Source organism: Melanerpes formicivorus, unplaced genomic scaffold (assembly GCF_026170545.1).
Source record: "Melanerpes formicivorus ecotype bairdi unplaced genomic scaffold, bMelFor1.0.p_v2 SCAF_12, whole genome shotgun sequence".
Lineage (NCBI taxonomy): Eukaryota > Metazoa > Chordata > Aves > Piciformes > Picidae > Melanerpes > Melanerpes formicivorus.
In genome coordinates, this window is record NW_027142364.1 from 18952909 (window position 1) to 19097087 (window position 144179).

The window sequence follows — 144179 nt, forward strand, 5'->3', positions numbered from 1 at the left end:
TGTGTAAACTGGACATGTAAAAATGTGATGATAAGGAGAAAGTTGTTCACAGAGAGAGTTGTTAGGCATTGGAATGGGCTGCCCAAGAAGCTGGTTGAGTCAGCGTCCTTGGAGGTGTTCAAGAGGGGATTGGATGTGGCACTTGGTGCCACGGTCTAGTAGTAATGAGGTCTGTGGTGACAGATTGGACTTGATGATCTCTGAGGTCTTTTCCAACCTTATTGATTTTATGATTAAATTTTTTTACTTGGAAAACTTGGGAAGAGTTGTCACATTTTTTTCTTTAATGTAGGATACCTCTTCTTTGTCTCTCCTGCAAAACCCAATGTCACAAGCACAGTCTTGCTATTTGAGAGGAAGCTATGCTGTTAACAAACTAGCAGTTAGTATTTTCTTGAAGTTTCACACTCTAGGATTTTTGGTAGTTTTTCTATCTAAAACTGGTGAATATAACCAAGTGTCAACTGAAACAATGTCAACTAATAGTTTATAAAAGATTCTTTGTTGTTTTGTGTAAAACAATCTGTTTTCATCTTTGAGTTTTTAGCTCTGGAATGATAGATGGAAACAAAGAAACCTGTATTGGGACAATCTTAGTTATTTTCCATGTGAGGCTTTAGAAGTCATGTCAGGGCTGTCCCGTCTGTAGTCTGAAGCTAGAAATGTTAGTTTATTCAATGGGAATTAAATGCTTAGTTATCTTTCAAACAACAATAGATTTCTAATACTTTTTACTTGCTAGCTGTTATTTTGTAAAGTGATGACTAGGAATGCCCTGCCTCCCTCCTCAGGCCAAAATTCTGCTCACAGGCAGAATCTGGCTGCACATCATTGCAGGCTTCTGTGCATTGTCATATTGCAAATCAGAGTAATGATCTCACCTTCACAAACTTATTGGTTTATTGGTTTTGTTTGTTTTCTTTTTGTTTAGCATGTTCTATTATACTTGTGTTCCTCATAACAGAAAATAAACAGACTTTCCTTAGTTTGCTGCCACAAAGAGCTTATATCAGTGCTAGACACTATTCTTGTTTTCATTTATCACAGGATCTAAAATTATCTTAAAAACAGCTTTAAAATGCTCCTCACTCTTATGATTGTCTCTTCTTGCCACCTAGAGTCTGTCAGTTTTATATTCCAAAAATAATTTACTGGTAGATTTTCTGTGTGTTGTGTCCTTGTGAAGAATTACAATATCTTGCATAATTAAAAGCTGCATGCAATGTGAACTAGAATTGATGAGCTAACAACAAAACTCTGTTTCTTCTGGGTTGGGTTACTGCAGCTGCTATAATTGGTAAAGGCAAAGTTATAAAAAAGGGAAGAAGAGAGAACCCCATAATCACTCTTCTAGATACCAGAATAGTAAGAGTGTTTAATTGCCTCAGCTGGCTGCATCACTAATGAGTACAGTATCTTGGGCTATTTAATTACAGCTAGAAACCTGAATCTCTGTTTCTTTCAAAAGGATGAATTTCCTTGTTACACCTCCCTGGTGAAAACCATATTTTACACCAAGGCTGCTTTATGTGGAAAACCATGGGAGGACAGAGCCCAAATGCCATCTCTGCCACTCCACTCAGGTGAATATTTTAGACTGAGTCTGGCACAATAAATTATCTGCCCATTTTGATTGGTGGGAGGACTTACTAGGTGGCCTGCAATAAGAGTTCCATCTTTGGAAAGCAATTTCAGATTAAGAGGGGACTTCATGTCCACCTCAAATCTGAGGGGGTTTTCTAGCTTTATGCTTATCCTCTTCAAAATGTCAGAATTCAGCAGGTCTGCACACTAAAAAACAAACCCAAAATAATTATTGGATGTTTTTTTCTTCCAACTCTTTTTGGCTAGAGGGAAAAACAGATTTAGAAAAGATATATAGCTTATCAAATTGAATAGATGTATAGCCCTAAAATAAAACTGAAAATAAAAGTGAGGAATTAGAAAGGAGATTTTAGCATACAGGGAATAGGGAAACAGAATCATCCAATTATTCAGAAATTAGTCCATCATTAGAGCTAAGGAGACTAACTAAAATATGAATTCTTTTTGATCCTCTCTTAAAATATTAATGTATTCCCTTGCCACCCTAGGAAGGTCATTCTTAACATTGTTTTTTCCTTCCTAGTGACAACATGGACTTAAACAATGTCTGGGAGACTTTCTTCAAATGATAATTTCAACTACAGTGTGTCTGGGATAGCTACATTTACCAGCAAGTGATATGAGCAAGATGTCAATTATCAGATTGTCACAAAACTTCTAAGCAAATAAAACTTGCCCTGCTGTTACTTCAGTTGACTTTTGTCCCCCTGGTTGCCTGACAGCACCAGCAAGTATCTAAACCTGCTTTGAATAGCAGCTTTCAAAATTGAAGAACTTAAAGAGAATTTGATATTGGGCATTATTGGGAGTTTTAGAAAAGAGTGTTGCAGAGCCTTAAAGTGTGCCTCTGCTGTCTGCAATACCTACTGCACTGCAGCTCTCTCCTCACCCTAGCAAAGCCTGAATATTGTTGAAAGACTGGAAAGCATGAGGCCCCATGGGATTTAGGAGAATGGTTGTCTTCTGTGAGCATCAATTCTCCTCAAGTTCACCTGCTTCCATGGAGATGTCAAAGCCTGTGTGTAAGACTTTTCTATGTTGCTGGTGCAAACTCCTCGAGGAGTTACTCAGGTGCTTTCAAGCCGGTAGGGCAGGTAGGTGCAAGAGGTCTATGTTGAGACCAGTGTTGTTCAATACCTTCAGCAATGATATAGACAGTGAGATTGAGTGCACCCTCAGGAGGTTTGCAGATGATACCAAGCTGAGTAGTGCAGTTGATAAAGCTGAAGGAAGAGTGCTGCCCAGAGGGACCTGGAGAGACAGGAGAGGTGGGCTGAGGAGAATCCTATTAGGTATAGTGTTGTAAAGTGCAAGGTCCTGCACACAGGTCAGGGCAATCCTTGATATCAGTACAGGCTGGGGGATGGTGACATTGAAAGCAGCTCTGCAGAAGAGGACTTTGGGAGTGCTTGAAGATGAGAAGGTGGACATGAGCCAACAATGTGTGCTTGCAGCCCAGAAGGCCAGTCACAGCCTGGGCTTCACCAAAAGGAGTGTGGCCAGCAGGTCAAGTGAGGAGATTCGACGACACTGCTCTGGTGACATCTCACCCAGAGTACTTTGTCCAGCTCTGGGACCCTCAACACAAGAGAGGTATGGACCTGCTGGAGTAGCTCTGCTTTGAAGACAGGCTGAAAGAATTACGGCTGTTCTGTTGGAGAGGAGAAGGCTCCAGGGAGACCTTGTAGCTATATTTCAGTATCTTAAGTGGACCTACAGGAAGGCTGAGGGAATGACTGTTTAGAAGGCCTTATAGTGACAGGATGAAGGGAAATGGTTTGAAACTGAAGCAGAGTGGATTTTGGTTGGACCTTTGAGGGTCCCTCCAAACCTGATGCAATCTGTGAATCCATGCCGTTTAGCAGCAGGTTCAGGCTGATGAAGAGCATGCAATTGCAGAGGAGTGAGATGGTTAGGGTATACCAGGTATTTGGCATTTGTGCCATTAGAATCTCAAATGCTTCTGTGGTTCTGCTCCTCCCTGTACAGCCCAAGGTGAAATCAGGTCTCAGATGCTGGCAATGGTCCTAGCTATTAGGCTATTGCAGACTGGGATTCTCTGTGTTGCAGTACCCAAGTCTTTGATCCTGTTACATTTTACTCAACAGAGTTGTAACCCCTGAGGGCTGCTTCCCTCATCTGCATGTAAAGATCCAGATTTGTAAGCCTTTAAATTTGATAGATCATTTTCTTTTATGTAAAAAGGCTGTAAGGAACATCCAGTGGTAATTAATTAAAAAGACAATTAACAGTGAGGTTAATGATAGAGCTGAGCTGTCATTCCAGCTAGTAAAATAACTAGTACTTTCAGAAATACACAAGGTTATGGGGCTTTGTACACAAAAGAATTGAGTACAGAACTGTTTCATTGCAGTCTTCCAGGTTCATAGTTTTCCTTTAGTCTTTTGTCATGGTTAAGGCTTTGCCATTTTCCAGCTCCACAACACTGCCAGTGGTGCTTTCATTTCTATGCTTCATGAAGAACACAGCCACAGCAGTGCATCAGATAGATTCCAGAGGCTTTTTGTATTCCTTCTGGTTCCATATATCATATGCATCATGCAGAAAGCACATCTGTGTTAACCCTGCTTTTACAAAGTTCAATGTCATCTTAACACCACGCCTCAGTTGGTAAAGAGGCATCATGGGTAAAGAGCATTGCTGGAATTAGTGCTCATAAGCAGATTTTTCAGTCACCCCAAAATGTATTTGTAGCTATAACTGAGGATGTTCTTCACAACCATTCCTGTTGTCAATAATTATCTGTTATGCCCTGTACATCTAGACTCTAACACGAGTATTTTGGGGAATTTAATTTCATTTAAATGTGTTTGAGAAACAATGCAACTAGTGTCCAGTTTGTGGAATGAATATGGCTTGAGTTCTCCTCTGGTGAAGGAAGAAGTCTAGAAGCAAAAAGAGATGGCATTCAATAATAAGCTTTATGACATCTAAAAGTATTATTTGTGCCTCTTCCTAAATCAGTGTGGTGAGTAAATTTTCCAAGCAAAAATGCCTTTATACATAGCATCCTTCTGTATTAAATTCATCAAAGCCTTAATTTTCATTTAAGAAATGTTGCATTTTCATTTAAGAAATGTTGCATTTTCACTGTGCTGGAGTGTATCTTTGAGTTGTTTTGACATTAATAATGACACATTTCATAGATAAGAAGTGCATCCTTTGTGACTTTCATTGCAGCTGAACTCTTGAACATTTCATTTCTTACATATATCCAAGCCATATGGTCTGTGTTTCTCAAGATGTGTTGCATTAGATGCACTAAGTGCACCAAAACATGAGTTATGAGTTATACAAGAGACAGAGCAGGGACTGAAGTATAAGGCTATATATTTTTTCCCCCTAAGTAGCATTTGACCCCTAATTATACCACACAATAGAGCAGCTACCCCTCAGCTCATGTGGTAGATGCAATAAACTCATGAGGTGCATTAGAAAGGGATGATGATATTTTTGGTGAACTTTTCATGCAACCTGTCTCAGACTTACTGTGTTCATTTGTGTGAAGGTAGGAGGAGGGAATCACACAGTACAGTATCACACAGTATAACTTAGGTTGGAAAGGACCTCGAGGATCATCGAGTCCAACCCATCAACACAGACCCCATGACTAGAATCAACTCTTGTGGAGCCACACCTGGAGTATTATGTCCAGTTTGGAGCATCTCAATACAGGTGAGTTGTCAAGGTACTGCAGTGAGTGCAGAGGAGAGCAGTGAAGCTCTGAAGGGCCTGGAGAATAAATCTTGTGGAACAACTGAAGGAGATGGGGATGGTTAGTTTGGAAAAGAGGAGGCTGAAGGGAGACCTCATTGCTGTCTACAGCTGCCTGAAAGGACGTTGTGGAGTGGCTGGTGCTGGTCTCTTCTCACAGGTAATTAGTGATAGAACAAGAAGAAATGGCCTCAAGTGGTGACTGGGTAGGTTTAGACTGGACATTAGGAAGAAAATTTTTCACAGAAAGAATGGTCAGGCATTGGAATGTGCTGCCCAGGGAGGTGGTGGAGTCATCAACCATGGATGCGTTTAAAGGCCATTTGGATGTGCTGCTTGGGGATATGTTTTAGGGGTGAACCTTGCAGAGTAGGGTCTAGAGTCATCAGTTGGACGTGATGATCCTGAGGGTCTTTTCCAGCCTGACACAGCCTGTTCCTGTGATTCTGTGATTATCCAAAAGTGAATTTTTATTGGTGTGGGTTTTTTTTGGGGGAGTCCTAGCCTGCATATAATATATTTTCTGGTACTTCTGAGACTTCATATTCTCAGTGTGAGACGGAAGTGACTCCTCTTCTTTATTCAATAGATTTTATGTTGTGGTTTTTTTTCCCAGCATGTATGTCATGAACTGGCTGTTCATTTGAAGTGCTGTGTTTGATAGTTATCATGCTTGCTTATTTAACTTCAAGACAGAAAGAAATAACAAAAACCCTGCTGCTGGGTAAGAATAATCTCAGCTGCAGAATTTCTCCTCTAATGTTTGTTTTATGATGGTGTGATTATTATGTTTTTTTCCTGAATTTAATTTTTAGTCCAGAAGATTCCCAACCTGTTATCAAACAATTATGCTGTGTAGCTATTATGTTAAAAAGCTTAGTCTGACTTGATTGACAGCTGTACAATCATAGCAGAGGGTGATAAGGTATCCTTTGTTTGGGATGAGATGCTTATTTTATCTCAAAAATACATTTTGTTCAAGATTTCTGTTTCGTTGCTGCTGCTGATGCTGGCTTGTTGTTGTTGTGGGTTTGTTGTGGTGTTTTTTTTCCCCCTGTAGGAATTCTCTCTCTCAAAAGCAGTGACACAGTACTGGCATTCTGGGACGTGCTGCCTTTGACAGCTGTGGTTATACTTGAACTGCAGGACAGGTGGGGCTGCTTTTATGGGCTGTGCTCTGTTCAAATCAAAACCCTTCTAGAAAGGATCACGGGCTGCTGCCCAGCCTGAGTTTTCTCTCTAAGGAGATGTTAGTGTTGTGTCAGTGCCTGCTTGTGAGTGTGGAGAGAGAAATGGGGGGGGGGGGGGGGAGAGAAAGAAAAAGAATAAAGAGGGCTTTCCCTACTATAGAAAGGATTTGGCCAACATTAACACTGAAATGTGTACCTGTATTTATGATTCTGATCTCTTTACAGAGTCAGAATCAAGGTGTAATAGCCCTCAGACTGCTTGTAGAGGAACGGTGCACATTTCAGCAAAAGTAGCAAAAGGCAGCAAACTACCCAAGGATCACAGTGCCTATGTGGCTGTGTAGCAACTTGGGAGAAAAGTCTATGTTCTTCTCTGACAGCAATAGAGGGTAATACCCTCAGGTGGTATAAACTGGTTTCCCATTAAAAAAGCTTCTAAGGATGAGTCAAGCACTGTTTGATAGGAAGATTACTTTCTTTTTAAAGGCTGTTCTGTGCAGGAGCAGATGGCTCACTGCACTTCTTAAGCTAGCCTTGTGCAAGTGAGAAGGTCTAAATATGTCCTAAAGTGCTACTCTTGCAAACACTTCTGTCAAAGTTAGATTAACATCTTTGCTTCAGTGTAGGTGAGGGCACTGTGAACTGTGCTGAGCAGCAGAGCATTTTACATAACACACAGAAAGCAGCAATTTTTTGGTTTCCTATCAAAGTGACTCTGTGTGACAATGTGCAAAATACCTACAGATGGCGAGAGCAGTTATGTTATCAAGTTTGTTTTCTCTGCCAATGCTTACATAAAGATAATTCTACCTTCCTAACTGAAAGTATAAATAAACAATGAAGCAAAATAGCTTTTCTCTTCACCAGCAATATAGACTTTTTTTTCCCCCCAGGGAATAGTTATACATGATTAAATGGGACAAGGAGTCTTCTACAGTTGTATGTATGCCTTTTAAATTAAATTAATCATTTATGCCCCCTTTTTTTAAAATGCTGATTAGGTATCCTATTGTAGTCATTGTTAGAAAGTCATTCTCATGGCCTGTAATCTGACAGCTACACAAAATAATCTGACTGATGGGTAGATTCAGATTGGATGTTAGGAAGAAGCTCTTCACTATGAGGCACAGGAATGAGGTTGCCCAGGGAGGAGGTAGAAGTCCTGTCCCTGGAGGTTTTTAAGGCCAGGCTGGATGGGGCTCTGAGCAACCTGCTGTAGTGTGAGGTGTCCCTGCCCATGGTAGGGGGGTTGGAAGTAGATGATCCTTGAGGTGCTTTCCAATCCTGACAACTCTATGATTCTGTGATGATTCAGAGCTGCTTTTCAGCACACGTGTGTCTAAGCATGGGTCCTTAGGACATCTGACTTTGCCAAAACCAGCTAGCAAACCCTGTTTATTTGCAGTTTTCCAGGAAATGTTTTGGGATTCACACAGTTGTGAATTTCTTCCTTTGTGTTGAAAGAAAATTAAACACACACCCCCAGATGCGAGAATCCTTCTGAATTAGTTAAAAACTCAAACTCCTTCCCATCAAAAGCAAGAGGCTCAATTATTATCCAAGTTTTCTTTCCAAAGAAAATTTTGCTGTGTATTTTTCTATGCCCCTTTAAATAGATATGCCCAAATAAATAAATGTCACTTTTCTGATGGTATAATTACAACCATAGTGGAGAGCTTTAAAAAAACCTGTCTAAACCAGAGTTAAAACCATGAAATACTTTTATTAGGGAAAGAAAAAGAACAGAAAAGGGGAAGTAGTATCTATAGATTCTTTGTTCAGAATACATTTCCTTCTCCAATGGAAAAGTACTATTTCTTATGGTTTTGAATATTTCAGGACTGTTGCATATGTTTTGTTCTGATTGCTTTTTTATTAGTGTTTTTGCATTCACGGTGTCAAAGCTGGAAAATGATCTCTGCAAAAAAAGGGGAGGTACAGAAAAACAAACTAAACCAGTACCAAACACCTAAAAGCAAACAAAGTCTTTTTCCCACTTTTATGTGGTTTTGCAATAAATAATCTACTAATAAAAAAATCTACATTCTTTCCTCTGTAGCACACTCATTGGTTTTACCTTCTTCAACATAGAAAATGTTCATTTTCGTTATATTCAGGATGACACATCAGGTTTGGGTTTTTTATTTTTTGTGGCAATGAAACCTTTCTTTTAAATTCTGCTCATGCAGATGAGCACTGAAAAATTAATGGATTTTTTTTTTTTCTTGAGAGGTATTGAGCAGGAGAGCCTAAAATGTTCATCTTTGTTGTAAGGTTGAGGGAAAGGCCAGGTCCTTCCCCCCCCCACTGTGAGTAGAGGGAAAAAAAAGGTGAAAAGGGAAAAAAAGAACCTCGCTGCCAGATTAGCAAAGGAGTGGGTGCTGTGTATTTACAAAGCAGTTTAGGGAAACATAGGGAAATATATACAGAATTTACAGTATTTATAATATATACAGAAATATACAACAAAGTAGCACAGAAATGAGAGTTCCCCCCTCTGCTGAGGGGGTTCCCCACCTCTGCTCCCCCTTCTCTCCCCCTTTCCCCAGAGAGGGTTAGAAAGAGAGAAAAAGAGAAACTGTTAATTAAAAAAGCAGTTACGTGTTAGGATGTTAGAAGAGGCCTCACGCTTTTATCTTGCTTCAAGGTCAAGCCTGGCCGAGAGCCCAGAAAGCTGTGAGCCAATAAGGGGGAAAAGCAAGACTGAGGAAAAGTGCAGGAATGCCCAGGATTCTCTGCTGTACTCCCAGTTCAAAAGGTGCTTCCCCCCAATCTACCAATGAAATTAGTTTAGATCCGTCTTTCGTTTACAAACATCCGACCACAATATTCCTTTTCTTAAGGGGACAGCCTCAAATGGTCACAATCTTCTGTAGTGAGCTTCAAGTGGAATTCAGTAAACATCTGCAGTCTTCAAGTAATTCATAACCCAAAATCATTTCATTTACTTAAAACATGATGAAAGTGAAATGTCTTTACTTGATATAGATATTAAAAAATCACATGAATTAATCAGAAAATTATTTTGCAAGAAATAATATTCGTGCTAGTCTAAAAAATCATTCAGTTAATCCTCACAGATATCAGGCTGGAGGTCAGGAGGAAGTTTTACACAGAGAGAGTGATTGCCCATTGGAATGGGCTGCCCGGGGAGGTGGTGGAGTCACCATCGCTGGAGGTGTTCAGGAGGAGACTTGACAGGGTGCTTGGTGCCATGGGTTAGTTGATTAGGTGGTGTTGGATGATAGGTTGGACACGATGGTCTTGAAGGTCTCTTCCAACCTGGTTTATTCTATTCTATTGCTGGCAACACTTAATCACGTTCTTTTTTTTTTGACAGTTGTCTGCCTTTGACCTTTTATTCCAATTTGAATGCTTGAGATAAGATCCTTCCACTCAGCTCACGCAATAAAAGTAAAGATATAGGATGTTGTCACCTTGTCAAGACCTGTAGCCATCTCTAGGTCAATTGTTAATTTCTGCCTCCTGTTGGAAAATATTCTTTCCAGGCACTGGCTGCCAGTCTAGGGATCAGGAGATCTCTGAGGTTTGAGGGAAGGTATGTGACACACGTGTGCACTGTTGCTCTGACAACCAAAGAAGAATATGAATCACTTTGTGCACTAGGGAACCATTCTCAAGAATGATTTTCTTTTCTAGCACTAATCTGTGAATTGTTACTGAGCTGGGCAGGAGGTATGGTAAAGTGGTGAAGATAGTGTTTATGAATTAACTCTGTAATAGTGAGGCATCTTGGTGTGGTGAATATTTAACATAAACTTATGGTTAATGTATATTTAAAAGCTTGTGTAAGTCTAAATGAAATGCAGGTAAATATAGAATATTATTTTTTCTAACAGAAAATCAGAAATTAAAACTTCCTGCTTAAAATATGAATGTTTGAATTGATGAATCCTTTAAAACTTTCTCCTATTCACTACTGTCTCTTTTCAGTCCGGGGACAGGCAGAGAAAACTGCAGAGCGATGATAATTGCTTGAGATGAAATCTGCTATCACAGAATCAAAACAAAGGCTGACGTACCAGATCAAACTCACCAGCTTTTGTTGTAGAAAACAATGCAGCCCTCTGTCTTTGTCTTACACCTCAGTTTTCTTTCAGACAGGTTAGACAATTCCTTCTCATTGTCTTTGAATTCTATTCATACCTTTTCTCCATTTCTCTCTTCACTTGATTCTTCTGAGAAAAGTGACTATAAATCATTTTGCTTACCCCCAGCCCTTGTCTTGCCCTCCCTTCCCCTTTCTCAGCTCTGCCTTTTTATCTCTTGGCACTGGATGTGGAAGTTTCTTGCATACACTGTGTCTGATCCCTATCCACAGCTCTGATCTCCGTAGTGTCCTTGACTTTCCCTCCCTTATCATATCTCTGAAGCTCTCTGTTATTTCGGTGGTTTTGTTTTGCCAAGAACCGAGCAATGAGAATGCTGTGCAGTAAACCCCGTGGCCCATGTGAGTACCCAAAATTCATCTCCTCTTATCACTAAGCTCATCTAACACACCCATTACCGTTGTTGTTTTCAGGTTGTTAACAAAGTCGGCTGCTGCGTCTTTTTTTTACCAGAACCTCTAGAGAGAACTCATTGCCGAGCTTCATTCATTCAGATTTGACTGTCTGCCTGTTTTTCTCCTTTTAAATATCATCTCTGTTAGAGTCATCTGAGACTACAAGGTCAGCTGCTGTCCTTACCTGAATTCTTGGCAGACTCCCTCTTTTTATGAGTTTGCCTCCATCTGTCCAAATCCAATTGGCATATTTGCATTAAGTATAACCAAACATTTTTGTTGCTGTTGTTTACCCTCAGATTTTCGTTTTCATGATTTTTCTCTTTCAGTTGTTAAGAAAACACTGCCTTCTGTTGGTCATTCAGGCCACATTATGTATGTCATCCTTCATCTTCTCTGGTTTGCATTTTCCAGACCCTACACACATGGCATCTCCAATGCTGTATCTTTTCTTTCTATGTTATGGCTGTCTGCCTATTGCACCTGTCCCTTGGATGTGACAAATACTAAATGCTTTACTTATATTCACTGTCAATGCCACCTTCAGTTACAAAGACCTTTCTCCTGCATTGTTCCAGACAGTCCCTATTGTCCCCTCTCTGTGGAAATATTTCCTCCCAAACAAGCTATTTTTCCACAGTATAGCCACATGGATTCTCACTTGGTTTTGAAATAGCAGCCCTCATTTCCAGTTAGCCATTAGCCTTCATTCCTTGTTAAAACTCCCAAATATCCCTGTTTTGACTCCTGCCTTGTTTCCAGACCTCCTATTCTCATGAACTGATTAATTTTTTTATCTTTGTATTCCAATCATTTTACAAGATCACCATCTCTCTGCCCTGCCCCTGCTCTTCCCTTGTTCATAAGAGCTTACCTTTCACTTGTGCATCTCTTGTTAAGGCCTGACTGTTCCCACAGGGACTTCAGAATCTATTTCTGATAGATTAGAAACTTAGAAAGATGCAATTTGAAAGATGATAACAAACTGTTTGATGTCAAACCCTTTGAAATTGTTGCAATTCCAGCCTTCTTTTTAAATCTCTTATTCCTCTTTTTCCCCCAAAGTGCGTTTTCTTGAAATAAAGATATTTTCTTGTCATTGTAAGGCAGATACCCAGAAGTTGAGCATAATGTGTTTATCTTTCTCTGAGTCTTACCAGGCTATTGGCTTTGAAAAATAAAATTAGAAGTCTGTAATTTCTCTGAGGTCTTTAATTTTCTTTTTAACTGGGTCTGCTCAATTTCAAATTTCTCTTATTATTTCCCTTTGGTGATGCCTTTACAGAGCAACAAAAGCAGAAACTTAGAGATGTGTTGATCATGGAAGATCTCCAGGGTCTTTGGAAAACAAGCATGACTCTACAACAGCTCCAAATAAAAGAATAACACCTTTTTTAGGTATGCTGAGGTATGGCTTAAAAATATTTGTGTGAAAGAAAATAGCTAGAAGAAGACATAGAGCTATCTGGATTAATCATAGTTCAGTTTTTATGTCTGTGTGCTATAAAGTCAAATATTCCAGTTTTCTGCTGTTTCATAACTCTAATTTCTGGCATATTATAAGAAGCTGATACTACCTATGATACACTAGAAAGAAATTTATGGGGAAGCTCTGAATAACTGCTTTTTTCTAGCACCTCTGAAGTGAATTTGTCTTCCTTGATGGGAGAGTTAAAGCAATGCCTGACCTTTAGCAAGTAGGTTTCAGAGGCTAGGAATTGCAGAGTTGATTTCAACGCAGAGTGATATTGAAGACAGCTAATGGGGTGAAGTTTCAGGATGGTTTTGGCTTGTTTGTTGTATTGTGGGGTGGGGGTTTTTTGGTTGGTTTTTTTTTGTGGGCTTTTTTATTAGAATAAACTTTATTAGAATAAACCAAACCAGGTTGGAAGAGACCTTCAAGATCATCGTGTCCAACCCATCAACCAATCCAACCCACCCAAACAGCTAACCCATGGCACCAAGCACCCCGTCAAGTCTCCTTCTGAACACCTTCAATGACGGCGACTCCACCACCTCCCCGGGCAACCCGTTCCATAGCGCAATCACTCTTTCTGTATAGAACTTCTTCCTAACATCCAACCTGAACCTCCCCTGGCGCAGCTTGAGACTGTGTCCTCTTGTTCTGGTACTGGGTGTTGGTTTTTTTTTTAAACACAGTAGTTTTTGAATCCACAGTATCTGTGCTGTAAGAGGGAAAGAGAACACACTAGTGGAACTATAGCAAGAGATCCATTATTGAATCCAAAACTTGAATCTTCAGAAACACTTTCAGGTGCTCATTGGTCTTGAAAACCTCCATTCTTGTGCTGTTTCAAATGGATTTGCTAGGTACAGCAAAGACTGTGTGTATCCTAACTATGCTAAACACTACATTGGTAGCCTAAGGCAAACTGCATGAGTTTCAGCTGTTTGATAAGAGGAGGAGAATAATATTTTCTGCATATCAGCCTTACTTAAATATAGTTCCAGACTGTAGAAGGACAAGATATTTTTGTGCCTTAAGCTTGGGCTCTGTAGAAATCATTGAAAGTATCAGAATTTCCTCCTACCACTCTGGTAATTTCCCAATCAGAACTGCCCACTCAACACCCTGGTTTATTGGAGAGCTTGTTATTTGGTGTTTTGTAACTCATCTAACACTGGCTTTTTTTTTTAATTCCTCCTGCTAATTTTTCCCTCAGATATTAACTGACTTCCCATATAGCACAGCTGGCAAATTCAGCCCCATAGATTAGATCTCATGCTTAGCTCATAAGATTATTGATTTTGTTTCAGAAAAGTTTTTGTGCCTACGAAGGTGGTGTTGGTTTTTTTTTTATCCCTATGTGATCTCTATTAGTTTAACTTCTGCCCTCAAACTTTGCCTTAGTTAAAGCATATATCCTTAGAGTTTCATGCCTGTGACAACATTCCTATTGATTCTGCTTTGTTGCTGTATATGGAGTAGGTACTTAAAAAGTGTGACTTTGCCATAGAGCAAACTATGTATGAGTGGAGCACTTTGCTTGTAGGGTCTGTTGCAATAGATATAGTTTCAACTCAGCTGCAAAGAGCTCAGTTGAATGCTTTGTATGCAGAAGAGTTTTTCTGTGCTTATTCAACGATTTGACCGTATGAAGAGTCAGTGGTGGCCTTTCAGTGTCTTATCATGGAAAAGTTTTCAGAATATTCATATAGTAACAGACATCTCAGGATGGAGATCATGAGCAATCCATCATCTAAAGCAGTTAGGTGTTTATGAGCAAATAATTCAGGAAGTAATAATTTTCTAACCGCTTCAAGACCTGCAAATCCTTTTGGCACATTCCACAATCTAGACTACACAAGTGCTCATGGCAGTGCAATAAAAGCATGTGCAACTTCCCCTAATCCTCTTATGTATGCTTGCCAAAATTGGATTGATGTTGTCCAACTGTTGACCGTGAAACTAGCTTTGGTGGAATTTTTATTTGCATCAATGTGTTCTATGGTCCCTAGAACCAACATCTCAGTGAGTATGTGAAATATACTGACCCTAATAATATTTTAAATTCCTGGGTTTAAATGTCACCTCATTTTACCTTTCCCTCAGGATGAGACATTAATTCATCCCATAAAGACCTATTGCATTAATTTCATTTTAAAGAAGGTGTATATATAATTTCTTTAAAGAGGAGGGAAAACACCAAAAAGGTTACTTGTGAAAATTATTTTGTCATGTAACCTGGCTAAGATGTAGATTGCATGAATTAACATATCTGTTGAAATCTAGTCTGAGGGCAGGATTTAATTTTGAGTGATTTCATTGACCTAAGATCATTTTATGTCTAATTTGACTTCTCTGGGGGTTTGGCATAATTGTCTGAGATCTTAAAATTACAAAGAAAAAAATAAATAACAGCTACACTTTTGATACCCTTTCTAATTAAATTTGAGTGATATCTGCAACATGATGAGACTGTCAAATGTATGCCCACAACACAAAGACTTGAGGTTATGTTTTCAAGAAATCAGTCTGCAGCCTTTCTCCCATTTGTTGGGAGAAATTGGTGGACACAGCAGCAGCAACACAGACAGCTGCCCCCAGAAGTGTTGGTTTGAAGAGCTCTGGCTTTCTCCTAAGGGTGTCTATGCCACGCTAGAACCAGACTGTTACATCTTCTGCCACTCCTATGTGCACATTCCTGTTTATGTAGATGTGTCCAGGGATGAAAGCTAAAATGCCAACATCTGTTATCACTTCTGTTTTCTCACAATTTTGAGCTCTGCTTTTGGGAACAAAATGATTCAGATGATATAGAATTTTGTCGAAACATCTACAGACTTAGATTAAAAAACTACATCAAAACACTGGAGATTATTTTTCTTTTCTCCCTAATAACTTCTGAAAGTATCAGCTTGTTTGTTTGTTTATTTCAGGGTTTTATGATGTTGAGAGGCACAATAGTCTGATCCAGAAGTATCAGGAAAAAGCATTCAGAAACACAGAACTTACTTTACCTTGCTCTTGCCATTGAGTAAATTACAGTGCATCAGGATAAATTAACAGAAGGGAAATCTTTCCACATTTTGTTTTGGGACATTAGCTATGCTTTGGAATATATTCCAAAGTTCTTGATAAGTCAACCTGAAATATTCCTTCTGAACAATGTATCTGAAACATTTGTATAAACTCCTGTGTTTCACTGGTCCATCAGCCATGAGCTTTCTTTACTTGGTGGGATTTGCTCCATTACTGCCTGTATCAGAAGCAAGCAGAAGAATTTTCTGTGCTAGTGCTATCAGCAAATGCTAAGCACTTGCCTAAAGGAAAAGGAAGCTTTTGAAAGCCACCCAAAAGAAAACAGAAGGGCCACAACTGAGTTCAAACAAGCTAGCAGGTTTTTAAAGCTGCATGCTGGTAGTACTGGTTGGTAGTACACACTGGATAGCAGCACAGCTATGGAGACTTTAAAGAGAATAATGTATTTTCTGGTATGTTTTTAATCAGTTCTGAAAGAAACAGCATGTTATGTTATAGCATGAAGTTATTTCATCTGCTCTTTAGGTAGTTCCTGCTCTTTTACACACAGCCCCAGCTGAGTGAAATATGGCCAAAGATTGAAGTTTGTGTGGTAGCCTTATAAGTGGCTAGGTCATTTGGTTACTATCAGTTCAAGCCAGAAGCTTTTTGTACTTGACTACTCAGATTATAAAGTGTTTGGCATAGATGAAACTTCCTTTTAAATCCAGTCCAACATTTTTCTTTCCGGCATTGAGAACCTGGGGCAACATACCAAGAAGTGCTTATATTTGAATAAAAAATAACCCAAACCTCTTCTTCAAATAAGGATAAAATTTTCAATGAACATTTTCTTAAAGGTTTATTTTGGTTGGTGGTGGTTGTTGTTTTGGTTTGGGTTTTGTTTGTTCAGCTGGGGGGAGGTTTGTTGTTGTTTTCTACTTTAATGCAGTTGTACCTATTCACAGATGTGTATGTTCTGAGGAAATAAGTGGTCAGATATCCTGCTTTCTGGTGTGGTCTTATTCAGTGGAAGACATAATTGCTATTGTTTAACTGTTAAATGTAAATCCCTGGACTGATTCTCAGACAACTTTCAAGTGTGTAAACCCTTTCTTAATGAGGAGGAAATATAGTATGGTATCAGATGAAGTGTGTTGAAATTAAGACTTATGTTTGTACATACGTTATGTTTATGTTGTGATATATGCAGTGGAAAGGTCCTTCATTTATTAATATATTAGGAGAGTCATCTATTTCATAGCCAAAGAATTTTCTCTCAAGTGTATTTAAGAAAGGCAATAGAATTTCATTATATTACTTTTATTTTGCCTTTATTGTTTTAGATTCTGATTACACGACTCCACATTGGTTACAATAGTGAAATGTTTATTGATTGGCAAGTTTTATTCTGCTCCTCTGCAGTGTTACTGCAGATGAAATGGAGAGGCAAAGTTTGGATTTGTTGTTCCTCAATACTGTGTGGTTGGTTTTGCTCATATTTTTCAAAGTGAATTCTTTTACTTGTTTGTTCAAATCTATTCCTTAATTGTTTAAATTCTTATTTTGAAAGTGATAGGTGGAATGAGGTCTTTCTTTGCTCCTCTGAGACTCTTGACATTTAATATTGACAGTCATTGAAGAATATACCTTCAAAAGAAATGAATGCCTGACTTAATTTCTGTGATGCCATACTTTCATTTGCCTACAGAAAGAGCACACATTTTAGCTACAGATTCAGAAGTTCTGGGACTTAAATGACGGCAAATTCACAGCTTTTGATGATGTTGTCAGTTGTCTACTTCAAGTGTCTAGAAATACTTTCAAGAGGCAAGACATCAAGAATAAATTTATGCTTGCTCCTTGCCAAAGGCTTAGTATTCCTAAACCAACTGCAGAGTGTGCATACCTCACAGAAGCCTAGTGAATGCAGGCAGTAATTAAGCTGACTACTTAAAACAGTGTCCTGAAGGTGCGAAAACAAGTCTGGACTCCAGTCACAGGAAAATATGTGCATTGCCAGACCTGAAAGCAAACATCTGTCAATTGAAAGTGGGACAGTTCTTTAGTGAAATTGTTTTCTTGTGTCTTAACAATGATAGCATCTGCTCTTTTTCTATTTAGGTGTTTATGTTCCATCCTCTATTGTTTCCTTCCTGTACAATCCTCCATGACAAGCTGTCCATTTTTGTAGCCAATAGTAGTAGCTTCTTCCTAGACAATCAGAAATGTTTACATAACAGAATGTTATACAACAAATACATGTACTTAATGAGGAGTAATTACTGCCATACAAAGAGCAAGAACTGTACCTAACTTTGCAGTCCAAACCTATGGAAAATCACATCGCATTACCTCCAGGGTTTTATCTCATCTGCTGTTCTCTCTTCAACTATAGAATTATATCAAACACTTCTTAGGAAGATTCAGGATGGTGTTTGCTAAAGTTAATGTCTAAAAATCTGTATTTTATCAGCAAAGAAATACTGAAAATCCATAGAGTAGATCCTAGAGAATGTCTGTGTGACACAATGGCATCATGGCTGGATGCACTCCTGATACATTTAAGCTGGTGCACCCTGCACAGAATAATGTTATATTGTGTAGTATTATAAATATTCTGTCTTGCCTCTGTACAATTGTGATTAACCAGAATAAAGCATTTTGCTGCCCTTGGGTAATGAGACAGCTTCAGTACATCCATCTGCCACTGCACTGCATTTTAGAAACACCCTTGTGTTTTTCAGCACATGCACTGCAATGTGACCTTGAAATGAATCACATCAAAAGAAACAAGCAAAAGGAAGAATTTTGAGAGTGCACATTGCAGATGAGATAATTGCATTGCGGAATATCAATTAAATTTAAACCAAAATTAATCCAGAATTATTTCATTGTTGTCAGTCAGTCCTCCCCTATCTTGTGCCAGGATAATGGAATGGAAGAGGGAAATGTCCAGAGATTTCTTAGTCTGAAATTGTGGCTGCACTCCCCTAGGTATTCCTCTTGCCTTTCCTAAAAATATTTGGCCTAAGAGGAAATGAAGTTAATTTCCTTGCCTCCTGCTTTTACAGTTTCAGTGCACCTGGGAAGCAATGTCTGTTGACATTTGTGCTAATAAAGCCACAACGTATGCAAACCATGATAATTTACAATTCATTTTACTGATCTCAGCTACCTGACACAATTGTCTCAATGGTCTCTTTATCCTTCATTGTGTTTCCCAGTTCATATCTTAGAAAATGAATAACCATGATTAAGGTCTAGGGGTCATGAATGTGTTGGGGAGAAGGCTGGATCTGATGGTCTTAGAGGTCTTTTCCAACCTTAATGATTCTATGAAGAAGACGGAAAACTTGATCAGAAAATGCCTCTCTTGCTGTAGAAAGGAAGTCTGGAGTACTGACCTTTGCATAGATTTAATTCAAAATACAAAAGACAAGAATAGCATAAGTCAAAGAAGCAGGGGTTGGTGTTAGAAAGCTGCAGTACAGCCCTTTGACAGGCAAGTCAAAGGCAGAGAGAAGGACAAAGCGGGGGGGAAAGTCAAGACAGAATCTGGGAGATGTAAAGAATTCACATTAATCCAAAAGTGTTAGCAGTGCATAGCACTCCTCAGGAGTCACTGGGTTGAGGCAGAAGGAAATTTGCATTTTGCAAGCAAGCTGATGTCATTCAAAAATGAATTATTAATTTTGTTTTCCTTCCATTTCAGGGTTGCATGGAAATAGGAGAATACTTAAAAGCATCTAGCAGCCAAGAAATTTCAGCAGCTCTGTATGACTGTATGGTTCAGTTTATTTCTTTTTCTTATGAGAATTTAAAATAACAAATGAGAATATATCACTTGACATAGCATAGCAAAACTGAAGTGTGGGGTGCAGGTAAGAGCTGAGGATTGTGAATCTTACTCTTATGGAGGAAATACTGCACATTCTTTGTGTTTCATTGCTTATTTATTGTGGAGGAATGCAGATTCATATCTGGTCCTGCAAGACACTGGAGAAAGGCCTGCAATGCCCTTCCAACCACAAGTATGGATACCTAAAAGCAGTTCACAATAGGTTTACAAAACTTTCCATGTTCTTTTTCTGTTGCAATGAATCCTCAATTCTTCTCTGCAAAGTGAAATAACTGTAGCAGGCAAAAATAGGAGGAGCTAGTTGGCCTAGAATACAAATAAACATATTTTGATGTGTTTTTTTTTTGCAACTGTATTGGATTGTAAAGAGCCACAAGCTGTGTAGGTTTCTGGGGAGACTACTAGCTTGACAAACCTTTCTCTTCCTTTCCCCATGTCTTCTTTATCTTGGTTCCTTTTCTTCTGTATTCTTCTTAATTCCCTTTGAGTTCAGTGAATTTTGTTTCTGTCAAGATCATAGGACATGACTTTTCCTCTTCTTTGTTTTGCTTGGTGTGAAAGGTGCATTTCAAAAACCTTTACAGAGAGAATTAAAACACCCAGAAGCATGCATTTCACCATCTGAAGCAAAAGCCACATAATAAGAGCTATTTTCTTGGGGAGGGGGAGGGCAGGGGGAGAGGGAAGAAAAAAAGAAAAGAGCATGATTTTGCCCTAGATTTTGAGGCTATATTCTCTCTGACTAGGGAATCTGGTTCCTAGTCCTTAGCCAGAAATATAAACACATAACTGATTATACTTTCAGCATTGGGTGAATGAAAACTATAAAATATTCTTTGACTGAAGGCTCTTGTTTGTCACTAGTCTGAGCGAGAATATTTGCTAAACTGTAAGAGGAAATTCCATTGCTAATTAAACAAATTTACGAGTTTGCATCTTGCTCTCAGTATTTCAGGGTTTCCTCTGCCCTCCTGTGAATAAGAATACCAAAGGGTTTTCCTTCTCAGTGATTTCTGTTTTCCAGCATGATCCATGCTGTGGTTATTATTGTCATCCATAGAAAACAATTAGGTCACTATATTTCTTAGAGCCTCATCATTTACAGAAATATTTGTAGGTTAATAGATTAATTACTAGCACTCATCCTTGTCATCTCCTAAGCTGGAATGAAATTAAATGTGACAGAAAGAATTCCACTCCTTAGTCCTGAAGGCTGAACAGCCACAGGACAGATTGGTATGGTTTATGCATGGTGAATTTCTGCTCCTCTTTCCAGGGAGGCTTTCTTCAGTTGTATTCTCCTATTTAATAACTGACGTCAGTAATGTCTACTCTACACCCTCAGTTAAATCACAAAAGTTGAACAAGGTGGAAACATCTTACTCTAAAATTCCTTGTTGTAACTCAGTTTGAACTCTGAACTTAGAGCAAGCACTAAGTCTAGAGAGTGAATTATGCACATGCAGGGTTTTATGAGCACACATAGTACACTCAACAATTCTTTTAGGGATATGTATGGAAAATTAGCCTTCCTCTAAATACTAACCTCTCTCAAAAAAAAAAACCAACAAAAAAAAAAGGCAAGCAAGGTGGAGGCAATGAAAATCAGCAGCTTACCTCATTTCTAATGCAGCTGTTTATTAATGAATAGCTGATGAAGCAGGGCTCTGCCATAAGGCAGTATTCCTCCAGCACTGAGCAGAGTTCATGCAGAGATTTTTGCATGCAGGTGAAAGGAGAAATTTGCTGCTTTCAGCCAGTGCTGTATGAGAATGGGCCAAGCTTTTATGCCAGCTACAAAAGTAGTGCTTCTCAGCATCTTAAAACTTTTGAGAATGTTAGGTATTAAAGCTCTTTTAGAAAGCTATACTATTCACACATCCTTTATTTAATATTTATATTCTGTTTTTCTGAGTCATCTAATATATCCATAAAATTTTCAGTAATTTTGTTGATTTCTTGTTCACTTCTTGATGTCAGCACTGAAAAGTGAGATTTCTTGTTCAGAAAATACTTCTAAAATCACTCCAGGTAAATAAAGTTTTACAGAGGAATATTCACATGACTTTAGAATGCTGACATAGCTGTTCTACATACTAGTCATGGTGAAAATGACAAGGCTTTTCTATATTGTTTGACAAATCAGCTAAGCATTGATTTGGAATATCCATTTGTCTCCAGCTCAAATATAATTCAATGTCTATCAGAGGGCACTTGCTGCTCTCTACCAAGCTAAAATGCCAGCTCTACCTGCTTACATAGCTTGATGCATTCTCACATCAGGCTAGCAAGTGCAACTCACAATTTGGGAGAAGTATACTCCCTAAGGTAAAAAAACTCAAACAACAACAAGTCAACAACAACATAATGAAAAACCAAACACACACACACACAAAAAATAATCACACCCACCACCCCCCAAAACAACAAAAGCCCCCCAGCACCCAACCTAGGTTATTTTGCACCTTTTCCTTCAACATCCAAGTATATTCAAACCTAACTTTAGATGAATAAGACTCTCCTTTGAATACTTGTAGGCTATATAACAGAAAGAGAATGAACAAGTAAGCCTCTTAATTTCTGAAAATCAGTGACTAAAGGAGGTATGAAGAGAATGTTCTTCTTCCCTTCAGTATTTTCATGAAACAGAACAATTTTCTAAGGACATGGATGAAATCACCTGTCAGGGACGAGAATCCTGTTGAACAATTAGTCTACAGCAATTATAAGGAACAAAATGTTTTACTAGTATTGTCAGATTCCTGTGTTCCTTTATTCTGTCAAAGAAAAAAGGGTTGTGCCCCCATTACAGTTGGCTTTTGATGTATTATGCAAAAAAGAGCTCACAAAATTAAAGAGCCTGAGAGAGCGTTATTCAGAGCAAGATCATGAGCAGCTGAATAGGGTAGAACTAAAATGTTGGGAGTCCTCATACACAGAGAGTAGTTTCATGTCTCAGAGTTTGCCTTAATATCAATTAAATTACTCTCACTCAAGCTGTCTGTGGCAGAACAGCTTAGGCCTCTCTCGGTAAATATTGGACTTCATCTTATTGGCAAAGCTCCTTTTTATCACAGAAGAGCATGAATTGACTTGTGTTTGCATTTCTCTGAAAATCCATGTTGGATGTCTAGACTCAGCAGTGGAGAAATACATCTAATTTCCAGGAGCTGATCTTTTTGCCTGCCTGCTTATTTTCTTCCCTGCCAAGGGAAAAATCTACTCATTGTTTTGATTCCATGCTTATAATTTGCAACTTCAGTTGTGTGAGATATAAAACTTCATAGTTTCTTTTTGCCCAGACTAAGATACGAGTCCTAAGATATCTGCTCAGTTTCTCTAGAACAGAATTTTTCTATTCAATTTATTTTGTCCATTTTTTGTAAAGATAGCAGAAGGGTTTCTTCAGAAATTGCAAGTTATGAGTTGTGCAGAAAGAGAAAAGATCAAGAACTCCCTTGCAAATGTCTTCTTCAAAGTCCTGTATTGCATCCATTTCATCTCTTTGTCTGCCCTGTCCTTTGCTACAGCACTGGAAAAGATTAAAGGTTTTGACTTAGTGGTCAGACTTTGATGGGTTTCATGGTGACATAGGGATCCTACAGGTATGCAATTCCTTTACCTGCATTTTTGTTACCTATCCATATTTTTGGTGGATGGAATAATTAATCATAAAGCAGTGGTTTATGTGTCATGGTATACAGCTCTGTACTCCGCACTGGTTAGGACACACCTTGAGTACTGTGTCCAGTTCTGGGCCCCTCAGTTTAAAAAGGACATTGAGACACTTGAATGTGTCCAGAGAAGGGCAATGAGGCTGGTGAGAGGCCTCAAGCACAAGCCCTACAAGGAGAGGCTGAGGGAGCTGGGATTGTTTAGCCTGGAGAAGAGGAGGCTTCGGGGAGACCTTATTGCTGTCTACAACTACGTGAAGGGTGGTTGTAGCCAGGAAGGGGTTGGTCTCTTCTCCCAGGCAACTAGCACCAGAACAAGAGGACACAGTCTCAAGCTGTGCCAGGAGAAATTTAGACTCAAGGTGAGGAGAATGTTCTTCACATAGAGAGTTGTTAGCCTTTTGAATGTGCTGCCCAGGGAGGTGGTGGAGTCACCATCCCTGGAGGTGTTCAAGAGGGGATTGGATGTGGCACTTGGTGCCATGGTCTAGTCATGAGATCTGTGGTGACAGGTTGGACTTGATGATCTTTGAGGTCTCTTCCAACCTTAGTGATATTGTGAGGATGGAGAAGTTAAATTTCATTCTTTGCTTTTACTTGCCACAGCACCCACATGTTGCTTGAAGAAATTCTTGCACATTTGCTTTTTGCAAAATAGCTTAATTTGAAGCTCAGAGCAAATAATTCACAATTTGCTTGCTGTTCAAGTGATGTAAATGTTTAATGAAACAATATGCTGAATATCCAGTACAAGGTGAAAAGCATTAATTTACTACACAAACATATCTTGAAGGTGTCTGAGTAAGCCAAAATTCTGATTGTAAATAAGTGCCAATTTTAGCTAGTCACTTCATTGTTTCCTTGGTGACCTGATAGCAATCTTACACCTAGTACTGTGTCTTTACCACCTTCATGTTAAATCATAATGTAAAGAATATTAGTTGGATCCCTGCTGTGTTTGATTCTGTGAATTCCTATTTATATTAGCATTGTGTGGGGGAAGGAATGAGCAACAAAAACATATTAATCTAAGGAGAACCAAGCCTAGTTCAAATCATTCTCAGGAGTTGGAGGAGATTTTTGGTGGGTTTCACCTGGTGGCCTTGCTGTGGAATTTTCAATTAATTGTGTGCTAGTCTCAACTGTATGTGATGCCACCTTAGGGGAAAATATTTTGTCACATATCAATAACTGCTTAATGGACAGGCAATGCTTTGGAGTTAGCAGTATGCTCCCCTATTCATATTGTGTTCTATATTTTGGTGGTTGTAACAGTGTCATCTTTGCTATTTGTATCTGTGCCTAGGTTAGGACAACACATAACATTCTTCAGAGCTGAAGAACAGCTAACTACAGATGAGAACTTGGGAGAAAAATGTAACTAAAAACTTCTGTAATGGTGTTTTCAGTTATAATACCTGATTCAGATTTCTTTGAATGCAAGAGAAGGCAGTATGTATTCAGGCTGTGTGGTGGTGTGGCGCAGCTTTATCCTCGTTGATCATCTGTCCTGCTGTGAGCTGCTAATTACAGCACTTAAGTATCAAGCAGCAATTTTCATCTGCACTTTTTCTCCATCATTAAGCTGTGTATCAGGCATATCTCTCTACACAGGAGCTGCTTCCCATCCCCCTGCCCTGGATAAAGAATGAAATCAGTTTCTCTATCTACATGACTTCCCCTCTATTTTGAAGTCACTTCCATGGAAGTCAGCTGTTTGTTACACAGTCAAAAGCAAAATGGGATGGCATGATAGCACACAGTGTCAGAGCTCTTCTCATGTTTGTGATCCATGTTAGAAAGATTGCAATTGCCATTATTTTTTCCACTATTTTATGGAAGATGCTTCTGTTCAAATAACTTTTAGAGGGAGTTAGTAGAATATTGCAATCATTGACAATATCTCTCTCTCATTTTTTTTTTTTAAAGATTTTACCTACATTTGTGCTACTAAGTATGTGGAGGTCTTTATAATTAGGAAACAATCATACAGAATAGAATAGAATAGAATAGACCAGACCAGGTTGGAGGAGACCTTCAAGATCATCACGTTCAACCTATCATACAACACCATCTAATCAACAAAACCATGGCACCAAGCACCCCATCAAGTCTCCTAAACACCTCCAATGATGGTGACTCCACCACCTCCCTGGGCAGACCATTCCAATAGGCAATCACTCCCTCTATGAAGAATTTCTTCCTAACACCCAGTCTAAACCTCCCCTGGCACAGCTTGAGGCTGTGTTCTCTTGTTCTGGTGCTGGTTGCCTGGGAGAAGAGACCAACTCCCGCCTGTCTACAACCTCCCTTCAGGTAGTTGTAGAGAGCAAGAAGGTCTCCCCTTAACCTCCTCCTCTCCAGGCTAATCAACACCAGCTCCCTCAGCCTCTCCTCACAGGGCTTGTGTTTCATACCCCTCACCAACTTTGTTGCCCTTCTCTGGACATGTTCCATCAACTCAACATATTTCTTGAACCAAGGGAACAAAGGAAGGTTTTGAACAAAGGAAGGTTCTTAAATACTTAAATATTTGTATGTGAGCAAAGATAATTCTATGGCAATTTAAAATCTTCAGTTTAAAACTTCCTTCATCAGAACCCAAGCTGATTCAGTGATAAGTAGCAGAAAATAAAGTATCCCTAATCTGTATTCCTAAGAAATTAATCAGGCTGATAAACTAAGCATAGTTGCTAATGTAGTGGTGGAACTATCCACCTACATTAAAAAGAACAAAGGATGCTGATGTTGTATCACTTTGGGGCTTTTTTTTGTCTTTTTATTTAGCCTGAGTTGCTATAGCAACCATGGGAATCACAAAACCACATTTTAATTAATAATCTCCTGGTAATCCTGAGTCTAACAATTGATTGCCATAAATATGTATTACATTGATGTGGAAATTAATTGCAGAGAGGAGGTTAATAAAAATACTGGTCACTGGAACCTTAGTATGCTCATAGGAGGGTAAATCTAGGTTCAGCATATCAGGTAATCTCTTTTAATCCTGCACATTACTGAAGTATGACAGGGAAAGTAAAAAAAAGTCTTTGTCAGAGAGTATCATAGGAAAAGCTTGGAAAAACTAAGAAATGTTATACCTTTGCACCTATTGAAATTAGCTTGAAGTAAAATGGTAACAATATGAATTATATTTGTCTACAGGACTGCAGAAATGTTGCTGTCTCTTCTCATATGAGATGCAGACTTCATGGCTAGAGAATTTTGGAATGTCTGCTATATCAAGAAAATCAGAGACCATGAAGCATGGTAACTGGAAAATTGCACGTGTTCTGGAGAACTTAATATCCTGTTAGGCTATTTTACACTTCAGGAGCTCTAAAACCAGTTGAACATTTGTATGTTCCTGCTTTGTAGCTTAGAGAACTATCTCAGTAAAATGCAGAAAAAAAAAAACTTTGAAGGAAATAATTGACTCAGTTTTTAATTGACTGAAGTCAGCTTATTCCTTTTTCCATTTCAGTAAGCCAAGCACCTCTAGGTGTTAGACATGGCACTTTCTAAACATGGTAACAGAAGAATTGAAACTCAAAGCTGCCATTGCACTGCTCTTCCACTCACACTGTTGTAGGTATCTACCTTGTTCTCCTTGAAATAAATAATGGAGTCATTAAACAATAGACGGGTACAATTAATTGTCTCTAAGGTAGGCCTTTTTTTTTTTTTCCTGAGAAGTGAGAATTTTGTACCTGCCCAAAACTGAATCTGAAAATTTCAAACAGAAAATCTTTGATTTACAACCATGAATCAGGTCATGGGTTTTCATTGTGGTAAGTAGGGGTGGTTAGAAATCAAGTATCGGAATAAACACACCGGAAAGTTACTTGAATCTGGCTGCTTGTCACAAAAGATGTCAGCTTCACTGGGGAAAACATTTGGGGAGGAGTAAGGTTACACTAGAAAATTTGTAACCATCACTACTACTCGTGCAATTCCAGAAAGTAACATGTGTAGTAGAAATCAATTTTGTAACACAACATAAACTGTAAAAGCTTAAAATGTCATTGCTAAATCGATTTCCCGAATGCTATTCAGAAATACTGTAGTGATTACAAGCTGCATTCCTGCCAGTCAACAGGTACCATCTCTTTGCATGTGTATCACAGTATCACTTAGGTTGGAAAGGACCTCAAGGATCATCGAGTCCAACCTGACACCGCAGACCCCATGACTAGACCATGGCACCAAGTGCCACGTCCAATCTCCCCTTGAACGCCTCCAGGGTCGATGACTCAACCACCTCCCTGGGCAACCCATTCCAATGCCGAATGACTCGCTCGGTGAAGAACTTCCTCCTCACCTCGAGTCTGAACCTCCCCTGGCGCAGCTTGAGACTGTGTCCCCTTGTTCTGGTGCTGGTTGCCTGGGAGAAGAGGCCAACTCCCTCCTGGCTACAACCACCCTTCAGGTAGTTGTAGAGGGCAATAAGGTCACCCCTGAGCCTCCTCTTCTCCAGGCTAAACAATCCCAGCTCCCTCAGCCTCTCCTCATAGGGCTTGTGTTCAAGGCCTCTCACCAGCCTTGTTGCCCTTCTCTGGACACGCTCAAGTGTCTCAATGTCCTTCTTAAACTGAGGAGCCCAGAACTGGACACAGTACTCAAGGTGCGGCCTAACCAGAGCAGAGTACAGGGGCACTATGACCTCCCTGCTCCTGCTGGCCACACTATTCCTAATGCAGGCCAGAATGCTATTGGCCCTCCTGGCCACCTGAGCACACTGCTGTTTAACCTCTTTGGTCTTCACACTGATTACAAATTCTGGGATTTATGACTTTTTAGAGTTTTCAACAATTTCCAGAATGAGTGGGAAATAAACATTTGAAGTACCATAGGTTTATTCAGCAGGATAGAGCAACAATCCCATGCCTTCCGGTAATTTTGATAACACATCCAACTACCTGGCTTGCCTTCAAACCAGTATGAGATACTGACTAAAGGTTTCTATCAGACCACATTTCTCAATTCTATATAACAGAACTTTCTTGATAAATACTGTGTTAAAAGGGAGCCACTTTTCCCCAGTATAACTATTGTATCATGTCTGGTTTGAAGGTGACCTAATTGTGGCCTTCCAGGATCTGAAGGGGGCTACAGGAAGGCTGGGGAAGGACTTCTCAGGATCTCAGGTAGTGATAGAACTAGGGGGAATGGAATGAAGCTGGAGGTGGGGAGATTCAGGCTGGATGTGAGGAGGAGGTTCTTCACCATGAGAGTGGTGAAACCCTGGAATGGGTTGTCCAGGGAGGTGGTCGAGGCCCCGTCCCTGGGGGTGTTTAAGAGCAGGCTGGATGAGGCTCTGTCCAGCCTGATGTAGTGTGGGGTGTCCCTGCCCATGGCAGGGGGGTTGGAACTAGATGATCCTTGTGGTCCCTTCCAACCCTGAATGAAACTATGAAACTATGAAACTATTTGTATAGGATGCCTGTTCAAGGAGGAATTCAAGAAGTAGTATTTGTATGTGAGTCAGACTAGGCTGAAACAGAGAGTCAGGGGCTGAATAGCCACTGAATAATGTAGTTTAGTCTCTCATTCTATTGCTTTGAATGATGTTGTAATGATGGATACAGGTATTTCAAACTGACTGGGTTATGACACTTTATACAGTGTCATTCCAGTGTGATATAATTCACTATTCTCTGCACAATGCGTTAGCTGCTTAATTAATTGCACTAATGATCTTGTCCAGCATCTTGCACTGCGTAACAGAAGATTAGACTGAAGGTAATATTCAGCCTAAATTCTATAAATATAAAAATTCTGCCAGATTATCCCAAGGTACCATCTGCAATATACGGGACTATAAATAGATATTGGAGATTATAATGAATTCACTCAATTGAAAACAAAGGTTTTATGATTTTTTTAATATTGAATAAACAGAGGTGCATGCTTTCTGGTTATATTATTATTTAGGGAAGAAATGCCTCTTTTTTTTGCCCTTTTTTTTTTTTTCTTCTTCTTCTTCTTCTTAATTTAGAATATATTTTGGATTCATGGAAATATACAGAACAAGAAAAAGACAATCTAATCTGAAATATCTGAGAAGTATATTGCAGTACGTTATACTGAACCTGAATTTTCTCTAATGGTAGCATTAAACATAAAAAGTATCTTGTCATTTCCAACAGTCAAGTTTAAAATAATGAGAGGGCATCCACCTTCTAGGGGAAAAAGTAATAAAAAGAGTTCTGGGTCACTATATTGCTTCAGATGTTGACACAAGCCCTAAAACCTGATTTTTATTATTTCAAGGGAGATGTAAAGTCAGACCAAGATGAGAGAGTTCCTGTAGTAGGTGGAGTCACCATCCCTGGAGGTGTTCAAGAGGGGATTGGACTTGGCACTTGGTGCCATGGTTAAGTCATGAGGTCTGTGCTTACGGGTTGTACTTGATGATCTTTGAGGTCTCTTCCAACCTTGGTGATTCTGTGTGATTCTGTGATAAAAGGGTAAATACTGGCTAACCTTTTATTGAGGTTTAACCCTCTTCTCTTTCTATTGCCTGCATGTATATGAACATCTATAAAAATATATATATATAAAAAATAATGACCTCATTGCCCTCTACAACTACCGAAAGGTGGTTGTAGCCAGGAAGGGGTTGGCCTCTTCTCCCAGGCAACCAGCGCCAGAACAAGGGGACACAGTCTCAAGCTGCGCCAGGGGAGGTTTAGACTCGAGGTGAGGAGGAAGTTCTTCACCGAGCGAGTAATTCGTCATTGGAACGGGTTGCCCAGGGAGATAGTTGAGTCATCGTCCCTGGAGGCATTCAAGAATAGATTGGACATGGCCCTTGGTGCCATTGTCCAGTCACGGGGTCTGTGTTGATAGGTTGGACTCGATGATCCTCAAGGTCCTTTCCAACCTAAGCTATACTGTGATACTGTGATAATCATAAGAAGCTTTTAACAGCACTTAGAAATTTTTTTGATGATGACACAGAAGTTGTCAAATTTCAATATGATATTTTCTCTCTGGCTCAGAGCATTGGCTTTCATATATAACAAAGTTGTGTTTGGCTTTTTTTTCCATTTTTTTGCTACTCTTATGGCAGCAGAATAAAATCAGTATCATTAGTGATCTCCAGTAAGTGGCTAAACATTGGGGAAGCTGGTACAAGAGTGTTAAAATGGTTTGATCACCTGCTGTTACAACGGGTGACATCTTCCCTTTTGAGTCGCTGAAGCAGGGGAGAAAACTACATAGGAATTTATCCTGAGAGATTCCCAGCTTGTGGATCACAAGGGAAACTGCACAAAGCTGAAATTTCTTGTGTTGTATAGCCTGTCAAAAAATGACCAGGAAACCTTTATTAGAATAAACCTTATTAGAATAAACCTTTCATAGTTTCATTCAGGGTTGGAAGGGACCACAAGGATCATCTAGTTCCAACCCCCCTGCCATGGGCAGGGACACCCCACACTAGATCAGGCTGGACAGAGCCTCATCCAGCCTGCTCTTAAACACCCCCAGGGACGGGGCCTCGACCACCTCCCTGGACAACCCATTCCAGGGTCTCACCACTCTCATGGGGAAGAACCTCCTCCTCACATCCAGCCTGAATCTCCCCACCTCCAGCTTCATTCCATTCCCCCTAGTCCTATCACTACCTGATATCCTGAGAAGTCCTTCCCCAGCCTTCCTGTAGGCCCCCTTCAGATACTGGAAGGTGACAATTAGGTCTCCTCGGAGCCTTCTCTTCTGCAGACTGTACAGCCCCAACTCCTTCAGTCTGTCCTCATAGGAGAGGTGCTCCAGCCCTCTGATCATCCTCGTGGCCCTTCTCTGGATTCGAATAAACCAAACCAGGTTGGAAGAGACCTTCAAGATCATCGTGTCCAACCCATCAACCAATCCAACCCACCCAAACAGCTAACCCATGGCACCAAGCACCCTGTCAAGTCTCCTTCTGAACACCTTCAATGACGGCGACTCCACCACCTCCCCGGGCAACCCATTCCATAGCGCAATCACTCTTTCTGTATAGAAAGTTGTATGCAGTTCTGTAGCTAATGACACAAGAATCTGACATGGAAATTGTTCCTTGTATTTTGTAGAATTAAAATTGTTAGGGTGTGGTCCTGAAAACTGGATTTGGCTGGTTGGTTGGTTTGGAGTTTTCTATTTTGATTCGGTTTGGGGTTTTTTGTCATGTCTTCAAATGTTGTTGTAACCTTGCCAGGAAGAACTTTCAAGCAGCCAAACATCAGTGTCTAGGTTTGTCATACATGGTTTAGCATGATAATTTTAAAGACCAAAGGTACAAGTATCAATTTTATTTCTGTTTTCATTTATGATCACTTCATTAACTGTAGAATTTCTTGCTCCACAGTATATGGACTTTTTCATTCTCTAATCAGTGCCTTTCTTCAGTCCTCAAGTCCTCAGCAGTTTTGGGGTGTGTGTGAAATGCAAAACTTTGCAATATCTCTGGTACATTTTCCTTCTGTGTTATTAGCATTAATATAGTTTTTTGACAATATTTAATAAGTCTACTCTCTCTTGGGTGTCTTTCTTGACATATCTTCCCTAGAAGACTCATAGTTAGCTTTCTCTGTCACAAGATCTAGAGGTACTTGGTGTTTGAATCACAAATTATGTGCTATTCATCACATCAGAGCAGTCAGACCAATGAATGTGGAAAAGATCCATCATGGTCTTTGTTGTTTTAATACCTCTAACAATAACAATTTACTCAAATGCTGTGAAGAAAACAATATGTTGGAACAATGCCACAGTTAAGGGAAAGGCCATGTTAATTAAGCTTTTGTGACATGCAAAAGCCATTACTAAGACATATAGAACTCAAGTCTGCTGTTTACAACCCTCTTGTGCCCTTGTTTTACTAATCAAGTGAGTACCAATGGAAAGTCATTTAAATTTTAATTTGAAGAAGGTGTTTCTACACCTAGAGTTTTTTAAGTCAGTGTGAAATATTTCAGCTACTCATTCCACATACTACTGACCACCTAGGTGATACAAAGGTAAAATTTATATCAAGCCAGGCAAAGAACTTTACTGTCTGATGACCTTTAGCTGTTATTAGATTGACCAGAAAAGCGAGTTTATAGGCAGCTTTTCCCATGTCTACATAAAAGCTCTGTCTTTGTGGTTATCTTACACTTTTAACACGTGCAGTGTGATGTAATTTATGGTAAATGCTTGAATTGTGCCATAGATGTGACATTACTCAAGTATAACTTTACAACATTTAACCCAGGGCTGTATGTTTTCCCAATAAGCATACACATACATTTGAAACTTCATTTTTCAATGTCACATTCCCCACGTTCGGTGAATGATCATTATGATGTGCTTCGTCGTTTCCACTTTGTAATCATCATAGATGTTTGGTTCATTTCAATTTTTATTTACTCTGGAAAATGAAATGCATAGATACTTCAGAATGAGTAAGCAATACAGAATAGAACAGAACACATTCTAAAGATGTGATGTTTTTACATTTAAAAGGGAGAAATGTGCAAACATTTAAAGACTAACAACTGCAACACAATAAGGTAAGCCCTCTTACAAAGAGGGCAGGAGAGGCCTCAATCTGGGATTTTAATATCTTTTTCTTTCCAAGTTTTAAATGTTGGGGGATTTTTATCCTTTAGCAAAAGCTCAAAAAGATTTTGACAGGAAATAGGAGTTTGTAGGTTGAATTGAGGCTGTCCAAGTAGGACCTTCTTAAAAAGACAAGCACAAAGAACGGGTGGAATTTTGAGTAGTTATGTAAAGATTCTTCTATGACACATTTATATTCCTGAAGCACGATAAATTTTGGCTAAGCAAGACGCCCTGCTGTGACTCACATTTTCAATCCCTTTTGTCCTCTCCCATACACTTGATGTGCAAACACAAAAGATGAGTCCTCAATGGAATATAATGGCCATTGTTGCGTTTGTAAAGCTGAGTAGACACTAGAAATAAAAATAGATAATTTTTGACTTTTGCTGCTTCTCTGACATTTCATTTTTATGTAAAAAAAACAACATTCCAGTTTAAGTAACCTAAAGCAATTAAAATATTAATGCAAATTTCTGGAAGATGAGACTTGGGGAAGACATGCATTTCTCAATTAAAATGACTTTGCTGACACTGAAGTTCAGTGTTTTGGTTTGTTGAGGTTTTTTTCTCTTCAGAATGGTTTAGAAACTCCCAGTGTTTTAATATAATGCCTAGGACAGCTTAAACCTTTTTTTATGAAATCTTTTTTTCTAAATCCAGATGTTGCATAGGAATGTGTCAGTATTAGTGATGGATTTCATGGGGGAAAAATGAGCATATATAGTTTCTTCCTTGTGTTGCCCAGTAGCGGTGTTCACGTTCATGTGTTTTATTATATTTCTTGCTTCAATGGTTCTAAGTTGAAATCTGTGAAGGAAAAAGAAAATGAAAAACCTTCAATTAATGATATTTTCTTTAAATGTTGGGAATTCACAAGAAGACATCTTCCTCTAGTATTTGTTTGGAAAGTTAATGTTGTTTAGCAGAGCCAAACGTCTGTAGGATAAGACACAATACTCTGATGGTCCAGCTGACCTGATACTTATGTGCTGGACTTAAATATTGACTTAGTGAAGTCAATGAAGTAGTATCAGTTCTTTTTTTTAGGGGTATTTAGCTCTGTACATTTCATTTAAAGCAATGCATTAGCAACTGAAGAAAACTTAACTCTGTAAATATTGTGCATAAGGAAGTTAGCGCTCCTGCAAGGAATATCTACAGATAAAACATGTATTTGAGTAATAGGTCTTTAAATTATGCTTGTGCTGTTATCATGTTGTACTTTTAGTCAAGAGACAGGGCTAAAGCCTAAAGGGTTTCTAGTTTTGTTGAGCAACTTCAAAGAAAAGATTAATCTTAAAAGAGAAGGAGAAATGAAAAGCAATTTGTAGCAAGACTTTGGATCCTCTCTCATGTTCCTAAAATGATTACTTTTGACGGTTGTTGATGGACAAGCACTACAAAATATTCTCTGGGAATACCTTCATGTTTTCAAGAAAACATATTCAGCCCTACTCTATGAATACTCTAACCAGTAAAAACATTGCCTGGAGCACTTGCAGAAATACTTGTAAATTATTAGTAAATATTTTAAAATATCATGGGAAGGCTAATTCAGCAGAAGTGTTCACTCAAAGAATCTGATGTTAAGACTGACTTAAAGTTACTAAGTCTTTGCAGTGATATTTCTCTGAGTAAGCTGAGTACCATTGCATTATTTAATCATGAAAAGCCAAAGGGAATCTCACCATATGGAATATAGAAAATATTTCATTTGACAGGAAAGGGTCTTAGTTCTTATTATTTAAGAAAAACAGACGAATGAAACCCAACTAACCAAACCAACAAACAAAATCATTATAGACGCTTTAGGTACCATCATTGTTGAAAGAATTACTGAATTATTGAAGTAATTTAATTTTATGACTGGAGATCATGGCCATTGCATATAGTGACAATCTGCATTAAGAGAAGTTCATCGATTTAATGGTAGTTCAAAGATTTTCTATTAATCTTTCTCCTACAAACGAATAAGAGTATGAGGAATTTCTCCTTCCTTCCAATCAGAAAACTTTGGGCTATCTAAGACCAGATGTAACCAATTATACTGATATTTTATTCAAATACTTTCCTTCTTATGGCTTTGTTGCAAAAATGTCTCTGCTTGATATCTAGGGATACAGAAACCTGATCTCAGTTCTGCTGCATGACACACCTGAGTTGCAGAATTAAAAACTTCTTTCAATATTCCAGCTAGGGAGCAAAAGAAAAATAGATGAGCAGTATACCAAGTGAGGCTGGAAAGTGACTGACAGCAAAGTGTGAGTAGAAATCTATTCAAGCTTCATTTTTTATGTAATATTCATCTGTGATGGGGCTGTGCCATGAAAGAAAACACAAGTGGATTTGTTAAAGACATAAAAGAAGAAACATATTTTCCATTGTACTTTGTTTTCAGTTCCACAGCTCTGATCTTGCTACATTCAATATTTTTCTGTGAGAGTAGATTAAGACTAGAAGATTTTGGATATGAAGTTATTTCTTAAAAATGAATTCATTTTTTTTCCTATTCAGGGTCTTTAGGGATTAGCTCCACAAAGACATCCAGTCTCCAAATTGAGTTCTAGGGCCCTGAACTCTAACATCATAAACACTGATTACAGTCTAAAGAGGATCTAAATGCTGTGGAAGATGGATATAAGAGACAGCTGAGTAGATAGAGACCATTCCAAGGTAACCCTTAGAAAAATCATAAACAACATATATTGCTTTTTGCTTTATTTTGCCATTTGCTTCAAATGCTTTGTCTGACTGCATTTTCTTGTCAGTGGCTGCAAAAATAAAAGATAGTTTTTTTACTAGACACATAGACATTTAATTAAATTTTAACATATTGTGGTCTCACACTTTAATATATAGTGCATTAATTTTCTATGATGCTGGCATGCTGTGCTGATGGATTTCTCAGTGTATCCAACAGAGCAAACCAGGCACTTACCAGGCCGTTTAATTTTTTTCTAGGTGCAATAGAATCATAGAATTATTAGGGTGGAAGGGACCTCAAGGATCACTTATTTCCAAGCCCCCTGCCATGGGCAGGGACACCTCACACTAGATCAGGGTGGCCAGAGCATTAACATTATTTTGGGAAAGACAGTTTTTAAAACTTGATATTTCAGTAATGTCTGAACTGTTGTAATGTATATTCAGTCTTGTCACCATAGTAATGGTTCTTTCTTATACCCTATCTCTGTTAGTAAAAGTACAACAACCTCACTCAGTGACAGGCTTTCTTATCAAAGAGAAATAACTTAATAAACTAGAAGTCATAAATATCCTTTCATCATGGCAGTAATCATTACCATCCTCTGTAATGCCAAAAAAAATTCATCTAGTCTTAATCCTTGTAGGTTTGCATAGCTGGTTTTCATTTGAGTGCAGATTTCTGTGTGTTTCCATGGAATTATTTACTTAAATTTGTCAGTGATCAAATTCCTTCACTTGTAATAATTACATTTTAAAATCTTTGTGCAGGACTGTTTTGTGTCCACTTTGTGTGACCTGACAATAAGGCAAAGAAGTTGCAAGTCCTTTTTTCTGTTTGGCTTAGGGTCAACATTAGTATAAACCACAAAATACTTTCTTATTAATTTTATAGTAGAGAGCTAGGCCTGAGATGATTTTGGTTGTGTGTGTATATGTGTTTGTATATATGTATATATATATATATATACACCTCCTTTTGCCTTTATACCTTTTGTACCTGGTTAATGTTTGTAAATAGTATCTCTATTTACCCTCCTGTTCTGTACAAGTGTGTTTATTTACTCCTTTGGGATAAATTCATTCCGTCCTTAGTCCAGAGCTGTTTCCAGCTGAAACCGCAACCCTGGGACATCCCTCTTCCATATTCATGTCAGCAAAATATTCCCTGAACATCTGATTAGGCTTACAGGTAAGTGAATACAGCTGCTCTTTGTTTTGATTTTCCACAGCACATATGAAAACTTCTGTTCATTAGAGTTTGTTTCAAGTAATAACTGAGAGTGAGATAAGAAAGGAGTGGGTAGATGAAGAAACCCTATGTCACTTGGGTATACTGGCATAAGCATCCTAGTATATTTTTGGTGTATTACATATACCTTCACTTAGTTTTTGGATCACTTACACTGACCTCTTAGTGAGTGAAGACAAGTTTTTCAAATACACTTTCACTGCAGTTGGTGAGGGATTCCTTCAAAGGGTAAGGTGCCACACTGAAAGAAACTAACATACTTCTGACTGCCTTCAAGAGCGTACTGGAATCGGACTGGGCTTTTCAGATCTGAAAGAAACATAAGTATGAAATGAAGAGGGACTGAAAACAAAGACAGATTTGGAGGTAAGCAATGAAACAAGAGACATGATTCAAGAGTTTATGACACAATTCTGCAGAATTCACTGTTGCATGCTGGAAAATGCAGTTGAAATATTGCAGGTATCTGGTGAAGAATGAAGGATATTATAGGAATCAAACATGTAATAATGTCCTGGATAAGCATTTGACATGAAGGGTCAAATTAGAAAGATGGTGATATTTACAAGCACAGCTTTACCTAGTCTGGGTATGAAGATTAGAGATCTTGCCAATACAGAAACAGAGGAGGAAGGTAAGCTTTACTTTTAGCACCATACATACAGTGTTTCTAAAGTGCTCTTTTGTAAAGGTTTCTCTTATATCACTGTGGTTCATACTGAAGAGATGGAATGTGTGTAGTGAGGAATGCAATTATGAGTATCTGTGACCATATGCAGTATGCTGTGACATAGGATTGCTTCTGAAATGGTAGTGTTATGCAGCAGGAGAGAATTCCTTCATTCTTCTGCTCATTAATTCAAATTCACTGCATTTTGTGACTGCACTGTTTCCCTTTTGGTACTTTATAAAAGGCTACTGAAAGGGATATTGAAATAAAGCACCTTATCAACCTAGGGTTTCAGGCCAAAAAATTACAGAGGTAATAGAAAACATTTAAGTAAAAGCACTTACATAAGTGATGGTTTATTGTTGGGGTTTTGTTAGATACTTAGTTTAATGTATAATTTATGTACTTCTGTCAAGCTAATTTTATTGCATGATCTTGATTTTTCAGCTATGATGAAACTTGACTGAATTCTGCTTCTATGCTAAGTTGACATTTTAACTCTTCAGGAACAGTTGACTTTACAGATACAGCTTTTACACTAAATTTCTTGTGAAACAGTTCTGGTACTTCTTTCAGGTACTTCATTGTCCAAAAGGGTAGCATGTTCAAGCAGGTGATCAACGGGTTACAACACTTAAGTGGTGGATTATTTGTTTGTGCATGTGGTGACTGTCATGATGACAACTTAGCTGTTTCACAACCAGAATTTTCAATAGCACTCAATCTACAACTTATGTCAACACTGTTCCTCATCTGATTGGAATGCTATAGTAAAGCACAGGGGTGGTATTATAGCATAATCACTGGGCCTATAGGCTATAATACCTATAAGCTATAGGTAAGCACTGGGCTTAGGCTATAATACTCCTAATCATCTCACTGTATAACCTATATATTCATTGAGTATGTTGATTTAGTAGAATGTATAGGTTATTCAGAAAAGCCAAGCACCAAATTTACTTTATTACTTAGCTTTATTACACTCACACTAAAAGAATTCTCTTGTGTCTGAGAACAGGGTGGTGTTTACTTTCCAGAAGCACAAAATATGTGCTTTATAGGTTTGTTCTCTATCAGAACCTATTTTTTTTTCTCTGCCTCAGTTAATAAGGGAGTGTTTCAACACTCTCTTTCAGAATAATTTGGCAGAGGAGACAGAGGTTGTGCTGGGTGGTGATGCAGCACAGCAGGATAACATGAGTAAACCATTAATACAAGCCACCGTGCGATGAGATTTAAGATTAAAAGTTACTTCAATTTTCTAACCACTGGGAGGGCTGCTTACAAGACAACTGTTTGCTATGGCAAGCGGTAACACCAGGAACTATAAATAACAAGAATGTGGTTGATCTAACTGAGAGTTGAACTTTTGCCTTCCTAATGCAGCATGGAAAGCATATTAGCACGCTGAAGATTGTGACTGTGATTCCCTTAGCGTGTGTATTTGCAGCCGCTTCTTAACTCAGTGCAAGAGGGTGTTATGCAGGGATGACTGGATGGAGACTGCCTGTCTGCCAAGGTATCTTATCAATTATATGTTTTAATCTAGTCATCTTGCTTCCAAAGTGAAAATTGTTTCAAGGAGTTTAAGAAAAAAACCAAACCCATCCTCCTATCTTTCCTATTCTTTGGCTCTAATATAATTACATTCACATTTTGCATTCAGAAGTCCTTTAAAAGGACTCAGTAATTATTTTTTGCTGTTCAAACCTATCAAATCCTGAATATGATTTGTGTAATCTACTGATTTTTTTTTTTTTCTGATTGTTCTCAAATCCTCATCCTAGCACAGCTGAGCTGGTTAAAATATGTAACAACTTACATTTTGTGGTTAGCCAGGACAGAATTATAATAATGCCAGAGTCTATTAAAGTAAAAGGCTATGCTTTTATGACTTAAAGGTCAGTGAAGTCCTCTGCAGTGACATGTGTGTAACACTACTGTGTTTTCAGTCTGTAGATCTTATGAAAAGTTACTGGCACATCATGGATTGAAATTCATTATGAATATTGAAGAAAAAATACTAGAAAATAATTTAGGTTTATTTTTATGATGCTCTAACTTGCCACCACCAGCTTTCTGTAATTTGGCTTTTTCCCTTCAGCAATGATTACACTGTTGCTTAATTTTGTTAGACAAAATGATAATAACCTTAGGCAATTATGCTAAAATGACTTGTCAGCTACTCATTGTTTGATTTTTCATATCTTAAGAAATTATATGCTTACATGGGCAACAGACAAAGAAGCTGAATCCTTCCCTTATGAATAAGATGGCTTCAGAAGAACCAGCAGCTGAGCAGAGTTCTCCTGCTGTCCAGCTGTGTATGGTTCTGGCTGCCCAGGTCCTGAGAGTTGTAATGGTCCTGTGCATCCCTCCAGGGCCTTTCCCCACCCTGCCCAAGGCTCAGGACACTGTCTCTGCATGCACACAGATGCACACATCCACTTATCCTGACCTCCAGCTGCCCCACAGCCCTGCCTTGCTCGGTTATAGGCTCTGCTGAGCTGGGCTCAACACAGGGAAACCTCCTGGCTTGTCCCCAGGGAACTGTTGAGAGCTGGGGTTACCCTGGCCATCCCCATGCACCCTGTACCTGGCCCATACAGCTGATGCGCTGGAAGGTTCAGGGAGTCTCCGCTGATCCAGCTTGACCCCTAGATTGGTGATTCCTGTCATCATCCAGATAGCATCTGATCATCCTGCTTCAATGGCTCAGTTCTCCAAGTAAATTTTACCCTATCTTAAGGCCTTGATGAGTTTTGTTTTAACAAGCGTTGCATCTATGGGCATCTGTGCTACAGCGTGATTCATGCACATACAAAGACATCATCTCAGTATCAAATTGAAACTCCTCTTAGGATATGTTGGGGAGAAAAAGCAAGAACTCACTTTTGCAGCTGGGCAGTACTCTGAAGAAGGTACCTTAATGCTCTGGTCTTTGTTTCTCACTTGAAGTAAAATAGAGTCAGCACTGTTTTGGTCTCTGAGAGGTTCTTGGCCTTGCTAAGTGTATTGCATCTCTTCCCTCCCTCTGGTGGGCTTGTGCCATTAAGAAGAGCAAAGAATACTTTTTACTAAGGTATACTTTTCAGACTTAAAAGCATTGTGCCTGTTCCACAGCATATTACTTTCAGGTTTGTTCTTGTTTTCAGTTTTTAGCTTTTCTTTCCCCAGGATTACTTTGACTAGGAGAGTAACTTATTATTAAGACCCTTTGAAAATGTGTATTTCAGGTAATTTTTCACAGATCCCATTGACATTGCTCTAGTACATACTGCATGGTGCTTCCACAAATAATGTACTGCCATCAGTAATGACTATGTTAATCTGTTAATTTCACCAATTCTAAGAGAATAAATATTCCAGTCTTTTAAATTCTCTTAATGTAACCAGTGTGCTATGGTTAGTCTGCTGATTTAAACAGAGGATACCTTTCATCCCACATCATCTCTTGATAGATAACTGACCATCACACCTCCTTGCTGTCTTTCATGATTATTAACAGCTTGGACATAATTCTTGTAATATTTCTCAATAAATAATCCTAGGCTCAGAAGTTTGTTTCTTCTATAAATTAGGTTATCCAAAGGTGATAGCTCATTTCTCCATAACTAGAATCTGTACTCTCCAGGGATAATTTATCCTTTCAAGAACTAACCTTTAGGGATTATGTCTTTAAGAAACCCATATTAATCATCATTGCCAGTTTCCCCTCTCAGTTTTTTTTTCTTCCCACAATCTGTTGCAGTCAGAACACCCACAGAGTTTTCCAAATATTTATACTGCTGGGTTTGTAGGAGGAGGAGTTATCCCAGACAGTGTTTTATTAAAACTTTGTTGTTTAAGCACCAATCATCAGTGAGTGCACACTGAAACCTCAAACGTGATTTTGCTTTGTAGAGGATGGCTGCTTTGTGAGGTCAGATGTAGTTACATATATGTAATCACTATGGGTTGTTCTCTGGGAGAGACAGGTGCAGTAAATGAAAATTGTTTTGAATCAAGATGGTAGAAGTAAACCTAGTGGGTTTTTGAGTTTTCCTTGCACTAGCTGGAAGGGAAGAAGGAAGCCTGGCAAGAATGTCTTTCCAAGCCTCTGTTGTGCTAGCTGTTAAGCCTCTATGCCAGTGATTAGAGATTTGTGTTGCAGAAACAACCCCTTCCATTCCCATCTACTGTTCAAATTGTACCCTGAGATGGATGGACTCTATGAGGGCAGACTGATGTAGTTGCCACTTTCTACTTTGCTGAAGTAATGAAGGGAATACTACATGGAGATGAGAAACTCCTAGTAAGGATGGGATTACGCAGACTGCAAAGATGGTGTTCTGGGTGAGGTGACATGCCAGATGCCCATTTAAGTCAGATGTTTGACATTCCTTTTATCTCAAACAATCAAGATCTGTGTTAGAGAATTTAGTGCTGTCTTTGTAGCTATAACTCACATTGTTGAACTGTTAAAGTTCACGTGCTCAATGGAAGTCCTTTACAGACTATTTTAAACATTATTGAGTTAGGTGTTTCTGGCAGTTGCATTATTTCCTTTATATTGATTAAGATATTTAATCAAATGGATTTTTATAGGGCCTCAAACAGCCTAAATCATTCATATGCTGCATCTTTAATGTGCTGTCTTAACAAATGGGTTCTTTCCTTCAACTGTGTCATATGAATACCTCTTGTGGCCCATACTTCTCAGAATAAAATAAACTTGATTTCTTAACTTTATTCACTTCCTCTGCTCATCCAACAATGATTTTTTCCCCCAATGCATTTCATTTTATGATTTTCAAAAATATTTTTTTCTCTTTGGAATTTTTTTCTATTATCACAAAATCACATCTGAATTCTTTATTTGGTTGATTTCTTCGCATAGAATAAAATCTCACATATCTTACCTGAAACCATTAAACTTGAAAGTTGTAGCTTGTATAACATAGATGTTTTCTTGTAATATTTTAACAGCAACTCAATTCCAGTTGCTAGGGCACGTAGATTACTTCAGTTTTGCAATCAGAGTGTAAACATTTCTGTAATGCAGGTGGGGAGGCATTTTTATTTCTTCTTGGTTGATGGTGGTGTAGACCATAAATCAGTGTCTGAGAACAGCTCAGTTTTTCTTTTGTCATGCTAAATATTATGGTTTCTGACCCTCTTGAAAATTAAAGGTATAAATGCTGCTGCTTTGAAATAAATCCACTCTGAATTAGTGTTATATTGTGTCTGTTTGGCTCAATTGGTAGTGCATAAGACCCTTAATGGGAAGGTCGTGAGTTCAAGCCTGCAGTGGGCAGTAGTGTCCTCCCTACTCTAGTCATGAGGTCTGTGGTGACAGGTTGGACTTGATGATCTTTGAGGTCTCTTCCAACCTTAGTGATACTGAATACTTCAAATAATGTTCTATTTAATGTTTGTTTCTGATTTTTCTTTTCCTGTTATCCCTGATAGAATAATCACTTCAGAAGAGAGATTGGCATATTCCACCCATTTGGAGATCCAGACATCACCTTGTGTCTTCAGGCTTTGCAAGGGTAATGACAAAGAAGTGCTTATAAATGTGTTAGTTTAAAATAGTCTTCTGTCTCTTAGATGGATATACTTTGGCACTTTGCTTGTTAATTCTAGACCTGCACACTGTGCTGTTCATACTCTTTAAATAAGCTATGCCTATATTGAGACAGGCATGTTTTTGTAGTAAATAGATTCCAGCTTTGTTTTATGCGTCACATATATCACTTGGCTTGTGACTAAAAGCACAGAAGACATATTTCCAAGGTTTCATGTACTGTAAGTAAATGTAAAACAAGTTCCTTGCACAAAAGTGCTGCAAAATAATCTGCACCAAGAAGGCTAAGAAGGTAAATTGTACTTGGAAGACTGTAATTAATATTAATCTCTTGCATGCCAGAACAAGTGATTACACTACTCCACCTCCTTCACTTGATATGCAAATCCAGCTGAATGGCAACATTGTATGATAAACACACTACTATAGCAGCCATGGGCTGAATTTTAAGTACATGACAAGAGAGGAAGGATTTATGAAAGAGTGTGCACAGTTAAAAAATGTCAGCAGCTTAAAGCCAGTCAGTGATACACTTGTGTGTGTGTGTGAATTAGTTCACGCAGAAAAGTGACCCCCAGTGCTCTTTTTGCCAGCATATATTTTTCCTCAAACTCAGAAAACAAAGCTCCTGCTAAATATGACTGGACAGTTACCGAAGTGACTACTGAGAACTATATGTGCCAGCCCTCTCCCTGCCCTCAGCCTGTCTCTAAAATGCTATTCATATTGTACTGTTACAAAGGATACTCTCAAGTGACTGCTGATTGCTCTTCTCCTCTCTCCTTTCCGGCAGTCTCCATTCTTCTTATACCAGTGCTGGAAAGAAGTCAGGTCACGCTCTTTTTTGTTGTCCTCTGAGGGAGTTAGTTTCCTGAATATTCAGATTGCTGCAGAATTAGATTAAATTCAGGCTTTTTTTCCTAGGCAGATGTTCTGCTTCCATGTTTGAAGCCAAGGTTGACACTTCAGGGCTTTCTAGATCAAGGCTAGGAAAATACTTTTTCCTCCCTCTGCCCTTGAGATTTGGCCAGCTGATTTTCTCCTGGTTTCAAACTCAGAATTGTCTGAGACAAAGAAGGATAACTTTGCCCATTGCAGTCCTGATTCAAACCCTGATGAAAGGGGATAAATCTCTATAAGGGTATTGTATTTTTTCTAACTGTGAGAATGACACAGAAAGCAAGTGTGTTTTAGCTAAATTGAAGTTTTATCAGGATCAAGTTTCTCATTAAACATACATAGTGACTAGTAAGGTTTATTAGTAATGAAATGTAAATATGTGTTAAGCAATTGAAGAACTTGATAATAACTATGCATCCTCTGTGTCAATTTTTAAGTGTCAGCTCTGCAGTAAATTTAACAAGATTAATGCAATTTATTTTGCTTCCTACATAGCTGAGAAATTGTGTTCTGTGTTGCTGTGAAGCTCTTAATTTTCTTGATGGCTTTTTAGCTTCATTTGTTATTTCAATTACACCCTCACATTTTAGTCTGTCATTTAGTTTTTTATAACTTCTGCTAGGTATTGCAAAAGATTACCAAAGCCTTAACTTTGATGACCTGTGTGTGACAACAAAATATATGTAAATGGAATGGAATGTCCAAACTTCTGACATTGTCAATCTAAGATTTTTCACAGAATCAACCAGGTTGGAAAAGACCTCAGAGATCAAGTCCAACCTGTTACCTAATACCTAGCACCTCCTGACAACTAAACCATGGCTCCAAGTGCTATATCCAGTCCTTTTTTGAACATCTCCAGAGATGATGACCCCACCACCTCACTGGGCAGCACATTCCAATGGCCAATTACTCTTTGTGTGAAGAACTTTCTCCTCACCTCGAGCCTAAACTTCCCCTGGCACAGCTTGAGACTGTGTCCTCTTGTTCTGCCATTGGTTGCCTGGGAGAAGAGACCGACCTCCACCTTTCAGGTAGTTGTAGAGAGCAATAAGGTCTCCCCTGAGCCTCCTCTTCTCCAGGCTAAACAACCCCTATCTCCCTCATCCTCTCCTCATAGGGCTTGTGCTTGAGACCTCTCACCAGCCTCGTAACTAGCTTAAGGGGAAAATTTTCCACCAATGCAGGGAACCAAGAAGATGGCAAATCACCTGTATTTTTGAGTTATCCATTATATTCACAAAATAATACTTTACAGATTAGCAGCTGTCATCACCATTAACTTAAATACTTTTTTTCCTTTTTTTCCCTGGAAAATTTTGCACTTTCCTAATGATATAATAGCCCTTTTCATATTAAAACATAATAAAAACCCCAAAACAAAACCAACCACCACAAAAACAACACCTTAGTGGATTAAATACTAACCTGACATTAACTTATGATATTTTTTTCTTGGTTTTAATTTCCTTCCTAGTTATTGTGTATTAGAGGCTGATCAGCATTCAATTTCCTGAAGATCCTGAAGAACAGAAAGGTAATCAAAAGCTGGTCCAACAAAACTGGGGACTGAATCCTCATTCTCAGGTAAGTTGCTTGTTTCCAGAGGAATCTGCTATTCATTTAAATCAGATGTTGACTTAAATCTAATGATCTGCTAGCAGATTATGAATGCATCATACAGCAGCTTTGAACTATATGTGTTCTTGGATTTGGGTTTTGAATGCTTATGGTTTTTTTTTCCCTTCCTATGAATCTACCTGGAATACAGATCCCCCTACACCAGATGGAAAATCAGTGATGACTGAATTCTGCTTAATACTCTAGCTGCCTCACCTGTGAGATGATCCTTAAGATTTGGGATTAAGTCCCATTTTAAATGACATATTGCCCAAAAATTTCTTGAGTAACATATAACTAGTTTCCTCTTGATATTTGTCTGTGCTAGTGGTATGGAACAGTTTTGCAGCCCATAGGTAACCTGTGCCTAGCAAACCCATTTTTCTGACGGTTTTAGTGCTTTCATTTTGTTCATTAAGAAGGTTATGCTGGCCTCAGTGTCATGCATTGGTTTACATTCTTTTCCTCTGGAAAATTTCAGTTGTAGTTTTCTCACCTTATTTAGGAAAGAGCTGTTTAAAATGCATGTTATTTAACCATGATACCAATTAAAGTATAGGGAGTACTTGAAGTTGTATTTGTCTCTCAAAATCCAAAACCAAGGTAATGCTGTATATGATAGAAGATATTAGCTCATGTTAGGTGATCTGGGAGTAAATAAAAACCAACAACCCTGAGGTTATCACTCACCTCCAGATCTCCTCCTTATTTAGACATATATCTGATTTGAGGGGGAGGGGAAAGTAATTTAGGTCTCCAGAGACCTACATTTAATTAGTTTTTAATCCATTGCTACACCCAATGCCTCAAAGGGTGATTTCATCTTTAAATACATCTAATTGGATGTGTTTTAATTGAGAAAGCCTACAGCATGCATAATAGAACTACCAGGAGTTAAAGTACAGTTTTATGTTCTAATGTGTTTATAGTTAATTTAAAATTCAGTAAATAGGGTTTCACTCTCTGCTGGAGTAAATTGGTGCAATGCAATTAACTTCACTTGGACTGTTTTTAGTGTGTAGCATATGTGAAATTCTTGGGATGATTAGAGTCTAAGGATACCTGCAAAGCACCATTATGCTGTCAATGAAAAGAAATTTTTCATACTCTTTCTGCAGCACCTCTGAGAAGTTCAGCTGGATAGCTGGAAGGGAGGGGAACTTGTTTTGCTGTGCTCTTATTTGACTGAATTAGTAATCGTGCATTAAATTATTGGTAATTTTAAATTAAAATGTTAAATTATGATGAAATTATATTTATGTGAGCAGAGGAGATAAACTGCATTGGATAAATTGCATCCCTTCATCCTGCTAATTCCCTGTGAAAACATTTCAGAAGTGCTGATAACATTAAATATTCCAAGTGAATATTTAATTCTAAGCTTCTGCAATACAGATTTTACTACCTGAAGATGTTTTGTGCCTAAGCACTTCATTCCATAGTGCTTTAAACTTCCTAAAAACTCTGTGCATGTCAGTTCTTTCTAAGTCACTCCATGAAGAAAAACAAAAGGAATGTGGGCTTAAATGTCAAGTAGAAATATTTTTGCTCCCTAACCACAGACTTCTCTACCTTCTTCATTTCATTATAAACTTCCTCTGGAATGCTTTGGAAGAATTAAACCACATTACTGAAAAGTTGCTAACCCCGCAACTAAAATTTTCCGAAGGAATAGGCAAACACTGTAATTTAAAATGTTCATTTTACAAATATATACAAAATTATTTGACATTAAAAAATTACTCTTTATAAAGATTAACAATGAATTCTTTTACCACTTTTTAATAGTTTAAGACTTACTTTGCACACATAGTTTGTATGCTCTGTAGAAGCAGATATCGCCTGCTATCAGATTAAAGTGACTCCCCATCAGCATACTGCAGACTTGCCTGGAAAAACAAGGGAGCCAGAAAATGAGGAAGCCTTTCCTCCTTTCTCTCCATTTTCTCTCTCTCATTCCATCCAATTTTACCATGTTTCATAGGGAAAAGGTTAAGACACTGTCCCGCACCACATCCTGGTCTCCAAACTGGTGACACATGGGTTTGATGGGTGGACCACTAGATGGATAAGGAACTGGCTTGATGGCCGCACCCAAAGAGTGGCTGTCAATGGCTCCATGTCCCAGTGGAGGCCAGTGACAAGCGGAGTCCCTCAGGGATCAGTCCTGGGACCTGTCTTGTTCAACATCTTTGTGGGTGACATGGACAGTGGCATTGAGTGCACCCTCAGCAAGTTTGCTGATGACACCAAGCTGTGTGGTGCAGCAGACACACTGGAGGGAAGGGAGGCCATCCAGAGGGACCTTGACAGGCTGGAGACGTGGGCACAAGCCAACCTCATGAAGTTCAATAAGAGCAAGTGCAGGGTCCTGCATCTGGCTGGAAAGTAGCCCTGAGGAGAGAGACTTGGGGGTGCTGGTGGACAAAAAGCTCAACATGAGCTCTCAATGTGCACTTGCAGCCCACAAAGCCAATCAGATCCTGGGCTGCATCAGGAGAAGTGTGGCTAGCAGGTCGAGGGAGGTGATCCTCCCCCTCTACTCAGCCCTGGTGGGACCCCACCTGGAGTACTGCGTCCAGTTCTGGAGCCCCTATTACAAGAGGGATGTGGAGGTGCTGGAACGTGTCCAGAGAAGGGCCACAAGGATGATCAGAGGGCTGGAGCACCTCTCCTATGAGGACAGACTGAAGGAGTTGGGGCTGTTCAGTCTGCAGAAGAGAAGGCTCCGAGGTGACCTCATTGTGGCCTTCCAGGATCTGAAGGGGGCTACAGGAAGGCTGGGAAAGGACTTCTCAGGATCTCAGGTAGTGACAGGACTAGGGGGAATGGAATGAAGCTGGAGGTGGGGAGATTCAGGCTAGATGTGAGGAGGAGGTTCTTCACCATGAGAGTGGTGAAACCCTGGAATGTGTTGTCCAGGGAGGTGGTCGAGGTCCCCTCCCTGGGGGTGTTCAAGAGCAGGCTGGCTGAGGCTCTGTCCAGCCTGATGTAGTGTGGGGTGTCCCTGCCCATGGCAGGGGGGTTGGAACTAGATGATCCTTGTGGTCCCTTCCAACCCTGAATGAAGCTATGAAACTATGAAACTAAGTTAATAGCTGTTCTCTGTACGTGCATTGGTATTTTCTTTCAATGGGGCAATAAAACATACAAAAAAGCCACACAACTCAATTAGGAGAACTATTAGAACACTATTTCTTGTATATGTTGACATTTCCTGATAATAAAATTATCTTCTCTTGGATTTAAAGCAGTTTTTTTTTAAAAGAAACAGAACAGCTGCTTTTCTATCAGGGACACATAAATGATTTTATTTGATTTCCTGATTATATTTACTTTTCTGATTCTATGCCTTGATTTTTCATCCGTACACTGACTTAACAAAGCTTGGAACTAACTTTAATTCTGCAACCAATCTTTGTTGATGCAAATACACTTTGTAGAATGAGCTTTTATGTGTAACTAGGAAAGATTATTGACTAATCTAAGATGCTTTATAATTACTTTCAGACAAACCAGGACAGTAGGCTATGCACACAGCATAGCAGAGAAACATGGTAGAGATTCTTGAGCAAACCTTTGTCTACACAGGACAACCAAAAGGTAATATACATGCTTTTGCATCTTTTTTTTTGTTATGTACTTCTAAGCATGCAAAAAATGTTCCAGGAATTGTCCAAATGGTACAGAAAAGCAAATTTGTTATTAGAAATTAGAGGTTCTGATTCCCTGTGTGCACAGTAAAGCAATAAAAGCCTCATCTGAAAATGAGTAATGCATAAAGATATCATATTGTCAGGCTCTGACAATGTGCAATAATTGCCCTCCTTGTCCCACAGGGAAATTCTTTTCTAAAACTTGCAATATTAGAATCCTGCTGCTGCTCAGTTCAAAGTATCTACCCCAGCTGCATAAGTCTATCATGACTAGGTTCTGACACTGAGAACACTCAACGCAAGCAACTTGAAGCATTATCCCTATACGTTAGGAAAATGAACTCCTCAAGTAGCAGCACAAATTACCATGTCATGTTTAGAAAATAAGTCTCGTGAAGGAAATTAAGCTAAGTGGAGCTATTTGAAGTGAACACAGGTATTCTTAAACATGGAATCATAGAATCAATAAGGTTGGAAAAGAACTCAAAGATCATCAGGTCCAACCTGTCATCCAAGACCTCATGACTAACTAAACCATGGCTTCAAGTGCCACATGCAATCCCTTCTTGAACAACTCCAGGAGCATAGACCACAATCTGCAGTTTAACATACTTTCAGCTGTTCTAAAGATGCCCTTCCATTAGAAAGAGGCTGCTCCAATTGCTGTAGTTTGGCATGCTGGTTAACACAGAGGAACAGCAGAGATAACATCTTACTTATTTCCCTGAAGGAGAATCATGCTTTGCAAAAATACCCATGTCTAGTGCCGTTGTTATATACAAACTTTGAGTTCAGTTTACACTGCAAAGTAATGGCAATAAAGGTTGTACAGCTAGCAGATAAAGTACTAAAGGATCAAGGGTTGGTAGCAGCTTTGTGAAGAATTTTGTTGACTGTAAATTTGTATTCTTAAAATGAGAATTAGGGTGAAAATCACTCTGATGAGGACAATTACAGCTCGTCCAAGTACACCACCAAAAATTAAATGATAAAAACCAGGAGGATCTAAAAATGTAGCACAAATTACAATAGTAAAATGCTGGATTCTGTTGGAATGGATGTGGTTTTCTATCTGGAGATATTCTGGAAACCTTGCACAACACCAGAGGAATTTAAATGGCTTGTCGGTTTGGGGAAGTTAAACAGAGAACAGCTGATTATCTCCAGTTATCCTTTTGCTTCTACACACACTTTTACAGCACATTTTATGACATATTTATGACTTTATGACACAATATAAAAATGGATGTGATTTTGCAGCAGGTAATGTGGGAATAGATTCTCTTCATATTCTTAGCACATAGAGCTGACAAGAGATCTCTCGTACAGATATGAATATTCTAGTCCTGTGCTTCATGACACTGCACCTCCCTGCTAGAAATACCTAATAAAATTTTGAGCTATTCAGAGTAAATTCAGCCAAGTGGTATGACAGAGAGGCATACCATTGCCATATTTTTAAATAGTGGCAGTTGTGAGGATTTTTTATGACATTTTTCTTCTGCTAAGTATCCTTTAATTCTCTGATTGGATTTGCTAGATTTCTGTGAATGTCACTGAATAAATCAGAACGCCAGACCACAGTCTCCGAATTTCTGCCACTAAATTAACTGCCAATAATGAGCAGCAGACACTGCTTTGCAGTAAAATAGACAGATGGTCAGTTAATCTTAGGCCTTGGCAAAACCCGAAGGAGAATAGTACTAGGTAATAAAAGAAATGAGCACCTCAAATCCAGTCTGTCTTAGTTTGGATATGAAGATTAAACTCTATTGATGCTATTCTTCTCCAAATATCTTGAGTATCTCACACCAAATGAAATTTCTCTCAGGTCAGAATTAAACTGTTCATTTTGCTCCAATAATTGGCAAGTAGGCTTGAGAAAAACATTGAATGCTGGAAGATATTTTAAAGTCACTCCTTTTTAAATATTTAAGCATATTCTAAACATTTATTGAACTACTGTAAGCTATAAAGCCTGACTTCTTTTCATTTCCAAGAAGGTTTTAAAGAAAAAGGATCTGTGTCCTCAAATATTTAATATATGTAAAAATCAGAAACAAAGTAATGATAGAGTGGTGAAACCCTGGAATGGGTTGTCCAGGGAGGTGGTCGAGGCCCTGTCCCTGGGGGTGTTTAAGCCCAGGCTGGATGAGGCTCTGTCCAGCCTGATCTAGTGTGGGGTGTCCCTGCCCATGGCAGGGGGGTTGGAACTAGATGATCCTTGTGGTCCCTTCCAACCCTGAATGATACTACTATGATACTATTTCATACTTTGGTTTCCAACAACAAATGCATCCAATTCTTCTTCAAAACCAGAAATAAGATGATTTTAAAAAATATAATTTTAATACTTTTCACAATCCCAAATAAGCAAAAATCAAAGGAGGAAAACTGATGGGAAGGGCATGAACAGAGAAGGAGTCTCTTAGGGATTATTAGAGAGAAAGAAATATTTGACACTGTATTTGGCAAAAAGCTCTTCAGGAAAACCAGTCTTACAGAAAGTGGAACAGTGACATTCACAATCAGGTAGACAAGTGGAGATAAACACAAAGAAGGCTAAAATAGTTTTTGAGTTATATTAAGAAATGACTCTCATGTAGTGAAGCATAGTGTATTGTCTAAAAGATCTTAGCTGGAAGTGACAAAACCTGAGAATACTTTCAAGATGAAGTGTGACATTCCTACGGGTTGGATATAGGCAGTGGAGAGGTTGGAGAAAGACACAGGCGGAATGGAGAGTAGCTGTCATGAGATCCTCCAAAACTGAAGCTGGAGGTAGTTCATTCCAAAACTCGTATTAAGCCTGGCGTCATTTGATTACTATTAGTCTGTGCTCACAAAAAGCAGATGGTGAATCAAGGAACTGAAACCAGTGTATGTCCAGGAGAGCACATAGTGAATTTCAGGTTGTGTATTACTCTGAAAGAAAATTTGTGTACATAAATTATACTTGGAATTGTGGTACTACTCCAGTCTTTCTGAAGTGTTCCTTTGATCCCTGTAGGTTTGGCTTATTTGTGCCATAGAAATGTCAGCCATTTTTCACCCCACTTTCACATAGTACATTAGTGTGCTCTGTGTTAGTAACAGGAACAAAAACAAAAAGAGGGAGGTAAGATTTACTGCTCTATTGGTATTGCCCACAGAAAAAAACTGGTGGATGGTAGATGCCTCTTCTTATTTGTGATTGCTTATTCATTTCTGTAAATATCACCACTTTGATACAGCATTATCCATCAGCAGGCTTTTGCAGCAAATATAAAATCCATGCAGACATTAGGATATGATTTACTTTCATTATAATCTTTCAGAAGAAGAGCCAGTGGCAGTTTAATGTAAAACACAGAATTAGATCCGGTGCAGTGACCAGCACGCTGGATTTTGCTTTCTCAGCTGAAGGTTCAGTTGCTAATGTTCAGAGCTGTGCCCCTGCTCTTTGCTTTCACAAATCTGGAGCATGTTAATATATTGATGTTCCAATGGGAGGGATGAGGGATGCCTCCATCCAACATATAACTTATGCATGTGTGTGTCCTATCGCCAGTAGGATGGATCCCAACCCTTAGAGCCTGCCAGCTGGTCTGTTGTCTTTTCTTTGAAAAAGAGGGGCAATGACCAAATGGCTGTCAATGATGAGAGCTGGAGGCTCACCTCCACAGGGGTAGAGAGGGTTTCAGCCGGAGGCACATCCGCACCTATTCATGCACGTGGTTTGGTTTTTATGGTCACTGCCACATCAGTGAAATCTGTGAAGTGTTATACGATGGAGGTTCAGCTCATATTACTGGCGATGTGGAAAACCTTTATTGTCAGCAGGGTGGTGAGTAGAGAAGGGAAAGGGAAAATCTTGGTACAAAAATGACAGCGGTGACTTAGAAGTGTAAAGGTGAATAGCTAGCCAGTTAATATTGTAATCTCCCTGAATTTAGCAATAGCTACAAACCACCATAAAATAGTATGTTTGCTCTTCTTTTTCTGTAGTAAGATTAATGGGAGAAGGTAAAGCATGTGTAACTTGATTAGTTGTCTCAGGAAACGGAAATGGTAATGGTGTGTCTCTTCATAGTTATTTCAAATTGCTCATCCATGTGTTAGGTGACACTGACATAAGTAAATTGTTTCTTCGTGGTGTTTCATCTTCTTGGTGGTTTGGAATTCAACTTAATTCTCAATTTGTCTGCTTTATGCAGGCATGTATATCAGCGTGAAACTATTCACACTCATTTTCTTCCTGTCTTCCTGACACACTTCCATATGTCGATTCACATTTAACTAATATACTCAGATAATTTCATGTACCCTGAAGCTCTATTGACTATATTATAGATTTTGTACTGTCATTTAGAGTTAGGCTTAGGTTTTGAGCATCGTCTTATATCCATCTGTCAGGGATAATGCAGTACAATAAGGATATACTGTCTGATTTAACACAGAGACTTTAACAGAATGAAACTGTTTTTATCTTTACATGACCTAATTATTTTGCTGCTGTTTGTTCTGCTTATTTTCCTCTTAACCACTGTCTTGTTCCTATCCTTATTAAATGCTTTAATAAAACACTCATTTGTTATTACACAGGCACTGAATTTGGCATTTGCCTTCTATGAGCTCAGTAACAAAAGGGCTGTTCCTTTCCACTTTCATGGGTGTTGAGACTTTGTGTAAAGTGGTAGTGATTCTTACTTCCCAAGATTGTGTGCACTTAGTTTTAGTTGCTTGCATGCACTACATGATCAGCTTGGAATATTTCTTTCACTGTGGTGTATTTTCTGGGGATTGGAGTCAAGTTCAGGCTTACACTATGCATCAGTTGCAGCCCATAAGGGGTGTTACAATTTTGATGTTGTAATGCTCAGAAACATTTAAATGCTCTTTACAAAGAATGAGTCACTGTTTGCATTTTTTAATGTATGTTACTAAACTTTTACACTAATCTTTTTTTCATGTTCATTATCATATTAATATAAAATTAGCCATTGTACAAATATTTATTGATTGTGTAATTTCTGCAACTTCTTATAGTAAAGAGAGCCTGTCTCTTTTTTTACCATTATAATTACCAACAAAAGCCATCTTTCACAGTATTTGGTTTCCTAATTAATGACAATATTGAAGGATGGGCATAATGGAAAGTAATTTGCATAATCTGCCTGGTGGAATGAGAGCGCTTCTTCCTTTGCAAATCCACTATAAATGAACATAAACCAAAAGATTAAGGTTAGATCTTCAAAGCCACCTAAGAGACGTGTGGCTTTTGGAAACCTCAGCCACAATGTGTATCTTTCTCATACCTAGTAAGAAAACAAATCTTGCAAAACTCATTGTAATTTACTCAACCCAGTTTCATCTTTGGATGAAGAGTGGTGTCTTCTTCCTTGAGGCTGGAGGTCAGGAGGAAGTTTTACACAGAGAGAGTGATTGCCCATTGGAATGGACTGCCTGGGGAGGTGGTGGAGTCGCCGTCACTGGAGGTGTTCAGGAGAAGACTTGACAGGGTGCTTGGTTACATGGGTTAGTTGATTAGGCGGTGTTGGGTGATAGGTTGGACGCGATGATCTTGAAGGTCTCTTCCAACCTGGTTTATTCTATTCTATTCTGTTCTTCCTTCTACTTTCTGAAGTAATGAAGAAGCAGCAAACATTCTACAACTGCTTACATACCTGAAGTTAGGGGCAACCAACACATTCTCAGTAAATTCTTGTCTTACTCTGCTGCCATTGATTTACTCCTTTTAGAAATTCTTGTAGAGACCACTGCAACTCTGTTGCTCAGAAAATCTGAGAAGCTGCTACTGAATCTTTTCAACTTTTTCCCCAGTACTTTTCTTTCAGGAAGATTTCATATTGATTTCTCTTCTAAATATTTTTTTCTGCATGGCTATTTAACATTATTTACTGTGTGTTAGGGTTCTAGTGTAGAAGTCATTGGATATTTTTGGGAACTCCTTAGTAGGGTTTTGGGGGCTGGTGGTTGTTTGGGGTTTGTTTGTTTTTGCTTCCTAAAGGATGCTTGCAGCTATTACATTTATAAAGATATCTATTGCTCACTGTTTAGCTACTACTATTAATTTTTTTCAGTTACAGACTGAAGTCCAACCTGAAGGAGGCTAATTAAAAAAAAAAGGAAATTAATTTATTTTATTGTTTTTCTGTTTCCAAGTTTGCTTTTTCTCAACGTTTTTCAAGTAGCAGGTGGAAGAAAAGTGAGACAAAAAGTCACCCAGTGAGGAAAAATAGGTAGGAGCGTGACAAAGTATTGCCTTCTCATCCATTCTTCCCTGGACTTGTTAAACGTCATGCAAAACAGATGGGAGAGGCAGCACTGTGCCGCAGGAGAGCTTTTGATCTTTGGTGCAGACTTTCATAACAAAATTGTCCAGTTGCCTCATGAGCAGGCACAAGGCCATAGGAACAGATGAGGAGTAATGTGAGTAGCCATATATCATATCTGTTTGTTGAGCTAAGGGTATCCAAAGGGCTTTGGGTTCATACATCCAGCTTGCCTGCATTTGGTGCCACAAACAAGCAAGGAGAAGTGATTCAAAGCTCACTATATTCTCCCTGTCTTTTATGCTGCACATTCAAATTGGAAAAATGCTCTTTGATGTTACTTAAAGCAGCATAAAAATTAATGTTAGCCTCTGGATTTTACAATTGATTGTTTCTGAGAACATAGGTCTGTTCTACTCTGCCATGCTACCTCTGTTCCTGTTCGATGAAGATGCAAATAGGATGCTTAGGAGATCGCCAGAATGTGAACAATCACTGCAAGTCAAGCTGCTTTGTCAAGCTCCTGGATTAAACTGTCAAGATTTATTGTTCCTTGTGCAGCAACCAGCAAAATAAGGTTCAGTTTCATAGTCATGATCCTTAGACTCTGCTTCAGTATGTTTTAGTTAGCAACACACAGTGGTATTTGAGATTCTATGGACATCTTATTTTCTGTCACTAGATGTGTTTTGTGTCCCGGGCTCCTCGATAAACATTTTTTGTTCGGTGCACAATGGGAGTGTATTTCTGTCTTTGGATAATCACATTTTCACTCTTGTTTGAATACAGATCTACCTTAAACACCATGTATTTTTGCTTCATGAGACTTTTTCAGTGAAGAAAATTGAGAATTTAACAGCAATTTCTATAACAGTAGGGCCTGCGAGGAGAGGCTGAGGGAGCTTGTTTAGCCTGGAGAAGAGGAGGCTCAGGGGAGACCTGATTGCTCTCTACAACTCCCCACCTGCCCTTTGAGCTCATTCCTTTGGCTGTTCTGAGCTGTAAAGGTTTCTTTGTTTCTTCATGTTCAGAGATAAGTTTGGAGTTGGATTCAGCAAATGGTTTCATGTTTATCCCTTTTCTTGGGTATCCACAATTACCAGGTATAAGAATTTCTCTGAAGCTGCCACTGACCCCATTGTCTGGCAGAAAAAAATCAGAGGTAAAGGAGACCTCACAGGCTTCTCTCTGAATCTTTAGATTTCTCTTTCATGTTTTGACAGTTGCTTTACAGTCTGTAGACCTCTTGCTGTGATTCTAAGTGCTCTGCTTATCTGACCTTTCAATTGAGAATTTCATAGCTTCTGTTTTCAGGGGCTTGATCGATCACTTTGAATACAATTTTCTTAAAGCAGTTCATCATTGGCCCATCTCTGCTTCCCTTATACATTGACAAACTAATTGGAGATTAGGGCATACTCAATGCTCTGTATGCTTGAAAATCCTAGCAAAGAAATTTCTCCCCACCCTTCTGTAGTCAGGTCATCACAGTAAAACCTTATTTTGTGTTTGTCAAAAGTGTCCTTCACAGAAACCATTTTGTCAGCAAGTATGCTCAATTTTGTCACAGGAGCTTAAAGTTTAGTGAGAAAACATCAAGTCACTGCAATAGTCAGCCTCCAAATAAAAATCATCCTGTCAGGAATAGATCTATAGTTCAAATATACTTATCCAGATTAGAAGTGAGACCAATCTGCAGATACTTAATTAGCAATGCAGCTATATTCATTCTTATTATCAATTAGCCATGTTTAGTACAATGGCCATTTGTATAGCTCCTCAGAAAAACTGTCTACAGCAGATATTCCAAAAAATGCATGAGACTTTGGCCAAACAAAGCCAGATGAGAGCAGTCAACAGCAATGCAGTATTGACAAGCCCTAGGTTCAGGAGGAGACTTGACAGGGTGCTTGGTTACATGGGTTAGTTGATTAGGTGGCGTTGGATGATAGGTTGGACGCCATGATCTTGAAGGTCTCTTCCAACCTGGTTTATTCTATTCTATTCTATTCTATTCTATTCCAGGAATGTATGTCAGTGATTTTGCCTTTCTAAACTTGTTGTATGAGTACTGTGATGAGCAACAGGACTCTTTCAGGATTTTTACCTTTTTCCTTGAAGTGTTGTCACTTCATCCTTGAATAACACCGTTGTAGATACTAGAAGCATGTCTTTAATGTTTATTCACAAATGGTGAGGAAAGAGGAAGAGGGATTGCAATACCCATGATTTTTCTAGATTTGATTTTTGACCCAGATGGAAAATGTGCCCTTGCTGCATACAGTTCTGATCCTTCTCAAGAAAATGGCAAGTTAGCCTACATAGTCTCCTACAGACTCTGGAAAGTGTATTTTGTTAGCTACAGAGTCAGTTTAACTGAATAATGGTCTGGACTTGGAAAGAGAGGGCAGTGTAATACTGAATCATCTCCATTAGCGGTAGGTATTATTCTTGTCCAGGGGATTCTGTGCCAAGGAAACTCTTCCCTTCACAACCTGCCATAGCCCTGCTTTTCTGGGCTTGTTTTCTGCTCTAATTTCACCTTCCCCTTGGTCAAAACTCTGCCTCTTGGAGCAGCAAAATTCAATTGTTCAGAAAGCTTAAATCACCTTAAATGGAATTAAAATGGCCTAAACTAACTATGTATAAAGGAAGGTTGACCTCTCTGTACTAGAATACTCTTTTATCTGAAAGTTATTTGTCTTATTTCTGCAGATGTTAGAAGTTACTGATTAAAGACCAGTGATTCTCAAGCCAGTCATGGGACTATTTGCTGTTTTTCTTCCTATCCATATTTCACAATTCTGTAATTTCATCTAGGTCTATTGAATATGTAAATTTTGCTCTCAGGTTGCTAAGTTTTATCACCTGTTTGGTTGTCAATATTTCTTTGTTCTGTTGTCCTGGGACTGTCTTAATGATCAAAGAAAAGAGCATTTCTTCTCATAATCTGTCTTAATCTTTGGTTTTTTTCCCCAGTGCATTAGCAAATAGCATTATGTACTGTGTTCTGAGTATTATTTGGAAAAAAATAATACATCTGACTAGCTGCATGGGTAAAAGAAGTATTATACTGTGATTGTGTTTATGCCCCTTTTCATAAATAGATGCATGCCCCAAGGATCAGTGCTGGGTCCCATGGTCTTTAATATCTTTATTATGATCTGGATGAGGGCATCGAGTCCATCATCAGTAAATTTACAGCTGACAGCAAACTGGGGGCAGGTGTTGATCTGCTGGAGGTTAGAGGGGCTTTGTAGAGGGACTTCGACAGGCTGGACAGATGGGCAGAATCCAGCGGTATGAGATTTAACACATCCAAGTGCCGGGTTCTGCACATTGGCCACAACAACCCCATGCAGTGCTACAGGCTGGGGTCAGAGTGGCTGGAGAGCGGCAGGGCAGGGAGGGACCGGGGGTACTGGTCGATGGTAGGCTGAAGATGAGCCTGCAGTGTGCTCAGGGGGCCAAGAGGGCCAATGGCATCCTGGCCTGCATCAGGAACAGTGTGGCCAGCAGGAGCAGGGAGGTCACTCTGCCCCTGTACACTGCACTGGTTAGGCCACACCTTGAGTCCAGTTCTGGGCCCCTCAGTTTAGGAAGGATGTTGATTTGCTGGAACATGTCCAGAGAAGGGCAACAAAGTTGGTGAGAGGCCTCGAGCACAAGCCCTATGAGGAGATGCTGGGGGAGCTGAGGTTGATTAGCCTGGAGAAGAGGAGGCTCAGGGGAGACCTTATTGCTGTCTACAACTACCTATAGGGAGGTTGTAGACAGGTGGGGGCTGGTTTCATCTCCCAGGCGACCAGCACCAGAAAATGAGCACACAGACTCAAGCTGCTCCAGGGGAGGTTCAGACTGTATCTTAGGAGGAAATTCTACAGAGAGAGAGTGATTGCCCATTGGAATGTGCTGCCCGGGGAGGTGGCGGAGTCACCATCATTGGAGTTATTTAGGAGGAGACTTGATAGGGTGCTTGGTTTAGTGGATTAGGTGGTGTTGGATGATAGGTTGGACATGATGATCTTGAAGGTCTCTTCCAACCTGGTCTGGTCTATTCTATTCTCTAAATATGTACAATGACTAAGGGAATATCTATGTGTGTTAGTTTTCAGAAAAAGTATGTCTCATACATGAGAATTTTGAATTTGTTAATGTATGCCAACAAAAGAAACTTTATTCTAAAAGCTGTCCTCTTTTTGTCTTTGCATACAAGGCATGCTTCATTATTTGCAAATAATACATAATGGAATAATATTTTCCTAACAGCTTTGAACTTCATTAGCTGTCAATAGGCTTTGGCCCAACTGTCAGTGACAGAAATATGCAGGTATAATGCTAAATAATTTTGGATAGTTTGAAAAATAAGAGTATTGTCATGGGCAACCTGTGAATAGAATAAAATACTGAATGCAGTAACTCCTTCACTTGCTAGAAATTATCTCAGTTATTTTTAGTGCCAGGCCACGTTTGATTTGCACATATATATGACTTAATGGAACAGCTCAGGTGCTTAACATGATGCATAAGATTAAGTGCTTCACTGGCTCAGGACCCTGTTTGATGGTACCTTGTCCTCTGGGCTGTGCTAATTCATTTTCTGGATGATTACAGTGGCCTATAAGAAGTGTGAAATTGCTTTCCATTTGGAATTTTCTACCTGTGATAGCAGTGTATGCATCTTTTGAAGGTTATCTGTCCAGGATTCATCATCTGTGGTGCAGTGAGATTCTTCTCCCCATATTTATTTCATGAATCACAATTTATATATATATATATATATATATATTTTTTAGCTCTCTTCAGGGCTGAACAGAAGCAGTAGTTTTCTGTGTCATTTTCTTGGGTTCTTGAAATCACTTTTCAAGCTGGGACATATTTTGAGGGGTTTCTGCCAAATCAGTTCTTACACAGCGCTTGTACAAGTTTGCTTAAGCATTTACTATTAGTGGCATTACAATGGGTTTATCTTTGACTCTTTAGTTGGGGTATACAATGAGTTCATTTCTTTATCCCATTACTGAGGCTATGTAAAACTATCGTGATACCTTAAATTCTAAATGGATTTATTTGTCAAAGCCTAGAAACTTCACCCTTATCATCTTTGTCTCAGGCTATTCCAGGCTGTCTAAAAGGCTGAGAAAAGGAAGAGTAAAGGGGGACATACTCCCACCACCCCTAATAGTTTTTCTGATACATGACACAGGTTCTGTTCTGTTTCTTGGCACAACAATCCTTTCCCAAATGTACCAGATGACATGCAAAGCGTGCTGCTGCCCTTGGAGAAGGAGGATCAGGACCAAAACTTGTTTTGTACTCCACACCAGTGCCTAGAGGTAATAAAAGTTTCTCTGTTTATGTCTTGGAGGAGTTGTGAGGTGGTCAGAAAGGGATATGTTTTTTTTGAGAAGGGAGCTTCATTTCTGAGTGTCCTTACAGGAAGTTAATATGTGTGCATGTTGGCTTTTACAAGGAGTCATACTTCAGCATTCTCTAGCCATCTTACTAGGTCAAATTAAAGAAGCCTGTGAGAAAAGGCCCGTATTCAGTGTGGTGGTTTGCATTTGGAGAATATCATGACTCTCAGTCGGTGGCCTGTCTTTGTATTAAGGAAAAATCAGATGTATGCCCTTCTACTGTATACTTCTGGATTAAGATGTTTATTTTGCTTAGAGAAAGGAATTCTTCTACAAGGGGAATAAATGGTCTGCAGATCAATGAGAAAGCACTGGAGAAGTGTTTTTTCTTCCAGCTGGCCTGCTTGCTGGGAAACAAGAATGGGGTTTGCTAATTCCAGTCTCACTAGCTCTTTGAAATGAGCAGAATAACACAGGAGTTTAGTACATGCTGTGGAGAGCCTACCTAATGTGTGAAAACCTCTATTGCCTGCAGTCTGTGTCGAAGAGCAGTTGAACTTCTGTCTTCCAAAACTACATCTGAATCCTAAATGGCACCACATTTTGGATCTATAGTCTCAAATGATTTAAATCTTTTATGGTCATTATCTTTCTGGTATTTGTGTCTAAATCAAAGTAGAACCTTGAGCCTGTTTATCTGCAGAGAAAACTGCAGGTGTGGATTTCTTCCCCAATCTATTTAACACTTTTCACATTCAAATAATATGATTCTTTAGAGTGGATTATTCTTAATTGTACCTTCTTGCACAGCTTCGTAACCTTCCAAGTTTTCCTATAGGAAAATTATATGTCTTTAGTTTCAGATTCTCACTTTGCCTTTTATTCCTTTCATTTTCTGCTCACACAATCAGTCAAACATGCTAGACAGCACCAGCTGTCTCCAAAGAATCTAACTGCTTCTCAGTGCTCAGTAGGAGATCAGCTGCAGACCAAGAGTAACAGGAAATACATTATTTATGTACTCCACTCCTTCTGAGCTGGCAGCCCCCAGAATTCTGGGAGGTGTAGATTGTATTGTATTTTCCACATCCCAGTGTAAATTGCAATGCACTTCTAGTAAACATTCTGGAAGTCTTGAAAACATTTACTTGATTGGATCTTCTCCACCTTTTTCTCTTTAATTTCTCCCCTTTCTTCCCATTTTACTCTCTTCTAAATAGGTTATTTATGCTACTTAACAAAAACTAAAGTTGAAAAGTATTTGCTTTATGTTGCTGTCTATTTATGTCCTCAGTTTAAAAGATTAAAAGAAAAAAAAAGGGGGTGGGGGTTTCTTACTGCAGACATCCCTATGACAATCCTAAGAGATTGTCAGCTCTGCTAGTAATGGCCATGAGCTATGGCACTCTTTTCAGATATATTGACTGGAGCAATGTGTGTACAAATATATTTTGACTTGTACTAGATATGTACTATAAAACCAGAACCAAAAAAAATCCTCTGCATGTGTTAAATATCAATTTCATTTGTTCAATTCAGCCTAATCTGCTTAGTCTTTTATTATAAACAGAATAAACACTTATACCACACTTGCCCTCCTTGTTAAAACCTAGTGCAGAGCCTACATAAAGCTTCAGGCATATCAAATCCTTGTTTTACTTTTTTTAAAGAGCAAAAAGACAGAGCTCCTAGCTGTTGCTTATTCAGACTGAACAGACTACCCCACACACCTGTAATTGCATAACCTCTAATGTAATGGGTGGCATGATTTGTTTGAGCACATTGGTGAAGCATTAGATTGTACTGTGGGAGAGGAATTAAAGCAGTTTCTGATGTAATTCCAGCATGAGACATAAAATATATTACAGGAAGATCATTTTCTGACAACGGTTGGATCAGTTTCTGCAGCGGTGTGAGGAAAGCACGTTTGGGTTTCGAGTTTTAGTATGCAATGATCTTGATGGGCTGTTTATGCAGTTCAACTATACTGCTCACAAATGACAAGTTTGTACAACAGGCTGCTGCTTTTCTGTGCTATGCAAGAAGATTAAAAAGCTTTATCTGCCACACACAGGGAGAGCTGCTTCTTCTCCTCTTTAAAAAACATTTTGGAGTATGGCAGTCAAAGATATGCAAGACAGGTCTCTGTCTACTCAGTTTGTGAGTTATGCTTTCTGAGTTTTTAGAATAATGACAAGACTAATCTAACCTTTTGAATATAAAAGCATATTTCTAGTTCTCTTGTCTGTGGAAGCAGTCCTCAAAATATAAATGTTATGTTGATGTTTTCTCTTCGGTTTCTTTTTCTTGTTCTTTATTTTCTCCATGTCTTGATCGATGTCTTTTCTCTCTACCATGTTACACTCTTCCCTTTTGGACAGTTTGGGTCAGCTTGCCCAGCTGTGTCCCCTCCAAGATCTTGCCCACTCCTCAGTGTACTCTTGGAGTAGAGAAATGTTGGATAAGCATAGGCTGGGTGCTTGTATGGATCCTTCAGAAAAATAACACACTCAATTCCACCAGAGCTATTTCTGTCACAAAGGAGATGGGAAAGATGTCAGAGATGAGTGTTGTTTGCAGATCAGAAGGTTATATCTGTGAAAAACAAGCACAAAATAACTAGTTTTCACCTCCAGCATCTGTGCAGAGCAAGAACCCATGATCTTGTTGGAAGGCCTCCTCTTTCCCAAGCTTGCTTTTTTCCCTCTTATGCAGTCAATGTTATGTAAGAATGATATTTTAATCTTGATTTTGAGAATGTCATTCATACTGAGCATCAATGAATAAATTTCCTTGCTTTCAGACATATTCTTCCATCTGGAAAATTGGTTTATAGTCTTGGTTTACATTTTCTTCTGAAAGAATGTCTTTCCCAGCTGCATGCTATCGGAATATCTAGATGTGGACTACCTTGACAACAGAAGTGCTGACACCTCCTGCAAGTTCTCAAAGCCAATTTTCAGACAATTAAAAAAAGGATGAAAAGAATTTCATTTTATAAAGATCTTGTGAAGTTTCTACTTTACTTCTTGCACCAGAAGGCATGACTTGAGGGTTTTTCTTTCCTGTATATCTGACAATTAATATTGAAAGAATTTAGAGGAACAATCCCTGAGTCATGGACAATTTTTATTTAATGTAAAATTAAATATGAAATTTGATTATTTTAAACTTTAAAAAAGAATTTTAACTGATTTTTCTTCCTCAAATGCCTTTCTATGGGGTTTTTTGACTGTAATTGTTTTTTTCTATTGGATGTATTTTAACATTTTTCCATTCACAGATTTTTTTTTGGTATTGTTGTCGATAAAAATGTTCTCCAACTCCCTTAGTTGGTTTAAAGAGCAAATCCTTGAAAATCTTTATCAGGGAGCTCCATGTCTCTGAAGTGCCACTTCATCACACATTCTGTCAGGAAGTTCACTCTGGGAAATAAAAATGGATAAAAATGTACTTCAGGAATAAATACATTTTTATGCTGGGGTTTAAGAGTAAACCAGCCCTGGTTCTGGCCTTGGTTAACCATTTGGATTTCAGTAATGGAAACTTTCCACACTGCCATTGTTCTCCCATTTACAAATGCCAAGAGAATCATGAGAGCACGAGGGCATCAAAATATTTCAGTTATGTTATAGAGACATTGATATCACCATCATTGGAGGTGTTCAGGAGGAGACTTGATGGGGTGCTTGGTGCCATGGTTTAGTTGTTTAGGTGGGTTGGATTGGTTGATGGGTTGGATGCGATGATCTTGAAGGTCTCTTCCAACCTGGTCTGGTCTGTTCTGTTCTATATAGATTGCTGTTCATCAGGAGATCACATGAAGTGAATTCTTGACCCTTCAGTGATGGAGCAAAGGTTGGACTAGATGATCTTCGAAGTATCTTCCAACCAGATATATTCTGTGATTCTTTGACAAAGATTTGTCTCCAGGGCTAAAAGTGTATAGGATTTTCAACAAATTACAGCTGCTGTTGAATGAATGTGTCACAAAAACTATTGTTTCTTGCTTTAGGAAGTAGAAATATTAGAAAATGTGGACGATTAGCTACAGTTCTGCTTTAGAGAAAGGCACTGGCTGTCATGTGTGGAAGTTTCTCTTCCCTAAGTTGGCCCATGCAAAAAAGTCCTCATTTGCTGGTGAACTGCTGCTGGGTACTCATGTTGCTGACATCAAAACCTGCTATGGGGAAGGCTTGGAGTAAAGTGAAGTTGTTGTTATTTGTTACCAGGAAAATTCAGTCTCAGGAGGAGACTCAGGGGTGACCTTACTGCTCTCTACAACTACCTGAAGGGGGGTTGTAGACAAGCAGAGGTTGGTCTCTTCTCCCAGGCAGCCAGCGCCAGAACAAGAAGACACAGTCTCAGGCTGCGCCAGGGAAGGTTCAGGCTGGAGGTCAGGAGGAAGTTTTACACAGAGAGAGTGATTGCACACTGGAATGGGCTGCCCAGGGAGGTGGAGTTGCCATCACTGGAGGTGTTCAGGAGGAGACTTGACAGGGTGCTTGGTTGTATGGGTTAGTTGATTAGGTGGTGTTGGATGATAGGTTGGACGTGATGATCTTGAAGGTCTCTTCCAACCTGGTCTGGTCTGGTCTGGTCTATTCCATTCTATTCTAACTATCATCAATCTGCATTCAGAAAGGTGTGTTGTGGGGTGTTTTGCTTTGTCTTTCTCTGTTCTTCTTCTAAGAATAGATCTGAGTCCAGCTATTGCATGGTACAAATCCAAGCCTACCTAAATATAATCTGATTTTTATTTTTCTCTATTTATGTGCATACAATTGGAATAAAGTTATGTTTGAGGAATTTTAAAGACATTTTCTTATTTATGATAATTAAACATTTAGTTGTATATCTTACATGGGAACTAACCTCAGGTGGCTCAGTTGGTAGCACACAAGACCCTTAATGGGAAGGTCGTGAGTTCAAGCCTGCAGTGGGCAGTGGTGTCCTCCCTACTCTAGTCAGGAGGTCTGTGGTCACAGGTTGGACTCGATGATCTTTGAGGTCCCTTCCAACCTTAGGAGTACTGAATACTGAATATCATGCTGCCTGCAAGCACCGTGATAAGTCTGGAAATGAGGAGCAAACTCCTCATTCTGTATCTCCTGGCAACATTTCAGTGAGCCATTTGGGTTAAGAAATACTAATAAAATCTGAACAGGAGACTGATTCTTTGCTCTACAGAGAGTTACCTGACAGGGTTGTGATTTGGTTGGAACTTGGCTCAGGTGGTAGTGTATAAGACCTTTAATGGGAAGGTCATGAGTTTAAGGCTGCAGTGGGCAGTAGTGTCCTTCCTACTCTAGTCATGAGGTCTGTGGTGACAGGTTGGACTCGATGATCTTTAAGGTCTCTTCCAACCTTAGTGATACTGAATACTAAATGCTTGACTTAGGATATACATTATGGTACTTTTGAAGTTTGCAATAGCAGTGAATGTCTTAGACAGTGATTGACACTTATTGCTGTTAAGTATATGACAGGAGCTATATCTATAAAGATTTTTTGCATTCTGAGGAGCTCAGTGTAATCAAATAATGCAGGTGTAAGAAAAGAAAAAGAATGAAGAAATTCAGTAATGAAAACTAGGAAGGCGATGAAGTAGCAATCAAAATTATAAACATTTCCATTTGTTTTTCAGTTATAACTGGTTGTACAAGTTCTAAGTTTCAAACTGATTTTATATCTTTGAAGATAGTAGAAACTTGAACTTTACGTCAGGAGGTGAACACTGGTTTATTCTGAGTGGCAAATTCTCACTCTAACAGGACAGATAGAAATGGATGCGAATTAAATTGCTTATATAAAACAAATCTATTTACATCCAAAATATGTCGCATCCAGTTGTATTTTGTTACCCTTTTAAAATATAACACCCCATTGTAATGCACAATGCGGTGTAAATCAAGTGGAGACTGACATGGTATGCCATATCTTAGTGTTGTTTAAATATTATGCCTGAGATACTTTACAGAAAAGTGGTGTCAGCAAAATTGTTCCTCAGCCCCTTCAGTTGTCTTTACACTTCAAAGAGCAGATGTTCGGTTTTTCTGATGAGTTGAGAAATATCACTGGCTGCGTTCACAGAAAAATAATCTTGAAGAAGGAACCTAATCATTAAGATATATATTGGGTGCAGCATCCATTTTTCATTTATCTACTCAGTTTTTATTGCAAATTTTGTAACTCATGATAAGCAGTGCCAGAATAATGCATGCAATCACACAGTGGGAATTGATTTTTGTATTACTGTGAACTGCTGACTTCAATTTGTTTCCCTTTAATTTGGAACTTCTACAGAAAGAAAAAAAAAGAAAAAGCAAAGAAAAGTAAAAAGCATACTTAGCATGGACAGTGAAATGGATCTAGTAAAACTGAGGTGTGGTGCTTACAGATTTTGTTGTGTATTCAGATAGAGGACTAGGCAAGTGGGCAATTTGCCCACACACTAGCAGTACCTCCTGCAGCCTGGTTTGTGCCTTTGGAAGTATAACTCATTTGCCCAAGGAGGTATAAATCTACCTCACTTTTATTGTTGATAGATCCCTATAAAGAAATGATTAAATAGTACCTTCCTTTGTGAATAATTTGTCTTCATTTATTTTCTATTCAGTGACAGGAGGAGGAAGGTAGAATACAAATTTATGTATGTTTTCTTTATAATAATCTGTGATTAAACTATATAAAAGTATATGGAGTTGATATGAAACCTTTTATTTATAAAAGGCTTAAAAGAAATAATTGGGCTACTGAGAGGCCTAATTAAGCATTTTTCTATATTCTGGCACACAGAAGAATTGATGTGACAGAGATAAGCATGGTGCCACATAAGGCATATAAGAACATAGCGCTGCACCTTTCTGCTTCCTAGTCACTTTTTTTCCTATTTATCAGAGTAAGAAGAATAATTAATTTCATGTTGTTGTAATTTCAGCTTGACAAGGATGTTATTTCAGGAAATAACATTTCACCATCTCAAGCCTTTATGAGCAAAGTGAGATTTTATTGAAAATAAACTCATGATACTTGTAAGAGTAATCCTTGATAACGCTGAGACTATCATGATCATATGAATAGTATAAGTTTATATCGAATAAAGTTTATTCAGACTGGATTGTAGAATATATGAGCTATGAATAATGGCATAGAAAGGGCTATAAAAGTTGAACTTTACAGGAGAGCACATTTGAGAATAGTTGTGTCAGTGCTATAAGGCAACTGTATTTGTGATGTGTCTCATTTTTGCCAAGGCAAAGAACGAGCATAAGGCTCAGTTTTGCTTATATTGCTAACAGTATTACACTTAGGGTTTTCTAATCTCTGAAAGCATGCAGCATTCGCTATTAGATCTTTAATAACTATTATATGATTGAGAAATACAGTTCCAGATGTGCCCTGAGTTTTGAAACGTCTACCATCGCATGGTTTAAAACCTCCGTTGGATGTTCTTTCAGGAAGTTAACTGGCAGATGAGGTTGCTAACTGGCAGATGAGGTTGCTAAAACCCCTCTCTATTATATTTCAAAAGTCCTGGCAGTCTGGTGAAGTCCCCACAGACTGGAAAAGGGGAAACATTGCCCCCATCTTCAAAAAGGGCAAGAAGGAGGAACCAGGGAACTACAGGCCAGTCAGTCTCACCTCTGTGCCTGGAAAGATCATGGAACAGATCCTCCTGGAGTCACTACTCGCTCAAAAGAATAGTGAAGAGGTGATTGGGAACAGTCAGCATGGCTTTGCCAAGGGCAAATCCTGCCTGACCAACCTGGTGGCCTTCTATGAGCAGGTGACAAAATTAATAGACGAGGGGCGAGCAACTGATGTCGTTTACCTGGACCTGAGCAAAGCCTTCGACACTGTCCCGCACCACATCCTGGTCTCCAAACTGGTGACACATGGGTTTGATTGGTGGACCACTAGATGGATAAGGAACTGGCTTGATGGCCGCACCCAAAGAGTGGCTGTCAATGGCTCCATGTCCCAGTGGAGGCCAGTGACAAGTGGAGTCCCTCAGGGATCAGTCCTGGGACCTATCTTATTCAACATCTTTGTGGGGGACATGGACAGTGGCATTGAGTGCACCCTCAGCAAGTTTGCTGATGACACCAAGCTGTGTGGTGCAGCAGACACGCTGGAGGGAAGGGAGGCCATCCAGAGGGACCTTGACAGGCTGGAGAGGTGGGCACAGGCCAACCTCATGAAGTTCAATAAGAGCAAGTGCAGGGTCCTGCATCTGGGTCGAGGCAATCCCAGGCACAAATACAGGCTAGGCAGTGACTGGCTGGAGGGTAGCCCTGAGGAGAGAGACTTGGGGGTGCTGGTGGACAAAAAGCTCAACAGGAGCTCTCAATGTGCACTTGCAGCCCGCAAAGCCAATCAGATCCTGGGCTGCATCAGGAGAAGTGTGGCTAGCAGGTCGAGGGAGGTGATCCTCCCCCTCTACTCAGCCCTGGTGAGACCCCACCTGGAGTACTGTGTCCAGTTCTGGAGCCCCTATTACAAGAGGGATGTGGAGGTGCTGGAACGTGTCCAGAGAAGGGCCACGAGGATGATCAGAGGGCTGGAGCACCTCTCCTATGAGGACAGACTGAAGGAGTTGGGGCTGTACAGTCTGCAGAAGAGAAGGCTCCAAGGTGACCTAATTGTCGCCTTCCAGTATCTGAAGGGGGCCTACAGGAAGGCTGAGGAAGGACTTCTCAGGATCTCAGGTAGTGATAGGACTAGGGGGAATGGAATGAAGCTGGAGGTGGGGAGATTCAGGCTGGATGTGAGGAGGAGGTTCTTCACCATGAGAGTGGTGAAACCCTGGAAGGGGTTGTCCAGGGAGGTGGTCGAGGCCCCGTCCCTGGAGGTGTTTAAGACCAGGCTGGATGAGGCTCTGTCCAGCCTGCTCTAGTGTGGGGTGTCCCTGCCCATGGCAGGGGGGTTGGAACTGGATGATCCTTGTGGTCCCTTCCAACCCTGAATGAAACTATGAAACTATGAAACTATGAAACTAAGTCCATTATGTCAGCTAGCAGCTTTTTGGGCAGCCGTGGTAACAGAAGGCTTTTGAGTTCAGAACATTTTCTTTCCCTGCTTTGCCACAAAAAAAAAAAACTCAACTGTTTGTTCTGTTTCTAAGCAGAGAGTAATGCTGTTCTAGCGACTAAAAAGAAATTATGGAAGTTGACACAAATCCTGATGGCCATAAGTGATAGACTGCATAAATTCTCTACACATGAATTTATGATGGACAATGTGTTCCTCACATGAGTAATTAAACCAATTAAAAGCAAGTTCCAACTTCAGATGTGCAGTTGTCTGTTAGAGGAAAAGTCCCATGTAATACTCTTGGGATAGTTTGAGACTTACATTCACAATTCTTAATACATTTGGTAGAAAATATCTGTCAAGAATATTAAGGAAAGTGTGGTTCTAAAGATTGGAACCCACAGTCTGAAATTACTTTGTAATATTTTAAAAGAATATCCAGAGTTGCTTGATTCTCATCCTTTTCTTTGATCATCTGTAGATATTTTCTTGGTCTCTTCCTCTGACTTCCAAGTCCTTTCACAGTTCACACTGCTGGTTGGAGATGTGACAGTTCTAAAGTTTTTTTATCTCCTCCTTAGCTGTCGACAGAAATGCTTTATTTCTTATTCACTGAAATTTGAAGAAACTTGTGCATTCTTCTGCACACTGCCATCAGCCTGCAATTCTTGTCACTTTGACCAGAAAGCAGATCAAAACCACAATCCTTTCTGTCTGCTAAACACACCCACACAAAAATGTGAAAAGAAACTTTTATTTCATTACTGCTTTTCATGAACAACTTCAATCTCCATATATGTGCTTCATCAAATTCCATTCCAGATTGCTAAACAGAATGCCTTTCTGTATCTATTCTTTCAGGCTGATCACTTGTTCTTTTGAATATTTTTTCCTTTGATTACATTATTCTTTCATCATGTAGTCTATGCTTCCAGTGCTCTGTTGATCTTTCTGTATGTGTCCCTGTTTCTGCCTGTGTCTACGGCTAAGTAGAGCACTGTGCCTTGTCTTCACAATGCTCTTTGAATAGTTTTTAAGTGGGTTTTACTTTTCTTTACTCTTCACCCACTAGTTCTTTCATCTTTATTTTCCAGGTATGTAACTGTGGATACCTTCAAACAATCCTCTAATTGCATTATTTCATCCTGGTTAGGGTGTCAATTGCTCAGAACAATGCTATGTAGGATGTGGTTTTGAGTACTGTGGTAGCAGTGAAGAGGGTAATGGTCACATTCTGCATGATATCAGGACATACTAATTTTATGATGTTGAACAAGGATAGCAGTGTCTGTTTCTTGGCATTACCTTAACTGTCAATATATGGAAAGAATTATTTCATGAGTTTCACCAAATAGAACTATAAACCTAACTATGGTGGTAACTGAGAAAACATAAAAGTTTAGCAGGTTTGGCATGGAGCTGTTCATAAATACATGCAAATGGTCCATTTCTGCTCAGAAGAAAAAGCCATTTTACAGTTCGATCAATCAGATTAGTATACCCTAAAAAGTACAAAAATATGACAAGCTGAGAGTTTGGTGGGTTATTTTTTTATTCTCAGAAACCATTTCTGCAGTGTCCAAGACACTGTTGAGGACCAAGGTGAGAAGAAAGTTCTGGCCTGCATTAAGAACAGTGTGGCCAGCAGGAGCAGGGAGGTCATTCTGCCCCTGTACACTGCACTGGTTAGGCCACACCTCGAGTACTGTGTCCAGTTCTGGGCCCCTCAGTTTAGGAAGGATGTTGACTTGCTGGAACGAGTCCAGAGAAGGGCAACGAAGTTAGTGAGGGGTTTGGAACACAAGCCCTATGAGGAGAGACTGAGGGAGCTGGGGCTGCTCAGCCTGGAGAGGAGGAGACTCAGGGGTGATCTTCTTGTTCTCTACAACTACCTGAAGGGGGGTTGTAAACAGGCAGAGGTTGGTCTCTTCTCCCAGGCAGCCAGCACCAGAACAAGAGGACACAGTCTCAGGCTGCGCCAGGGGAAGTTCAGGCTGGAGGTCAGGAGGAAGTTTTACACAGAGAGAGTGATTGCCCATTGGAATGGGCTGCCCAGGGAGGTGGTGGAGTCACCATCACTGGAGGTGTTCAGGAGGAGACTTGACAGGGTGCTTGGTTACATGGGTTAGTTGATTAGGTGGTGTTGGATGATAGGTTGGACGCGATGATCTTGAAGGTCCCTTCCAACCTGGTTTATTCTATTCTATTCTATTCTTCACAGAGAGAGTGGTTAGCCATTGGAATGGGCTGCCTAGGGAGGTGGTGGAGTCACCATCCCTGGAGGTGTTCAAGAGGGGATTGGACGTGGCACTTGGTGCCATGGTTTAGTCATGAGGTCTGTGGTGGCAGGTTGGACTTGATGATCTTTGAGGTCTCTTCCAACCTTGGTGATTCTGTGATATTATTTATCAGAAATCACAAATTATGAATACTGAGAATTCTCCTCCGGAGCTAGAGGCAGACAGTCAACTGTCCTGGTTGACTATGGATTTGACTGTATATCATCCTTTGACTGCAAGTTGTTGTTTTTTTTTTTTTCCTGAAATCACATCAGGAGAAGTAGTTTTCACAGATAATTCATTGCCATTTCCACTTGTGTGTAGTGGGTATGCTGAGGCTGTTACTGTGCTCATTCAGTGTGTACTTACCTGTAGGACCGGAGGAGACAGAACGTGTGCCCTGTACTGAGACTGCTGAACTCTTCTGCTCCAGTTTATAGAATGCACTTGGCAGTGGGCTCCGCTCCAACAGCCAGGGAGCAGCTCTGCTGTAAGTCCTGTATTTCATGTATAAATAAGTGCGACATTTTCTCATTACTGCGGGGTTATTCAGGTTGGTTTGCTCTCAGGATGAGATTATGGTGATGCAATTTATAAGGAAAATGCATCGCTGCTGCATTCAGCTTTTGAATCTGTGCAAAATTCTTCCATTACTTCACTAACATCTGCAGTGAGAAAATAATAGTTTGGTGGGGTTTGACCTTCAGATTTAATCGATTTCTAGATGAAACTCAAGGTATTGATCAGAACGTGTAATTTGGTACATTTTGAGGCCAGCATACCACATTAATTTCCTCTCTGATTGTGGTATATTAACCACAGCAGAAGTTTGCAAAGGCAGTTGGCTGGAACTTTCATAGAATTAGTGAAAGAAGGGTCCAGAGATTTCTATACATTATTTTTGCATGAGATTTGAGGGTTGAAACTTGTTTATCAGTCCTAGGTTCATGATGAGCCATGATAAATATTAACAAGAAGCAGGAGTTGGATTTAGTAATTCCTTGGCTTCATCCACTGTATTTTGCTAAGAGAGTTGGCTACAACGTGAGCTGAGATGGATAATTTGCATTAGGCTGTGTTTCTAACAGGACAGGATTCTAAAAGACATTCTCAATGGTTGGTTTGTTTTGTTTGTTGTGTTTTGGGTATTTTTTTCTCCCTAATTTTTCGTGCCCTATTCCCCTTAAAGTGTTATGTTGGTTAGCTACATGTTACCTTCAATAGACTTCTGGTATTAGCTGAGCAGATAATTAGCAGAGCAGTTTCAGTTATCTGCTATTTTTCTGTGATTCTAGCAAAATTTCCACTGTATTTGTGTCCACTGTTTGTGTCTTGGTTGCTTTGTATGCTTTTTAAACCATCTCTTACAATACCAAAAGTGAAAACTGTTTTTTTCTGATCACAGAACATAGCAATTCAAACATCCAGCACATCTTTTTAATCATCATTATTTTTCACTATACATTGTTTTTATAAGCTTTTATTAGAGCACACGCCAGGCAGCTGGTCTTTTGACTCCTATTTTAGGGCTAATAATATTGATTTATATGTGGATTTGGGGAAAAATCTGTCAGTAAATTGGGCTCTAGAGTATGGAATTCGTTCTTCATCTGTGCACTCATTACACTATATTATGAAAGTCCAGAATGTGGCTCTTTGGAACAGCGATGTCAGATATTAGAAGCTAGTATCAAAATAGATGAGTTGGTTGAATAATTAGGTTCATAATAATTCTGTTTCTAATATTGCTTGGCATAGTAATATCAAAAAGCTCTCCCTGCACTGAAGAAATTAACTAAAGGTCAAGTTTCGGCAGTTGGCATTTGGGTTCCTTTACCAATTCCTTCTCATTGAAATATATGTTTACTGGGTTTAATGTGAAGTAATGACATTACCAGAGAGCTAACGTATCCAGAAAGCTAGCAGGGAGTCTACAGACAATTTGTTCTATTTAAAATATAACTGGGAAAGAAAAAATGGAGAATATCCTGAAGTCCTTTAAAAATTTCATGATCATGTTCTCCTATCACCCTTGAAATTAAGTAGTAGTCTTTAAAGTCTTAAATGTATTGTTTTAATTGTCTGGAAAGAAAGAGAGATGCTTTTCTACTAGACTAATGGCTATCAAGTGTGGTTTCCATCTTATTTTTTCTTCTCATGCATTAGGAAACTGTGGGTTATTTGCAATTATTTGTTTGGGGTTTTTTTTTCAGAAAGATTGCACATAATTATTTCTTTCTAAAGTTCTGTGGATATTAAAGCATACTTACATAAAATTGGAAATGCTGAGGGTAATGCATTGGCCAATACATTGGCCAGAGGAAAATAAGGTACTAAATTAAATGAGGACTTGGTAATGACCTGGAAAACTAAGACTTTAGACTATAAATCATTCTTTTCACTATGACCCTGAATATATATACACCTTTCTGATGTCAGAAAAGCTGAAGTCAGAAAAAGAAATTAAAATGTCCTTGTGCCACAGCTAATCAAAATAAGATTAAAAAAAAAAAACACTACAAACTTTATTTCATTGAACATCACAGTCTCAGGCTGCGCCAGGCGGGGTTTAGGTTGGATGTTGGGAAGAAGTTCTATACAGAGAGAGTGATTGCCCATTGGAATGGGCTGCCCAGGGAGGTGGTGGAGTCACCATCGTTGGAGGTGTTCAGGAGGAGACTTGATGGGGTGCTTGATGCCATGGTTTAGTTGTTTAGGTGGGTTGGATTGGTTGATGGGTTGGACGCGATGATCTTGAAGGTCTCTTCCAACCTGGTTTATTCTGTTCTATTCTATGAAGCCTATCAGTAAATCACTAAAGAGATATTAGAAATGCGTCATAGTTTTAACATTAAGGTTAGGTTATATACAGTAGATTCAAACTTGATCTTTTCTTCTCTGTTTAATCATATCTATCAGTAGCTCTTTCTTTCACAGGGTGTTCACTAACAGTTTAAAAAGCCATAGCTACCTTCAAAGGGAGGGATGTGCAGCTTATTGTAATTTTCTTATTGACTGCATATTTTGTCTTGTGGAGACTTATTTTAATTTTCTCACTGACCTCCATATCCTGCTAGTGTTTTCAAAACCTTCAGAGAAGGTAAAAAGATAAAATCAAGCCTTTTGTGAAACAATTCTTTCCTAATGTTGAGAGCTGGAATTTAGGTTGTAATTATATAGCTGTCTCTTCTGCAGCAGAGTATTGAAATTGTGTTCAACTACCAGGGTTGTGCACATTAAGTAATGTTCCATAGTTTAAAGCTGCAGCATTTACATTAATTCATTGCTCTCATGTTTTTTCCTTCCCTAATGATACAGACTTTCAGGGGTAACCTCTTTTCATGGCTTGGCTTTTATACTTGAAAAGAAATTTTGATAACAGAGAATTGCCTTTTCAACATGATCAGTAAAGCTAAGACAAAATTACTTATGGATCATGTCATTTGGTCCTCTCTGCTTGACTGTTTTACCATGTCTTAAAAGTGCCATGAGTAGACTGAGACATTCATCAGTGAAGAGTAAGTGTAAGCACCTCATGTGTAAGCTGGCACCTGGTAGGAACTGCTCATGGCTGAATTTCACAGTATTACTGAGATCTAGAATGGATAACCTCCTGCAGATAATTCATTTAGAGAGGATCCTGGGCTGCATCAGGAGAAGTGTGGCTAGCAGGTCAAGGGAGGTGATCCTCCCCCTCTACTCAGCCCTGGTGAGACCCCACCTGGAGTACTGTGTCCAGTTCTGGAGCCCCTATTACAAGAGGGATGTGGAGGTGCTGGAACGTGTCCAGAGAAGGGCCACAAGGATGAGCAGAGGGCTGGAACACCTCTCCTATGAGGACAGACTGAAGGAGTTGGGGCTCTTCAGTCTGCAGAAGAGAAGGCTCCCAGGTGACCTAATTGTGGCCTTCCAGTATCTGAAGGGGGCCTACAGGAAGGCTGGGGAAGGACTTCTCAGGATCTCAGGTAGTGATAGGACTAGGGGGAATGGAATGCATCTGGAGGTGGGGAGATTCAGGCTAGATGTGAGGAGGAAGTTCTTCACCATGAGAGTGGTGAAACCCTGGAATGTGTTGTCCAAGGAGGTGGTTGAGACCCCGTCCCTGGGGGTGTTTAAGAGCAAGCTGGATGAGGCTCTGGCCAGCCTGATCTAGTGTAGGGTGTCCCTGCCCATGGCAGGGGGGTTGGAACTAGATGATCCTTGTGGTCCCTTCCAACCCTGAATGAAACTATGAAACTATGAACCTTCTGTCTAATATTTATCCCATATCTGGGGCTAAACTGTAGCAGCTGCTTTAACATGCAATGACCCCTACCTAGCAGAGAAGGGGAGCCAGGGAAAGAAGAGACCCATGGATTGAAATAAAAAAGTAATGAATGTAATGAAGCTGGCAAACTAATACTAATGCAAATATAAAGTATACAAAGTTATATTCAGAATATAAAGCCTCCACAATAAACAAGAAAGAAAGCCCTGGGAGAAGGAGGAGCCCAAACAGGAGGTCTTCTGTCACCATTGAGCTTCCCTGTTTATCATGAGCATGAAGTTTTTATGGTCTGGGATACATCTGTGAGCCAACCTAAGTCAGCTGTCCTGGCTGACTTGAAACTGCTAATGGCCTGAAGACCATGACCGGCCTAGAATTCTGTCCCAGCAAAATAAAGACACCTTCTTTATGGTGTTCAAGATTGTTGTATAGAAAAGTAAGGGTCACATTATTTTCCTGATGATAAGATACATGCATGAAAAGTGAGAGCCATGGATTCAAATTGATTTTTACTAACTGAAGTAGGCATTGAAATGTGAATCTTTTTCCAGTTTCATGCCAAGAGTCTGGGTCACCTACTCTTGCATATGGTCATTTGGCTGCTCAGGGAAAATATTTCTGTTCTAACTACAGAAATATTGTCTTTCAGAACAGGGATATCATCTTCCCCAAGTAACTGCCTGTGAAAATGGAAAGCCTGGCTTTGGAAATCAAGGATTTAAACTGTATGTATCCAAAATAGAAATAACACATACAGAAAGACATTTTCTACAACACTGTTAAAGACCAGAATAGGAGGTTATTGCTATTATTATTTGTTTGTTCTGAAACACTTCCATCTCCAGCTAAATTGGCCTGTGGCAGTGTCTGCACTAAGATTATTCCTTGTGCAAACAGTTTTGCTTTATTCTTTTGCTAAGCTATTATAGTGGGAGATAATAGTATAGATAGCTCTCGTGTGGGAGAAGCCTCACTCTCTGAATTGAGTCTAATTATTTACTTATCTTCCAGTCAGGTAATACTCCAAGAGTTCATACTTGTTTGCTAAAACAGTAATTTGAGTTGTCACTTTGCTTCTATTTCTAATATTTGAAATCTTTTTCCATATGTGACTTCTAACCAGAAAGAACTCTGGCAGTACAAATATTACTTAGCCTTGAATGCCTCACTCAAGAAAAGACAAACTCCTTTTAAGGTCAGGTTTCTTTTCTTTTTTGCTGGAAGAAAGTATCAGTATGAGACCACACATTAGAGGATATTACCAAGTCAGCATATCCACCACCTTCATAGTTTCATTCATTCAGGGTTGGAAGGGACCACAAGGATCATCTAGTTCCAACCCCCCTGCCATGGGCAGGGACACCCCACACTAGATCAGGCTGGACAGAGCCTCATCCAGCCTGGGCTTAAACACCTCCAGGGACGGGGCCTCGACCACCTCCCTGGACAACCCATTCCAGGGTTTCACCACTCTCATGGTGAAGAACCTCCTCCTCACATCTAGCCTGAATCTTTCCACCTCCAGCTTCATTCCATTCCCCCTAGTCCTATCACTACCTGAGATCCTGAGAAGTCCCTCCCCAGCCTTCCTGTAGGCCCCCTTCAGATACTGGAAGGCCACAATTAGGTCACCTCGGAGCCTTCTCTTCTGCAGACTGAACAGCCCCAACTCCTTCAGTCTGTCCTCATAGGAGAGGTGCTCCAGCCCTCTGATCATCCTTGTGGCCCTTCTCTGGACACATTCCAGCACCTCCACATCCCTCTTGTAATAGGGGCTCCAGAACTGGACGCAGTACTCCAGGTGGGGTCTCACCAGGGCTGAGTAGAGGGGGAGGATCACCTCCCTCGACCTGCTAGCCACACTTCTCCTGATGCAGCCCAGGATCTGATTGGCTTTGCGGACTGCAAGTGCACATTGAGAGCTCATGTTGAGCTTTTTGTCCACCAGCACCCCCAAGTCTCTCTCCTCAGGGCTACTTTCCAGCCAGTCACTGCCCAGCCTGTATCTGTGCCTGGGATTGCCTCGACCCAAATGATACACCAAATATTAAAATTAATAACTGAATATTGGAAGGAATGAGGAGGGGAGGGAGGGAGCAGGGTAGAAATAACCATTACAAAGCACTAGTTTTGGGTTCCTGATCAAATGATTCAGTGGCATAACTGAAATATCAGTACATTGGGAATTTGACCTCATCTCTCACAGGTCAGCCACAGGATTTATTCTACTGAGTTCTCTGAAATCATGTTGAACATGTTCTACTCACAACATATTGGCAAGCTTTGGCTTTAACAAACCTCTCTGGAATTTATGCAAAGGCAGCCTGCATTGGTTTATGGCTCATTTCACTGGAATGGCAAAAATCATCCAGCTGACCCAGAGTAATTATTGAGAGATGCTCTAAATGATACCTGTATTTGAGACTTGCACTGATACAATTTTGCATCTGACATCATCAAAGCCATATACATTTCCTAGCCTGATGCTCTAAACATCATGCCTTTAAAAAATGCTACTACTAATAATATAACAATATTAATAAAAATCAGAACTAAAGCTTAGCAAAGCTATATGCACCTGAAAACACAGTCTCTGCAGGAATGTTTGTTATGGGTTCCTGAGGTGTGTGATTTTTGTCTCTCTTCCATGTTTCCTCTCCACAAAAGTGGCTTACCCTAATGTCTAGCAAATATAAGACCATTGCCCACTGCCTCCCCCTGAGCAGGCCATCCTGCATAATCAGCCTTCAATCAGATCTAGCACCAAGAGGAGATTGGACGTGGCACTTGGTGCCATGGTCTAGTCATGAGGTCTGTGGTGACAGGTTGGACTCGATGATCCTCGAGGTCTCTTCCAACTTTAGTTATACTGTGATACCATTACATTTCTGTCTTTCCCAGAGAGTGTTTGGCAAAGAGCTGTGTAGTACAGAGTTTACCAACCCCTTAAAGAATGGATAGTCTAATGTTTACCAAAACAACCTGAAATTACTTTCCTCACACATACTTTGATAATGAAGTAAAATCAAGTTCTTTGTAATCAAATTCCAAGTAAACAAGTTCTGTTGAGTTTGGGTGCTGTGAAATGAAACAGCTAACTGATGCTTTGGCTTAGCTTCAAGAGGTTTTCTTCAGACTGTGAACTGATCTATCAGAATAATCTTCTTAGGTGTCAGAAATGAGTCTGATTCCCAGATAATCTGCCTTTTCCAAGCATTCCCTTTCCATGTAAATCTTGCTGTTTGCAAGCAGTCTTCCTCTATCTATTCCCCACCTCCCTGTGGACCTCAGGAGAGTAAATGCAGCCCTAGAGAACAGAAGTTAATCTGACTCTTGATAATTAAATCTATCAAGAAAGTAACATTTAACCTGCCTACTAATGAATCCCTGTTATACTGCTAGCACTTGATGTCCAGAAGTCCTTTGGAATGCCACATCCTGATGGCAGATCTAGGAAAACTTAGCATTTAGCCGTTCAGTGTTAAATCAATTATATGATGTGAGTTTCGCTCTGCACAAGTACTAAACGTTCAGATTCACTGCACAAAATCCTCATCAACATACCATCTGTTATAACTTAAGAACCATGTAAAATATGTTTGCATTAGGAAAAACATTTTTTACTAGCTATTGCATGAGATGGCAAGACAATGACAAAGGCTGGAGGAGGGGTTTTTTTGTGGACACAATAACGGAGGCCTAACATTTGCTTCAAACATTGAAGTGGTCAAGGATAGAGAAAAATATCTGACCTTTAAGGGACAGACTTGCCTGAGGATGTTTTACATAAAAGAAAGAAAGAGCAGAAGCTTCTAACTTTTTAGCTGCTGAATGAAAAACAGATTATAAAGTGCTGTATTCTAATGCTTTCCCATTTTGTCTCTTAGTGGCAGTCATTGTTTCAGAAAAAATCAGACTGAAAGAAATTTGTTTTCAAGGAGTTGTTTAGTAATGTTTCTAATTGTATTGCGTCCTCAGCTTTGTCTGGGCAAGAAGAGAGAAGAAAATGGATGGCAAGGAGCTGAAATGAAATGTTCTATCTAATTACATAATGCTAGGAATGAAAATTATTTGTGATGTTGTGAGTTTAAGTCTTCATTTCGTCTCCAGCAGACCTTGAGTAAAACCTCCCTTATTCTGAAAGAGATTAGTTATAGCAGTGTGGCAGAACAGTTTATTTTAAACAAATAAGATACAAAAAAAAATTGTATCAGGACTCTGAGAGCACAGGACATGATTCAACAAATCCCTTGTTTCTTCAAGAAATATATCTCCATGAAGGATTCTGTCTTTGGTTCTTTTTGTTTTGCCCTATAACACCTCAGTTCTTCATGGCCTCATGAACTCAGTGGGTGTGTAGACTGTCACTGCTGTCATGCAGAACACTCATTTTGCATTTTAAACGAGCTGACCTTCAGGGAGTGATTCCAGATGCCCAAACACAAGTTTGCTAGAAGCTTATGTGCCTTGCTGTGCTTTAAATGGCTGCCTTTATTGGGGGAAAAAAACTTAAGTACAGATTTGATGCTCTGAAGAGGTTTATACCTCACAGAATACAGCCACTGTGGAGTGTTTGTGGGTGGTAAATCCTGATCTAGTAATGCAATTGAGGATCGAATATGTGAAGTGAAAACCAAAGTAATCATTCATAAAGCATAGGTTTAGTGGGCTTTTGGTACTCAATTTTATTATTTCTTCTTATTATTATTGTAGATGTTATCTTTTAAAGTTTCTGGAACATTAAAAAATATATTAACCCAATGGATGAAGCCTATGAACTGCTTTGTCTCTTACCACTGTGGACAACCCGTGTTTATGCTGTGGCATTTTCCAAACTACTCACTCTTACTCAATCCTCTATCTCACACTGACTTTGACAAATAATAAACAATTACAACATATCACTGAAAAGTCTACCACTATCTCTCAGTCTAGTTTCTGCTGTGTTTCAAGTCACAATACTTAGCTTCTGGGCAGTGTCCTACTGCATAATTCAAGACTCAAAGTACATAAAATATTAGGAAATCTCTTGTTATCAGAACCAAAATCTTATTCTAAGACTAACATCAGAAATAGCTGCTTTCTTATCCGTATGACTTGGTGAGCAGAGATCATGCAGAACATTTACATCAGTGATGTACATAAGATATATTTTTAAGTTTGTCCTCCAGACCACTCTAGAAACCCTTCTGAAACTGTTGAAGCCACTTTGTAATTTAGGCTTGTTGTTTGCCCTAATGCTTTTGAATGATGAGTCCGAAATGCTAATTATCATATAAATTACTAATTGCAAGGCGTTTTAATTCAGTGAACCTCTCTGGACCCACATTTGCACAACAACAACAGCAACAAAAATCCTAGGAAAAAGGGGAGGGAATGAAGGTCATTGGTTGAAGGAAGGAATGTACAAGGTCAGATTTACTTTTTAAATTTCTTTGCATCATTCTAGACTCTGTACTAGATTGTGTTTACAAGAAGTAAAAGCTTTTGCATTTTCATTTCTTAGTGTAATAAGGGAAACCTCAGCCTTTTAAATAACATCTCAAATATAAAATTTATTTGAAAAGATTTGACTGCCCTTCTGATAACACTAGTGGATAAACTCAGTGCTGGGTAGACTCAGTAACCCCTTATAGAATCAGTTAGCCCTTAAAAGAGATTAGACATTGGACAAATGAATATTTTCTGTTTGTTGGGGCTGATTTATGTTAATGGAAAGAAACATTCTGCAAGATTTGAAGAAGTTCACCTCAGTAACTAATCGCCACTGCATGCATTATCTTAAGTTTTTTTTCTGGTAGAAATTAGCATCATCCAATTTCATAACAGTAAATGATACTCACCTATAATTAACTCTTTTGATGTGAAGAGTACTGGGTACTGGCACCCAGTACCAGAACAAGAGGACACAGTCTCAGGCTGCACCAGGGGAGGTTCAGGTTGGATGTTAGGAAGAAGTTCTATACAGAAAGAGTGATTGCGCTATGGAATGGGTTGCCCGGGGAGGTGGTGGAGTCGCCGTCATTGAAGGTGTTCAGAAGGAGACTTGATGGGGTGCTTGGTGCCATGGGTTAGCTGTTTGGGTGGGTTGGATTGGTTGATGGGTTGGACACGATGATCTTGAAGGTCTCCTCCAACCTGGTTTGGTTTATTCTAATAAAGGTTATTCTAATAAAGAATTTAAAACATCAAGAAAAATGGATTATGACAAGGAGCCTTGTTTTGTCTGCCCAAACTACTGTCACTGTGATCAGAGATTATTTTCACAAGGCTCTGTGCAAATCACATGTAGGCTTCCTTCCTCAGAACGAAATAAGCTTTACAAAAATCCTGCTATGCCACCCAGCACAGTCAACAGATCAATTATATCCTTTTAACCAGTGTGATCTAGCAGGAATGTATTTAAAGGACAAGATATGTGCATGCAGGTGATTCAATACAGAAATGCTTCTTAACAACCCAAGCTTTTTGATAGCTCCTTGCAACTGTTTGCCATCACATTTTTGCCACAAATAATTTGTGGAGAAGCAGTTGAGTTTAAATGTGCTATCTATTTCAGGACATAAATTTTCAACACTGTGTGAATGATTTTACAACTTGGTAAGAAAAATATGTATTTTGAATGTGACCTCTATTCTGGGTGAGCTGCAGTCTGAACAACTGTGAATACTACAAAATTAATCAATTACAAATTCTCTGTTAGTTTGTTTTCCTCATCAAAGGCTTTAAGTCCTGCTTTGGAACTACACAAATATCTTGACAAGTTTGGGGAAAAAAAAAAAAAAAAGCATGAGAGAGAATATTTTTGTTCTTTTTAAAATTGTCTTGCGAAGTAAATATTGATCAGATGCTGCAAAACCCTGCAGCTGAATTCAATGCATTTGAGGAGGGAGGAGGGAAAAACGGCCTCCGGCTACGGTAGCTTATAAAACTATGTTGAGCAAAATAGACATGCACTATATTTTCAGCTGGGACTCTAATATAAAAAAGAGGAGATCTGAACAAAGTTCATTGAACCTGTTAAATTCTCTCTCCCTCTGGCAGGGTTATTGATTAGGCCCACACCAGTGCAGGTAAACTCCTCAGGGCAAGAAGCAGATCTTCAGCCTGTCTCTGCAGCTCTGCTGACACTATTAGCTCTTGTAAACCGTATCTTCTTAGCAGTTATGGCAGGAGATGTGCAAGCTCCAAGTGCCTTGTTTTTCCTTCTTAGCTCTCTTCTTCCATGTTTTAAAAATATTTAGAAGCTCATAAAGTCTCTGAGCACATCACATGGAGATTTGCCAAGCCAAGTAAATAGTTACCAACACAAGTTTAGAGCTATGCCGGACTAGGACTGTTATCAATAGCTTACAGAAAAGGGTGATTACACGATTGTTATCGCTGAAATAGGGCCAGGATCTGCCTGTTTCCACAGAGCTTAGTGAGGGAGGATGCTTCTGAGATCACTGGAATAGAGAGAAGCAGCAGCCTTGTAATCCCCAGCTCATGGAGAGATTCATGATGGTACTGACCTGTGTGACTGGTGTGGGGCAGCAGCAGACCAGATGGACTGCCCAGGCTAGGTCAAGATCTGACCTGACTGGGCATAAAGAATTGAGTTTGTGTGTACCTTCAGTATTTTATTATTCTGTTAATCTCAAGATATTTCTCATGGTGAGATCAGATAAAAGAATTGTGATAATTAGTCTCTAAAACAGTAATTATTTACTGATCCACCATTCACCTTCATGTCCAACCCCTAACATCCTATGATCACAATTGCCTGTATGCTATGAAACCCCAAAATACTCTACTGTTTCTATGTCCATTTAATTCTGACTGCTTCCATGACACTTTTTCGTGTTTCTGCATGTAATTTTGGTCCCACAGCTTCTGTAATGGACAGAATTCTCACTTGTTGAACTTTGTAAAACATGCTGAAATAGCTTCCCTGAGATATTTCCACTCAAGGTCAGGCGTAGATTCTCTGTAGGTGGTCTCCAAGTATCTTGGAAAGCTTTCAAGTTCACCAGCAAAGTCTGAGGTTCATATTTCTGTGGTAGGAATTTGTTGGCATTCAGAGAAATTTGGAACTGCTGAATGCTAAAAGGAATATATTTTTTTTTTCCTATGTCTTCCAAATAGATGTGTTTAAATTCAGAAGCTGATTATATAAATTACAGTACAAAACTAATCTACAGCTTAATATTGAGTTACAGACAAGCAAATCAGCTTTGCTTAAATACAACTGCATGCATGTCAGACATCTGTTATGTCTACCAAGAAATGAAGGTCTTTTTAATGTTTTCTGCCCTTTGTATTTAGTTGTTGTTATTCTTATTGGTGTTCAGTTGTGTCTTTAAGTGAACACAAAATGTTCAGAATAAGATTTTTTTATTAATGTCTTTTTTTTTTAAGCCAAACACTGTCTTTGAGCATGCTGATGGAAAAAAAAGCATTACATTCCACCTAGTCTTCAAGATTAGATTAATTTCAGTTTTCCTGACCTCTTCTAGTTTTTAATTGGATAATGGTGACCAAGCTGAAACGTTCTACTTGCTGGTTACCATTTTCCTTGGACATGGAGATTGTATTCAAATAAAACCAAGTTGATTTGGGCTCATAATTTGCAAACCGAGTTTGTAATCACCTGAGTAAATGTTGGGTTTAAGCTTCAGAGAAGATTTAATGCTTGTCTATCATATTTATGCTGACTTTCAAATTAACTCTAGACATTTGGGAGCTAGCCAGTGTGATGACATTGTTGTAAATTTGCTGAGTTTTGTAGCTTTAAATCTGTAACTGAAACGCTAGAGATGAATGTTTTCTTATCTTCAGAAAAAGATCTTTAAGGCTATGCAGTGAACAGTACAAACTTATTGCTATGTACTGAGACATGATAGAGCAAGAATATCCTCAAGCTTTGAGAAATGCCTGAACAGATGTTATATTAGAAAGCATATATTATAATATTCATTACAGTAGTAGAATGTGAACTGCATGTTATTGTAGAAGAAAACTCAATTTGCTGCCTACTGCCTTCAATTTGGTTTTGACAAGTACTCAATCTTTTGCTGTGTTTTACTTTTTATATTCATCTTCTTGGGCATGTTCTGCAATGTCTGCTTAGGGCAAAACCAATAATCTTTTCATTTAATTTAGAGAAAAAGCTCGTGTATTCTCTGTGCTTATGAGGTACAACAATATGAAAACAAATCCCAGTTGCTAAAGATCCATTTGACAGTATGAAATAGATTCTGACTTTCTAATTTAGGCATAAAACTGCAGAGGGCATATAAGGCATGCAGATTTACTGAGCTGTACCATTTATTTATGATTTGCAAGGGGGTGATATCCAAAAGCCCATATTATTTTACCAGTGATGGATGAACCTAACAGTATTAAAAAAAAGCTCTATCTGACCCTTGAAGAATGACTCTGGAAAGTACCAAGCTTATTTAGCTGTGTTTCAAATCTGAGAACTTGAGTTCATCTTGGTTTCTGCAATTATTCTTTCCTCAAAGTGGAACAGAGTTTTAATTAAATTGAATTTTACTGCTTTGTAATTTAGCTCGCTGCAAACCATAGCAGGGAAGGAGAAAAGGGAGGATTTCAATAGGAATTTAACCAAATGTTAGAATTTTACTGAATTGTGTTTGGAGCCAAAGTCTTGCCAAAAAATTTAATTGGTGTAGGCCTAAGATTGCTTTGTGTTCTTTTTAAATAATCAACTGAATTTGCAGTGCAGTCTTAGTCCAGAAATGTCAGAGAAAATGCTCTATCTTGGTCGTGGTAATTTGAAGGGTGATAAAAATACATCTCTAGCTTTCTTAGTTTTCCATCAGATGGAAGCATATTGTTTTTTTAATATGCTCTTCAGTGTACCCAGCCTCCTATTCTCCTAAGCCCCAAGATCATAGAAAAATAAACCTTGCAGAAATTATTGCTATACACCATACAGAAGCAGGTAGTCAGACACCATGGGCATAAAAAAACAGTTTGTAGGCCAACCTTTCCATCTTCTTCCAGAACATAAGCAAATAAATGATCTTAAGGTTTATTCTTTACTGCTTTAATTCTGTTAAAACTTGTATCTTACTCCTTCAAACAGCATGCAGCAGTATCTTTCCTGTCCCATCATTTATAATGGGTATTAGTTGAAAGGAGCCCAAGTTAAATTCATTACTTTATCATGGGATAAGCATCAGACTGAGTACAAGGAGCTGTGCCTGGCCTTACATATTAGGGATTTCTCCCAGTGGATAATGAATAATTCTAATTATTCATTATCTTCTCAAACTTGAGGCAAAACCTCAAGCTAAAAGAATTACAACCGCATGGTTCATGGAGCTCTTTCTGTAGAATCAAATACTCCCAGAACCAATTTGATACTTCTCAGGCCTCTGAGTTTACACTTCCAGTTAGCAAAGTATATCTTTAAAGTTTAGTAGAGTTTTGTTCCACAGCCAGAAATGTTTTGGGGTTTCTTTATTATTCTTCAGAACCGAATACAGCAGTCCTTGGCCTCAGTAAAATTCCCATTGACGTCAAATATAATTTGACTGAGTTGGCTACTCAGACAAAATAACCTGAGGAGCTACTCTGCAAAATACTACTTGATATGAACGTCTGATCTGTCTTATGCACTTGTGAGCAATTTAATTTTACTCATCAGAGCATTCAGTCACTATGGAGATAGGTGTGCTTTTAGAAACCAGGGTGGCACATATGCTCTGGAGCTCTGCTCTAAGTCAGTACATTTGCAATCTATTGCAAGTATTTCTGCACAACCTGAAGTTATCCCAAAGGCTGAAATTTAGAGTACAGATTTGTCATTCCACAAATCCCACCAACTTGCTGTGTTACTCCAGAGTTTCACAGGACTCTTTGGCCTAAGAGTTTCTTTAGCTTCCTAGCATTTCATTTATTCATGTGTCCAAAGCTGCTTTGGTTGTTACAAAGCTGAGTATCTTAACTAAAGCCCTGTTTAGATCATCCAGAAAAGGTTTTCCAGGTTTTCTGTCATTTAAAACACTGAGAGGATTGATTTTTAGAAGCCTTGTAGAGAACCTTTGCACAATTTGGTTCTGTATTGTCGATGAAAATATTGATAAGGCCAGTCCTCAAACAGTGCCATCTTCCCTTCATGCACAAGAAAGCTCCCTTGAATGTGCTGTCCTGGTAACTTTCTCACCTGATCCCAATGCTATTGATGCCCCTGCATGAAGAGTAGTCAAGAACAAGCATGCAAGAGCCAAGGCTTGCCACATCAATGCCTCTACAGAGCCAGAGACTGAGGGGGGGCATTTTTGTACCCCTTTAGTCATCTTGTTAACAGCCCTCCTCTAATCCTTTGACTTCTCTCTCTCTTTGTTCTAAGCTTTTTGCCATGGAAAACCCTCAGAGTAATCAATAAGTTTCACATACCACCATTGTTCTGGATAATTAAATAGCTCTATTTCAAATCAATTTAAATCCATCTGACTTTCAGAAATGAGTTTTCTGCAGAGCAAAGCCAGTGAATAGAACCCTTTTGAATACTTAAATCAATCCCAACTTTGTTTCATCTTAATCTTCAGAAAACAATTCCTGCAAATGTCAATACTCCCATAAAAGAATAGGTGATGGTATTTCTGTGTATATTAGCCTTGTATCAGATCAATTAAATTAACTGTTGCTTTTCTATATGTATTTACTGTAGTGCTTAATAACTGCTGTTGACATAAGTGGGTTTCTCCTGTTTATTGTGTATTTCAGATTGCTACAGTTTTAAGAGTAATGTCTAAGTTTTAAGTTAAGTTTTTCCAGAGAATTTGAGTGTAAGGGATGGACAACTGTAAATAAATGGCAATATATCTTGTACCTGTTTATTGCCTTTTATATTTAGTGTACTTTTGTAAATATAGTTTCATTTGACTTCCAGATTCTAAGTGTGGTAAATTTACTTCTGGTTGTAAGTTTCCAAATTGTTGGGGGGTGCAATCCAAACCACAAAACAGACATACAGTAGCTACTATAGTTTTATGGGCTATACTATAGTTTTGTGACTATACAGAATGGATATTTTTGTATGGTTTGGAAGAGAGGTTTTTTCCTCATTTTGGTTTTGCTAGTATCAGGGCCCCGTTTGGATCTCTGCTGCGTGTGTGACCATTTGAGGCTGTGCCTTTAAGAAAGGGACAGTGCTGGAACACTCTGTGCATGGAGCTATGAGTGTTGAGATCATGGGTTCGAATCCTGCAGTGGTCAACAGAAAGCTAGGCCTTCTCTCTCAACTCACTACATGTGTGTGTGCACAGGCAGAGATAATCCTTTTCCCTTTATCAAAAGCAGAGTGGGAAGAAATAACCATAGCTTAGGTGGCAAATCACTGGTATAACAGCAACCATCTCTACTGAGTCCCATCTGAATATGCAGTAAGTTGTTTGCAATATACAAAATTGACTTTTTATCCTGTTGACAGAATCTGCTGTTACTGGTCTATGAAGGTCCTATATGTGTTTCAGTTCTGACACACTGAGAGGTTTGCAACCAAGTAACTCCTAACCTGTGTTCCGGGATGTTTCTTTAGGTGCCCCTGGTCATTTGGAATCATGAATATAAAAGTAACTGCCATAAAATTATCAGGTTTTAAATGTGTCTGGTGATAGCAGACATCTTGTCTACCACAATAGGTTTTATATTAGTAATAAAGAAGAAAGAACAGGAATTAGCAGGTGCTATTGCTGTATGTAGCCAGGTAATTTTCCGCCTCGGATGATTGGCAGTCACTGCACAATAACAATCCAAATTACTCAAATTGGTAGAAAATACATAGTATTTGTGCCTTGTTCAAAAAAATGCAGCTGGCAGAAACGGTTAATTAGTCTGGGGTTTACTCACAAAGTACTAGTTAGAGCCTCAAATGCAACAATTAGCTTGTGTTACAATATACTTTGAGTAAGACTCAAAGGTCTTCAATCTAAAATTTTATTTCCAGATAGTCCTGTAATTTGTCTGCACTTTAGTGAGCACTGAAAACTGTCATAAATGGCATTGCTTCCCAGGTAAGATTATAGATATGGTAGGGATTTGAACAACAGCCATCCAGAGGCTTTTTCTGAATGCCTAGTGGGCTGAACAGCTCTCTCTGCTGAAATTGCTCCCACTGACGAATTGCAGTGTTGCAGGAGGAGTGTATTAGGAATAATTGACAAACCAAGATTCACTGATGGTACAAAAGTGTCCACATACATGATTCTGAGCACGACTAAACCAGGTCACATTGGCACAAGCCAACAACTGTCTAAAAGCAGAAGAAAGTAAGAAGGCAATGAAAGGTAATTTGGCTGTGTGATGGTTTCTTTAACACAGAAGGAGACCTACTGAAATGAAACAAAAAAAAAAGGGGGCTGTTGACTTTCATATGTTATAAAAAAAAATCTTTATCATTAAAATCAGCTCAATTTAAGTGCTGAATGCCTTGAGATTCACACATCCTGCTAGGAAGTATTTCTTCACAGAGAGGGTTATCAAACATTGGAATGGTCTACCCAGGGCAGTGGTTGGAGTCACTATCCCTGAAAGTGTTCAAGTGGCCTGTGGACCTGGCACTTAGAGACAAGGTTTAGTGCTGACCCTTGATTGCTGTGTCAAAGTTTTGACTGGAAGATCTTGAAAGTCTCTTCCAACCAGATATGTTCTGTGATTCTGTGACTTACAAAATTGCCAAGAGTAAGACTTTGGAATTGTCATAGATAACGCTGTTGAAAAGTACCAGCTCAGTATTTGGTGAGTTTCCAGAGCAAATCAGTTTGTAGGAGTTCTTAGGGAAAGAATAGAGAATAAATGAATAAGAAAATCATTATGTCTCTGCATAAATATGTTGTTCATCCATAATGTGCTTTCCTGGTGTCTCTTCTAGCTCAGAAAGGATATATTATAATTTAAACACTTCACATACAGGAAGTAAAGATTATGAAATGGCTTACATGTCCAAAATGCTTTAGTGGGTAGCACTTTTTCTTGGAAAGGAGAGAGTTTAGAGAAAGATACATTTGTCCTTAGTGTAAAAATGTTTAGTTATTCTGTAAATATAAATATATTTAATGGGACTTTAGAAACTCCTTCGTTTTCTTGTCCTTTATTGTGACTGTTTAGGTTTTCTTAATGGAAAACTTACAATTAAGGTTAAGGTTGTTATTTTTAACCTAACTTGAGGACTTCATGTGGTATAAATTCTTGTTTTGCAGAAGTCAATGCTAAAACTCGCAGTTGGATTTGAGATTGGGATGTGTAAATACACCTCTGTGTGAAATTAAAGTATAGGATTAAACCCTGTTCATCGCAGTCAGGCAATGCTCATTGCAGTCAGGGCAGTCAGGGACTGCTCATTTGAATGAGAACATTATCTATAATCAGCAAGTCATTTGAAGGCTTAGATCAATGGCAGGCTCAAAGTTCTCAATTCTTATCTCTTGGAGCCAAAGGAAGGAATGAAAAGAGATAAAAATTTACAATAGACATTCTTATCAGCTGGCTTAATCAAGTAAGCAGTTATCATCCCACTTCCTTGGAAAAGCCTCACTTTTTTGACTCTTCTGACCTTGTAAGTTAGACAGACTCGTCTGTTGTATGGCAGGTTCAAAAGATAAACTTTACATTCCCTTTTCTGAGTGAAAGGACATATGTTTCTGCAAATGGAAAAAAAAAACAAAACAGAGACAATCAAGGCTGTATTTACTTTAAGAAAGAGAGTTCAGAATGGTGGGAAGTGCACTGACTGACCTGTGAGAAAAAGAGCTCTTCTGCTATCGTTGCACAATATGGAAGAACACTGGCAGCACTCATGAGAGAACATTGTGTTCACTCAAGTGACACAGCAGAGAGACCAAAATACTCCTACGTTTATCCCTAGAGTACATGCAGAAGGGAGTGGAAGCAGAATATTTCCCAATCTTGTCTGACTCTTTTCAATCTTCACTGCCTCTCTAAGAGGTTTTTACCCTTTGCACAGGACAAAATTGCATTAAAAAATGCATTCTAAATAAGATTTTTAAATGTGATATGCCTGGTTTATATATTTTTTTAATATATAATATATATTATGATAATATTCTATTGTGTGTGTGTGTATATATATATATATGCCAGGAAGAATAGTTTAGATTTTAAAGAGAAAATTACCATGGAAGTTAGAAATGGTAATTAAAGTTTGCCATGGAGTCAGTGTAAGGGTACTGCCAGTGTCGGGGAAGCTATAGCACCCTGAAGTGCATGCATATATGTCCCCATACTTCTAGTACCTAAACCTATTTTGTCTGCTTATTTGGGAGAGAATAGTTTATACAGAAGTGTAAAGAGAAATTTTCAAATAAATTCTTTTTTCTTTATCCTTTAAGCTACTCAGAAATACCAAACTACATTTTGACCTTCTCTACCTGCATTCATTCTGTTTTACTCTTCTGTGTAATTGAGGTGATAACCTCAGCCCTAAGTACCCCGTGCATTTCCATCTTTTCAATTTCCTCTCCCTTTTTCCACACCTTGGTTACAGAAGAGTTGTGTGGCAGAGTGTGATTTTAATTCCACTGTGCTCTGAATGACTTCAGAGCTAGGATAGCTGTAAAACTTTATAGCATTTTCCTTGCTACAAATAAATACTATGAGGAAGGCTCTCCTTACGATTCAACATTGCAGAAGTAAACACGTTTGTATCATAGGGTATTTTCCATGACAATTTTCTTCCTGGGAAGCATGAGTGAAGCATGTAAGAAAAGAGCTCTGTACCAAATGAGAGGATAGAAAAAAGAAGGACTTGGAATCTTGCCACTGTTGATACAGCAGAGAAAAACCCAACAGTCTCAAAAGTGCTGTAGCTACCAAAATACTTGCTTAAACATTGTCTAGAGAAACAGGTAATTTTTAACACCAGCAGCTGACCAAACTGAAGTAGGTATATTTTCTGTTCTTTTGCACTAAAAGTTTCCTTCCTGGACTAAACCTCTCAGTAATTTTTCCCAACAGATTTACCATGTTTAAGCCCTTATGTTCACCATGTCATAATGGATCCGTATTGTTCCATTTTGGTTTTAGCAAAAGAAAATGGTGTGACATATGGAGCCCAGCTCCGGCATTGACAGTGTATTGACACGGTGCTTGTTTACTTGAATGGAAGCATTACTGATCATTGGAGAACAGCTTGAAATGCAACCTTGAAATGCAGCTGGAACACTAAGCTTGAAGCAATTAAGATAGAATCATATTTAAGGCATTAAAATGTTTGATGGGATACAATTATTTTGGGGTGTTTTCTTGGCTCCTAGTTCTATTTCTTGCATTGTTTTATAAATTTCAGTGAAGATCTTATTCCCTACTACTAATCTTGGAGTTTCTTTCAAGTTGTTGGTTTTTTTTTTTACATCCAGTCCTATCTACCCATAATTTAATGGGAAATAACAATGCACATGCATTAATTCTGTCTCTCAGAAGAAGTTTTAGAAAGTGATTTGTGAAAACCCCTAATTTCTCTATTTTAAGTACTATTTCTTCCAGACTAAGTCAATTTGTAAGTTTTAGCCTCAAAAGTTCCTTCCATGGCTGAATGAAAAAAAAACCAGTTTCAGAGAAATTATACATAAATCATTGTTTCACACCAGAGTAGTTCGCTTTCCCTCTTTGTCCTTGCTGGTGCTGAGGTCTGAGGCTTCGTTTTTGTCTTTTCCTTCCTAAGTCTCTCAAAGTTTTTCAATTACTTTGAGGTCAAAACTGTGGTTAATGTGAGGAAAAGCATGAAAATGCTTCACTACAAATGTTATCACTGGGTAAACCAATGGTATTTCTGTTTACCCTTACTGACAACTTGTGTGATAATATTTTCTGTTTATGTTTCCTAGAATATTTGCTTCTCCAAATATGTTTTTCTTTTGCTTGAAAAACGTTTCAAGCTTAATGCTTCCATTTGGATGTTGTCTGGCCGCCTTGGAGCAATTCCATTCAGAGCATCTCCTACCTTCTGCTCAGTTTAGAAGCCAGAAGTTGATGAAATTTGCTGGAACTTTGTCAGTTGAATTGGTTTAATTTTCTTTTTGGATTCTTAGCAAATTGACTCAGACTTTTGTGAATCAGTCTGTTAGCCACAGACTTCTGGATATCAGCCCTTACTACAGGAAATTTCTTATAGCAAGAGCTTGTGATTTTAAATTCAGTTTATACCATTTACATGGTTTAATTTTTGTCTATCTTTACTGCATGGCCAACACTTCCGAAGCTGAAATCGTTCTTGTATAGTCTGTTTGAAAGGAATACTTTAGAAAAGAAACACAACAGCTGAGCAAGTGGTAGAAAACCAGCATCTTAAATTTTGCTGACAGTGGGGAGATAAGATGGAGATACTTCCTGAATTTTTAATTCCATTAATTCTAATTTCATCTTCACCAAGTACTTGAGCATATAATATGTAAGGGCTTAAATCCTGATAGGGATGCACTTGTCAGCTCTTTTTAATACACATACATAAATATTCCTTCAACAACTACAAGAACAAAAATGAGATCAAAACAGACTGTCAATGGGGAAAGCAGAGAAGGAGGATTACAGAATAGTTGTTCGGCTTTATTTAGTCTAAAAAGGGAAGGAGCATCACAGATTTGATGAAGTAACTATTACCAGACCAAGAGAAGTTATCTCCCTTCGTACAGAGGAAAACTGAGATAACCAATGCATCCTAATGACTGACCAGATCAGTCACCCTTCCTTCATTCTTGTTAGTGAAATCATCCCAGCACATTTATTTTAAAATTGATATTTCACTTGGCTGAAATCTTGGGGGTGGGGCAGGGGGACATGTGTTTTCTGGAATCATACTTTTACTTGCTCAAGTTATGTACACTTGCAGTAACCTCTTGGGACCTGATTGTTTTCTCCTTGTCAGATCACTGTTGATTTGAGAGTTTCCCTATATTCCGCATAAAATTATTATTTTCAATTGCTCATATAAAACATTTTCGGGGATCATTTCATGTGATCATCAAATGTCTGCTCTCCAGAAGGTTTATAAATCTCTGTGAAGCTCTCAGCCCTTTCAGAGGTATAATTGCAGATGAGCCATCTGTTCCGTTTTGATTTCCATCTTCCCTGTTTGTCTACCTTTCTGATGTTTGGCAGAGGGCTCAGCAACTGGTGAAAGGATGGTAGTGTCTGACATCGTCAGGTCTAAAGAAAAGAGAGCAAATTTTGAAACTTGATAAAATATATTGTAATATATGTATGAATGTCTTCAAATTCAGAGGTTGTGAACAAAAAAACGGTGAAGACCTACAAACCCGACTTAAGTAACAGAGCCAAATTCCCATACAATTTGTTGTAAGGGTACTATGTGGGGCTTTTTTAATAACTAAATATTACTGCTGGACATCAAGAGTAGCACCAATTTATAAAACAGTAGCAAACAAGAGGAATTCTCAGCAGAAGTCTTGGAATATTTCAAAAGTCTGGAAAATGTTTTCCTGATGTCTTGGAGCAGGCATATCACAATGTCTAAGCAAGTAACAAATATGGCAGGTCCCCTATGTAGTGAATAATGCTGCTGAATTGGTTCATAGATTTTAAGCTCAGAATAAGAGGGTCAGGGTATTTTGAAAGGTTTTCAACTGAAGTCCCAGCTCTGATGAGAAAAAAATAACACTGAAAAAAAGTCAAGTAGCTGATAAGAAACCTCTCAACTTCACCTCCTATGAGAACCTTCTATGGTTCTCCTTCTATGAGAAATGATCTGGATTGCACACTCTTTGGTGCATTTTTGTTCAATTGGCAGCAATGAGAGGGCCTCACTGATCATTGAAAAGATTTATCTCCCTCTGTACGCTCTGTGTGGACTGTGTGATGGTTGATGATGTTCTTCTCCTGAAACCATTTCAACAGGTGCTGCTGCTGTAGTGTAAATACAACCTTGATTACCAAGAAGAGAGGTAGAAGTTACCAAGTGTGGAATAGGAAAGAGTGTCTTCTTCTCAGGTGACAGAAGACTTGGGAAACACTTCTCCAGATTCCAACCAGTTTTGCAATTCATAAAACCTCCAGAATTTTGCCTTAAGTTTCTAACACACGAAAAAATGGGGTCATGGAATTTGCAGAAATCCAGTGAAGTTTTCCTTATATCACCTCAGGGTTCTCATACATGACTCAGGCTGTGTCAGGAAGTTTTATTCAGACTGCCCTGGAAAATTCAGACTTGTTATACAGGATGTAGTCAACAAATTTACTCACTTAGTATATACATGTAAAAAATCATATACCTTTATGTACAGTTGGTACAAGTTATGATAGAATGATAGAACCTTAAGTGCATTAGTAGCCATCCAATAAAATGTTCGTACTTCAATATTATGTGCTCTTTATAAGCCACATATTTGGGAGGGGGGGAAACCTTTCTGACTTTGCACTCATTAACATTTGTATAAAATGTAATATAGCTGTTCTTGGAAGACAGACTGACACACTATTGGAGAAACTATAAACAAGGAGTCTGAAGTAAAAAATCTTTCTGTCTTGGTTGAGTTTTGATCATTTGTTTGTTTCTCTTTTTGATGTCTTCTGGCATAAGCCATTCCAATCTGGGGGGTGAGACATCAGCAGATGGAATGTAGGTGATATAGACACATCCATGATACATTTATCACTTGACTGTTGTAACCTTCTTAAATTATTTCTACCTATATTTTTATACTGTCAGAAGTAGAAAGGCGATTTCCTAATTAATTTATAGAAACATAGAATGATTTATGTAAGAAGGAATCTTAGAGATCATCTGCCACAACCTCCACACCTACATTGTCCCTGCCATGGGCAGGGATGCCTCTCAACTAGTCTTGGCTGCTCAAGGCCTCATGCAACCTGGCCTTAAACACCCCTAGGGAGGAGGCATCCACAAGCTCCCTGAGCAGCCTATTCCAGAGTTCCATCACCCTCATACTGGAAAACTTCTTCCTAAGATCCAGTCTAAACCTACTCTCCCTCAGCTTAATACCATTCCCCCTTGTCCTATGGTTAGATACCCTCACAAAAAGTTCCTCTGAAGCCTTCACATAGGATCCCTTCAGGTATTGGAAGGCAGCTTTATGGTCCCCCCTGAGTCTTCTTTAGGCTGAACAACCCCAGCTCCCTCGTCCTGTCCTCACAGCAGAGGATATATCAGTTGTGTACAGAATTACCATTATCCCTATGTTACAAGCTAGAGCATGATGCATAGGGATTAATGTCCATGCCCAGTTACCCTAGAGCTGAGTTACTCCTGTGAAGCCACAGCAAAAGTTTGTGTTATGGTAAGCTTCCCAGAGGCTAGGGTAGCATCCTGCCCTAATGTTAGGTCCCTCTTAGGCTCACCTTGGGCTAATAGTCCTGCATTCTTTTTCAGTGAGGAATGGTGACAACTGCCTGCCTTTGAAAATAATTAGCTATGAAACACAGGCCATTTGGTTATCTGTCAGATTCACAGGGGTTTTGTCTTTTATTTTTTTTACAGAGACATCATTCACTTTGGGAATCTTCAATCAGTATAACTGGAAGGGCAAGCTGTGAAAATACCTGATTTCTATTTAGCTTTCCAAATATTCACTCCTTAGCCAACACTGAGACCAAAGCACTTGACTGGAGGTACCTTTTATCAGTTTTTTTGTCATTTATGCAATGATTGGCTAAATCTTGCTAGCCAGTCTGCTCTGCATTGCAATGCCCTGCCAGACAGAGTGCCACAGGGCATTACTGCATTAGTAAACTAAGCTATGTAGCTCTCCCCTTCCTGAAGGGTTACAGCTCTCATAACAGACTTTATTGGAATGAATGATCCTCTGAAATATGTTTCCAGGTATTTTCTGCTTGCAATATCTGTCTGGATATGTACACAGTCCTCAGTGTCTTACAGTAATTTTTTTCTCCCCATCACTTTTACTACCTAACCTTCTTTATAGATATAGAACTGAGACAAAAGACCTGCTTTAGGGCAAGTTGGTGAAGGCTGTCATGAGTCAGAACCAAATCCAGTATTTCAGTCTTAGTCTGACCCTTCATCCACTTTTCTCAGAATGAATTGCCCTTCTGTCTCCCAGATCAGTGCTTGCCTGATAGCTGAGAGCCTTTCTCTTGCAATTCTGCCCGCACTCAGTGTGCAGCTCTGCAGGTTTGTACATAAAAATAAAAAATACAAAATCAGGTTGATAAAAAACCACCAAAAGTACACCTGCATTTTCAAGATGCCAAGCTACTCATGGAGTAACTTTTTATTCTGAAATACTAGTATTGAAAACAGTGTCAAAACGTTGGGTTTTTTCCTTCTTCTCATGAGCAGTTTCTAATTGATGCATAATATTACTGTGTCATGAGGCATTTAACCTCTTTCTAATTGCCAGTAATGACATGTAACTGCATCAGTGGGTTTTTACAGCATATCTAGCAATGGGTTTTAACACAATTTCTGGAGCAGTTCTTTCTTAATTCTCCTTGAAGGAAAGGTGATAACTTACTCTCAATATTTCTAATTTATGACCTTTTCATTTTTGGAGTTGGCTAATTAGTTGAAGGCAATGTTATTGAACTTAGCACAGCAGAGAGATTTCTGCTTTACCCAGGCATTTGATATACTTTGTAGAGCACCTGTTCCATAGTCTCCTTTTCCTCTCTGTAGCAACGACTTTATGAAGTTCATATTTGTTAGAAGCCAGATTGGGGCCCTTATATGTGTTGCTAATTTGTTGGGACTTAAGAAATATTAATTTGTTTGGAAAGGCCTCCTGTTCTTCTGTCATGTGGTAGAGTAAGTAATAGAAAGCTTCTTTCTAACAGAACGAGACAATATTGGAAACGGTTATCAGTGTACAAAGAAGATGTCTCAGATGAAAAGGGTGGTTGTTCCCATAAAGCAAACAAAATAGAGAGTCAAAGTCTAAATTATTACCTCTATTTCTGAGAAAACAAAATAGACTGAGAAGTTCTTAGATTGAAACATAATACAGGGTTGTTTTTTTTTGCTTAACAACACTTAAAATAGATACTTTTTCTTAAAAGTAGGCATTTTTCTGTTAAAATTATTCATTCTACGTTAACAGATAATAGAGATATCACTTCTATGACATTTTCCATGTTTCTGTATAATAAAAATCTAACTGTGAGATTTCAGGCTCCTGGAATATGCCCTAATGGACACCATTTAATTAAATGGGCCTTGCAACTCAGTGAGCAGTATGCTGCAGGCCCTTGTCATTTGGTAGTCTGCAGGGGAATAGAATGAGATATATGATGAAAAATGCAATTTTCTGCTACAAAAACGTGGCATTTTCTAAATCTGTCAGAAAAGAAATTACCACAGAGAAAACAGGGTTGTCAGTTCTAGTCCTCTCCACTGGAGGACAGTCTGCCATAACATCTTGCTCCCAGAACTGGCATGGGTAGTGAGCTGGAAGGAATCTGCCTAATGTTCCCTCAAGGGAGGGAAAGGCAAAATTACCCTTCCTACAACAAAGCTCTGAAGTTTAGGCCAGAGGCATTATAATCGTATCTAGGGTTTTCCACAAAGGCAAAGTGAGTGCCTTCTCCAGCCTTACATCTTTTCCATGATACCTGGAGATGGAAAATGCCTGTAAAAATAAGAATCTGGCCACAAAGTCTAGGAAAGCAAAACATCTCTGTAGAATTTGGACAGATTTATACAGAGACTATCCAGGGGCTGGCTGGCCAATAAAGTACTGAGAAGTGAAATACCTTCTCTTTGCTAGGACTGCAAGGAGGTCTGAGAGAACTGAGAAGGAATTCAAGGCAGGGATATGGCCTAACTGCACTGATTCAACTCCAATCAGGAAGACAGAAACTCACAGACTGTATAAATTCTGAAAGTTTACAAGGATATATCTTTAAAAACACTTTTCACAAGTATTACGTTAATCTTTGGAAAGTGTGAGCTATCTACTAAGAATGTAAATCTCAATCAGATGAGTAACAATCAGGTGAGTAACAATCAGAAAAGGAGCTACTCTCTTTATAAACAGTCTATAAAATTAGTAGTTTTCAGGTCATTGATGCACTGAGGTTTCTGAATACACTGAAAGTTCAAAACAGGCCAAAAAGCCAAAGCTAAATACTAAATCTGTATTCCTGTTAGAGCAGCTGTGCAAACTAAGGTTTTCTGAACTTCTTTCATTGTCACCCATGAAGATTTGCATAACTCTTCTCAAGAAAACTTGGCAGAAATGTTAGGCCTGTTTCCAATTCTTTTCATTCCCAGCACAAGCATGGAGAATGCATTTCCAGGCATGGAGTGCATGCAGAGAAACAATAAGGTATCAGCACGGTGATTAGCGACGGTGGCAAAACATTTACTTGAATCACCGCAGGAGAGTGCAACTGGCATAGGAAATACAATTCCACAAAAAATAAAATAATCCAGGGTTAAAATCTAAAGGTTGGGAAGCTAATACAGCTTCTAGAGGAGAGAAGTAAACGTGCTTAAAGATTACTGAACAAAATAGGCATTAATTAGGTTATTTGTGTGTTGGCTGCTGATTGCAGTTCATCTGAGTTTTCTGCAATGATCTCATCTTGCTTGTCATGTCAATATCAATATCAATATCTACTGTGTCATGTGAAGCAGCATATGCTTTTTCTTTCTTAACTTGGTCATTGGAAGCTGTATCTATTGGCACCTCACATGAGGCAAGAGTTAGCCACATTGCAGTACTTTTTTCACCCTATGAGTGTTTCTCATAACATCTTATATTTGAATTCTTTTGGTGAGACTCCACCTGGAGTACTGTGTCCAGTTCTGGAGCCCCTATTACAAGAGGGATGTGGAGGTGCTAGAACGTGTCCAGAGAAGGGCCACAAGGATGAGCAGAGGGCTGGAGCACCTCTCCTAGGAGGACAGACTGAAGGAGTTGGGGCTGTTCAGTCTGCAGAAGAGAAGGCTCCAAGGTGACCTCATTGTGGCCTTCCAGTATCTGAAGGGGGCCTACAGGAAGGCTGGGGAAGGACTTCTCAGGATATCAGGTAGTGATAGGACTAGGGGGAATGGAATGAAGCTAGAGGTGGGGAGATTCAGGCTAGATGTGAGGAGGAGGTTCTTCACCATGAGAGTGGTGAGACCCTGGAATGGGTTGTCCAGGGAGGTGGTCGAGGCCCCGTCCCTGGGGGTGTTTAAGAGCAGGCTGGATGAGGCTCTGTCCAGCCTGATCTAGTGTGGGGTGTCCCTGCCCATGGCAGGGGGGTTGGAACTAGATGATCCTTGTGGTTCCTTCCAACCCTGAATGAAACTATGACAGATCTGGCCTTATTTGAAAGGGTGTTCTGTTTCATTTCCAATGCATATCTTGTAACCTGTAGGTAATACCTAAGCGTTAAGGACAAATCTTCGTATTTTTAACAATTATCTTTTCTCTACAACTTGCAATCAAAGCAATAGTAGATATGTCTTCCAAGAAAAGAAACTTCCTCTCATGTTCTGTGAGTACTCTGAAAATAAGCTGTTCAAGATGCTTGGCTTTGGGTCCTGTCTCTTCTAGAAGAAAGGCAAATTAATTCTGCGTTGCCAGTCTTACTTCATTCTGTATCAGGACATCTGGAATACGAGCATCTAAAATTTATAACCATCTCAATTTGTGGTGCAACTGATAGCTTAAGAGATCTAATTTTTCATACATCTGTCTTCCACAGAAAAACATTTTGTAGAGTTGTAGTGCAGATCTCTGTTCAAACTTGCAATTGGTTCTTTCTCTGTATGTTTTTACCTTGTTTTGCATGTGCTAAAAAGAAACTCTGCAAGAAGATTGTATGACCTTCATATGTATTTAAAATATAGAGAGGCAAAACAGCCTGTAAGTATGTTTACAAAACAGTAGACAAAATAAAACAAAATAATCTTCATAACTGCACATAGAGCTGTGAGGTGTTCTCACACACATTTCAAATACATGGAAATCCTTATTGCTTTGTTTTCTTCCTCAGTCGTGAGAATATCACCAGGACATTAGAGGTCAGTATCTCATCACACATCATGTCTACTGATCCCTGTGCAACACTGAAGACATCTGACTTATTCTCAATATGTTCATCTCTCAAATGATTGTGAGCTTTGGTAACTACCCATGTTGAAAGCTGGTGCAAAAAAATGCCCCAGATTTCCTTGGAGGTTAATGTATATCACCTAAGAAAGTCACTAAAGCCAGAGTGGATGATGGACTCTCTCTGTGCATACTTTGTGTCGCTAGGATCTGACCACAGGGCAGTGGAAATGATGGCTTTGTCTTTGGATTGGGATCCAGCCCTTAACAACGCTTTCCACTTCCAGTAAGAAAGGGCTTGATGGTCTGAAAATCAGGGAAACTTGCCAAATGCAGGCTAATGAAAGTTGCATCCATGCCCTGCAATTAGGAAACAGAAGATTGTAATTCCATTTTCTAAAATTCTGCCAAGGCTATTTCTCTATTATAATAGCAGAAGGAAGGGATGGCTTGGCAAGCTTTCTTGAAAAAAGTATTTATGCTGTGTTTCTGATTAACTTAAATTTGTAATAAGCTTTTTGTGGCAGAAAAACAACAAACAAAAGATGCCAGTGTAGAGTGAAACTGCTAAATACTTATGATGTTATCAGAGAGGGAAAAGCATAACCTCTCTGAAAGCATAAGTTATCTTGGATCTGGCATTCAATATCTCTGTATTGATTGTATCTTCTGTATAGTAATGTGTCTGGTACAGATTCCTCAAAACCAAAAATCCTTGTTAGCAAGAAAAGTGTGTCCAGAATTTAACATCAGCTCAGCATCTACTGGAGTTAAAAATTATATACGTCAACTTACTTTCCCAGTTATGAAAACTGTCTACCTGCAAATTCATGCAAAAGGTGGTTTTCTGACCTCCAGCCTTTTGCAGCGTTACCCTGTTGCTTCTTTTGCATTGTCAAAACCCCTGTATTCTGCATGTGATGATGACTCTGTATATTAATAACTTCATTATAACTCTTCCAACCCTAATTACTTTAATTACTGCAATCATAGTAGTATAGCACCTGCAATTCAGAGTAATCAACCCTTCTTGGATGGCAAAAATTAAGTGCTTGTAATAAATATTAAGTAGTGTGAACCTTTGTAGAGGTCTGTCAATAAGTTGTGTACAGGATGACCTAGTCTGCTGCAGAGAGAAAGAAACAGTTCAGAATGAATCTCTGTTGAGTGGTGCTGCATGCTGTTAGGTAAAGAATGTAATCGTGTGTGTATGCATATTAACAAAGTATGCTCAATGTAGTTCTAGCTTTGCCATAGTATCACAGTATCACAGTATCACTTAGGTTGGAAAGGACCTCGAGGATCATCGAGTCCAACCTATCAACACAGACCCCATGACTAGACCATGGCACCAAGGGCCACGTCCAATCTCCTCTTGAATGCCTCCAGGGTCGATGACTCAACTACCTCCCTGGGCAACCCGTTCCAATGCTGAATGACTCGCTCGGTGAAGAACTTCCTCCTCACCTCGAGTCTAAACCTCCCCTGGCACAGCTTGAGACTGTGTCCTCTTGTTCTGGTGCTGGTTGCCTGGGAGAAGAGGCCAAGACTTGCCAGAAGACTTGAAAATAAAATGAGTGGAAGAAATTAATTCAGAAGCTCAGTGACAGTATGAGCTCTTCAAAGTTTTGCAGTTTTCCTACATATAATAAACCTGAGAATGAAATGCAAAGGCCTTTGTCATAAGAGAAATGCCAAAGTAACTAGATGAACACTACCTGTAAAGTTGCCAGTCATCTCCTACCCTAGAGACATTTCAGAATATGTTTGTCAGCTCGCTAGGTGAACTTGGTGCTGAGCTAGCCAGCTGTTTGTAAGAAACTGCAAAGACTCACAGTATTTGATGTGCCAAAAGAATTTTGAAAAAGACTAAGTGAGCCTAAGAAAGATTTATAGCTCCTTGACTTATTTAAAATAACTCAATTTACTTCTAAGTGACTAAGTAATTGCTGAAGAATTTATACAAAGTTTAAACTGGATATCTTGATTTATCTGGGGCTTTATGCCACATGGGTGGTTTAGACTCGAGGTGAGGAGGAAGTTCTTCACCAAGCGAGTAATTCGTCATTGGAATGGGTTGCCCAGGGAGGTGGTTGAGTCATCGACCCTGGAGGCGTTCAAGAGGAGATTGGACGTGGCACTTGGTGCCATGGTCTAGGCATGGGGTCTGTGTTGATAGGTTGGACTCGATGATCCTCGAGGTCCTTTCCAACCTAAGTGATACTGTGATACTGTAAGATGGATTTACCTAGAATAACTGAGATGAATATTGGTAAGAGATGCCTATTAGGAAATCAGAAAACTGACCTACTAAGGCAAACTGAGCCCCAGAGTTTATAATAAAGTTCTAAAGGCAAGTGTCCAAACATATTACTGAGGAATTTCTTTGTTTATATCCTAGGTATCTTCCTTCGTGACAGAGAACTGACACGGCAAAGCAGCTGTCAATCTGAAATGAATTCCGTTTTCTACAACATATGCTTCATGACATGGAGAGAGTGGTACAGAAAATGAACATCGTGGAGATCTTCCTGACCGAGAGAACATGTAAGACAGAAAAATACCAAGTACATTTATTCAAACAGTTAGCAAAATTAAAGTTTCTCACAGAATTCCATTTCAGGCTCTCTGCTGAAAATTATCTGAATGCCTTTTGAGGCTGCTACTGAACAAATACTTTGACATTTTGGCAGATTTTAAACAAAATGTTTCAAGTGTTAATTTTGCCATGACATTTGGAAATGACATTTAACTAAATTCAGTGTATAAGGGGTCAGAGAAATAGTAAAAAATACTTTGACAGGAAAATATTTTGTCAGCTTTAAATGTGGGGGGTTTTATACCGTCCTTTGGGTAGGATACAAAACTATCACTTTTGTTCAGGTATATTCATAACCTGAAGGGAGGTTGTAGACAGGCGGATGATGGTCTCTTCTCCCAGGCACCCAGTACCAGAACAAGAGGACACAGTCTCAGGCTGTGCCAGGGGAGGTTCAGGTTGGATGTTAGGAAGAAGTTCTATACAGAAAGAGTGATTGCGCTATGGAATGGGTTGCCCAGGGAGGTGGTGGAGTCGCTGTCATTGAAGGTGTTCAGGAGGAGACTTGATGGGGTGCTTGGTGCCATGGGTTAGCTGTTTGGGTGGGTTGGATTGGTTGATGGGTTGGTTGATGGGTTGGACACGATGATCTTGAAGGTCTCTTCCAACCTGGTTTGGTTTATTCTAATAAAGTTTATTCTAAAGTTTTCTCTGAGTGTGTTCCTCACCATACCACACTCACTGCGCCAAGTAAGAAACCAGACCAATTTACAAGTATTTACACAAAGCACTGCTCATTGTTACACAGAACTGCCAGAGCTTAGCCTAAAATTCCCCACTATTTTTAATGATCCTACTCCCTAATTACAAACTAAGCCTGTAAGACTATAATAATAAGTAAATTTAAAGACGCTTCATTGTAAAGAAGACTCGGTTTTGTTTCACTGCAACCATGGCAACAATCTTAATTGGTTAATACACATCACATAAATAAAAGGCAAATCTTATTTCCAGCCAGATGATAAATATTTCTCTGAGAGATGTGCCACGGTAGCAGAATCTCTAATTCTTCCAAAGAGTACTTCTGATGTTCGCTTATGTAGATTTGTTGCTGCTGTCAAGTGTTATGAAACTGTGAAAGTATGGAGTCAGGAAACACGTATTTCTGCTAAATTTTAAGCTGCCTGTCATAATATTACAGTTTAAATATTATCTTCTTTAGCAGACAGTGAAATACAGTTGATCAGTATCTTTTGTGACATTTATTTCTGCACATTGCCAAAAGAGATTACCAAGAGCGTTGGAGAATAGCATGGCAAAGAAATAGTTGATTTCCTTGTCTATTTGTAGACCAAAGCCCCACATGGTGTGATCATCCATTTCAGTACTATAGCAACTTCTATGCTTATAATCTAAGGTCCAACCTTTCCTTTCAGAAAGTGACTTTTGATATTTTGCAGGTGAAATTGATTTTTATAGGCCACTAGTTGGTTTCAAAAGAATCACTCCTACCTGAACTCTTTATGAATCTCTTGCCTCTAAAATTGTTTAACCTGAATTTTAGTAATCTGAATTATATCCAAACTCATGGAAGGCAAATGCATCATTTTAATTTTTAAGTATGATGACAGTGGGTCACTAAGTTCTGCATTGAGGGAGAGAGGTGGCAAATATTTAGCTTCTAAATAAATTGCTCAATAGTTAGGTGAACGATGTTTGGTTCTTCCAATTGCTCATAACCAATATGTGTGATCTCAGAGTGCATAAAGAGTAATACAGCACTAAAGTACTGCCAAACATTGCATGTTCTGATGTGTGGCGTGCCAACAAAATGAAACATATGATACAAGTAGCTTTTTCAGTCCTGATGTGTTGCCTTGGCTGTGGCATGCATCAGCAAGGGAGCCAGAAAAGAATGTGCTTCTCACCATGTAGAAAGATCGTGCTGGTACAGAAGTCTGTCTCTTGCTCTCGTTATTAGTCAGTTCTTCCCTCTCTCAAACACATGTTCTCAATACTCAAAACTATTAAAAAGCAGATTTAGCTTGTGATTGTTAAGTATTAAACTTAATTAGTTCTTTAAAGAATTGAGTTTGTATTGGGACACACACATTTAAAAAAGCTGGTAAGAGGGTTGTTTTTTTAAGCAGGTAATCCAAACATCACCAGAATTTCATAAATTACCAAACTATATTTAGTGTCTCTGAGTTAAAGGAATCTTTTTGAACTGTTTCTTCTGAATTAAAAGACTGTACAGAACTTCAGATGCCAGAACTTTTGCTGGTGTAAATACAAAACCAGTATACCTAACAACATCCAAGAATATTTGTAGTAGATAAAGACTCTATTAGTCAAACACTTTCTTTGTGTGATAGTTTCACAAAGTTATATATACATAAAGCTTCTTAGAGGTGTTTTCTTACTTGATTTGTAATTAGGGCTTTTCCCCACTGAAGTTTGGAGGACACTTTGTGCTTAATGAGAAAGAGTTCAACAGAGTTGATCTTGTGTTTTTAATCATGTGCTGTGTACATTACATTGCTTCTTGGCTTCTGAAGGCTGCCTTTATTTTGTTAATTTTCAGCACACTGGATTTGGGCTTTGATAGACTTCAAAAAACCTACATTTTTTTAAAAGACTATCTGTCTAATTGTCAGGTTTGTGCTTTCCTTCAGTCAGACACAGGTTTCACCTATCTGTTTCCTTTTTAATGTTTCTTTAAGGACCTGATGATACATGCTTAGCAGACTGAGGTCAAACGTTGGGAGCCACAAGCCAGGTAAGATCTCATGATATAGTTTCCCTTTCTGTTTACTACATAATGGGGAAAGAAAATCCCTTAGGCTTTCAGTATCCATTCCCAACTTTAAAATGGGAATAATGAAGTTTATGCATTGAAAAATACATAACAATATTATGATTTAAGTATCTTGTTCCAAATTTTGAGGTCCTATTGATTTCAGTATGAGTTGATTAGTCCCTATCACACAGTATCACACAGTATCACTAAGGTTGGAAGAGACCTCAAAGATCGAGTCCAACCTGTCACCACAGACCCATGACTAGACCATGGCACCAAGTGCCACATCCAGTCCCCTCTTGAACATCTCCAGGGATGGTGACTCCACCACCTCCCTGGGCAGCACATTCCAATGACGAATCCTAGCTATACAGAAATAAGCATACTATCAGCAGGCCATCAAATGATGACATTTTAAGGGGTGAATTTTGGCAGTCTCATGACAGTGGTTATCTGAAAAAAACTCTTGAAAATGTCTGCAGCACAGAAAAGCAAACTCCAATATTAATCAATAAATATAGCATTAGTAGAAATATTTTCTAACTTAGGCACTAACAGATTGTTTACTCAGCGTACTTCATTACCAGTAAAACTTTCTTTTAAATGGAAGTTTATAAAGCAAATTATCCAACTGTGAAATTGGAAGCACAACTGTTTCAGCCCTTCTGAATTTTTATTAAATGTTCCTCCATGGTAATCTGCACTCGTCTTTATAGTGCCTACGACTGAAAAGGATTATCTAGTCAGAATACATCAGTATATAATAAATGTGCTTCATTTCTTCCACAGTCTTTAAAGCTGACAGCCAAAATGAATGCTTGTCTCAGCATTTGCACCACTGGTACTTTTGCAGAGACTATTTCACGGTCCATTGGACCCTAAAGGACATTGTTTTTAAAGGCATATTATCAAAAGGAATGAAGCATACCATTGGAGTGTATTTCAGCGTGTGTTAAACTTAAGAGCAAAAGTATTGCTTGGTTGATACTGTAAGGCACTTCAGCTGAAATGTATTGAGACTAATCATTATGTTTCTCAGTTTTTATAATTTGTGTGTGTCTAACTAGTAAACACAGGTCTTGAAACGTTCTTGTGGATATCCATTCACTTTGAAAGAAGAGAAAAGGACTTTATGAACAACATAATTCAGCATCCTTTCTATATGTATATAGAAGCCCTACTATTACAAATGCTGTTCTACTAATGGGCTTTCCATACAGTACCACATTAATTAGCTGCCAAAGTAGCACAGCTCTGAATCTCATTTTCCTGATTTATGAAAAAGAGAGCTGTATTCCTTTAAAATATGCACATTCACTGCTAGGGATATTATCATGAAGTAATTAGGTTTCTTGGAAAAAGCTGTTGAGCTGTATGATGTAGATTTCTGAATCCCAAAGGTTGGGGGCTCATCAGAATATTCATTGGTCAAATCACAGCTATGGTAAGATGGTGTGGGCAGTGCCTAATTTGGTACAGATTGCAGAAATGTTCATTGGGTTAGATGCTGCATGGTCCTGACAGCTTAACTGTCAGATAAATTGCTGCAGTTATAGCATATGAGCAAGCCCATAAGCTGATCATATTAATGCTACAAAAATATGACACCAAAAACTAATAACATTCTTTGAAGCATCTGGAAGGAAGCAAAATCTAATCTTGTCTAAAAGATCTCCATTAGCAATAATCATTCTGTAATATGATCAACATATTCTTGTCAAAGCAGATAGTACTGTGCTGTGTTAGTAAAACTGATTAAACATGGCATGGTGTTCTGAAATAAACCTTCAACTTTGAGAATCAGGGCCTGTTGATTACACTGGATTTGTTGATTAAAACACGTGCAGGACATTATCAAAATTGCTGTGATTTATTCTCAGGAAGAGGGAAATATACAGTGGTAGAAAAGAAATCAGAATGAGAAGTTAAGCTACATAGAATTTGAGCAGCTTGAGGAAAGGGGAAGCAAACATCTGAGAAGTGTTGAGTCCTTTGTAAAATAATATCTCATTACCTCCCAGAAAAAAAGATATGTTTATATATCTTTTGCTTGTGGTGTCTTGTGATCCATTTGAATAAGCCACCAAAATTCCTTCAAGTATGCACATTCTTAGAGCTGAAGAATAAATACATCAAGAGCACATCAGGCTGTCTACTTCCTTGTTACAGCAGGCCTCATTCTTTGGGGAAGCCTTTGCCAAATGATGGATGATATGCTGAAAATTTGTGCTGTGCACCATATGGTCGATGGTGCTCTGATGTTCCTTGCAACAGAAGTTAATGAACTTGACAGGAAGAAGGAAGCCTCACATCAAACACCATGCCTTTTGTTTTTCACATGGGCCAGAAAAATTCCGTGCATGAGGATTCAGAGCAGTGCTAGAGATCAACTAGATGATCTAAATGAGCTGAAGAGATGGAATTTATTATTAAAGGAGCATGTGAATGTTTTGGGGTTTTGGGTTTGGTTAGTTATTTTGTGTGTCCAGAGAAGGGCAACGAAGTTAGTGAGGGGCTTGGAACACAAGCCCTATGAGGAGAGACTGAGGGAGCTGGGGCTGCTTAGCCTGGAGAGGAGGAGACTCAGGGCTGACCTTATTGCTCTCTACAACTACCTGAAGGGAGGTTGTAAACAGGCAGAGGTTGGTCTCTTCTCCCAGGCAGCCAGCACCAGAACAAGAGGACACAGTCTCAAGCTGCACCAGGGAAAGTTCAGGCTGGAGGTGAGGAGGAAGTTTTACACAGAGAGAGTGATTGCCCATTGGAATGGGCTGCCCGGGGAGGTGGTGGAGTCGCCGTCACTGGAGGTGTTCAGGAGGAGACTTGACAGGGTGCTTGGTTACATGGGTTAGTTGATTAGGTGGTGTTGGGTGATAGGTTGGGCGCGATGATCTTAAAGGTCTCTTCCAACCTGGTCTGGTCTATTCTATTCTATTCTATTCTATTCTATTCTATTCTATTCTATTCTATTCTATTCTATTCTATTCTATTCTATTATTATTATTATTTTGCTTGTCTGTTTTCAAATGTTTAACTATTTTTATAAGATCTCCAGAGTACTGCATCATCCAGCTACTGTCCCAAGGGTGTGCATTCACCTGCCCACAAAGCGCAGAGACCCCAGTTTAAGTTATAATTGGAAAATATTTCTCCAGCTGTGAATTGATTTGTCATCTGGGGCTGTAAGAAGATTCAGATAGATCTGAGGAGTTTTAATCTCCACCATCTCAGTTCTTTAAGCCTGAGACAATAGTTGACAGCCTGTAATTACAGCCTGCATGTGTTTAATTTGGGTGGAAAATTGCTAAGTACCTTTAACAGCTGGAAACAGCTAAGTTTCTCCAGTGACAGAAAGTGAGCAGATACGGTGTGATAGATAAGGATGGTGGCTCCCTCATTCTTACCTGCAGGAACTGAGCTGTGCTTGGTTGTGGACCCTCCACAAGTACAGATGACCTAAAACAGGAAAGAAAGGCATGGTGAGAGAGGCTTTGGAGGGACACAAGGGATTTTGTTGTTGCTGGAAAATGGCAAGCTGCAACCTTCTGGGGTGCATTTTAGCGATGGAGTCCCACAGACTCATGAGTACTGCTGTAACTAGGTGAATGAAAATGTTGTCCCCCACATCACAAAGGGACTGAAAAGTGCTTTGTTATCTCAGAACTTTAAACATTGCTGTCAAGTGCTACCAAAGAAGAAACATGTAATTTGCAGAATTTAAGTAGGTTCTGAAAGTTTGAAGGCAGTGTGAAAACATTAGGATGTTTCAGTTTCGATGTAACGTGAATGAATTAAGCTCAGCTTAGGAGTAGTTCTCTTTGGGCACTTGACAGTAATTGCAGCAGTACAGGTGAGAACAAGCAAAGTGGACAGAAGAGTAAGGAGAGAGAAAAGCAGTGCTAAGATAATGTACTTACTTTCTTCAAAGTAAAGGCAAAGACAGTCATCATAGATGAACAATGTATTCCACATGCTCTTTGTATTTTCTTTCAGTCAGCTATTTTGAACTGGACAACACTTCTCTTGTTAAATAGATGATAGGACACTTATTACCCTAAGATAAAGTACTTCCTGATATTTATCATTGTAATGTAAAATATCGGGGTAAATATTGAAATGCCCAGAAAATTAAGTTTAGTTTCTACTGGCATGACCTTGTCTAACATGATGGGCGTCTGTATCGTGATGTTACAGGGTCCTTGTGATAGATGCCTCATTTTTTCTGGCAGGAGAGCTACTTTCAAGGTGAAGGATGTTCAATGCTAAATCATAAATTCAGCAAGCCTACTCTGTCACAAGAAACAAATTCAATTTTACAGTAAAAATTGTACACTGAGTATCTGTGCTATGGAAATGGAGATGGGCTGGTGATAAATGACATCAGGGCAATAGATGTCAGACCCTCTATGTTATATGAGCTCGACTGAAAGTAGTACTAGACTCACAAAGAAGTAAACCAAAATGAGAGTATGCTCGTTTATATGAATATTTATGTGCTGAGTATCTTGCAATTTATGAATATGAAACAAGTGGAAATACCTTAATTTTCAACCCATCTAGTGCTCCAAAACCAGCTCAATTGTTGACCAATATCAGAAAGTCTACCTGGAGCTTTTCTCCCTCTTTACGAGAAGCAAGAAGGCAGCTGCCGCTCAGCCTGTTTCTGTGACAATTTGCCTCTCTTCCTGATATAGGCAAATCCTTGCTCGAGCTGCAGCAAGAATCAGTTTTAACTTCCAAGTACAATGAATTATTTCCAGTATATTTTTTGCTGATGATTTAGCCTGTAAAAGCTAACCTCATACAGTGCATTATTTAAACATGATTTCAAAGCAGAATTAATACTTCAGTAATAGACTCAGGGGTGACCTTGTTGCTCTCTACAACTACCTTAAGGGGGTTTGTAGACAGGCAGAGGTTGGTCTCTTCTCCCAGGAAACCAGTACCAGAACAAGAGGACACAGTCTCAGGCTGTGCCAGGGGAGGTTTAGGCTGGAGGTTAGGAGGAAGTTTTACACAGAGAGAGTGATTGCCCATTGGAATGGGCTGCCCGAGGAGGTGGTGGAGTCACCATCACTGGAGGTGTTCAGGAGACTTGACAGGGTGCTTGGTTGCATGGTTTAGTTGATTAGGTGGTGTTGGATGATAGGCTGGATGCGATGATCTTGAAGGTCTCTTCCAACCTGGTTTATTCTATTCTAGAACCAATAGCTCACTCTGTACTGAAATCTTAAGTCCACCAACAGTCCAACAGAACAAGTACGAAAGAACAAAGCTGCTCAAACATGAAAAGCCACTTATTTCTCTTTCTGTTCTCTCTGTACCATGCAATAATTTCCCCTTATTAAGGCAGTATACTTCAGCAGAAATGCAATTTATACACAACATAAAATATCTTAAAATATTACTGCTTCTTGGAGGTTTTCAGTGCGACAATTAATGGGCAGATATTTTTTTTACTGGAAGAGGTAGAGGCAGAAATGAAACTGGGAAAGTGTTGTGTGCCATTTGTAGTAGGAGAAGAATTATGCTGGGTTGAACAGGTATGCATTTTAAATGCACAGGACCAGATTTATCTATTAATTTTGAAATTTTAGACTTGAGATAAATTTGGAGAAAATGTATTCTCAGGCTTACTACGTTCCACTGGTCCACTGACTTTTGGCAATGGTTAAACCTAATGTGATTTTTGATTTGCAGCTATCCAGAGATGCACGGGGTTGGCAGAGATCTTAGGCATGCACTAATTGGCACAGATGATGGGTGATTTCAGAGATAAAACTCTTGAAAGAGTGATGAGGTTAATGTGCTGCTGTTGTCAATCATCTTTAAAACGTTCTCCACTAGGTTTGAAGGACATTCTGCTCAATTAAGGGTGGCTTGCTTAAGTCAACATTGCTGTGGTCAGCAGGTTTGTAGTGCAGAATAACTGCTGGATTTCAAGAATACAGAGTAACCATTACAGGTAACTGACTCAAAGCCTTACATATACCCCGTCCCTGGGGGTGTTCCCCATCCCTGGGGGTGTTTAAGACCAGGCTGGATGAGGCTCTGGCCAGCCTGATCTAGTGTGGGGTGTCCCTGCCCGTGGCAGGGTGGTTGGAGCTGGATGATCCTTGTGGTCCCTTCCAACCCTGAATGATACTATGATGCTATGATAAATCTCCTTTCTCTAAAATATATAAAAACTTGTTTGTCTGCTTTTTCTCCAAATGATTTTCTACAGGTTTTAAAACCTGAGGAAAATACCACCACTCCTTTTTACCCCATCCATTTGTGTTTCAAATAGAATAGATTATAAATCCTTTCAATTCCCTATGATAAGAAATACTTGAGTTACTTGACCTCTTGGCAAAACAGAGTTGCCTAGTGCCCACTAATAATGACCTACAGGAAGGAAACACTATGATTGTGGCTCAGGGGAGACCTTATTGCTCTCTACAGCTTCCTGAAAGGAGATTGTAGGCAGGTGGAGGTTGGTCTCTTCTCCCAGGCAACCAGTGGCAGAACAAGAGGACACAGTCTCGAGCTGTGCCAGGGGAAGTTTAGGCTCAAGGCAAGGAGAAAGTTCTTCACAGAAAGTGTAATTTGCCATTGGAATGTGCTGCCCAAGGAGGTGATGGAGTCATCATCCCTGGAGGTGTTCAAAAAAGGATTGGATGTGTCACTTGGAGCCATGGTTTGGTTGTCAGGAGGTGTTAGGTATTAGGTAATAGGTTGGCCTTGATGATCTCTGAGGTCTTTTCCAACCTGGTTGATTCTGTGATTGTGTGATGCACTCCAATATAAAAATCAAGAGATAGGAAAGCCACGCAGTGGTGGTGAAATACGTCAGGGAGCTTCCAATACGTGTATCGTGCCACTGATACGTCTGATAACCATAAATTGCCTTGACCTTGTGAGCTACAGTTCAAAAGCTCCGGTTGTGTAAGTCTGTGACACAGAGCATGTGTAGCTAAGACACTCAGGAGTAGCCATGAAGTGTACAAGAAAAAAAATGTAAAAAAATAGATATATATATATAAAAAAAAAGGCAGGTTTTTATATATTTTACTTAGGCAGAGTGGTTTCTGGCTGAGAAGCATTTAGTAACCTGAATTCCCATTGCTGGGAATTATCTTACAAATTTTATGACTGCTGCTGTGGGTATGAAGCATGTTCTAAACTAACAGGTAATAAAAATGAGACAGAATATGAACCTATTCTCCATGCATCATTCATACATGTTCAGCCAGCAGAAAAGCTCTTAGAAATGGACTATCCTCAAGGGTCCATTTTTCTGATCACAAAGATCTCCCACACCTGTGTTTTTGGATGCAAAGTGCAAGGCCATCAGGGAGAGGGTAGATTAGAATGGTTCTTGTCTTTTAAAAATACATGAGACAAAGTTGAATGTCTGTTGATGCAATAGTCTGATCGCCTACTCTTAGAAGATGGTTACAGTGTTAAAACCTCATTGATTTGGGGGAATGCTTTCCTGGTATTTTGGGAAGAGCCAGAGGCTACAAATCTTAATCTTGATCTACATTTTCCTAATGCTTCAGAAGAATCTCATAGTTCCACCATACAAGAAAAATCTTAAAACCTTCAGCTTCAGTATTCCATTTCTGTCAGAATTCTGTCTGTGGCAAATCTGTAACCTGTTTAAATAAAGTGTAATCAAACTATTTAGGAGAAAGGGAAGAGAGATTACTAAACCTGCTGCTTTGTGTTTCACTTTGTCAATGAACAGAAATAAGTAAGAGCCAATATTGTGTTTTATTGCAAGGGGAAGAAAGAGGCATGGGTTATGATTTCCTCAGGAAGAAAATGCTAGTTACACTACCAGATGCTGAAATGATGCACACTAATTAAAATTCCTAGCAGGAATTCAGTTCTGTGAATAATTAAATTGAATGTTCCTCAGTGGGCCAGATGGGTTAACATGACAGGAAAGCACAAAGTGTTGCAAAGGTACTACTTATAATTTGGCACCCAGCAGGCTGAGGAATGAGTAACTTTTTCTCAACAGTTCAGTTAATGTTTTTTATTACTGTAGTAAAGCTTCAAAAGCTATTTGTAATTGTTCTTGGTAAGTTTGCTTTACATTAATTCCCTTCCCCCTGCCTTTTTTCTTCCAACTTCTTCATAAATTAAGAAAATAAAATAAAATACTTGTTTCAGTGAAGTGAAACTAAGCTAATACAAAAGTTAATGAAAATAATTAAGAGGGTTTTATTATTTCTTCTTAAAAAGTAATTCAGAGATGTTTTACACATTCTCATTGGGTAGTTGGATGTTCCAAAACACAAGAAGTTTGACAAACTGACTGCAAAGAGGTGGTTATTAATTACTGTGGACCTATATGTGGCTTACTGCACTAAGCAGTTTAGTATTTGCTTATTTCTAAGACTTGAAGTGTTATGGGATATGTTATGTATTTTTTTAACTGCTGGACTGAGATTTTATACTGAATTCTCTCAGGCTCCATTTAACTGGTTTTAGCAATCACCATTACGGCAAGGGCCGAGGGATCAGTTCTGAAAAATATACCAAAACTCCTGTTTGAAGGTAATTGTATGTATCCCTCTCAGTAAAAATACATCTCCTTGTCTCTTGTAGAAAACAGTATGCAGCAGGGATGTGCTGGAACGTGTCCAGAGAAGGGCCACGAGGATGATCAGAGGGCTGGAGCACCTCTCCTATGAGGACAGACTGAAGGAGTTGGGGCTGTTCAGTCTGGAGAAGAGAAGGCTCCGAGGTGACCTAATTGTGGCCTTCCAGTATCTGAAGGGGGCCTACAGGAAGGCTGGGGAAGGACTTCTCAGGATCTCAGGTAGTGATAGGACTAGGGGGAATGGAATGAAGCTGGAGGTGGGGAGATTCAGGCTAGATGTGAGGAGGAGGTTCTTCACCATGAGAGTGGTGAGACCCTGGAATGGGTTGTCCAGGGAGGTGGTTGAGGCCCCGTCCCTGGAAGTGTTTAAGAGCAGGCTGGATGAGGCTCTGTCCAGCCTGATCTAGTGTGGGGTGTCCCTGCCCATGGCAGGGGGGTTGGAACTAGATGATCCTTGTGGTCCCTTCCAACCCTGAATGAAACTATGAAACTATGAAACTATGTATGTCTCTGAAGCCTCTGGAAAGAAATTTACACCAGAAGTAATTGGAATCAATTTCCTAGTATGTTCCTGAATGTGTTGTGGTGAGCTATGCAGCATGATTATTTTTTCCCATGGAAATTCAGATGGGTTTGGGGAGGTTTGGGCTGGATATTAGAAAAAAAACATATAATTATTTACTGAAAGATTGGTCAGGCATTAGAACAGGCTGCTCTGGGAAGTGGTGGAATCACCATTCTTGGAGGGGTTAGAAAGCTTGTAGGTGTGGTACTTTGGGACATAGTTTAGTGTGTGTGGTGATTCTGGGTTGATGGTTGGACTTGATGATCTTAGAGGTCTTTTCCAGCCTTAATGGTTCTATGATTCTAAATCTCTTCATGGTTGAAATTTGTTCTTTTGTCAGTGTAAGTTCTTCCCTGTCTTGGATAGGTGAAGGATACAGAGGGTAATACTAACAAGAAACTGACTTTTAACAGCAGAAATGCCTTCAGAGCTGACTGGTACAGTCCTATCCACATGTGGAGGGACAGATCCAAGAGGTCTTTAAATCCCTCTCTCTGTTCATACTGCATCAGTTCAGTCATGACTGGGCAGGTTTCCCACTGCAGGACTTCATTCATATCCTGCATGTGTGGCCAGAGGTCTGAACAGCAGCTGCAAAGGTTTGCACTCTGCTGCTGTGCAGAGGTATTAGAATAGAATAGAATAAACCAAACCAGGTTGGAAGAGACCTTCAAGATCATCATGTCCAACCCATCAACCAATCCAACCCACCCAAACAGCTAACCCATGGCACCAAGCACCCCATCAAGTCTCCTCCTGAACACCTCCAATGACGGCGACTCCACCACCTCCCCAGGCAGCCCATTCCAATGGGCAATCACTCTTTCTGTATAGAACTTCTTCCTAACATCCAACCTGAGGTATGTGGGTCCTGAGACTGCAGATTTGGGGGAAATACAGGGAAAGCTAAGGCTGGAGACAGAAATGGGTGGCGGCCTGTGCTGAGAGCATCTGTGGAGTCAGAGTGAGTTGTGGTGGGCAGAAGGAGCCGATGTGCAACTGGAAAAGCTCTGCACTACTGCAGAACACAGAGGTTTAGGCGAAATAGCCATGAGCTGGCCCTGTCTCTGTGTTACAAGCTTTTAGGTCTGTATAATATTAACTTAACAATGTTTATTCTTGTCTGTCAAAAGGAACAGGGCTCGATTCAGATTCAAGTGATGTCTGGTTGCAGCAACTTTTTTTTCAGGCTTTGTTTTTCCCCTTTCCCTTGAATATTAGAAGCTAATGTGGTTAGTAAGCTTGATTGTAATGAAAATAATTTTAACGAGCATATCAAGTGAGTGCAATTAAAATCTAGATACATAACTAATATGCCATCCTAATTAGAAACAAAATCTTATTTTCCAGAGTGTGCTTAATAAAGGTTTTTTTTTAATGTTGTTTGGCTGCTTTTTCTTAAGATTAATTGAAAATACAGGCCACTTCACACTGAGACAATACAAAGGAAATTAATTTTACTTTACTTCAGCTTCACTGGTTACCTACTGCTCTTGGTTATGTTTCATCCTGCAAAATTATTAATTTTTTTAAAAGTTTTTCTGCATTTTCTTCATTAATGATCCAGCTGTTTTGGTTTGTTAATATTCATACCAGTAAGTCACCGTTTCTTGATTGATAAGTGGTTGAATTAATTCAGTGTATTTTGAGTTCCATTTTTAGTCCTAGTTCTTGATTTAAATGTGTGGGGGTCTAGATGTGAGAAGCAGGAAGAGCTGACCTATATTGCTTCACTATATGTACTTTTATTTCAATCTGTGAAGCAAGAGGAAAAGGGTGGGATTGACTGAAGTTAAACTAAAGAACAAGGATACTGAACACAAGGTACTATGGGAGTACACCGTACCTAGTAAATAGAAGTCTGCTTTCTGTGGGGTACTTTCAAAATGAAGTCTTCACCTTCCATTAACACAGGAAAAAATGCAATTTAAAATTGCACCCACTGCTCTGAAACTAATCCCTGTATTTTATCCTTATATACTCTAACCAATAAAGAGTGAGTGCATAAGAATTCACAGTCTCAGGCTGCGCCAGGGGAGGTTCAGGTTGGATGTTAGGAAGAAGTTCTATACAGAAAGAGTGATTGCGCTATGGAATGGACTGCCCGGGGAGGTGGTGGAGTCACTGTCATTGAAGGTGTTCAGGAGGAGACTTGATGGGGTACTTGGTGCCATGGGTTAGCTGTTTGGGTGGTTGGATTGGTTGATGGGTTGGACACAATGATCTTGAAGGTCTCTTCCAACCTGGTCTGGTTTATTCTAATATTCTAACTTAAAAGATTGTCACAAGGGATAGTCTTACATTGAAGACCCTAGTGATGCATAATGGAAAGCTGCTTGCCCTGTCTAGTCACACTGAACAAACACCAAGTACCTGAGAAGAGCAGTCCTGTAAGGAAGAGGGAGATTCTGACTCCATGTGGAAACGTATTCATGCCGTAGCAATGCTGTGCTAAGCAGCTTAGCTAGGAAAGCACTTCACATAAATAGCAATTTATCATTAAAACAGAAGTAGAGAAAGCTAAGGTTAAATAAAAAGCATTTAAGCCCTTATCAGGGTAGCCAAACATATTTTTCATGCTGGAAAAACATGTTTAGGCATTGAGTAGGTGATGTATTCAGTCCTCATACTCACAGTGTATTGTAAATGCAGATAAATTTGATAAGCGAAGACACATCTGCTGAATAGGAACATGGTTTGTCATTTTTCTCCTGAGGTAATGATTACCTCCTCCTCTGACTTGGCCTCACCAGCATCTGTAAGACTTCTGCATTCGTACACAAAGTGACAGAGCAAGTTGTTCTACTTATTATTCTGTATTGCTAACACCGAGCCTGTCTTTTTTAATGATGTATGGCCTTACCTTAGTGGTTGTTAATCTAATGATGGACTAACTCCCTGGAGGTTACAGACACCATTTTCTGTGTTTCTAGCTAGCAGCCAGCATCACAAAACACTGATGAATGTTTTGGGCTTCCCCCGCCCCCACTCACCCAAGCTATGTGCACGTTTGTAACAGTGTGAAATTACAGCTATAGCTTCAAAAAGAGCAATTTCCTGGCAAGGCATCTTTGATGTCTTATGTGCTTCACTCACCAATTAGATGATATTGAAATGAAAAATAATTAATTCAGGAGAGCAACAAAATGCAGTCGTGACTTTATGATGAAAACACTGAAGTCCCGCAAGTGAGAAGTAAAATCAAACTCTATTGCTTAAGTATGTCTGCAGATTTGGTTAAAAGCTCAAAGCATCGCATTGTGTTTCAGCCAGTAAGCTTCAGCATCCTGAAACTTCATTTGAATGAAACCTGGCTAGGCAGCCTCAAAAGAAACTCCAAATAATTGGGAGAAAAGGTTTTTTTCTAAAGTACTGATCAATGGATGTGCTGAAAGCTGAGTAGAAGATAAACTATATGGTAAAGGAAAAATAGCACATTTTTGCGTGGATTTCTCAGGAAAATGACTACATGCTCCAGTAATACAAAGCACAGAAGTGTTCAGCCTGGAAACTCCATTGGTAACTAACTAATGCTTATTACTGCAAGTGATTCAAAATCACCTACAAGCCCTAACATTTCTTATTTATGCAAAGTAAAAACAACAGTTATAGTAAAGCATTATTTTCTAACACATGGTTATAATACTATCATGAGCAATACTTGGATTTGAAGCTAGTGTTCACAGGGCATGCCAGGAAAAAGGTCCTTAATATTCACCATCACACTATATACAACTTGTTAACAAAAAGAACTACCGCTCTACACTGATCTCCTGATGGCTTGCTCACTTGCCCTGGCCAATGTTACCTCTTATATTATGGTCTTACTGATTTCACTCAAGCACTATTCTTATATATATTTTTGTTTTCCTTTTTGGCTGAGTATTTCCCATTTTGTGGCCATTATATGTTCTAATGATGCTTGAGGTTTGATTGAAAACACTTCATGTTGGGAATGCAAAATATTATTGCAGATTTATCAGCTTAGAAATCAGGCTCCACTACTGAAGATATTAAAGAATCCTGAACCTCCTCTCAACCTGGACCTCCTTTCAACCTGACGTGATCTAACATATTGTGTCCCAGTGTCTATTTTTCCACAGTGCACTTTATTTCATATCACTTCCTCTCTGCAAGGGGAATCTCTGTGCATTAATATTCCAGGAAAAACAAACACCACCCAAACAGAACGAAACAGTATCCTACTACTTGAAAGGTTCTGCTGCCACAGAAGGCGAGATGAAAGAAAATAAATAAATAAAAGACAGCAAAGGTTCTTCTTCCAGGAGAGGTTCACTGCAAATGAGGTGATGCTGTCTCTGAATAAGCACTCAGATAAAGTGTTCAAAGACATTTGGTATGATTATTTCTTAAAGATAACAGTGTGGCCCAGTTCAGTCTCTGAAATGCAAGGAACCTGACTGTATTAGTTCTCCAAGAAAAGTCATCAGGTAAACTACATTAATGAATTTATTTCAGCCACAATACAACCCCTTAAAACTGTGACTAGTTAACGTTGATATTGATGCTTCATGTTGTAGCCGTTGTCCTACAATAAGTGTTTTGCTAGTACAATTCTATCAAGCAGAAGCAGAAAACAAGAATACCCAAGAGAGAACAAAGATAACTGATTGTATTGGGGTATTTGCTTAACACAATGTATTTCCATAGCATGCAAATTCCACAACGAAAAGAACTGGGGGAAGGAAGTAAATCTGACCCTCACAGTTATTGACTCTGGTAGTACTTTTGGGTGTTGTGTTTGTGGGTTTGGGAGGTGGGGGGGGGTGGGGGGTTGTGCGTTGTTTTGGGGTTTTATTGATTGGTTGGGTTTGGTTTGCTTTGTTTCATTTTGTTTTGCTTTGCTTTGGAAGAACTGATGAAGAGAAGATTCAAGATTAAACCAGATTTGAGAGAAGATTTTAAGATGAAACAAAACGACCATGGCAACTTCTGTCCTGCTTCAGTCAGGATAGAATCATCCAGGGCTGCCTGGCTTAAGGAGGTAAGTGGTGTCAACCTCACAATTTGTTGACCCTTCTTCCTGTGTTACAGTAGCACGTGGAGCTAAAAAAATACATATTTTGTTGCTATATGTATGACAGGATTGTAATACTACAATATTCATCGATGATCTGGGTGAAGGGATAGAGTCACTCATCAACAAGTTTGCAGATGACACCAAGTTAGGGGAAGATGTTAGTCAGTTAGAGGGTAGAAAGGCTTTGCAGAGGGACCTCGACCGACTGGACAGATGGGCAGAGTCCAATGGGATGGCATTCAACAAGTCCAAGTGCCGAGTGCTGCACTTTGGCTACGGCAATCCCATGCAGAGCTATAGGCTGGGGTCGGAGTGGCTGGAGAGCTCCCAAACAGAGAGGGACCTGGGGGTGCTGATCGACAGCCACCTGAATATGAGCCAGCAGTGTGCCCAGGTGGCCAGGAGGGCCAATAGCATCCTGGCCTGCATTAGGAATAGTGTGGCCAGCAGGAGCAGGGAGGTCATAGTGCCCCTGGACTCTGCTCTGGTTAGGCCGCACCTTGAGAACTGTGTCCAGTTCTGGGCCCCTCAGTTTAAGAAGGACATCGAAACACTTGAGCGTGTCCAGAGAAGGGCAACAAGGCTGGGAAGAGGCCTTGAGCACAAGCCCTATGAGGAGAGGCTGAGGGAGCTGGGATTGTTTAGCCTGGAGAAGAGGAGGCTCAGGGGTGACCTCATTGCCCTCTACAACTACCTGAAAGGTGGTTGTAGCCAGGAAGGAGTTGGCCTCTTCTCCCAGGCAACCAGCACCAGAACAAGGGAACACAGTCTCAAGCTGCACCAGGGGAGGTTTAGACTCGAGGTGAGGAGGAAGTTCTTCACCGAGCGAGTCATTCGTCATTGGAACGGGTTGCCCAGGGAGGTGGTTGAGTCATCGACCCTGGAGGCGTTTAAGGGGAGATTGGACGTGGCACTTGGTGCCATGGTCTAGTCATGGGGTCTGCGTTGATAGGTTGGACTCGATGATCCTCGAGATCCTTTCCAACCTAAGTGATACTGTGATACTGTGATTAAGAAGCAGATAATCATGAAAGTAAGGTGTTATCCAAAAATGAGCATGCTTATTCTGTCTGCAAAGTGAAGCTGAGCAGAGTTGACTTACCCCAAATTTAATTTTTGTGCTATTCTGTCATTTATAAATTTTCTATTTGTTTTCTTCACTCATTTTGTTGTTGTTTTTTTGTTGGTTTTAGATAGAAAAAGAATTGCTTGGATAACCCCTTTTCCTGATTTTTAGTAGAACTAAATAAGTCTGTTGAAGACTCCTAATGTTTCCTCAATTCAAAACTGCATTTTCCAGAAGTTTAACTATTGGACTAAAGACATTTTCTCTGTGTTTGTTGCATTATCCTTTTGGCATGGTTTTCTGGGTTTAAATATGAGCTTAATACTTTCCTTTGTCTAGTCCATTTATGTTGTAAACTTTCTGTTCTGTAGTAATGCAAGAGATGTTTAAATTCTGTTTCAAATATATTTTTAACTTTTTATTTTTTTTCCCTTTAGTATAGAGCAGGAGTGGATTTAGATTAAGATTCATGGAGTAAGTTTTATTTTAATTGCTTTTTATACTAAGGGGGTTTTTGTTTGCATAGATTAAATAAGGAGTGCAACAATGCAGTATAAATCCTTCAGAAATTTGCTGAAGACAGCAGCACACTCTGCAGTTTATTTTTACTTTAATGTCTTAGGAAACCACTTCAATTCTCATTCCCTAACAGCTTTCTGGAGGAGCTCAGGAAGGGATAAGACAAGCAGAGTGAAGAACATGTACAAAGCTAAACAAACAGAGTGAGCAATTTCAATTCACAGTGTAGCAGTGCTGATGTTTCTCATATTCCCATGACAAGCTCAGGCAAGGAAGGTTGTAAAATCACATCCTTCATAAGTTTACTATAGCTTATATTTCCCAAAGACCTTTGGGATACTAGGTTCAGTCAGACAAGGCAGAAGAGGAGTGCCCAAATAAATAATTTATTCCTTAGCATTGTACAAAAAAAAGAGTTCCTGTAAGAGCTGAGAAAAGGCCACTGTAATATGACGGGATACAATGCAGAGGTCCCTAGCTCTCCCTAGGTGCACCCAGGTTTGTAGAGAGCATTTTATCCCTTCTCAGACAGCTACTGAACAAGTAGATAATGTTTTTTTTTCCAGTTTATGTAATAATCCTTGGACCTCCAACACCAGGAAAGTCTTTTCTTCCTTCCTGAAGTAAACAGGAATTGATACTGACTTTTGCAACTCTTTGAATGAGATACACTCTAACACAATTCCCTTTAAAGAAACAAATGGCAATTGTGTGACCACTTAAACAGCATCTTTTCTGTCTCGAACCTAAGTATTTGCTCTGTGTAATGTGAAAGAAACCTCCTGGGCACTCTTTAGTTTGAATACAACAAATCGATGTTCAAAACTAGGATATAAATATTGTAATCCTTCTCAGTGGTACTAGCAATATGACCCCTACAGATTAGTGTCTTCTTGTGTTTGCAAACAACTCTGTTTATGACTGACCCAATTACTTAAGAGCTCATTAGTTTGGGATCTACCTTGTTAGATGGAGAAGTTTAGAATTCTCTTTAGAGCCAGCTGCTGATCTCTATTATTTTGGACAAATATAATCAGATCTCCGTGGGGATCGATATTCAGTTAATTTAGACTTACCATTAGAAAAGAGCTTCTGTCAGTGTTGGAGAAGGTAAAAATGATGAACAAAGCATAAGAATGAAAAGCCCGAGAGCATTTTCAGTGCTTACTGCTGGAATTGTGTCATTCTCTGAATTTCCTCTGAGAAGACAGAGAAAGCTGCTGAAGTGTCATCTCTTCCCAGCCCTAATCTACCTTGAATGTAAACCTTAGTAAATATTTCAGCTCAGAAAATTAACATTTGCTCAAAAAAGGCCTTGAGGCAGTGCTGTGAAAACTGTAAGCCTCCAAGCTTTCCTTTATTGTCACTCCTCCATCCACTGCAAAGAAATGACCACCTCATCCTTGGTTGCTCAGCCCCAAGCCTTGTCCAGGGCCCAGCCTAGCCATATGTTGGCCCAGAGGAGGCAGCAATACTAAACTCTTCCAAAAAGCAAAATAAGGTGCTGCACCCATACAGTGTATGTGAAAATCTCTGCCTCACCTTTGTTAGGCAGTCCATTGTCTCTTAACTGTACTCAACACTACATGCATTTCCTTGGGAATGGCCTCTCTCCTGCCATTGTGGCACAGCCATTCTCTGGAAATATGAATTTGCTTCTCAAGCTTTATCAAGTCTTCCTCCAGCTCCAAGCCTACAGGAGGTAGCAGGCTCCTACCTCTAGTTGCAGAAGAGACCTTCAGCTTTCCCTGGCTAACAATTCAAAGAAACCTCATTGGATGTCTTCTTCTGACTTGCAGACATCACCCTTAACCCTAGCACAAGAATTAGATGAGTTTTTAAGGGGATGGAGGAAATCTTCAATGCCACAGCAGTGATAGTAAGGAAACCCTAGCCTTAAATGTCCCTACATATTTCCCCTGTAGTAGGACATCGCAGTGGCCCAGAACAGAGCAAGAAGTTGACTACAGAGAGATGCAGCCCTGAGGACTACTTGAAAATGCTGTCAAAACCACTGGTGCTAAGGAAGGTGTTAAATGGGTAATTATGCTAAAAAGAAAGATTCCTAAGATTACTATTTACTGTCTTCTGTATGAGTCAGTTACATCACAAATACATTATGGGGGAAAAGAAGCTGAGAAGAGTTTTCTTCTGAAACTTTACAGTGAGGCATAAATCACTTCATATAATTGTGTTTATATTTGTTCTTAGTATTCTTAAAATTTCTGAACAAACTTCACTAGCTCAAAATGTGCATAGAGGAGACAACCTCAAAAGAGCTGTGATGAAGGTCCTCTCACAAGGATCCTGCACAAGGGAATTTGAAGTACTGCTAAAGCAGTAACTGTCAGATACCTATAACTTTGACAGCCATAGTGTTCCTACTTTGTCTTGATTCAGGACCGCACTGCTCCGGTGGCTAGGGAAAAAAAGAAGAGAAACTGTTGTAACAAGCAGAAGTTCAAAATACTTTTTAAAGCTTGCTGGGAAGGTAATTACTGTAGCAAGCTAAAGATATGAAAGAAATCAGTGTACATTTAACCACATCTTTTTTGAAAGCCAGCCTTATATAATGCTGGGCTGTTGCAAGCTCCTCATGAGCAGTGACATTTTAGTACTGACTGTTTCTCTTTCCATTTACCCTGCAGAATGCTTACTTTTCTCCTTGCCCTTTTCAGTCTGGTTGGCATTAATAAAATAAGGGGAAACAGTGGGAAATGCACAGTAAGAAAAGGAGATAAATTTGTAAAACTTAGCTCATGAAAAAAAGCTAAAATTCAAGCTTATAGGTCCTGATGTACAATTTCTGATGTTCATTTTTGAGTTGCTGTGTTACATGTTTTCGACCTCAGTGCAAGGTGGAAAGCTGACACTAATAATTTAAACATGCAGTGACATATGGATACAACTTCATTTAATCATATATCTCCAGGAATGTTCACAATCTAACTCATAGATAACTTGACAGTACAACAAGCATCAGGGAAGAATATTATACTCCTTACATTGCCCTGTACTGTGCTGGAGACGGATGAATACCCATACAGTCTCTATTGATCTCTGATTTTCTTTCTTCAGGGCTTTCTAGCTTTCTGAAATTATCTACTGGAGATTCTTCTGACTGAATGTCACCAGCAAACAGCTTGAACAAAGATACAGGGAGAATGAACTGTGCATGCTGATGCTGGGAGGATCAAGGTCACTGCTAATTCTTGTGTACCACATTGAGGATGTAGAAAGCGAAAGGTCGCGTGTTCATGAAAGAGCAGATAGTTCAGGTGATTCTAAACTGACCAATGAGATCTTCCATCCCATATATGTCTGAGTGATCACAAGGGTCACAAACTCCATTCTTCTTCTCTCTGTTCTACAATGGCCAGAGTCCAAGGAAGACTATGTCTGTTCTGCGTTCAGTCCCAGTCCACAAGTTCCTGAATCCATTTCTAGAATCTAGCTCCTGAATCCTATTCTCGTCTGCCCCTGCATCCAGTCTGGGACTTTCACCACAGTGTCAGTGGTGACAGTGACTAATTACCATCACAGAGTTGGGCTCAACATTGCTTTTGTATATATTTCATTTTATTGTTATTTTAATTAAAACAGTTTTTATTTTCCTTTCTGAACCATCAGTCTCATTCCTTTTGTCTTCCCCTTTGGGAAGAGTGAGTGGTTACCAGAGACCACCTGTCACACATTTAGTGGCATTCCCTTGACTGAAATGCTTCTTTCATCTAACTGCTTACTTTCCTGTAGTTGAACAGGAGTTAGGAGTTGATAGAGGCAGTTGGGGGACTACTAGCCAGGGTGTTAGTGGTGACATACCTTATTATTGTGCACCTGAAAAGCCCAGGGATGTATGATTAAAGTTCACAAGGAATTCACACAATGGACTCCCATGCCCACATTGACATCAGTCTCACTGCCAATGGCCAGGGTGGGAGAAGACCATGGGCAGTTATCAGAACTCTTGCAATTTAGACAGACAGGCATATTAGACAAGGAACACACCATAAAGTGCAGGCTTTAATAGTCTTGAGGCCTCTGACACCATAAGAACAACAATATAAGTTATTTTAGTATTCAGCTAAAAATAGTTAGCTACTCCTTGAATACCTTGAGAAAACCACCATGTTTACTGGTTTAGATTTGTATGTGTTTTGGTGACACTTGAATTTGCTTTACACCTATAGTACTGCTGGTGCTTGCACAATTGCTAGATGTTGAGAATGACAACCAACACTTCTTTACAACTCTGACTTAATACAAGAAAGTCTTTATGTTTTAAACTATATATTACTTTTGGGAAATGTATGACAATTTTGTTATTGGCCACATAAGCCTTTCAATGTTTTCCTACAGGAATATCACGAAGTACAACCGATGGAGCTTCTGGAAGCAATCAACAAGTGTGGGTCTGCCGAAGCAGGGTAGCTGGAGCTGAAGACCTCCGTAAGTCCCTTCCAAGCCCAACCATTTTGTGATTCTTTGAAATGGAGGTTATTGAAAATTTGGAATCCAAAATTAAGGACAAATAGATTACTGCAGTTTTGAAATAAAACATCCCCCTTCAGTGCACATTTCATGAATGCCAAAAATTGTAGAGTTTAAGCATCTTCCAGACACAGTATGCTGGTGAAGCATAGGGCTATTTGGAAAGACAGTAATATCATTAAATGTTTCATTTTAGGGGTAGGCCTGCACTAGTATAAATCATGGCATTTGACTTAATTATACAGCAGGAGTGCTTGCTGTTATTATCTGGTTATTAACCCCCACGTGAGCTATTTACTTCTCAGTCCTGAGTAATCAGCGTTATGATTACCTGCCTGTTGTGGTAATAATTAAGTAGAAAAGCCAGCAACAAAAATAAGAAGATTTTTAATATTCTTTTTTTTAGGTCAACCATAATGAGCACAGAGTCTAATAATGGGTCTCACATATAATGCTATTGAGATTAATTTTTAAGAGGCTTATTTTTTTTTTCCTACTTACAGATATTTTATTTATTTATTTATTATTTATGTTATCAGGGAGATAGTAAAAATGTTTAGAAGTAAAATAAACTAACAGGTTTGGTTATGTTATATAAGACTTCATGATGTGCCAGAAGAGGAAGAGGCTGCTTACACATTAGCCACACTAATGCCAGTATTCACACATCTACCCAGCAGATGCTCACTGACGTGCAATGTCACCCTTCCATTTCCATTGATGACACTGCAGCAGTTTGCACCAACTAATGAGCAGCATCAGGAGAATTTATTTCAAAACCAATGAGTTTATTCATCACCAGATTTTCCCCAGGCACTTAAAGTTATGGTTGTCCAACTTTTATTCAAATAAGGAAGGTACGTTCAGCTTCGTATCAGAATAACATCACATAGGACTTATCCAGGTTGAGGAGTTATGTCCTAAGGGAAATGATAGGAGTTTGCTGACTGTGAGCATTGGAAATTAGATTCAACAATGCTCTAAGAAATATACTTCAAAGTACTAATACAGCAAATATTTCAGTATTCCTAAGGTTGGAAGAGACCTCAAAGGTCATCAAGTCCAACCTGTCACCACAGACCTCATGACTAGAGTAGATAGGACACTACTGCCCGCTGCAGGCTTGAACTCATGACCTTCCCATTAAGGGTCTGATGCCCTACCAACTGTGTACAACATATGGCTCTGATCTGAAAATACTGAAGCATGAGCTCATTTTCATTTGAGTAGTCCTTTGGGATTAACTTCTTAAATTGAGCTGGAGTTTTGCAGTTGGTGTACATTTTGGAGGATTACTTGTGAGTGTTCATTTTGCCAGCACACTGAACTGCTGCTGTATGTATCTCATTAATTTTCTGCCATTACTGCCAAATTAAGCATTTTTTGCTACAGTTCCTTAGTATTTTCTGCTCTAGGTGGTGACATCATAACATATAATATCCTACAGAGGATAAAGACACTGAGTATTGGAAATAGTTGCCTTTGGAAGACCAGTCCTTTTCTACCAGGCAGCTTTCCAGACACTTTGCCCCAAGCCTAAATTCCAAGAATTGGCTACATTCTTGCAAAGTAATCTTACATGTGCATTGCTTTTCTGATTATCTAACTTAATCTGAATTAGTTCCTAAACCATACCTCATATTTGTTCTTTTAGTGTTTAGTCAGACATGTTCACATTGCTTGATTTTATTTGTGTTTAAAATCCCTCGTTACTGTTGGTTAGATCAGGCTCACAAGTTATGGTAAGATCAATGCTACTAATTCACAGGTATTTATGTACTGAAAAAAAAAAAATCAAACATGAATGACTGATGACATTGTCCTTTATAAGATTAAAAAATCAAAATCTTCTCTATTTCTTTAAAACAACATCTTCATGAAGGGTAGAAGTTAGTGGGAGACTATTAAGCTGTCCATGGATACAAAATCTTTAGTGTTCTAATTTGATTTTGACTCTTTCCCCTTTGAAACATTGATTGCTTGTGATCATCTTCCAAATCTGCACTCAGACATCTTTTGTCAGCTCTCTGATGCTACATAGAGTGCTCAGAAAGGCTAATACCAATTCTCCTTTGAGGCTTTTCTCATCCAGTTTTGCTCTTTGTATTTTTGTGTAACTGTGGGTTTGTATTAAAGGTTACTGTGGTTTGTTTCTCTACCAATAGACATTTGGAGATGTTTTTGGTTTCTAATGCAGAACAGTACAGAAGGCTTCTGCTCTGCAGCAAATTGCATAATTAGTCCTTGATAATTACAGGAGGGCTGGTGAGGCTCATCCAGGGGTTATTGAATGGTTGAGGCCAAAAGAAGAAAGTGATTTTACGTATGCGGTAAGGAATATGCAACACCAGCATATTATAAAGTCCAATGAGGCTTCAAATACTCATGCATATTGAAGTTCACAGACATCAGTAATTCACTGACAGTAACAGAACTACTTATGCCCACTAAGTGTTTGCTTATCCAGGTATGAAAGTTTACATCCTCAAGTCACAGTACAGTTCCCTGGAGGAATGTTTTAACTTGCCTTTCTTCTCTCTGCGCAATAGATCTTGCTTAAGCCCTGTGTTTGAAGAACTGTGTCTTTAAATGAAAGGGAACTGTCTCTCCTACTTCCAGGGGGTGCATGTTTTGCAGCCAGGATATTTTAAACTTTCTGTTAGTTTGGATTATTAATATTTTTTTAAGCCAAGTAGAGGTGCTTTTGCCCAGTGAAGAAAAAATGTTGGTGGTTTGCTTTGCTCTAAAGATGGGCTTGAAAGAGGTCATTTCTCATGCTGTATGAAAGGTTTAAAGAGAGAGGGAAGGTATAGGGTAATAGCTTTTATTTCCTAACACATTTTCTTTTTCTAACATTGTTCAAGATTAAAATGTTTGCAGAAAAGATTGAACTCCACCAAAGCTTCAGTAGATTGAAATGAAGATGAGTTTAATGTCTAAGATTACCTTTTGATTTATTTATATATATATATATATATATATATATATATATATATATATATTTAAAGTATAGCTCTGTCAGCTAAATATAGTTCAGATTTTTTACATTTTATAGACCATGTGAGTTCCCTGCAGGCACATTGTCTCTCTTCAGTGATTTATACAGTTTGAATTATAGGGGCTGATAAGCATTTGCTGTTCAATAGTGTAGTTAATGCTCAGCCCCCTGGGTAACAGAGCAGTGAAGCATTTGCTACTCGGTGGTAGTTCTGCAACAATCAGCAACATTGTGGCTCTATCACCGCGAATTTACATCAGCATGCTTCATCCTCAGGGAGGTGAACATTCACTCAGCGCAGCCTAGGAAAAACAATTAGAATGGACATTTTCTAGCCTTTTTGGGTGGCACAAGAGGGGAAGTTTATTATTGTACCCAGATCAGAAACAGAAATCACAGATGGTATAGCATGAAAATTACCCAACCTTTATTGTCTCTTTTTGCTCTAACATTAACACACAGAGAAAGAAAGGAGGGGAGGGGAAAGTTACTTGGACTAGAAAGCTGAAAAAGTTGCAGTATTGTCAGACCCACTGCAGGTCTGGTGCAGATGCTAGAGGCTTTGGGAGGGCTCTGAGCCCTTCATTCCCATGCTTAGGAGGAACCTACTCTATCATGCAAGTGAACAACAGGCACAGTAGATATATAACACTTCTGTCCCTGTGACTGTGATGAGAAAATAGCAAAGGCTGCATTAGCCAAGCAATAATAGCTTTTCTCTTGCAGGATATTTTTCTTCAATAGGCCTGAAAGCATTTTATAAAGGAAGCCGATATCATCTTTGTGTGAAAAATGGTTGAACCAAAGCAGAAAGAGGCCCTAGGAGTTGGCCGCAGTCCTTAAGCAAGACTGCGACAGAGTGAAAAATACAGCTGAGGTTCCCAGGATATCTTGCTTAATGCTTTAACTATTGCAATCAACAGTGTGCTCACTCTCTCTCTCTGAAATTCACCTAGAAGCCTCAGGCTGCAGTACAGCCTGCAGCAAGAATAAGGACTGATAATTTTTCTTTTGTATGATTTAAAAGATGAGGCAGACTAAGACATAAAAGATGAGGTTGAGGAATCTACAGAAGGCTACAGCCTAGAAAACACAGTGGGAAAGTGTGAAGTAGGATTTGTTTGTTTGTTTTTAGGTACTCCATCCCCACATGCTGTTGTCGTTGTGAGAAAAGATGACTGCAGTGAACCAAGGAGACATAACTCTGCTTTTATTTGGACAAGGATTCTGTATGTAATGACCTTTAAACCTACACTGCATTTCTAAGCCTGACTGGTCACACAGTAGAAAGTCACCAAACATAAACATAGGAATATTAAGTGCACCTCTCAGGGCCCTCAGGTCTCCACAGCCATATAGTTGGTGGCATATTACCACACCAGAGTGCCTGAACAGGTGTCAGCAGGAAGGCTTTAGGCTGCAAGGGCAAGTCAGGATTCCAGAAGATGCTTGAGTTACACTTTGAGCTTGCCTCTCTGCCACACTGTGGAAACAGCGTAAGGACATTGTGAAGAGCCTTAGGAAAGGTAATGCTGACAGGCAAGTGGAGAAGATTGAGAAAAAAAAATCATGATTTGTGTTGAAGTCATGTAGACAGAGCTGCTGACATCCCCTGGCAGCGGTGAGAATGTAATAGTAGCCTGTGGATGTGAATAATTAAAAAGCAGCTTGATGGCATTAGAATTAGCAGGGGTTTGGAATTAGCATAAAAATTAGCCACAAAACTTTTAATGAACAGGAATCTGATTAATTATGTGGGCTGAGAATGGGCAGAATGTAAACAAAATTAATAACTGATTGGCTGATAATCATAATATGATCCCAAATGAGCCGTTCAAGTCAGTCCTCAGATGAGCATACATCTGGTCCTTGCAGTCAGCAGGCAAGAGCATTATTCTCCCACTCCCATCCTACATCTGACCTTAAAGTGTGGACACTTGCTTTAATAAAGTGAGGAGGACTACTTATGTAAAGCCTATAGAACTGACAGAGATAAATCTTTTCCAGCAAAAATGTGGCCTGTTAGGTCACTCGGGTCAAGAAAATTAAAATTATGTTCCAGTTCTAAAAGAAACCCTGAGTTTAGGACTATGAAAGGTGAAAAGAAAATAACTATGCATAAAATCAAAGAGAAAAGTGAAAAGGTCACATTTTAGAGTCAAAAGAGTAGATGAAAGGACACTTAACTAATAGCAAACCAGCTTACTATGAGGTACATTTATCCTTTCAGCACCTTCAGGGTTCAGGTAACTGACCCATTCCTTCACCTGAAGATAAAAGGCAGGTCTCCTGGGGAGAGTGGTGGTAATATTTGAATAATTTTTGTAGGAACATTAGAGGGAAGTTGAGAATAATGAAGGATTCATTAGGCAAGGATTCAGAATCTGTGGTTTCAGAAATAGGAGAGGAGAAGCTCTGGAAGACACAGCATTAATGTGAGTCTCAGTGCACATGCATGTAATACAAAGAATCTTTGGTGTTGTCTTCATCTTCTTTCCTGCATCACAGTATGCCTAAGGCAACAGGAGTGAACTGAGGCATAATGTGGAGTTACACAATGCAAACAAAAGCCAAGGGTGCCACACAGGACATCTATTATAAGTGATAGTGTTTGTGATTGAAAGAACAAATGTCTCCAACTGATAGGAAAAAAATGTTTCTTTAACTTTGCAACTGAGAAATTATTGATTCAGTGAGAATGGCATCACAGCAGACCACTTTCATAGGCTCCTTCAAGAGCAGAATCATGCATGCAAACAATTTTGGATGGCATGCTGTAAAATACATTCCCTGAAATAATCCCATGCTGGCAGAGATTGAACTAGACAGTTTAATAAGACTTCCATCCCTAATTTCTGGCTGCCCATGACTCTCTAAGATGAAACCACATAATTTTATGTTCTCCATAACTTTGGGGTCATCCAATATCTTCTGATTTACAGCTTGGACAGTGTATAACAAACTCCGGATTGCCTGAGCGAGAAAGATGTCCTCATCGTAACAGCAGGTTTCAGATAAAACATTGCCAGTGCCAGACCCACATTCAGTTTTATTTATTTGTGTTCTGGTTTTGCTGGGACAAAATTCCAGGCCAGCCACAGTCAATTGCAGCTATCTTTCTTAAAGGCACAGCCTGAAACTATTACAGCAGGCCATCAGCAGTTCTGAGTCAGCCAGGGCAGCTGACCTGAGCTGGCTCACAGGTGTATCTCATACCATGAGTATCACACTTAGTATAAAGGAGAAAGTTTGGGGGGAAGGGAGTTTCCTGCTAGGATTCCTCCTCCTCTACAGTCTTCATTCTTACCAGTGCAAGCATAGGGAAAGCTGTAAAATTGGTAGAAACAATTATTAAAAACTTTCAACAATATGTTGATAGATACAGGAGGACTGTTTGGGGAAGACGTCTTTTAACAAGAAGCTGACAGGTGAGCCCCTTGACTTGTTTTGTTAGTGAGCAACACAATCAAAGGAATTGATGTGAAATGTTAATAGGTGAACTAATTAGAAATGGAAATCCATGCAATTATAACTGTCATACCAAAAGTACCAAGAGAAATATTCCCCCCACACACAAATAATATTCATTGTCACACTGAATACTGCACTTTCCAAATGATAGCAAGGAAGGACTCGAATTTCATTTAAATAGAAATTCATACCCAGAATTTTCAGTAGATGGGAAAGAAGGGTGAGAGAATAATAAACTAAATAATGTATTTATTTCTCATAATTTGGAAGGTAATGTAATTTTCTATTTTTTTTCAGTGTGGTGACTGATCATGAATCACTAAATCATAATTGATTGCAAATCTGTTTTCATGCCAGGTGTAACCTCAGATTTTGTAAGAGCTCTTGTTTGAATAACTGAAAGTAATTTTTATGTTCAGGACATGATTGTGTATCACCTAGCATCCTTCCAGGAAGACTGTTTCACTATGAACGTTTCACTTATCAAGTAAATACTTTCAGCCACTTTTTGTGTATCATCTAGATTGATTTTTCTATTAGTAATAGCTTGCTAGGTCTGCCTTAACAATATCAAACACATATATGGCAGGCTTAAACCTGTGAAACAGAGAACACCCAAACTCTACTATAGCAAAATAGTGAACAGTTTATTTTAAAATAGAGTTTCATCACACCTGGAACATTCATAAATGTCATTACGAGGGCTGACAGCAGGTACTGCCCCAACCAGCCTCCTAGATGTATGTGCACAAAGGTGTGGAAAATCCATGTTTGGTGTCCTGTGGTTTTGGATCAGTGTGAGTTAAAATTCATTATCAAGGACTAAAAAGTATAGTTAAATAAATCAAGCAAATCATCTTATTCTGCTGCTTAACAGCATAGATTGAAATCTCGGTGTAAGTAATGCTTGAACTGAGATTTGCCAAACAGGAGTTTCATGCTGACTACTGGTGCTAGAAGGGTGTTTGCAATGAGTTTTGTGATACAATCAAAAATGAGAACAGGATTTTTGTAGTAAAATGTGCTTGACAAGATTTTCAGAACTGTGTTTATTGATAAATTTATCCTAGGAACAAAAGATAAGCTTAGCCCAACCTCAACCTCAGTCCTATAGAGAAACCACAGGCTAACCTAAGCTGAAGAAACTCTACCTTATCCCAACAGTAGCTTAATGGGAAAATAACAGCTGCATTATCTTATCTTTGTTTGATGCTCCTGTCTGGAACATCTAGAGAAGTGCTCAGGCAGCTGAATTAACAATGGAAAAACTTGGTGTACATGCACTTACCTTTAGCTGGGCCAATGTGCAAGTGCCATGTGGAATGTTGCAGGTTCTAGAGCTGTTAAGTGGCTGAAAATGGTTTGGTCACCTACCGTTACAAATGGCTTAGGCAAGGATCAACACTGTCTAGAAGAATGTTACTTTGTATGTGTGATAGTCATGTTATGTAGTGATGGTGAAGACAGTCTGTGATTTCTATTTCTTTTTTTTTCCAGACTAATGAATCAAAACTTGAAGCCACATCTCAGAATCAAATGCAAGCTCAGTGATGAGGTAATAAATGAAAAAGGCAATTTATTGTACTTGCAAATTATGTCCTTACCTTGAACAGAATTAAATGGTCCAACTGTGCTTTAAACTTGACTTTGTTGAAGGTAATCTGGTATTGATCACCCTTCAGTTGAAATGCAACAATAATCAAACTGATCAAATGTAATGCTACGCAGACATATTATTTCTATGAGAAATCATCATATCACAAGGAAATAGACTTGGGGGGGGGAGGGGGAAGCATATTTATCATGCTTAGTTTCTTATATTTTCCCCTTCTGATGTATTTGTGTTGAATTTTATATTTACCATTTGAAAAATCTCTGAGGAAAATGTGGTTATCTCAGAGATTCTGTAAACATTGACTTTCCTTTTTCAATTCTCTTAAATGCACTACTAATGTAAATGAAGGACTTGAATTAGATATTTCAAAAAGAGGCAATAATCCAAGTGATCTTTTAAATTCAATTATTTATTCCAACCCATCTCTGAAGTTCTCTAAATTCAGTGGAGACTTTTCTCACTTACTTTAATGAAGAGAGTGTTTAAATCCTGCCAAAATTCATATTTATAAATGAGAGGCATTCATCTGGCTTCTAAATCCCTCTGTTATAGTGCTGGCAACTCTGTTGATTGCCAGTGTAGCACTATGGCTTTTCTGTGGCTTATCAATTCTATATACTATTTGCAGCTAATCAAACCAATAACCACATAAGCTGATATATACCCCTGCATACAAAATTCTGTTGGTTCTGCTCTGACAGTGATTGATCCAAAGTGTATTGGCATCTAGAAAATTTGAGTCACTTAATAAGTATAATTTGTGTTACATTTCTACAACCAGAGACACTTTGAAGGGCAATTAACTTATTGAAAAGGTATGAATGCCTGATCAACACTATCTTTTCTTCTGCATCTTCAACATCCTAACATCAAGCCTTATTTTCCTTGAGAAGCAGAGACTGTTCAGTTCTGTCTTTAACTCAGAAACAGATGTTCTCAAGAGTCATGCAATTAAAACTCGGGTAGTGATTTATCTGTAATTCCAAATTAGTTTTAGTATTAATGTTTTGCTCTTATTATATTTGCAATGTGTAAGTAAAGGTAATCAGTGGGGGTTCTTAAAATAGCTCATTTTCAGTGGAAGTTCATCAGTGTTCAAGATTCATCAAGGAAGGGGCATAGGGCTGACCTCATTGATATTTATAGATATGTGACAGGTGTGTTCGCTCTTCGTAGTGATGCCCAGTGATGGAACAAGGGGCAATGGGTGCAAGGTGGAGCTTAGGAGATTCCACATGAACATAAGGAAAAACTTTTTCACTGTAAGGTGACAGAACCCTGGAACAGGCTGCCCAGAGAGGTTGTGGAGTCTTCGTCTCTGGAGATATTCAGAGCCTACCTGGACATGTTCCTGTGTGACCTACTATAGGTGACCCTGCTCTGGCAGGGGGGTTGGACTGGATGGTTTTCCAAGGTACCTTCCAACCCCTAATATTCTCTGATGCTGTGACTTGTTACTCAGCTGAATCACGATAGTCTATTTTAAACAATGACATTAATCTATATATGTTAGATTCATAGTTTCATAGTTTCATTCAGGGTTGGAAGGGACCACAAGGATCATCTAGTTCCAACCCCCCTGCCATGGGCAGGGACACCCCACACTAGATCAGGCTGGACAGAGCCTCAGCCAGCCTGCTCTCAAACACCCCCAGGGACGGAGCCTCAACCACCTCCCTGGACAACCCATTCTAGGGTCTCACCACTCTCATGGTGAAGAACCTCCTCCTCACATCTAGCCTGAACCTCCCCACCTCCAGCTTCATTCCATTCCCCCTAGTCCTATCACTACCTGAGATCCTGAGAAGTCCTTCCCCAGCCTTCCTGTAGGCCCCCTTCAGATACTGGAAGGCCACAATTAGGTCACCTCGGAGCCTTCTCTTCTGCAGACTGAACAGCCCCAACTCCTTCAGTCTGTCCTCCTAGGAGAGGTGCTCCAGCCCTCTGATCATCCTTGTGGCCCTTATTATTATTCTGACTAACAGAGTCTTGGGCAAGCTTCTTATACAAAGAATGTAACACATTAATTAATAAATCCAAGTGCAAACTCATTAGCTTAAGACTACATAGCAGAAGCATGAAAACAGTTACATTTTTCCCCTTAGGGTGACAAGTTCACAATTATAAACAGAGCTTGAAAAGATACATGTAGGAGGCACTTTCAGATAAGCTAATTAAGAATGTTTTGTTTATTTTTGTGTGCACCCAAGTGAACAGTACTATTAGGGCAGAAAGAGCTGGATAATTTAAAAGTTCCATTTGCTGTCTGTGCAAGTGGTTAGGTTTGGTTTCAAGGCAGTGGTTCCAACTCAGGTTGAACAGATTGTGTTCCACATAATTTTAGAAAACAATAAATATGCAACAAATTCCTCATCACTTAAAAGAGGAATTCAGATGTCCTCTTTAAATTAGAATCACTGAGGTAGAAAAAAAAATAGGCACCACAGAAGATTCATTGAATGCTTAATAAAAGATTTAGAAACCACAGTATCAGAATATTCTTGTTCACTGTTCAAGAGCAAGAACTGAGTCCTTTCTGTGCTATATTTATTCTTGCTGCAGCATCATGTATCTTTTTATTAAATTTCTGTGTGCCCATCAAAACAATTCCCATTGATTAGGTTGGTGCTTGATTTTTGTCAGGGTGTTTTACCATCTGACAAGAATTTATTAATATCAGTGAAATTACCTCAGCAGCAACCTCTGCTGATGTGTTCATCGTGCAGAGAAAATATACTCATGCAAATATTTCCACTGTGAATAATTCTATCTTGTGACAAATAATATTAGCAATGAAGTAATACAGCTGCATATCCAGCCCTAAGCATACAAATTTTTACAGTGCCCTTTTCCATGATGACCTGCCTCCTTAAACCCTCTGTGAATGGGGTGAGAATCACATGAGCTTTTGTAATTAGTTGTTGTGACCCAAGGGCAGGACCTGGCATTTGGCCTTGTTGAAGCTCGTCCTGCTAACATTGGGCCATGGATCCATTCTGTCCAAGTCCCTCTGTAGAGCCTTCCTACCTTCATGGAGATCAGCACTCCATCTAACTTGGCATCATCTGCAAACTTGCTGAGGGCACACTTATGTGTTTGCCTTGCATTACAGAGAGTGAAGCTCATGAGTAGATATATTGCTTGACTTCAGTTTAATACAACAGTGCTAATTTATTCATTATTATTATCAAAATGCATGGTGATCATAGATGGAGTAATTACTTCTAGGAAAACATCACTGAAATTAGACAGTTTTCCTAGTGGAGAAAAGAATGAAGTCTTATTATTTTGAATTCAGTATCCACAATTCTGTTTTGCTCACAGTTTCTAAGTTGTTTGGGTTTGGTTTGGTTTGGTTTGGGGGGGGTGTATTTGTGTGGGTTTTTTTTCTTGTCTGTTGTGAAATAAAACATTTTTACTTGAAGGCTTAATATTCTCCCATGTACTTTTTAGGACTTAGTAATTAGAAACAAAATGGTTTATGTTTTCTATTACTTGATGCAAGTCTGTTGGGTTTTTAAAGTTCAGCTTGCACACAGTAAATAGAAATATCTTGCTGGCATCCAGTAAACATACTTTTGCAGTCATTTAGTAGCTGTAGAAAAATAGTTCATCTGAATCAGGTTCTTGAAATTTAGGCAAAGGTGTTTGGCTCAATTTTGTTCTGAGACAAGCCACTGTTGAGGAGTGTTGATGCTAATGAGATTCCTGTCTTGCTCCTTGTCCCTCAGTGTATGATTGGTTTTCTATATTCTCCTATTTTTGAACTGATTGATGAGTTTCAGTATATACAAACCCCAATATGGAACCCAAAATCCCTGATGGCAATTGCATCACTATCATCACCAGTGCCATGGTTTAGTAGTCATGAGGTCTTGGGTGACAGGTTGGATTTGATGATCTTTGAGGTCTCTTCCAACCTTATTGATTCTATGATCACTGATGCTGTGTCAGGTACTGGGGAAGTCCCAGATTGGATTCAGGAGCTGGGTTTTGGAACTGGATTCAGGAACTCATGGTTTGGGATTGAAGGCAGAACACAGAGGCTTTCTCAGGAGTCAGCTATTGAAGAAGAGAGTTTGAGCTAATAAAATCTCACTGGCTTTGCTTTCAGGACCTTTGAGCTGGACGTAGCAGAGACCCTGCATGACTGAAGTTTCCAAGACTCACTGGAAGGTAAAATGCTGTACAAATGGTAAAGCATGTGCAAACAACTTGATGGTCTTTTGTGAACCATATGTTGTTAGTTTCAGCAGAGAAATACTCCTTTTAACATATAAAAATTATTTTTCTTTTACAAAAAAAATTGAATAAATGGCCCTGACCTGTGAGAAGCATCTCACTGGATAACCTCATTGAGTTACTAAGTAGAGTTTGAGTAGAAGAAGAATTCACATAAAACCCATTATTTTCCTACCGCGGTCTTGAATGATAATCCAGTGGAATGGGAGCAGGTAGAATTTGCATATCAAAACCATTCCAGAATACTATATAATTGTAAATAAATCATTAATTAAGTAGTAGAAAGTTACAGAAGATTAGGAAAAAAACAACAACACACAATCAAGACCCCACCTCAAAACCCTAACCTTTTAACTATTTCTGTGAATTCTAATTAGAAGAAAACAAATTATATTTACTTTTACAGACAATATTGAAAAGAAAAAAATACAGGGAGAGAAAATTTCATGTGGAAATAAGCAGAACAAAGGAGAGACTCCTGTTGTAAAAATGATCCTTTTCGTAATCCATAAGTGGAAAAACACTTTATACTCTTTTTCATTGGAATATTACAATCATTTTGACACTAGTTTGCTCAGAAAGTATTCAATGTTCTAGATTAGTGAATGATAGAAGGTGTAGTCAAATAATTCTGCTTGCAGCATACTTAGCAGAATGAGAAATGTTTGTTTAGACTCCAATTTATGATTGTTTGTTTTGTTACTTTACCCTCAGGAAGGAGCTTAAATGTTTAATTCCACAGCCTTACTAATATCATACTAAGCACGCAATAAAGCATAAGGCAACTTTGCCTGGTTTATGCTGGCATTTTTAATTAAATGTGGTGGGGTTTGTTTTGGGTTTTTTTATGCATTACAAACTGAAATTTAAAACCCAAAATTAGCATCAGGAGATTTTTAACTGCACAACATTCTTTTTGATCCGGAGACAAAAGCTCTCTTTGTTTTCACTGGAGGAGAACCAGCTTCTTTTGTCTAAAATGTGGTTTCATTTGTTGAGTCTTTATACCTTAATCTGTGGTCTAGTTGCTTGTTAGCTAAGCCCTTCCAGGTAATTTTTTTGTATCTTCACAAAATTGTTTTCAGGGAGAAGAGGATTTATTTGCCTTTTATAGGTTGGTACATTAGAAATGGTAAGTGTCTTTGTCTATCTAGTGCTGTGTTTAGTGTCATGTGAACAATGCCTCCTGTGCCCTAGCCAAATGCCTGTGGCACAGAGCTGTGATTCTCTCTTGGTGTGCTATCAGGACATCTATTAGTATTCTAAGAGAGGGAATATAATTCAATGGAAACTTACATTCTGTGGAACAAATTGGTTTTAGACAGGCTGTCATATTTTGCAAACTATAATGGAGCCTGCTCACAGGGCCCAATTTCACAGAATGTGGACCAATGAGGCCTTGGTGTAACCTTTTTGTTATCCCTTTCTATATCTCCTTGACTCTTAGTCTGCACAAACCACATCAGACTTCTGACAAATAGAAGTCTAGGACATCAGCCCAGTATCTCCATATATTTTTATGGGCACTTCAGGGGCCCTGAGAGTGCTCTTTTTGCAAAATAGGAACTTGAAAACATAGTTGCAAGCAGTGGGAGTATGTCTAGGACTTCCTATCACACCTATACACACAGGCATTTCTGCATGCCTACGGTCATTACATCTACTTTGTTTACATCTGTTTCGTGTGAAGTGTCTATTCAGTATAAAGCTTACTAGAATGAGTTTTGAAGCTGTCTTGAAGCTACTTGTCATACCTGCTGTTTGGTCAGAGCAGAAATCAGAATGTGTAGATTATAGACATCATAGAATTAAATTTCTGCTCTTTGCTTGACTTGGAAATCCTGTGTGCCTGCTTTATTAAAAACAGCTGTGCAAAATCAAACTAGGTGAAATAATTCAGGCAAACAAAGCCCGAGCCAGTGACAATAATTTAGAAGCAATATACTTTTTTCATGAGTAATCTAGGAGCTGAAATGGAAATACTGACTCATTTCCCCAGAAATATGAGCTTAATTCTTACCACATTCCTAACCTAATTGTTCAGACTCACCAGCTGAGCTGAGTCTCAGATAGGCAGTTAAATGTCTAGGCACTGCTTTGGGTTTGTATTGGTTTATTCAGTCTGATATGAGCTGAGAGTCTGAGAGTCAGCATGGCTTTGCCAAGGGCAAATCCTGCCTGACCAACCTGGTGGCCTTCTATGAGCAGGTGACAAAATTAATAGATGAGGGGAGAGCAACTGATGTCATTTGCCTGGACCTGAGCAAAGCCTTCGACACTGTCCCACACCACATCCTGGTCTCCAAACTGGTGACACATGGGTTTGATGGGTGGACCACTAGATGGATAAGGAACTGGCTTGATGGCCGCACCCAAAGAGTGGCTGTCAATGGCTCCATGTCCCAGTGGAGGCCAGGGACAAGCGGAGTCCCTCAGGGATCAGTCCTGGGACCTGTCTTGTTCAACATCTTTGTGGGTGACATGGACAGTGGCATTGAGTGCACCCTCAGCAGGTTTGCTGATGACACCAAGCTGTGTGGTGCAGCAGACATGCTGGAGGGAAGGGAGGCCATCCAGAGGGACCTGGACAGGCTGGAGAGGTGGGCACAAGCCAACCTCATGAAGTTCAATAAGAGCAAGTGCAGGGTCCTGCATCTGGGTCGAGGCAATCCCAGGCACAAATCAAGGCTGGGCAGTGACTGGCTGGAAAGCAGCCCTGAGGAGAGAGACTTGGGGGTGCTGGTGGACAAAAAGCTCAACATGAGCTCTCAATGTGCTCTTGCAGCCCGCAAAGCCAATCAGATCCTGGGCTGCATCAGGAGAAGTGTGGCCAGCAGGTCGAGGGAGGTGATCCTCCCCCTCTACTCAGCCCTGGTGAGACCCCACTTGGAGTACTGTGTCCAGTTCTGGAGCCCCTATTACAAGAGGGATGTGGAGGTGCTGGAGCGTGTCCAGAGAAGGGCCACAAGGATGATCAGAGGGCTGGAGCACCTCTCCTGTGAGGACAGACTGAAGGAGTTGGGGCTGTTCAGTCTGCAGAAGAGAAGGCTCCGAGGTGACCTCATTGTGGCCTTCCAGTATCTGAAGGGGGCCTACGGGAAGGCTGGGGAAGGACTTCTCAGGATCTCAGGGAGTGATAGGACTAGGGGGAATGGAATGAAGCTGGAGGTGGGGAGATTCAGGCTAGATATGAGGAGGAGGTTCTTCACCATGAGAGTGGTGAAACCCTGGAATGGGTTGTCCAGGGAGGTGGTCGAGGCCCCGTCCCTGGAGGTGTTTAAGACCAGGCTGGATGAGGCTCTGGCCAGTCTGATCTAGTGTGGGGTGTCCCTGCCCATGGCAGGGGGGTTGGAACTAGATGATCCTTGTGGTCCCTTCCAACCCTGAATGAAACTATGAAACTATGAGAGCTGATTTGAGGCTGGACTTTACTGAACGTGAAACTTACTCTCCAGGTTTTGTAATTCTTGTGTTTTCATAAAAGCTTCCTCCCGGTCATGAACTTTGTAGTTCCACCACCCGTTAATGTGAAATGTTTGCATCATTATTTCTAGATGAATGACTCACTTGTTAAAAAGTAATATAGTTTTAAAAAGAACCCAAGCAGCAGAAAAGCAATAACCTGGATCCCTCTAGAGGCCATTTGTGTAATATTTGATGGGAGAAAAGGACTGAACTTTTCTTCCCATTCTGTCTACAAATAAGAGAATCTTATTGCCTGGTGTTTTTATCTTGCCTGTGTACTTCTGCTGGGTGGTGAAAGCTGTGTAATTGTTGTACTTTATTCCCCTTAAACTAGTTTGTGCTTAGAACTGAGTAATACAGCAGGAGTTTCCTTATGCATTAGTTCAGAGCCTTGATTCCTATAAGCATGTTTCCTTGAAAGCTGTTTTTAGAAAGCGAGTGGTTTTTGTCAGATGTTCATTGAGACACAGGAAAGATGGATTTCCATTTGTAGTAGTATTGCCAAGGAGCCAATTAAACATGCTGGACAAATGGGACACTATTGATTTCCTGTCTGCATGAATTTTAAGCAAACACCTGTGTGGGCCTGAATATGATCTCAAATATAGCAACATGGCTACGAAGTATGTGTGAAAAAAGCAAAGCTTAAATAACTCTAAAAGTCAAGACAGGCCATCACGATGGTGGATAGCTGCATGCAACCAAGCAGTGTGAGCAGTTTATAGAATAGAATAGAATAGAATAGAATAGAATAGAATAGAATAGAATAGAATAGAATAGAATAGAATAGAATAGAATAGAATAGAATAGAATAAACCAGGTTGGAAGAGACCTTCAAGATCATCACGTCCAACCTATCACCCAACACCACCTAATCAACTAACCCATGTAACCAAGCACCCTGTCAAGTCTCCTCCTGAACACCTCCAGTGACGGCGACTCCACCACCTCCCCGGGCAGCCCATTCCAATGGGCAATCACTCTCTCTGTGTAAAACTTCCTCCTGACCTCCAGCCTGAACTTCCCCTGGCGCAGCCTGAGACTGTGTCCTCTTGTTCTGGTGCTGGCTGCCTGGGAGAAGAGACCAACCTCTGCCTGTTTACAACCCCCCTTCAGGTAGTTGTAGAGAGCAATAAGGTCACCCCTGAGTTTGATTGGAAAGGAAGAATGGTTAACACAGCAAGAGAAAGAGCAGCGCTTCCTAAACTCTTCCCATTGCTTCTGGGATAAAAACAATCAAAGCAGAAATTTAAGAAAGATCTAAGCTGCAGTTAAATTCATGCCTGTTGAACACTCTGTGATAAATTTTGCCACATTAAATTCTTCCTGGGCCTTAGAGAACTGCTGTTTCAGTGGCTTATTCAGAACAATCTGCTTATTGGGGTATATGCACTGACTGAAAGGATAGAGATAACTCCAGTTTATCAGTAGTCCCTGTGAATACAGTGTATGAAGCGCCAGCAATGTGTAACAATCTGTCCTTCACCGATTGACTGGAAAAATTTGACATTAAAAGGC

The 144179-nt window shown here is 39.3% G+C and overlaps 2 long non-coding RNA genes across 2 annotated transcripts; both read left to right on the forward strand.

The window, feature by feature from the left end:
• The first annotated feature begins 38727 nt into the window (after positions 1-38727).
• LOC137444713 (uncharacterized) lies at positions 38728-72466 on the forward strand. The gene is made up of 5 exons (XR_010988226.1): positions 38728-38809; positions 42742-42824; positions 45237-45346; positions 48890-48982; positions 72358-72466. It is a non-coding gene; the product is annotated as an uncharacterized lncRNA (long non-coding RNA).
• Positions 72467-76896: 4430 nt separating this feature from the next.
• LOC137444714 (uncharacterized) lies at positions 76897-110139 on the forward strand. Its single transcript, XR_010988227.1, has 5 exons — positions 76897-76974; positions 96732-96862; positions 103655-103800; positions 106516-106571; positions 110003-110139. It is a non-coding gene; the product is annotated as an uncharacterized lncRNA (long non-coding RNA).
• Positions 110140-144179: the final 34040 nt, after the last annotated feature.